Source organism: Vanellus vanellus (assembly GCF_965231255.1).
Source record: "Vanellus vanellus genome assembly, chromosome: Z".
Classification (NCBI taxonomy): Eukaryota; Metazoa; Chordata; class Aves; order Charadriiformes; family Charadriidae; genus Vanellus; species Vanellus vanellus.
The window spans coordinates 9,679,160-9,822,928 of record NC_138908.1 but is presented as its reverse complement, the minus strand read 5'-3'; the positions used below and the strand labels follow the sequence as shown (position 1 = coordinate 9,822,928).

The following is a 143,769-nucleotide window of genomic DNA, read 5'->3' as shown; positions in this document are numbered from 1 at the left end:
CTTTTGATACGTATTTGTCTGACTCCTAAATTCCTGCTGAGACCATGCTGATTCACAATTCCAAGATGTTTGCCCTGGTATAGAGGGCTAGAAAAACAGCTGTTCAGCTTTAAATCCCATTACACATCTCTCATACTAAATTTTACCATGGAGTGCATGGAGAGCACATTTGCTGTTTGCAACGATGTGATGTGGAATGATTTTAAAAAGTGTTACTTTATTGCAGAACAATAGAAGGCGATCATTTTACAACTGCCATTCCTCTTCCTTGTTAGTCAAGGTAGGGATAGATAGCCATAGCAAAATGCTGAGTATTCCTGCTTGTATAATTGTAGAATTTCATTTAGCTCAGTGATCTTCATCAGAAGCCAGTCAACGATGCAGGTAACAAAAAAAAAAAAAAGGAAAAAGGGAAAGTATTTATCTCTATTATAAAGCATTCCACCAGGGAAATGGAAAGGCAGGAATAAAATGTGCACTGTTTTGTGAGGAGAGGTGCATGAGTCAGGCAGTAAATGGTATGTTAATCAGAACAGAGGGAGCACAGTGAGCGTTTCCAGTAAAGCTCGTATCAAACCACAGGGCAGAAAAGCACGTTTTGAGATTTTTGCATTCTGCACCTCAGTGACAGTGACACAACCTCAGTTGTGTCAATACCTAAATGGGTTTTGATTGGCACTGAATGGCTCTGTAGGCAGAGAGAAAGAGGGGTGATAGGAGGTCAGGGTACCCGAGTCCCCCTAGACCTCAGACCAGTGAGTTTTCTTTGTGTGGTGCTTTGTCCCTTGTCAGCTCCTGTATCCTCTTGTAATGGAAAAAGCCATGTTTTCTCCTCTGTCTGTGTCCTTTGCCCCGAAGGCAGATGTGTGAGGTGTCCATCTCAGGATTCAAACTAGTCATGTTCATCTCCTTCATCCTCCTCAAAAACATTTTGTGCACCTTAACTGGAAGCTTTTTCTGCTTTATATATGACTGCTTTGGTGTGACTCTGTGAGTCGCGCAGCTCTTCAGGCGTTTGTTTACTTGTACGTATTCAGTGGCAAAACCTTCAACAGCCTCACTGGCAAGAGTCAGGTGCTTCTCAAGTTTGTTCCCAGCTTGGCTCCCGGAGGAATCTGGTCTTCTCTGACCTTGCTTGGGTGTCCAGCCTTGGCCTTCCTTAATGTACTCATCTTCTCAATCCTTATTTGCTTTCATCTCTTACAGTTTTGATTTCATTTACCCGAGATGATGACAGAAAGAGGAAGATGAGACTTCTTCAGTAACTGCATTATGTCAAGAAAGTAAACTGACATTACTTCTAAGTATTCGTGAAGGCATTCTTGGTGGCAATTGCAGTTTTGAGTTTGTTTTAAGCCCTAACAGCCTCAGTGAGAGACTCAAAGTTTTGGTCAAATCATCAGTGATTCAAGACCGGTATTTTTTAAAACATTTTGCTTTTAAGCCTTCAAACAATTCTTCAGCTGGAAGGTTTTGCTGATGGGTTGTGGAGCACAGGAGGTAATGGAGATATTTCAGTTCAGGTGAGTGACAGATGGGAATTAGAAACTAATTTCCAGAACTTCTCTCTCCCTCTGCATTAGTGTAGCAGAAGCAGTTCGTGCCCTGTTTTATCAGTTTGCTATAAACAGTAGCTGAACAGTTGAGCAGTGACAGCTTGCAAAAAAGAATGCTGAGGTGCTGGGACGGTGTAGCTGTTACCCTGAAAGTCGTGCAAAACTTCACACTTAATGTGTGCGCAGTGCATCCACGTATGACGAACACGAGTTACCGCAGATACAGCTGGACTTTCAGTGGGAGGGCAGGAGGCAGGTGATCTGATATAAAGTGGAGGTGGAGAAGGAAGAGGATGAAATGGTAGTGGTTCTGTGAGCATCAGTGGTGGTTGACAAGTGTTAGGGGAATGAGGCTTGGTCTCTTGTTACTGTCCTGTTTTCTTTATACCTTCCAGGCTGAGCAGAAGATGGGGTCCCCCCACGTGGTGCTGAGGTCTGTACCCATGCGTCTGTTAACACAGAAAGTCATGACTCTAAACCAGTCCTATACTGCAGAGCTGTTATATCAGGATTGAGGCCATGTGCCTTCTTACTCGTGTGTCTACAGCACTTCTAGCTTTCTTCTGCTTCTACACTTGGAGCATGCTCTTGGTTTGACCTCCAGTGCAAACAGGCAGGGAATTTCATTTGCTGGTGTTTTAAATACTGCAGTGTATGTCTTATCTCAGGAACACCTTCTAAAAAGGCATGTAAGCTTTACAAGTGTCTTCCAGAGAAGCACGCGTTTCTTTCCTCTCTCTTCCTGTCCGTACGTGAAGGTACGGTTCACGGCACTTACTGCTCTGCTGGCAATAGCCTGGTTTGTTGCAGCCAGTGGAGTTATACAGGATTATAGCAGGGGGTGGCACGTGCCATGTGAAAGGTGAAATAGAACCCTGTGCAGGTAGCCTGTGTTTTATGTACTGCACAGCATTAGGTGGATCGAGTGGGGTGAAATTAAGCCAAATAGAAAAGTGATTGAGCGTTTCTCTCATTTGTGGTTTGCTCAGGTTAAGCAGTGATTAATGCAGGCACTCAATTGCCATATTGCTCAAAAATTGTTCATTTTTTTAGAAATCATCATTCTGCTAATGAAGTCTCAACTCCCATCTTGGCCATTGTTACAGCCCTGAAGATGAAATAGAACCAAAAAATAAATTGCAAGCTGAAATCTGTGGGTATCCATGTTTCAAGAGTAGTGCTGGATCTTTTGATGTCAGCTCATTCACATTTTGGTGAAGCTATGCTGCGAGAGATTTCTCAAACCACCTTTCCCGTTACGGTTGCGGTGTTTTTCATAGAATTTGATGGATCTTTGATTCTCTTGAACTTAATGGCAAAGCTTCTACTGATTCATTTGGATCAAAGTTTGACCCAGTATTTGCAAGTGCTGTAGCCCACCCCTGAACTTAAAGTTTACCAAGCTTAACATAAAAATGGCTAATGCCTAAAATAAATAATTAAATATTTAAATGGATGACCTCACTGTCATTTCAAATGTTTTCCAGGGGACAGTTTCACAGTACAGTTCTTGTGTTTGTCTAATAAGCACTTAATGCTGTGCATGGTGACATGCAGCAAACACCAGTTTGTTAAGGCATTTATCTTCCAGCCAAATGTGTGTTTGGCTGTTTTGAGTCAGTATACGCTCGTCTTTTTTTTTTTTTTTTTCCTGTCACCTTTCACTCTGCTTTGCTAGCCTTGTCTCCCAGTCTCACAACCTAACGGAAAGGCAATCAAATCAAATTAGCTTCTCTGACACACACAAAAAAAAAAAGACCTGGAGCTTGTTCAAATGTGTAGTCTTACATTGAAGAGCTGCTAACACCGAGAGACTTCTTCAGGAAGTTTTCATTTCTTGGTGGTTCGGCCAGAAAGCGAATGGTGAAGATATAAATGAGCTCGACAGAAGTGGAAAGGATAGGTACTCTGATGCATTTAGGTCATGAGTCTTTACCTGTCTGTCCAGGGACCGGGAAGAAGCTGTAGGTAAGTTTATTATCCTGCAGTCTGCTACCGCCTGCTGAGCACCTGGAGGCTGCTGCTGTCAGGTGGCATATTGAGGGTGGTGTGGGACAGCGCTGGTGCCTTTACACCAGTCCCAGTATCTGTGGTCGGAAGCTCAGTTTATCTGCTGCTGAGTGGATGCAGATCAGGCGTCCAAGCTGCTCACGTTTCCAGTAGCTACCTGCCTAAGAAGCATCATCCTGAAGAGAATACCTGGGAAGATCAATTGTAACGTAGTCCGTCCCAGCTTGAAGAAGTCAAGGCCTTGAGATGGGTCGCTGTAAGTGATGTGTTTCAGCTAGATGAGGATGTAAAGGGAGACTGGTTGAAAGAGTTAAAATGGTCTCAACCAAAAGCAGTGGGCGTGTAACTGAGGGAGGTTTGGCTGAGGAATGGTGTTTTTAGCATGCCTTTGACCATAGGGCAGGCTTCTGTAACCCTCAAAGGTTCATATAATGTGAAGAAAATTAGTCTACAAGTGAAAAGGACTTAATTAAAATGTAAGTCTCACTTTGCTACCCACTTATTACTATCATAGCATAGCTGAGTTTTTTAATGAGATATGCCAATTATAGATGTTTTCTTTCTCAAAACTGTAGGGAAAAAAAGATTTTAAGGTCAATTGCTTTGTCTTTTTTTTTTTTTTTTTTTAAGAGACTATACTCCTTTTTAGCATGGTGTTGAAAAATAGGTTTTGAGGAAAGGACAATTACCATGGTCAAAATGAAAAAAAAAAAAAGCTAACTTTAGTATTATTTTAATGCATGTATTTTTAAACCAGATACATTAAAAATGAAATGCCATTCCCTTCTGTGCATGATGAAAAGCAATAAATGGTAAGAATTTGAAATTTAGAAAAAAAATCCGTATTATGTAAAATTTGATTATGTGCCATATACATTTTTTTTCTAACAGATTTTCTCTGACACGAAGGTGTGTTCCTAAGTAGCAGATTTCCTTTTTTCTCATAAGGTGGTTACGCTAGTGGACACGATTGTCATACCGCTCTTCACATGAACACATACTTCAAGTAGAAGCATTAACCGGTGGCAGTTAAATTGCTTCTCCCCTCGAAGGGCTGTGATCTTTGGATAAAAGGCGGGAGAGAATATCTTTGCCGCTCAAGATTTTTTACCGCCTCCGCTGTTCCTTGTGAGGATGTGTTTTCCTTCTTTGCCCGAGAGCCTGCTCCTCGACCTTTCTCCGGCGGCCCCGCGAGGGAGAGCTCTGTGGATGTTGTTTTCTGCTGCCAATCAAGATCGACCTTCTGCACCCACAGCGGCAGGAGAGCCCGGCTGGGCACGCCGGGCCACGCTCTGCTGACACCCGCATCTGTGTAATCTATTTGAAGGCTTGTAAAGAGGAGCAGAACTTAGCCCTTCGCGTTCCCTAATGGATTTCACTTGCCCGTGCCCTGGGATTCATTTTGTCCCTGTTACATCCTCACCCTGAACCCTCTCGCTGCTCTCACCTTCTGCCCTCTGACTTTGACTCTCTCTGGAAGGGCATCAGAGCTAAACTTTTCTGTCCTTCTCGCTTCACCGTATAAATTTACTTGCACTGTCCTTCTTTTGGAGTGGTGGCAGAGCTAACGTCTACAACATACCTCTCTCACACTGTGAAGCTTTTCTGTTTCATCACAGGGTGGGGTGGCCTATAGAAGTCAGGTGGAGCAAAGTCTGGGCGCCCTTTGCTTCCCTAAACCCCAAAAAAGGGCTTTCCCGAAAGAGGGAAGGCGGCACCAGCGATGACTGTGTCGGCGATGTACAGCTATCTCTCCATAAAGAGTAGCAGTGCCCCTTCACCCTTTTCATCACCCCTGAAACCTTTCACAGGAAATATCCCTGCAGCCAGTCAGAAGCTTAGAGATTTGGTTTTAGAAATGACGTTTTTCAGAGAGTTCGGGCTTGTCTGCTACAGTTTCTATTAATTTCTGTGTGCTCGGGTAAGCTCAGCATGCAGCAAAGAGATTAAAATACAGGGGTGTTTTTACTGTCCTCCCCTCCTTCTCCTTGATATTACTGTGCTCTGTTCCTCTGTGACCACTGTCCAGACAAAGTCTCCTGAGAGACAAAGCCTCCTGCTTCACCCCAGCTTCCAGCAGCTAGCACCAGTGGACGCAGCCGCTTACAGTAGTAGCAGAAGGCTCAAAATGAGTGTTCACCCTGCTGCCGGGGTGGTTTTGGTAGCCTGCCATCAGGTACCTTAAACCTGGTTCAGGTACACATGTGAGGGCTGAGAAGTTGCTGGGTCGGTTGATGTGGAGGCCGCCTGCGGTACCTGCAGCTGGTTGTTCTGTGCAAAGCGATGTGGTGCTACACAAAGTCACGCGAGCTTGGGAACTAGGACCACTGTAATTAAATCTCCCTGGACGGGCAATAATAGTGGTGAAAAGCTGATGGTTGAACTCTACCAGTGGCCTCTTTTGTGGCACTGCCATTGGGTTGAGTATCCACATAGGACGGTGGTGGGACCCTTCGTCTGGGAGGTGGAGGAGCTGAGTTGAAACTTCACCTGCCTGATGCTGCCTTGAATACAGGCCATCTCAAGCAAAGGCAGCATGCAGTGCATGGTTTGAGGTGGAAAGAGAGCAACCACATCTCCAAAACCCTTCCTCAGCTTCCCTTGCAGCTTCAGTGTGCTGTGAGCATGCCTCTGGGTCTCTGGCCCTGGTCACCAGGCAGGAGAACAGCTAGTTTGAGGGCACTGCTCAAAGCAGCCTCAGCCCTAGAACTGCTCTAAATGTGTCTGCCCGGGAAATGGAGGTGTTTGTAGGAATGGGAGCCCACCAGGCTGCGTCGTAGCTAAGCACAAGTTTTGAAATGTCGAAGTCAAGAATTAGACCCCAGAGACTTGCAGAGAGTTCATTCGCCCAAGAGCATGGTGAATGTGGGAGCCAGTCACCTAGAGGTGAATTTTGTCACATGCTCTATCTTGATTTAAGCAGTCAGCAACAGGGTACAGCAGTCCTTGAAGGTCATCTGAATGCCATTTCTGGCCAACTTCCTTGTTTGACAGTGATGGCACCACTGGATGTTAGAGACCAACATTTGGCTTACAGTTCAGCATACCTTGGACCGTATCAGACCCTGGAAGTCCAATCCATTATGCTTGCTTAACTTTAAAGTAAATGTTTCCTCCTTTTTGGTGAGCTTCATGACTAACATTGCTTTGCAAGCTAGCAAGTAGAAAAGCAGATGTTTTGCTGCATCCATGATGAAAACCATTGAAAGGAGGTGTAGCTGATTTTGTTCCTTGGTGAGGACTTGAATTTTTTCGGATTAATTAATAAAGGCTCACACTTCAGTCGGGAGCAAAGCCCTGCTTCATTGAAGCTCTGCCAGTTTAACCAGAGTTTAACTCTCTAGGTTTAACTTAGAGAGTACAGACCTAAGGATCCAGGGGCTGTACCTGGCCATAGCAGATTTGTGGAGAAGAAGAAAGCAGGTGTGGTAATATTTTGGTGAGAGGGAATGAGGGGGGTTTGCAAGGAAGGCTTATGGCATAGGGTAAATGACTTACTATCCACTTTCTCATCAGTGTCCAAGGAATAACTGCGTGATTTAATCAGTTCTTTAACTATCTTATTTCTTGCATGAAGCTGTTCATTTGGCTAATTATTTTGGAAGTTTCTGTGTGTCTGAGCAAGACAAGAGATAATGCAGCATGGCACTCACTCTTAAGTATATAGATGCTATGAAACTCTCGCATCTGAACATAACCTAACCTTTGAGCGTTGTTTAGAAGTATGCTTGTCAGAAATTCACAGTGTCTTTCTAAAAGCTGCTGCTCCATGTTCAGCCATCTTCTATAGCACACAGGGTTAAAGGAGTGGTTTAAACCAAAAGTGTGGTTTGTTGCTTGCTTAGTGTCATGTTTGCAGAGCCCGTTGGCCAGAGGTGAAGGAAAATCTCGTGTTTCAATGTGAAATACAAGCTTTAACATCAGATGAAGCCTTTTGCTGTATAATAAGATAAGATAGCAAAACCAAATGGAGAGGAACAGAAGGATTTGATCCAGTCAGATTTAAGGTGATTGAGATTAGACCACTGACTCACACAGGGCACAGGGTGATAAGATGCCATCTTGGGACCGATTTTTGATGCGCTGTTTCCTTCACTCAGGTGGATGCCTGAGAGCGGTGGTATGCACTCAGGCTGTTCTCAGTTTCAATACAAATTCCGTTTCTGAGATTCAGTATCCGGGCCTCTGTCCTGTTGTCCTCTTTATTCTTCAAAGCATCCGTTAGACTCGTTAGATCCACTGAACTGCCTTATTCTCTGGTCCAGCTGTTTTATAGTCGCCATTCCAGAGCTCTGCTGCTGAAATTTGTGTTACATTGGCTGGATTGGGGTTGCTTCCTCTTCCCAGTAGGGTTGAATTTCATCTCCATAATGTATTCTGCATTATGCTTATGATGAAATATATTACATTTTTAAGACTAGGTAACATGTCATGTTAATCTCTTGATGCCTAGCACAGGCGAACTCCCATTAGCTTCCATGGATTTGCTCTTGAATTTTGAATGCATGGATTTATCAAAGCCAAACATTAAACAGTAGGGTGCTTTTTACCTGCTGTTATTTCCTTTAACTTCTTGTATTTTTTCTTTTTCTATCTAAAACCTTATTTAAGGAACTCTCTAAAACTGTATTCTTAGTTGCAAAAAAATGGAGACATGTAAAAAGAGAAGGCTACAAGCTCTGGTGACTTGCAACGCGTAGAAGTAGCCTAGTCTGTGTCTCCTCTTCCAGTTGTGTCCAGATGAACCTGTGATACTGTGCAGAGACCTGGTAAGCCGAAAATGAAAACTGCTCCTTGTAGTGCCCCTCTGTTCCCTCATTCATACTTGGTTGAACAGAAGGGAAATCTCAGGGAACGGTAATCTGCAGCTGTCTGGGGGAAGAAAGAATAGATGTGGTGATCAAAATAATGCCCTAAAACTTCAGAAGCTCAGGCTCAGCTGCCTCTGACCTTGCTAAGCTGTGCATGTCCTAGTCCTTCCATGGCAGCAGAGAACCGTCTTCATAGGTTTTGGCCTCTGAAAAGGGGAGTTGCTGCCACTGTCTTAGCTTCCAAGCAATCATGAGGACACATGGAAGGGAGAAAGTGTTCATACTCTATGGACAATAGGGAAGATGTGGTTAATTTTATCTGGGTAGACTTGTTAGCTGCAAGATTTTCTTTGGCTTTCTGTTCCACATTCTCTAGGGTTTCTGTTATTGACCATTGTCCCTGCAACTGCGCGTTAGAGAACTTGCTTGATTTCCCCTTCCTAATAGTAACACATGAATGCAGAAGCTGTAGCTTGAAAAAGCAGCCAAATTTTTAAGCAGTGTAGGGTATGTGAAATTGAAAGGTAGTTGCAACACAGGTGGAATTAAAAGTGTCATAAGGCCGGGGTGCCACTGATGGATGCACGCACAGACTGAAAGCATGTGTTGGAAGTTGGATTTTCTCCTGCCTGATCGTTTTCTTCTGTCCTCGCAAATAGATGTCCATCCCCCACACAAGGTGCAGATAAAAGCTTACTGCTTCTGCTGGCTGTTCTCCTGACGACTTTGCTTTTTTTTGTCGGTGCTACTGCCCTGTCTTATTCTTCCTTGTCCTTCTTCTTGCTTCCAGAAACCGTATGTGCAAAACTCACTTGCTCTGCTGCTAAAATGAGAATGCTACATGCACCTTTTTTTAAACAAACCTTGATGAGTATTCTAGACTATTCAAAAGGACAAAGTCGGCCTTTCTGATGTAAAAAATATTTTTTGTGTAATCGCTTTTTGGAAAAATAAATGTTTTGCTTTCCGTATAAAGCATTCTGTTGTTTAAAACCTGACCATCTGAAAAACAATTTCCGTCTGGAGCTGCATACATTTTCTTTGGTGGTCCAGGCTTCTTAGCCAGTGTCCATCCACGCAATGCAGCGAGGCATCCAGGGAAGGGCACCACGCTGCCTTGGCATGGCACACATACAGTACTTCTTTGTAACATTCTTTCACCTCCAACCATTTCATTCCAAGGACTTCCCAAGTTGGATGTGATTTCTGTGTACAGAGGAGAAAAGCAAGCATATTTTTACTAGGCTTTAATTCACTAGAGGGTGAGCCACATGAGCAGGGAGAGGCGGGGGAATAGCTGAAGCAAATTTACCTTTGAATTGGAGGTGACATCCATGAAAAATGTTTTGTGCTCTTTTTTGCCAGGCCAAGCTTTGCCTACCAATGTCTTCACAACATTAATCACAACTAAAAGGTTCTGTGGGAAATCTTTCACTCTATGTTAAGAAATACTAATGAGGATATGGACTTAATGTTTCGTCCCTCTTCAGAGGGTTTGCTTGCTGCAGACAGGGAAGGAAGGCTGTCAACAGAGGGTTTTAACCCTGGAAAGGCAGCAAGCACCTCCTGCTCACAAGTTGTTAATATTATCTTGCTGTTAAGGATCTGTAAGCATGAGATCGGCAGCCGCTAATGCTTCCAGTGGCAGAAGAGGCAGATGGCTTTTAAATGGGCTGACATGCGGGCAAAGGACCTGTCTGTGCCCTTAGCTGGGATCTGGATTAAGAGCAACCTCGCGTGCAAATTCGAGGATGAGAGAGAAGTGTGGTTTCGTCTGGCGGTTGCATGGTGGCACAGCAGAACTAGCAGTAATTGGACATCTTCGGTCTGGTGGCAGAGGGCATGTTGTCCCCCCCTCCTGGGCGGGGAAGGAAGGAGGACAGGACACCACTGTCCAGGGAGGGCAAGGAGACCGAAATGTCCACTACGGGGTTGTGGGGCTGCCTGCCTGGGTGAGCTCTTCTGAGGTGCAGTGATCCCTAAGGCTCTGTGGAGAGAAAAAAAAAAAAAAAAAAAAGTTTAATGTGTTTGCACATTTAAAAATGGTTGTGTTTTGTGTGCTTATGGCTGGAGCTTGAGTACAGTGCAGATCGAATCGCCGTCCTCACCTTGCTTTTCGGATCACAAAAGGCCTGTCCTTACACTCCACAGCCAGGTATATAGTCACCTTCGACACGACCTCCTCATAAATACATCCCAAACTATGTGGGGCCAGCCTGACTTACAGCCAAAGGCCAAACCCCCAGAATGGACCACTGGTTATTCTGTTTTATCTCTAACCGGTTTCTGGTTTGCGTTTGCAATAGTAACAGGGTAACAAAAAAGGCTTTCTTGTCTCTTGTTCAAACATTGGTATGTCTGAAAGACTCTGTAAATCAGGTGTGTTTCAAGCCAGGCCGTTCAGACTAAATGACGAGAGATGAAATCGCTTTGGAAACGGCGTTTGTTGCAGACTCGGAGCCATGTGAGCGTGGCGAAACCTGCCTGTGCTCTCGGAGGCATTATTCCGTCTCAACAGTGGCAAAGAGCGCTTTGGGGTGTGCGTTGCTACTCACAGTGCTGTCACTTGAGCGTGCGCTGGAGCTTTGTGGGCAAGGTTTTCTGGGGCACACAGCCTTGGCCTCACCCTCCTCACATGGCAACTGATGGTGCGGTTTGTACGCATGCCGTGAACGAAGAGCTCAAGCCGAGTGCTGTGGAAAATCCTATACAGAGATGTATTGTCACAATAGGGGAGCATTGTCACTGTTGTATTAGACTGACGGATTCTTAACCATTTGCGAGGGAAGGCTGAGCCGAGCACTCAAACATCATAGTAACCAGTGGAGAGAGAGAGAGATCTGAAATCCCTGTGTGGTAACGGCAGTAACCAGCACAGTATTGTCAGAAGACGGAGCTCTGACAAAAGGTATTTGCTGTCAAGTGATAGCATAAAATATTGTGGTGTTTGGAGTGTGGCATACTGAGATGCTAACGATACATTAACAAGCTACCTGAACACATCCTAACTTTAAACTTTGCAACTGCGTCACCGGACGTGAATGAGCGCATCAAAACGATGTTTATTTCTTGAGTTACGACCTCTGTAAACGGCAGAGCTCGCAAAACCAAGGAGAGTGCTGTTACCTTCTGTTAAAGTGCCTTTTCGTTGGGAATTAGCACTGAGAGGCATTTTATTTATATTAATAATCCCTAGCTGTGGTTGCAAATTGGATTTGGTTTGAATGAAGAGTTCTTCAGGTCAACGCAAACCCAGTAGTCGTTCAGCCTTAGTCTTACAGTTGGGATCAGTCCAGGCACTCCATGCACTTGTATTGCAAATCATCTTGCCTCTAATACCGCACAAGAGTCTTTTGTGAATAAAGCTACAGTGTTAATCCATTCCTTGGCTTTTCAAGTAAGTGCTCGTTAGAAGGTGAAGAAGGCAGCCTGTTGCAATGTGAATCCTGAATGGGAGACACCGATTCTCTTGAAGTCAATGGATGGGGTCAAAAGCAAAACTTCCAGGTTCCTCTGCAGTCCTCGCTAGGGCAGCACGGGCATCGCAAGCCTCCGTGGGTACAGGTCAGGCAGAGCAGCAGCCTCAACGGCCGTAGCCCTCATGTTGGCCTGTTCTACCTTCTCCTGCAAATCTGCAGCTCCTGTTTACCTGCCTGCTCACGTTGGCATCATTTACGTCAAATCCAGCAGCAGTGCAGTGACCCAAGGGAATGTCTCTGCTTTAACTACGGAGACCTAACTTTATAGTTGTCTTTTTTTTTTTTTTCCTCGTTGAATATGGCTGAAATTCAGAGTGTTATGTCTTCAGCATCAATGGAAGGAAAATGCTGTCTCTGTGCTTTGAAGACACGCTGCCCATTTCTTGTTATTCAGGGTAGCGCGATTTCTTCCATCTCTCTGAGCTCAAGAAGAGCAAGAAGGTTGTCAACCTTGTCCCATCTCCAGTTTTGGGAAAAATTTCCCGTGACCAGCGGATGGGAAATGGGAGAAGGGTGGCAGTGGGGTGGGCTGCCTGCCCTCCTCTCCTGCAGGCCCTGGCAGGGAGGACAGGCATGAATCACTGCCCTCGAAATCTGGGAGTGAATAGGTTGGGCACTGCTGATTCCTCTCTTCCTACTGGGATCTGACCTAAGCGCTAAGAGCCGCATGGGTTTGCTGACAAAAATACGCTAACATCCCCTGCAAACAAGCCTTGCTTGACTTTTTTCCTTCCCCTCTTCCCCTCCATCGCATCCCTGGTAATATCTAAATAAATCTGTGTCAGTCTCATCTCAGTTACAAAATCTTTGCTGAAGGGACATCAATGTCAATGTCTCTGCTGGGGGGTGCCCAGGGCTGGTCATGGTGGGTTCCAGGTGGCTCCAGCCACCTCCAGGCCTCGTGGTGGGTCCTTGGAGCCAGCTGGAGCCATCTGGAACTGGCCATGACCAGACCAGCCCCTCAGCTGTGTGGATGAGGCTGCCAAAACCTGTGGAAGGGATGAACAGTTGAGAGCAACCCTGCTGAGAAAGACTTGGAGAGGGGAGGCTACTAGTGGATGAGAAGCGCAACATCAGTCTGCAATGCGAGCTCGCAACCCAGAAAGCCAGCGGCATCCTGAGCTCCATCAAAAGATGCGTGGCCAGCAGGGCAAGGGAGGGGATTCTGCCCCTCTGCTCTGCTCTTGTGGGACCCCACCTGGAGTACGGCATCCAGCTCTGGGGCCCCCAACATAAGAAGGGCATGGACCTGTTGGAGCAAGTCCAGAGGAGGGCCACGAAGATGACCAGAGGGCTGGAGCACCTCTCCTATGAAGACAGGCTGAGAGACTTGGGGTTGTTCAACCTGGACAAGAGAATACTGAGGGGAGACCATATAGTGGCTGTTCAGTACTTAAAGGGGGCTTCTAAGAAAGATAGGGACAAACTTTTCAGTAGGGCCTGTAGCGATAGGACAAGGGGTAACGGTTTTAAACCAAAAGAGTGTAGATTTAGACTAAATATAAGGAAGAATTTTTTTACTGTGAAGGTGGTGAAACGCTGGCCCATGTTGCCCAGAGATGTGGTAGACGCTCTATCTCTGGAAACATTCAAGTTCAGGTTGGACGGGGCTCTGAGCAATCTGATCTAGTTGAAGATGTCCCTGCTCATTGCAGTGGGGCTGGACAAGATGACCTTTAAAGGTCCCTTCCAGCCCAAACTATTCTATGATTCTATGAAGAAAAGGTGAAAACGCTGAAGGAGACAAAGACTGAGAAAAAAAGAGCGAGGGACAGGAGGGGCAGGTGGCACCAAGCAGCATCCCAGGGCTGGGGCAGATCTGCTCTGCTGCCTGTGGAGAGCCCAGAGCAGAGGGAAAGCGTCAGTGGAAAGGAGCGGCAGAGAGAAACCACCATCTTCTGACCACCCTGTGCTGTTTCAGGGGGAGCGTGTGTGGGAAGGTGTTGGTTTGCTCGTCCTTTTGTCTCACTACCTGAGTCTGTTTTACCTGGCAATAAATCAAATTAATTTGTCAAGTCAAGTCTGTTTTCCCCCTTACAGTAATTGGTAAGCAATCTCCGTGTCTTTGCCTCGACCTGTGAGCTTTCTCATCCTATTTTCTCCCCTGATTGAGAGGCTGGATGGGGGTTCGGCCCTTGGCCAAGGTCAACCCACCACAATACTCTGCCGAGGAAGCACCTTTAACTCCCTAAATAAACAGTTCTTTCATTCTTAAGGGCTCTGGTAAGGTACTATAAAAATCTGATTTCAGATTTTCTTTAGCTGTAGGAAAAAACAATCTCAACCAAGCACAAAACTGCTTAATCGTTATGCAAGACCCAGACGATATGGTTCCCTCCTCAGCTGTATGAGGAAAGTCAGCATAGTTGATCTTGGTTATCTGCTGTGGCCTTGGAACCCAACAATTCTGACCAGTGGATGCCCTGAAAAATATGCATGAAGGCTGACTGGGTCTTAAAGGCTTGCTGTTTCCGATTTATGTGAAACTCTTCTTCAGAAACACTTAAGGATTCTGTAAATACCAGGACTGCAGAGGCAAAATACGGTCCCTTTTCCCAAACAGTTCATGATCACAGGCAGCAGTTCCCAAATGATGCTGGTCGTGAGGCCACTCCTCAGGACCGTGCTGGCCATGTTGACCAGATGTATCTCCCTCAGTGAAACCTCCTTCAGCACCCTCCTCACATCTGGGAGATGGCCCTTGTGTCGCTGATCCATGGTGTAGGTGTTACTGAATCTTTTTTTTTTTCCTCTTTGTTTGTTTGGATTTTTTTTGTTGTTTTTTTGTTGGTGTTTTTTTTTTTTTTATAAAGAAAAAGAACCCTTCTTCTAGGTGTTCTTGTGCGAATCTGACTAACAAGAAAAATACCCTGAAATCAGAAGAGGCTTTTAAATGCAGATTTTGCCTTTTTATAACACGGGGTCAGACGTCAAGCAAGAAACGCCTTTTGGAAGATACACTTGCTCAGAGCAATTAATTTTTGCTCCCCCGTCCCCTTGGGTCTGCTGTGGAGGCTACATCCTGGCCAGAGGGTGAGCTGGGTGCTCTTGTCTGCGCTAGGGAACAACAGGCGGCGGCTGTGGTGGTGACGGTGTTACCCTGCACCCACGGGAGGCCTGTCGATGGGTCTCGACTGAGGCAGCCACGCGTGGCTGAATGCAGGTTCCGCGCGGTCTCTCCCCTTCGGCGGTGTTGCAGTGTGTCCCTTTGTTATAAGTTGATCCCACGAAATTGATGTGAGACAGAGTCAATTAAAATCTGAAGTATTTATTAGCAAGCGGCAGCAAGCAAAACAGCGCTGGGCGGCCCAGGAGTCTCACTCCACCGACGGCACGCACCCAATGCAGCGGCCTTCTCAAATATATATAGTACTTAATTACATAATCATAAGATTTTCCAATACGCTTATACATATGCATAGCTTGTCCCCGCTTTGTATTAAAATTAGCTCTAAGAAGTCATTTTCATAAACTCCTCCCACTGCTCTTGCGCAATGCCTCCTGGTGGTGGTCGCTGAGGGTCGTGAGGATGAAGGCTGCTGATTCCTCTTCATCACCCCAAGTAACTTTTTGTCCCTGCGCAGACTCAGTTCTTCTTTGGTCGTTGTCCAGACCGCAGGGTTGGTTTCAGCCGCTTTTCAAGGCCTTCTCTTATTCATTATCAGGAGCTGTCCTCGGCAATGTCTTAAGACTTCTTGCTTCGTCTATTTTTTTATCAGGCCTGTCTTTTAGGTTATGAATTACTACTAGTCAATTAGTAGAATGAGTTATTGTCTCTACTATATATTTTTGACTCAGTCCCCCCTTCTTCAAGTCCTCTTCACAATTTATCATACTTTGCTTACATAACCTGACTTTGCGTCTTAGCCCTGCTTGCACAATCATGCATATACAATCATGCATATACACAACAAGATGTTGGCTATCTTGCTACGTCTTGTTAAGCAGTTACCTTCTTGTGGAACAATGTGAGTTTTTAGGTTTGGTGAACAAACAATACTGAGCTTATCAGACCTTGGCCATGTCCTGCAGCTTGCAGGTGGAAGGAGGAGAAGCAGCCCGTAATCTGGCCAGAGGCGCGGGTTTTCTGCCAGGCGCCTGTCTGTATAGTCACCTGCCAGCCTGCGGTCGTGCTCTGTATTGCCCTTTGAGAGACCAAGTTTCAGCTCACACGTATGCACAGAATTCTACCAAAGCATAAATTTCCAGAAGAGGTGCAAAGTTTCTTGGTGTGTTGATGACAATAATAGGCTGTTTCAATCAAGAGGGAGAGCTCAAATGGGACTGCTAAACACCTCTCAGCAAACCCCCGTTAAACTCAACGATAATATAAACGTTTTCACTGAGAGACAAGAAAGAGCAGAACCGCTGTAAATTGCAGTGATGATGTGAAGGAATAGCAATAGGACATTGCTGTCTTCTTAAGCTGCTAGAAAACAGTAACTTATTCTGGTCTCAATCACAGCTCAGGTCTCTAATCCCTTTCATCTCATTACCCTTGCTGAGCAAAAGATAAAGCAATGTCAAATTTCAAAACAGATCCCCTGCTGTCAGACTGGGGTAATGCCTTCTCAAATCTAAAGTGGAACATGCTTTAAGTGGGTCACTCTTTATCTTCAGACTTTGGTTGCCTTCAAATGCAAAGCCGGGCACCTGTGCTACCCCTCTGTTGTTAGAAGAAAGCTGGATGCATGTGGAGCAGCTTTGGCATCTGTCAGAGGAGGTGAAATCAGAGTGGGATGTCAAAAGTTGGGGTTCTTTTTTTTAGTTTTATAGTTATATTTGGAGTCCAGTGCGTCGCACTAAAAGGTCTCTGTGTTTATATTTCAGTCCTTTCAACAACCCTGTAATGGAATTGAGAATTTCTATGAAAGTATGGTAACGTCTTTTAAAACTAGCGTGATTGCTGAATGGCAACAGGAAATACAGTTGCAGTCAACTGCCATTACAGTTAGGAACTCAGTCTTGTAGCATTTGGGTTTTTTTTCCTATTGGGAAGGAGTAATGCACAATGCCAGGTTGGGAACAAGCATTATTTTGTGTTCAAGCTGGAAGAGAACTCACTATTTTTGTTCTCATCATTAATAGTAATTCAGGGTGTTCTTCACTAGAGTATTAGCCTGCCTTCCTTCTAGCTTTGCTTCCATGCAGAAGAGACATTTCTGGCTTTGAGAAATTTACAAGTCCACATACATAGCGTGTAAAGCATAGTACTCCCGTTGCATTGCTTTTGGTCAGACTTCAATAGAAAAAAAACCCAGAGTACTTTCAAATCCTCCATAAAAGAGTATTAATATAAAAACAGTTTTAAGATCAGTCTGCCCTTGCCAAAACCATTTTAAAATAGCTGAGTTATCTTTAATAAATCCTTTTTTTTTTCCCTTTCAGTGAACACTAAAACGTACTGGAGATGGTTCTAAACTGAACCAAACAGAGCCTCAACCTTCGGTATATGTGCTAAGACATCCAGGTATAACTCCAGTTATTTTTGTGAAGCTGTCATCGATTTTAGCGGGTGTTTTGTACAGTAATTGAAAGGTATATTGTGACCTGGAAAGAGTGAGTTACAGTCTTGCTCTGGCTAGATGTAGATGGTTCCCTGATCTTAGGCTGCATGTATAAAGCCGAGTACCAGACCTGTCAATCATCTTGTTCATGTCAGAACCATAACTGACTGTAATTGGTTCCATTCAGGTCCCATCAAAAGAAAAGCAAAGTGATGCAAAAGTCCATTTAATTTCTGTGTTTTGGACAGGTGAAATCTTGACTTCTCTTCAATTTGCCTTAAAAGAGGAGTGTTTTCTCATCTTGTTCAGGTTTGTCATATAAAGAATTAGTTAAGGGGGACAAACTTTTGAACTTAAAAATCTCTCTTATAAGAGAACGGATTCACTGCTATCTTTTCTAATTCTTCAGAAAGTCATCCCTCTTTTGTGTCTCTTCCTGGTTTGCTCATAAAGAAAATCTTCTCACTCTGTATCATGGAAGAAATGCAGTGCAACTAGCATAAGGTTGCACCTGTAGTTTAAATTTTCCAGGCAAGTAACTAGATTGGCCAAGAAAGAGTGCGATTTTTGACTGACGATGGCCTTACTCTTTTGTGCTTGCAGTTCCTGTAGTATGAATTAACAGATCTGAGCTTCTGTGTTTGTGTCTCTATTGACTTCATTTTGTCCAAGCTGGCCGTATAATTTTCAGGAACGCTTACATTGATAATGTTCAGGATGAGCAATCGCAGTAAAAAAGTGGGTGGGTTCATGCAGCCCAAGGCAATTCCTTGGTGACTGCCCCGGGTAATACGGTGTGTATGTTTCGGTCCTGCTTCTGCGTTGGGGAATGAAGGGATTTTTTACTGGGGGTTGCTTCTCATGCTCAGGTTTAAGCAGAGTAATTCTGAGCCGGGGATGCTACAATGGAAAAGGGGAGAAAAGAGGATTTTGTATAGTTATGTGGGGTTAACTTAGTCTTTCGTGTTTTGCTTCAATAAGAAAAAAAAAATCCATGCAGGTTAGGTTACCTTCATTTTAAGACATGGAGAATCTTATCCCACTGATTTGACTGGAAGCATATTCTAATGCAATATCCCTGGGCGGTTAATAAATTCTTTACGTTTCATTTGGGCATAGTACACTGGATCTTGTGAATGGTACTTCCACGGGAATTACCTGACAGTTGGGTAAAATACCTTTGATGGGGTGGATAAATGTTATTACGGCAGGAGGAAAACATACAGCAGAATGAATGTTTGGAGAAAGCAAATAATTTTGCATTTTGAAAATGACAAATTTGACTTCATATCCTCTTTGGCGACTCTGCAGGGCAAGCAAATACAGCCAGCAACAGCATCTGCTGCAGGACTGTCAATGCGGCTCTCGCAACCAGGAACGGAATCCTTTTCTTTTATGATGTGTGGATTAAGTGCCTGGTGCTTTTTAATTTTTTATTAATAAAGTAGAATGCAGGGTATCGGGAACACCCAGAATAAAGCAGTTTAGACACTGCCAGAAGTAAAGCATATTATTTCCAAAGCAAAAACCCAGCGGAAGACAGAGGTCTGCTACGTGTAAATTCTTTGTAAGCTGCACAGATGGCCCGGCCTCCCGGCAGCAGCAGGATGGGAACAATACGGCGTTTCCTTACCATGCAAACAGTGGTGACAGCCTTCCTCAGTCCTCAAACCAGGCTGGGGAGTAGCCCTGAAGGGAAACCCGTTGCAAGCTGGGAGATGCGAGGAGCGCAATCAGTGCAATGCGAACACTTGCACAACTCAGGTGTAATTAACAGCTTTTATATTTACGGACCTTGCTAATGAACTGTAATGATGAATCGCAGTTCAGCAAATTTCCAGGAACCTATAATGCAGGAATAGCAACCAAGTCCGCGAGAATTCTGATTTGTGAGAGTCGTCTACCCTTTGTCTGGGGAAGTTTGGCAGTGTGCTGTACACTGTCGTCTCTTCATGATGAATGTGCCTTGGGCACTGTGCCAGGATGTAATTATTCAATATGATGAAGTTGAATCCTATCTATTTATCCTGTTTGTGCTTCAAAACTCATCCTTTCATTTTATTTTCCCACATGCCAAATGAAATTTAGTATGTGTTGTTATTTGAATATAATACTACAGTTCATGGTATTAAATTGTACAAAAACATTTGCAGATGATAAGCTCATTGCAGACTGCCTTTGAAATGGAAAGAAAAAAGGAGGTCTGTTATTACTAATGGGTCCATGTAGAAAGAAAAAAACCCCATGTCTCACACCAGTGAACTAACAGGTGACTTAATAGGGCCATGATCTAAAACAGGACAGACTAGAATACACTGACTGAAAATCAGCGGTTTCATTCGGTCAGTACAATAGATTTAGGGCAACATGGTTTGTCTTTGCGTTTAACTAGAATGGGGCTTTAGAATCTTTACCAACTACAGGATTACTTTTTTTTTAGAATGCAGAAAGTTGCTGACATTTAAAAGCTAACCAGCACAGAGCATGATCTGAATGCACTTTTTGAAAAGCTGCATTCTCTAGCAATTGTCAGTCACAGTTAATACGAACTCTTTCATCTGTGTGCAAAATAACTGTTAGTGTGAGTAGGCAGTATCCTTATCTAGTGCACGCTTTGCAAAAAATTATTTTCCTTTGTTCGATGGAGAATACAGGAATATAACATTCACAGAGCATGAAGGATCTGAGTTTTGTTCAAATACATGGGAAGGTACCCCTGAAAAAATCAATCCCAAGTGATTTAAGCAAATGAGTTGATATTATGCCTCTTAGTCAATAAGTTGACCTTCGTCAATAAGTTGTTCCATCAAGATTTCCCGTGGAGTCCAGTTTTACTCAGGGTGTCACAGTCTGGCCATTACCTTCTTAAACTTGAGTATTTACAATAATTCAGGAATATGGTGAAATCAGCATTTCACACCTTGACGCCAGTGTAACCTGTTCCTGCACTGTCACTTGCCTTTAGTTCAGTAGTTTGGACAAAGAGCAAGACGAGTTCTGGTCGTGTGAGTAGAAACATACAGAAAATGGTGCTGTTTCATGAGCTGGACAAGTTACTGATCCAAGTAGGGAGGTAGACTTAGCTAGTCCACAGAAAGAGGGAGTAGCTGTAGGGTGGTTTTATTTAGGCTTGGTTGTTTATGGGTGTGGGGTTTTTTTCCCCTCCAGAAGTTAGGCTTGACCTTTTTTTTTTTCAGGCATCTTGGAAAGAAGGGAGTCTGTATATTTAAAAAATAATAAAAAAAAATCTGACCGCAATTTAAAGGCTGGTACAGTAGAAAATATATACTGCACATCCATGTTTTTTCTCAGTATCGTATGAATTTTTTTCAGCTTGAGTGAGAGTTTCTCTTCGTGCTGTCACAACTTACCCTTTTAACTTTGGCAGTTGTCTCCAGTGTGTCAGACGAGATAGGAGCAGTCATATAAGCAGGGCTGCAAAGGACTTGCTTTCTCTGTTGGGTTTTTTTCAGCAGTGTAACCCCAGTAATGGGTCACAAGAAGCCTTGTGCTGCAATAATGTCGTTGACTACTCTGAATTTTTTACTAAAATGGCTTGGGAAAAAAAGCATCTTAGTATTCTCTAAGGGGTCTGTAGCGAAGAAAAAAGAGTTGGATATTTTTTAGTGTGCCAAAACACACACAACCGCTTGGCTGCACTTCAGTTTTATGGGAGTTGAGTAGGCATAGCCTACCTGTTGTAATGGGCTTCTCCTTTTGTCTGAGGGATAATAGTGTAGTAGCGAGGTGAGTGTCGGTCTCTTCTCCCAAGTAACAAGCGGCAGGACAAGAGGAAACGGCCTCAAGTTGTGCCAGGGGAGGTTAAGATTGGATATTAGGAACAATTTCTTCACTGAAAGGGTTGTCAGGCACTGGAACAGGCTGCCCAGGGAGGTGGTGGAGTTGCCATTTCTGGAGGTGTTTAAAACACGTGTAGATGTAGTGCTGAGGGAGATGGTTTAGAGGCAACTTTGCATCGCTAGGTTAACAGTTGGACTTGATGGTCTTAAAGGTCTCATCCAACTAAACCGACGCTATGATTCCGTAATTCTATCTACCTTACAGAATTCTTTGGACCGTTTTTTTTAGAATTACAAATGCTGAGTTATAGAATAATAAAATGTCACGAAGATCAGAGACGAAGTGACGTGCCTGAAGTCAGTCACCGTCTTGTCGGTGCAGTGCCGGGGGTAGGGACAGATACTTTGTCTTTCCAGCATCCCAGTCTGGTGTCTCCAATGCATGGCCTTTTAGAAGAAGCGTGTAGCACAGATTTTGAGAGCATTGACCTCTACCAGCAGAGGTGAAAGCCTTGTGTGTTAATTTGCTACCTGTGCAGCAGCAGGTCTCCATCAATTGCAGAGGCGGGAGGGCTCAAGGCTGCTGTTGCAGGGTGAGCAGCATAAACCAGTGTCAGCCTGGAGATACTTGGTCATGTTGTTTGCCAGCTGGGTTGTTGTTTATCTGAATGCATTACAGAAAATGTGCCAGCTCGACCATTTCCATGGAATGCCAAACAGGTCAGAAAGCAGAGGCCTTAGAGAAACAAGAGGGAGTGGTAAATAAATGTGTTCAAGATCTTCTTCATCAAGTGTCAGACATGTAGACCTGGTGGACTATTAATTTTCCTTTGTCAAATACTGAGCTGTTTTTCTAAATCAATAGCCACTTCACTGTATTGTAAGGAAACATTGGAATCTGGACACTGTCATATTTAGCAAATTCCACTGGTTTTTCTTTCATGCATGGAGAAGACATCTCTCCTCTCAGGAAAGCTGAGGCATGCTGTCTCTCTGCTTGTGGAAACAAAAGTGTTTCCAGTGGAGCTGTTAAGAACCCAGTTCCTTAAAATCCAACACATTTCATGAGATACATTGGCATGAGTTAAGCTTTTATCGTGATATTTTACAGTCGTTCGCTTCTGATGAGGGATCAAGGGAGAAAAAAGTCTCTGTACGTGAAAACATGATCCTGAACTTCTGGACCTTAAAACGGGCCGTTTTAAGAAAACTCCACCTTGAGAAGGTACACAATTTCCAATGCGGAATGAAAACACAAGTTTACTGGTTTTCCAAGATACAGTATGTCCTTTTGGCAGTTCTAGTTCTCGATCTAGTGCATGGATATTAGAGAGTCCTAGCCATCTTACCTCTGTTGTGCTGCTGAGAGGGGAAGGGGAATCCTGATTTGAGACCGAGAATCTTCTAGTATAGAAAGGGGGGGAAATCACAATATGGTACAATGCTGTGACACAAACATTGGATGCAAATACTATAATGGGAAGAAACTTCCTTGAGTAATTCAAAAGTGAATATAACCAGAAGAAAAATATATAGAGATCTCAGATTGACAGCTCTTTGTTGGAATTATTAATATATAAAGCAAAATGCTAACTCGAATAATATTTGCATGCCCTTTGATTTTCAGTGCAACTTAAAATTTCCAAAACCAACATGGCTTGCTAACCTCCCTAAAGATGTGAAAATCCTGCAGTCACTTACAGAAATTAATAGCAAAATTTGCTGGCTGTATACATTTTCATATGGTATCCCATCTTTTGAGCTCAGTCCCATGTTATCCAGATGAGGCATGGGGAGGGGTTGTACTTAATTCTGAGTAATGTGCCTTTAATGTTATGCCGCAGCTGAGGTTTGAGCCTTGTAGTGAAGCTGGGAAGCGTGGGTTCTAGCTGTAGAGCATCTAAAAAGGTTGATTTCTTGTGTTCTAAAATTGTTAGCTACAGCATTTCCATGTTTACTGCTGTTTCTTGCATTGTTAGCAAGAAGCTCCATGCTGCAATAAGCAGTTCTTTCTGGACGCGCTATATGTAGGATTTCACTGGATGTGGTTGATACCTTGATCAAGTATAGTCTTATCAGCTGACAGGTATTACCTACAAAGGAAACAGCATTGTTGTACTGAATACAGTCCTGTTGTGATAGCTGTTTTTCCAACTGATTTCAGCAAGCTCAGGAAATGTCTGTTGTGTAATGACCTGTATAATCAGTGGCACCCTTTTCAAAATGTCAGCATCTGTTGCAGACCTGAAAAAAAACCCTTTATTTTTGTTCTAATTGCAATTGCATAACTAATAGAAAAGCATAGATTTGTTGTTCAGAAATGCCCCTTGGAAAAACTGATACGACTTTTCAAAATGAAGTGGCTTAAAAAATGAAAAGCGGGCAGCATATTGCTGTATTCAGAAGCAATTTACCAGGTATGTGAATGTACTTCTACAATTGCTCTGATTTTTACAGAAAACGTTAATAAAGATTGATGGACTCCACCGTGACTAATTACTGCGTCCATTGGTTCCCAAGACAGTGAGCTGACTGAAAGCATAACTGCCAGAAGTCAAACTTTCTTTTTCTCTTTTCCACTCTTAAGCCCTCCTAGTACCTAACTAATATAAACTTGCTTATGATACCTTCTATATCCTATTTAGGACAGGAAGGCAGTGGGCACTATGTGGCTATAAATGAAGATAGTTATTTGAGAGAATTGTGTTATTGGTTGTCATTTGGTTGCCTGACAACCACATCTGAATTTACAGGCAGTGACTTAGGATGGTAAGTGAATCTTTAGGGCGAAAAATTTTACATCTTCATAGTTCTAAAAAGATATGTACAAAATGTTTATTATTTACTAATGTCTGCTTAGTTACAACTGTCAGAAGCAAGTCAGTGATAAGAATGCATGGGACCGAATGGCAGCTAGCTTATTCATTTTTACTGGAATATACAGTAAAAATCTTGATTTGTTTGAAACCTTTAGAACGTCTCCTCAAATAAGAACAAACTTGGAATGACATTCAATCTGTTTTTATTTTTCGTGGGGATTTGTTTCCAGTCACTGTGTTTATTGTATTTTTTCCACTGTTATCTTTTTCGCTTTACTAGAGAGGTGTGATTTAAGGAAAGAATGCACAATAAAGGTGGAAAAGATTAAACAAAAAGTTGACAAGTAAAAGACATTTTTCATAAAATTGTTTGGTAAAAATTGCCCAAAATGTAAATATTTTTTCCACACCAGCAAAAAAATGTCAGGCTTTCAATTGAGGGAAATTTCATGAAAGCCTGTTCCAAATTCTTTCTTCCCCACCTTTTTCTTTGTTTGGAAAACTTTTTCGGCAATATTTGAGCTATACAAACTGTTAGGCAGAAAGTGAAAATTAGCTAGAACTTTGTACCAGAGTAGGCACAGGGAAAGGGGAGCACTAGTTTCATCCAGTTGGCAACTCAACATATGAGCATGTGAATATCATGTTTCTTGAAAACGAGTGTACCAAAGCTCTATGGGAAATCTTAAGGAAGAGAAAGGCCGTATTTATTTACAAAACCTCTCAGTGGGTTGATTTTACTTGCATTCATGCTCTCAGTTTTCATTTACCTATGTTCTCACACCCACATATTTGCAGGCACCCAGACCCGCATTCCCAAGTCGTCTGTCCAGCAGTACTCAGGACACGGGCAGCCGGTGTCTGGCATTGCGTTACGTCCCTGGGGTCCCTCTAGACTGGAGACAACAGAGTAGGCTTGGGACAGGTCTTTCGTAACTTTTAGGAGGCTGCACTTACTATGGAAATATCGTGTGCCTCAGGATTTTGCTTCCTGTAGTTTCATTAATCTCAAACAGGGTTGCTGCTTGTCTGTTTCCCCTTCTGTGTTTGGAATGTTTGTCTGTTTCTGTGGGAGGGTGTTGGAAGGAAATTCTTCAATTATTGGAGTAATGGCACAGGCAGTATTGCTCTGTCCTGTTCCTGTCTTCCTCATGTGGTGATGGAGGTCATTGGTGCTGTGGTTGTGTCAGGGTGCAACCTTCTGGGCTTGGCAGCAGCAAGGTTCTCCCTACTTTTGCTTCTGGAATTCATATCCATTTTTACCTATACAGTGTCTCCTTTTGCTTATTCCTGTCCATCCAGACACATACACTAATATTCTTATGTCATTTATACCAACCTTAATGCTCCTATTACACATCCAGATGCGTTCAGTCCAGATGGCCATCCCACAGCCCTGTCAGTACACCAATTACTGCACCGTTTCTCAAACTTTTCTAAATCAGAGCTTTAAGTAGGTTGTTCCCTCCCTCTCTCTCACTTCTTTCTCATGGTATAATCCTTTTCCGGGAAGACCTTTGCAGACTGTGGTAATTTAAGAGAGTGCTGTGCCTGGAGCTCTGACAGCATTTTACAGCTCTTACTTCTGAAGTACCACGTCTTAATTTACAGGAGTGTGTACAGAACTTTCAGCTATGTCAGCAGAATACAGAAAAGGTGAATACATTTAGAAATAGGCTTCTTTTATTTTTTCTTGTCAAATTTTCATGGTAGTGTGGTGGGGGGGTACTGGACAGGGATGTGGGAGACATGGCTCCTACTCCCCATGCTGCTCGTCTCCTATTGGGAACTGTTGTTGCAAAATTAAGAATTATTAATTATTACTGTTGCTATTTATTATGTTTCTCAAGGGTCTGTGAGTCTGTAAAATTAGGAGAGAAACATTTCACGTGAAACACTGCATCTACTCTAGCATTTTTTTTGTTTGCTCTTTAATTATGCAGTGGGTTCTTCTTCGTGATGGTCCTTGCAAGTTTCTAATGATATGGTGAGACAGAGCAGTTTTTCAGATTGACCCTCTGGAGATGTACTTTTTTTCTGCTTTGGGTCTTCATTTGTTTCAGGGAATTTTTTTCCATTTTAGAAACAAAACTTTATGGATTGTTTTTTTCTGTTATGTCCTGCGTGACATCCTGGTTTCTAAATTGGAGAGATGTGGATTTGATGGATGGACCACTCAGTGCATAAGGAATTGGCAAAGAGTTGCAGTCAATGAGTCGATGTCCAAGTGGTGAGCAATGACGAGTTGTGTTCCTCAGGGGTCGGTACTGGGACCGGTACTATTTAAGATCTTTGTTGGCGACATGGATGTTGGGATTGAGTGCACCCCCAGCAAGTCTGCTGATGACACTAAGCTGTGTGAAGCTGTCGATATGCTGGAGGGAAAGGATGCCACCCAGAGAGACCTGTACAGGCTGGAGAGGTGGGCCTGTGCGAACCTCATGAAGTTCAACAAGGCCAAGTGCAAGGTCCTGCACATGGGTCAGGGCAATCCCAAGCACAAATACAGGCTGGGTGGGGAATGGATTGAGAACAGCCCTGAGGAGAAGGACTTGGGAGTGTTGCTGAATTAGAAGCTCAACATGAGCCTGCAATGTGAGCTCGCAGCCCAGAAAGACACCCACATCCTGGGCTGCATCAGAAGTGTGGCCAGCAGGGCGAGGGAGGGGATTCTGCCCCTCTGCTCCGCTCTGGTGAGACCCCACTTGGAGTACTGCGTCCAGCTCTGGGGCCCCCAACACAAGAAGGACATGGACCTGTTGGAACAAGTACAGAGGAGGTCCACGAAGTTGACCAGAGGGCTGGAGCACCTCTCCTATGAAGACAGGTTGAGAGAGTTGGGGTTGTTCAGACTGGAGAAGAGAAGGCTTTGGGGAGTCCTTATAGCAGCCTTCCAGTACCTAAAGGGGGACTACAGGAAAGAGGGGGAGGGACTCTTGATCCAGAAATGTAGCAATAGGACGAGGGGTAATGGTTTTAAACTGAAAGGGGGTAGACTTAGGTTAGATGTTAGGAAGAAATTCTTTACTGTGAGGGTGGTGAGGCACTGGCCCAGGTTGCCCAGAGAAGCTGTGGCTGCCCCATCCCTGGAGGTGTTCAAGGCCAGGCTGGATGGGGCTTGGAGCAACCTGGGCTGGTGGGAGGTGTCCCTGCCCATGGCAGGGGGGTTGGAACTAGGTGATCCTTAAGGTCCCTTCCAACTCTAACCATTCTATGATTCTATGATTTCTCTAATAAATTGAATGCTTTTGCAAAATAAAGTCTTAATGCTGACTTTTAAATAAGTTTTGCATTGTGTTTTTTTTTTTTTTTTTCCTTAGTTTTATTGCATGCTAAATGCTTGGAACATATGGGTAAGAGCTGATCTTAATGAACATTTACATTACTGCCATGAACATACATAAGTCCCAGGCTGGATTTTTTTCTGAAAACTTCCAGAGTGATGAAGCCTCTGTTTTAAATGAACTTATACGTCTTGCATGAGAAGGCTGATATTACTTTAGGGATCTTTAAGAACATCTCCTGTATATGGAAATCATTTGCTGTTTCAAGGTTGGTGTGAAGTCTGAAATCAGCTGGAGCCTTCGCTCTGTCCTCATGATGGTCAGGGACCAGCAATGCAGCTGGCAGGATTTAACACACCCCCAGCAAAAAGCAAGAGGACAGTGCTCAGTGACACTCAGAATTACTTTGTATTATTAGACTCCTATAGCACGCTGTAAAACTTGGGATGGCAGCTCTCGATCAAAGAAAACTCATGTTGCTTTCATTAATGTGCTACAGGGTATATAAAGGCGTACTTTACCCCAGATAGTCCGTAATCCCTTTTTACCATTTGTGGCATTACAGGGGTGGTTGCTCATAAAATACCACATTCTGTTCCTTCAGTTCATTGGTGTAAACACAGAATGATTGTAGATACCACCTCGCTCATTTTACAGTTGTGTAATGCAGGTCTGAATTACATCTATGGGACAGAGGCTGCAACGATGCTGCAGTTCACACAGAAAGGTTAAGTTGTGCTGCTGGCTTTAGTAATGAAAACAAAGTAGTAGGAACAAAATGCCATTGCTGACGACAGGCAAATGATCAGCATTTGGAAATGACACTCCAACAGAATCCTGGATTACTATTCTTTAATTCTTCATTGTGATGACAGACACTTAAAAAAAGCACCCTGCCTTTTTACAATCAGGGCGTTGCTATGTTTGAAGGACTTCTCAATTCAGTAGTTGAGCACAGAGACATGGAGAAAGCAGAAGTAAAGACCATTCAAGTTATCCAAAGAAGCATATGGGCGCTTGTCTGTATGCAGCAGTTCTTAAAAGCAAAACTGAAGCCTTATGAGTCTATTAACAGTTTCTTTAATCTCTTTTCGATTGCTCAGTAGCATCTGACTTTACATAGTTCATTAAACCAGTGAGCCTCTGTACTGATTTTCAGAAATCTGCTTGAAAACACACCTTAATATTCTAATTCCTTTGTTTCTAAGTGCTTTTTTGCCCTTTCAGTTACTTCTGAGACTGAGAAAATATTACTAACCTCAAGTAACTTTGTCTCAGTTTGCTTAAATTCGGAAGTCTTACCTCTTTATTCCTGCTAAAAGAGTCTTCATTCTTGGTAACTCGTCAAAGAAACATATGCCTCTCTGAGACCAAATCAGATAAGGTGTAAGTCCACTGAGTGTAAATAATCCAACCTTTCTATGTGTAAATACTTCTCCTTGCAGCAGCTAAGAATATTGATAAGGAAAATCTGGGAAAGTGAAAGACTAATAGGTTCCAGTTTCACTTTCAGTTCACTTTCACTGCAAACAACAGTTTTGCAGTTTATTACAGAGAAAGCAGAAAAAGTTTTCCTATTACAGAGAAAAATCTTTTTTTAAGATTATTCTTTAATTACAGGCCTGATCTGGCCTCGGGTCTGGCAGCGAAGGTTCCTTGTTGGCTCGGAAGAGGCTGTATTTCATACTGTGGATCGGAGCTGAGGCGATGCTGAGCTCCTGCAGGTTCCCCTGGCATTGCCTCGCTGCCCGTCTGTTCGTACCACATGGCATTTGGTTTACGCTACCTTGGCTAAATGAACTCCTGGGATTTACAGCCGTGGCTTCAGAAAACAGGAATCATAGGTGAGATACTGGCTTTGAAGGTCCGCACATTTTAGTTTTTAAAAAGCTCAGCTGGAGGATGTGTTTTGCTTACCGGCACATCCGTGTTTCATTCCTGTCTTCTGGGGGGGGTGTTTCAGTGCGTGCACAGAACCCACAAGTCTGACTCTTCAGTTGCCTGTTGCCGACAGTGAGGATCATAGTAGGTGTTAAAATGTTTGTGATCAGTTGCAGTGCAATGGGAATCTGGGTTCCTCGCAGGGTGGAGTAAGTTGTATCACCATGGCTGTGCTTGTGCCCTCCAGGTGACAAGATTCACAACTTCATGCAATAGAAACCAGTGTAATGCAAATAAAAAAAAAAAAAAAGGGATATGTTTGACACAATGGGTATTCCTATGAGAAATGTACTGAGATGTCTTTTATCTTGCTGCAAACAGCTTAAGTTGGAAAAGGAAGCAAAGCTTGGCTGTTACTGAACCTGATGGTAATTTGGCTTTGCATGTGCCTAAGGCCTAATATATTGTTCAGTTTGAGACCTAAACAAAACCACAATTCTAGGATAGATATGCTATGAAATACGTAGATGTGTTTCCTGCCAGTTTATCGTCAGAAAAGGGCAGCAACTGCTTCTGAAGGGCTTCTGGTTTCCAGTGCTGGAGAGCATTTTCCAAAACATGAGTGTAACGGTTGTGTCAGCCTCCTTGATTCAGAAGTCTGAAATCAGGACGCTGCTAACTGCAGGACTGAAAAATTAGGGAAACAACCCTATCCCCAGCTCCTGGGGACGGATTCGGGGTTTGGCCTGTCCATAACCATTTCAGCGAGGCAGGGATGGCAGTCACCGCAGGTCATGCTCCTGTCAAAGAGGGTGGATGGGCAAAGGGACCGTTCATTGTCTCGTTCTGCACACGTGGAATCTGGGCACTGCCTCGGTGTGGGGCAGAGCGGTGCCTTGCTTATTCAGTCTAAAGTAAATAAGGAAAGATGAAGGGATGGAGGGATAGAAGGAAGGGAGACAGGGAGGAAAAGCCGGAAGAGAGGGAGGAAGTTTGTTTTCAAGGGAGACAGGAACAATGTTAATAGGAATAAATATAAATTCTTTATATCAATGCAAAGAGTATTTAGAAACACCAGGATGCATGGCGTATGTGGAGTTCTTTTCTTTGTTTTGGGTTTGTTGGTTTGTTTTTGTTAAAGCATTTCACTTGCTGGCAGTTACAAATCAAATTCTCCAAGGAGAACTGCATCGGGAGTGGAACAAGCAGAGAATTAACACCTCGTCCCAGAGGTATATAGCCTCCATTTCACTCGTGAGGGGATAGCAAGGGGGAATATACTATGCTTGGGGAAAGGTGAGTTGTTTTCTGTTTGCCGCGATGCACAACAGCTGAAAGAAGTGGTCTTTTTCACTGACTTTGGAGGCAAGGCAGTAGGTTTACAAATACCAGCCAGAAGAACCTCTCCATTAGTCAAAAGTACCTTTGCAGAACAACTTACCCTTTTAGAAAGCGATTCTAGGGTTTATTTGTTTTTATTTTAACAGCCCTCCCTCTGCTTCCTAGAACCAAAGTGAACAGGAATCATAAAATATTCATGCTAAATATAGACAGAAGGCACATTCACCAACCCAACTAAAGGTTTACTGAGCTTGTGCTTACTATTGAGAACCTGTGAAATCCTAAATATTTAAACTGAACAAGATTAAGGGAAATGTGAAAAAAATTGCTGTTTGATGTATTCAGAAAACCCTATTGATCCACAGAGAACATGCATAAATTCCTCAAGAGGGAAGTGGGAGAAAAGAGAAGAGAGAGAGAAAAAATGTGCTTGTATATTTAATTTTGTATTTTGAAAGTTACAGCTTGTTCAGTCTTTCAGGGTTTTTTTGTTGGGTTTTGGTTGTTTTGGGGTGGTTTTTTTTTTGCTAATTAGAAAGGCTTTTGCCCATTTAAATTTACAAAATGTTCAAGCTGAAAACTAAAATGACTGTTTTGAAAACTACTACTTCCAGAGGTTTGAGTTCCTTCTGCCTCTGACTTGTTTCCTTTCTTCTTTTCTCTGACAAGCACACACAAAACATGTTCTCTGTCAGCTCTGGATAGTAAAAAGGACTTTTAAAAGTCCATACAGCTTTCTGTTGAAAAGTTCTGTTTAAATTCTAGTTAAATTCTTCCTAACTTTAATGGCACTATGTAATTGCAGTATGTTCTCTACCATCTTACCTGATCTAATTTTAGGTGAGGTTTCCTCATGGCCCTTGGGAGGACGTTCCACAGTCTACAGTGTGCAAGCCTACACTTACACATATTCTGTGCTTTTACCTAGAAAGGTAAAAAAAAGAAAGCATGCAAAGAAAATGTAGCTGCCTAAAGTTTGAGGTTGACGAGTTGGTTTCTGTCACCTTTTTTCTTTCCCTGCCAGTGTAGAAGGCAACAACCAACTATGTGAACAGCAGTGTTTAGCTCATTACCGCGAGGAATGGGGATCAGTATCTTCAGCCTAAAAAGTCTCTTTGGTATAGGCCAGTGAAGGCTGTGATAGTGACACACTCATTTCTGTGTGCCTTTTGTTTCTTTTGGCTTAGAAAATAGCTCTTTTTAAACCATATTAAGCTTATCCAAACTGGAGGTGAAACAAAGGCATCTGTTCCCTAAAACTTGTGCTGATTTTAAGTAAATCATTTTCCCTTCACACCGTAGGTTTGTTGCTCTGTGTGTAAACAAAAGATAATTTTATAAGATTGGGTAACGGGACTTATTTTCCATCTTTTGTTCTACTGCAGTGTCATACTGGCAAGTTGAACTGACATTCCCCCCCACACCTCTCCTCCCAGTTAGACCTTTGTGTTTGTCATCATAACTGGAAGACAGCGGTTTCGTTAGTCAGATGCCATTTTGGTAAATGGGGATGAGAGAACGAAGGCATTTGATTTGTATGGAGATAAACAGCATAATAATCATGCTTCACTCCAGCGGTTTTAAATCCGCTAGGCAGCCTGTTCTTGGCAGCTCGTATCCTGAGCTGTCTTCTGCCATGTCTCAAAACAAAATGCCATTTGTGAAAGTGATGTTAAACAGCCATTTTTCTATGCACGCACCAGCACTGAACTAGCATTTGGGGCTGGTCAAAACATCTGGGCTGCGACAAAAACATTTCTGATTGTACCACTGCGTCTGAAAAACAAAAAGCCTTCCCGGGTTGCCTCCACTGAAAGACAGGCAGAGATCTATCACCGTCCAGAAGAAAATGCAAACACTTCCAATTCTTCTTCTCGCCTCCAAGGACCGTGTGTATAACATCTTGTGTTGATGATAAGGTTATACAAAATGTGTATACTTCACGCTCTTCTTAAAGTCTTTGCTCCCACAGTCCAGTGGTTAAATAATCCCTGTCTCTCTCTCTTGCTTTTCATGTAAGTCCTGTGTATAATGCTTTCAATAAAAAGCTTTGTGATACAAAGATGTGCGTTCCAAAAGCTCAACAAACAGGAAAAAGTGAATCAAAGAGTGTTATATTAAAAATTAATAATTTTCAAGTAAGCAAATTTCTCATGATTTTAGAATGCCTGTTTGTCAGTTCTTACTGAAGTGTCCCTGAAACTGCATCCAGCTTGCTTTGCCCCATTTCAAAGTTGTTCTAAAATATTTGGATAATCATCAGGTTTCATGACTTAGGAACAAAACCAATAACAGCAACTAATGCAAAAATTGGTATGGAAAATGCATTGGAGAAGAGAAGACACTTAAATCAAAGACAAAATTTACTGAGGTGAGAACAGGCTAAGATACCATGGGGAAAAATTTAAGGTCCTGGGTACCACCAAACCCTATCATACCACTTAGTTAAATACTCTGTGTTGCGTAACTCCAGAACGAATTAAAAAAAAAAATTAAAAAGGAATAACCATTTCAGACTGATAAGATTATTTTTTTTAATTCATCAGGTAATGGGGTGTCTCCTTTTGTTACTCTGTACCTTATGTAGGGTACAGGAATATACATCTATGCAGAGCCAAGAGTTTATTTTCTAAGCTGTGTCTGAACAGTTTAGTCCCCGTGCATCAGTTGTTATTAGTCTGGTTGAAATGATACTAGCAGTCCAAATTACCTGTTTTTTTAAGTCATTCCCTTTCATAAGTAAAGCTGTTAGTATACTCCTGCCAGCACCTGCCCCATCCCCTGTGTTATAGTGGCCATCCCACCACCCCTCTTGGTCCTTTGGTTAGTGGATTCAGTCTTCATCAAGAAGAGTAAACGATGGTAAACCATCAGCATCTCACATCTCAGCTGAAAGGAGAACGCTGAAGGTTTCATTTCGGGCTTGCTTGGGGTTATTGTCATACCTCTCCAAACACAGATAAATACTTCCCCTTCTTTATTCGTACTCTAGGTACCTCTAGGTACGCTGTTGGTGCTAGGTTCATAGCTGGTTTGCTCCACACAAAATAGTTTCACGTTAAGGCTCTCGGTTGCAGAAATATACCAAAAAGTATTGTAGTAACATGGATTGCACCACAGAGCTACATGAAGTTGAGCTGAAGAGGATCGGGGGAACAGTCGCTTGGTTTTTACCTGCTGAGACAGCTATGCAAGATAAACCAAAGCTCCAGGCTGGCCAAGACAAAGCTGGGCAAGACTGGAGGCCTTGCAGAGTTCATACAAATCATGTGGCCTGGCACTAGTTATGGCAATATCGCATTTATCAGTCTACACTTCTCCCTCTGGTTCTGTAATTCTACCTCTGATTTATTCTTCAAGCTGCCTGATATCTTCATAGTTATGTGTTCACTGATTGCTCCTAAGTTTGCGGATTTATTGAAAATTCATGTAGGCGAGTTGCATACATGTTAGGACTTTATTATTACTGTGTAGCTTTTTGCTCAGTTTAATGGGAGAGCCCTTTCTCTGCAGTGGGCCATTGACTAAGGCAGGTTTGCGTCGTGTTGTTAATGAGGATATTAAACAGCATGGGTCTGGTGTGATTCGGGCAGGGGACCTAATTATCAGGGTGGCTGCTGAGACCTGTTGCATCCCTGGGCCTCTGCTTGGCTGGCGTTGGTGAATGGGGTTCAGACGTACTGTTCCTTTGTAATCTTTAGCAGTGAGTGCCAGTTTGGATCTTTCACCTCATTATTTTTATTTTTATTTTCACCTTTTCAACCTTCTCAGACGTCTTGGGCAAAGTTCTTGAATTTCACAGTTTTCGTGTTTTCCTTATCTGGGTATTTTATGTCTCCAGATATGTTCTTCACTGTCTCGGCAACTTAGCTTTTCTGTTTCAGTGAAACCATGCTTACAGTGCAAATAACGCATGCCTTTCTTTTTAACCCTTCTTCTGGTGCTCTCCTTATCAGCCTCCCTCTTCCCTCCACTTACTCACATTCATAGTTTCCTCATAGAAATCCTAATATTTCTGTTGCAACACTCTTAACTTTTCTGAAAACGTCTGCTGACGGGTCTCTACTTGCACTGCAGAGATTGTGTTAGCATCGGAAGAATCAAACTGACCCAAGTGTTCAAAATAACTTTATCGAATCCATTAGTCCAGTCATTGCTGTGACCACATAGATGGTACCAGAAAGGACAGTTGAGATGTGGCCTACAACTGGAGTTGTGCATACCTTTGGTGTCCGCCTGGTTCAGACTGCAGAAACTGAGGGTTTTTTTTCAAAGGAACACGTCATGCTGGTACCACTTGTGTTGATTTTCAATGGTGTTTTCACATGAGAACACTGAGCTAAAATTGTCTAAGGTCTGTGAGGAGCCCTTCTAAAGCAGTGATATAGAAGCAAATGTTTTATTCTTGTCTCTTGCTCCCTAGACTGTACAGGGTAGGACTTCCTCCAAGAAGAGTCCTGGACAGAGAGATATATAAATCAAGTTGCTTTTTCATCTCTCTTATAAAACCTTACTTGATGATAAAGAACATGCTAGTTTAACAGTGGAATGAACTTTATTCGTCTGATAGGACTTTTTACTAGGGCAGGTAGAGATAGGACGAGGGGGAATGGCTCCAAACTGGAAGAGGGCAGGTTCAGATTAAACATTAGGAAGAAGGTTTTCACTCTGAGGGTGGTGAGTCACTGGCACAGGTTGCCCAGAGAGGTTGTTGAGCCCCATCCCTGGAGGTGTTCAAGGCCAGGCTGGACGTGGCCTTGGGCAACCTGGTCTAGTGGGAGGTGTCCCTGCCTATGGCAGGGCGGTTGGAACTCAATGATCTTCAAGGTCCTTTCCAACCTAAACCATTCAATGATTCTATGACAGCAATGTCTTGATAAAAAGCAAACATGCAATCTCACCCAGCTGAAGTCACTGGCAGCGGTCAGACTGTCCCAGTATTGATGCAAAAGTCGTTGAAGTCCTTCTTACCACATCTTAAGGTTTTATGGTTTTCTGTAAGCCCTTCTATGTCCACAAATCAGCACTGAGAGAGACAGAGATCATTGGAAAAAGCAGTGTCAAGTATTAGATTTGGACAGTGAATCTGTGGATGGCTTATAATGGCTGTGGGGCTTGTTTGGCATTGAATTGTGTGGATACGGCCACGGTGAAAACAGTATGCAGAAAGGGTTGTGTACCAACCCTTTCACCTTTCTAAGAGAGATGAGAGCGTGGTTACTTTTCAGTTGTTTATTTATTTGGACATCCACTGAGAGTTGAAGGGATGTCACGCTACAGGCTTGATCCCAGTTGGGAAAAGGATATTAGCTCGTGTGTATTAGCAGCCATTGCCCTGGTGCTGTGTGTTTGGTATGATTGGTTAAATGTAGCAGTCGCAAGCGTGCTGAAATCTTTCCAAAGTTTTCCATGCTAGTAATATGTGATGTATTAACTCTGATACTTCACACAAATTTTCTTTTTTAGATTCCATCATGCTACTTGTCGTTATCACCAGCACACTAAATACCTCCATTGCTTTGTCAGAGGAGCCACGTTGTTGTTTTGCATCTTGGGGCTCAAATACCTCTTTGCAAACGGGCCCTGAAATGAAAATATCTTTTTGAAGGTATCTCTCAGGAGAACAAAGCTGCAAAGTAATTTATACTTCCAAAATACTTGAAAAGCACTATCATATGTTCCTGACTGTTTGGGGAAGCTGGATATGTTTAGCAGTCAAAGTCATCCTCTTATGAGCAAATACCTCCCGTTGTGATAATTGTTGTATTGCTTATCTTGGGACTCTTTTATGCCAATCATTATTATTGTGAGCTTTTCTCCACGGGACCAAACTCATTACAGCGGATCTCCTCCTCCCCACTGTCATCCATCTCTCTGTCAATTTCCTGCTGATTTTTTCCTGTTGTGCCGGGATGTGCGAGGAGGTGGGGTTTGGAGACATTCCAGTTTTGGCAGTAGGAGCAGGTAAAAATGTTCAGCTACTGCATACAAGGAGAGGTCCTCTGGGTCCAATTCATATTCGTCAGCACTGAGAGAGTGGTTGCACGCTCATTAATACCAGACCAGCGCACTGTGGATCGCCAGGCAGTGGTAAATTCGTCTGGGTAAGGTGGGGGGCTTGTGACTGTGATTCTGCTGAATTAGCTGAATGCACAGTCTGGCGTTTCTGGGGCTTTTTAGCAGCTGCAAGAGGACAGGCAATACTTGATTCAGAACACAGCCTTCAAATGCAGTTAACCAGTGATCTTCCTTTTAATAATTCCCAGTTACAGCTGTGCTTAGTACCTGAGCAATGCATGGAGACACACAGCGCTGGTACACTTGATCCAAGTATTGGGAGGCTGAAAGCTGAATTTATAGTTAAAATGAGACACGTTCTTAGCTGTTGCTAAACTGTAATTTATGGAAGTTTCATCCCTGCTTGGTGTCTGTACATTTAGCTCAGCCGTGCTTTGAAAAATTCAGCCCTGGCCATTTTTATGGCAGCTGTTCTCTCTGCAGAGAGCATTAATGCATCCGACTGCAAGAGGTGCAGAAACATCTCCCTGGGGATGTACCCATCACTGGCAGTGGAGGGCAGCGACTTGGTCTGTGTTTGATGAGCTGCTGAGACCAACTGGGGAAAAAACGTCCCACAGACCCTGTGCGTGCCTGATCTGCAGAGCTTCAGTGTCTTTTGCAGTACTTCCTGGGGAGAAGCAGATGCAGGCTAAAGCAGCTTTTTGTTTTGGAGGAGTCAGGGTCAGCCCCTGGTCTGTTGGCCAGGATGCCATCCATCACATGGACGCTGATTGTTTCTCCACATACAAGGGTAAGTATAGAATCACAAAATCATGGAATGGTTTAGGTTGGAAGGGACCTTAAAGATCATCTAAGCAGATGCATAATGGTGGCTTTTAATCTAAGATCTGGCCATGTTGTATGACTGATGCCTGGCTTTATAGATGGGACGGTACAACATCGCATGGCTTCACTGGAAGTTCCAAGAAGAAACATGCAGCTCTTATTATCCCATAATCTGTTGAATATTCATAATCACGATGGAGGTATGAACGGATAATTGGCATGTGACATTAATACCTGGAAGAGTGAGCCTACATTTATGAAACACTGGGTTAAACTTATGAGGATATAGTAAAGGGGACGTACTACAGCTCCTAGCGTGCCCCATTGTATCCACTGCTAGTGACAAGCCACAGACTGAACTCATTTCATTAGCTTAAGATTTCAGTTAGGCCAATAATAAATTTCAGTGTGAGCTCACAGTCTGATAAAAACAGGTGAGAGTCTGACCAAGGTGGAACCCAATGGAAGCCCAGCCTGAGCTGATAATGGTTTAAAAGGTTCTCATTGTAGTCCTAGGTGAACAGAGGTTTTTGTCCCTGAATCTCTCCCTCAGTGTAGCTGGGTCCCAAATTTTATTTTTATTTTTACTTTGAGCAGGCTTTTCTGCAAAGTTGGACAAAGAACAGAAAAGCCAGGAACACCTATAAGAGAAAGGCAAGAGAACAGGTTTACATTTTTTTACTGTTATGACTAGTCAACAGTGGAAGTAGAAGCGGAAGCTTGTTCATGCAGCTCCCTAAATGGTCATTTCCTTTGTTTTCATAGGAAAAGAAGACCCACCTAGGGAAGTGGGTTATCTGGTGGTCTACCACTCTTGCAATCGCGATCCTTGCAGGACTGTCCTGGATGCTCTGTCCTGGATGCTGACCAAGAGTTTGCAAAACTGGGAGAAAAAGCACAACTAAAACTTCCAAACTGAAGGACAAAAAAAAAAAAACGAGAGAGAAAATGAGAGGGAATGTGCAAATTGGGAGAGAGTAAAACTTAAGAATGGTTTTGCAGTGAAATAGTAAGTCAGAAGTGCTATGCAGTACCTAAAAGCCTGTAAGCAACTACTCTGAGGAAGAAAACGCTGGAAGAGAATGAGGTGTTAAAGGCTGCATTACGGGGGAAAAGGCCGTTGGGACTGAAAATTAGGGATTGATTAGCCACCCCTACCCCTGCCACAGACAGACAGATAGACAGACAGGCGGACACACCCCCCGTACAACAGCTATAAATGAGGCTCCAGCAGCAGCCTAAATAACGGTGTAGGAGATGCAGATCCTGAGAGAGAAGGGTGCAGGCTCATGGGGCTGTGAAGCTGAGGTGGAAGAGTTAAGTGTAGCACTGGGGCAATGTGATGCCTCATCTCAGCTGTTACTAAAGCACCCTCCGAAAGGGGTGATGGGGTGCACAGGGAGCCCACGTTCAACCCCATCCTTTGCTCAGAGGGTCACAAGTCCCAGTGCTCCTGTTAACGAGATGCTGGGAATCTTCAAAGTGAATTTCGGATCACCCTTTGCAGCTGTAAAATGAGAAGGTTAGGGCGGAAGGGGAGAAAGGGAAATGCGTGATCAGAGACATATCAAGTTGTTAGGAAATTACTGAGCTGACCCCAGAAGTTTAAACAGGCTTGACTGCAAAATTAGGCCCTTTAAATAAACATATGTGCACTGAGTGGCTTCTTAAATAAGAAAGAAGTATATGCCTTGCTGTGGCTGAATGAGAAAATGCTGCGCGAGCTTCCACTACGGCTGCTCAGTGGGTGGCTGTAAAAGCCGGGTTAGATGTATCCCCCGCAGCCACAAATCACCATTCTGAGGAGGTGCATTGACTTCCGCAAGCTTTAAAAGGAATATCAAACAGTGAAAAGTTACATTGAAAGAAAGAATATCTGCCAAATAAAAGCATATTTGGGTCAGAAGAGGTTGACTGGCTCTGTCTGTGATCTTCTAAACCGGTGGTCTGCAAAGCGGGGTGCGCGCACCGCAAGGGGTGCATAAGACAGTCCATTGGGGTGTGGAAGAAAATATATCGTACCATTAATAAATATTTAGAAAAGCGTTTATTTCATCTTTACCTCATCCTTTTTAATTTCTATTTTTCTGTGTGTTTTATAATTTACATACCATGTTAGCACAGTAGTCCCTGTATATGATTTATAAATTACATACATTGGAGGGGGTGTACTTAAAATTTTTTTACTGATACGGGTTCACGATCACAGAAGTTTGAGGAATATTGTTCTAAACAATAGCGGTGGACAAGACCTGTTTATCGACGAGGCTGCATATAGAATAGTTGTGGCGAATGGTCTTGCCCAGGAGGGCGTCTAATTTTAGGACCTATAAATACGTGAACTACATGTCCTGTGGCAGAACCCTGGTAAGAGAAATAGGAGTGTTTGGGAGGAAAATAAATGATTGCAAGCTGAAGAGCAATTCCTAGGGCTGGGAAAGACGAAGAGGCAGTACAAACTACTCCCTTTGCAAACTGACTGCCCACTACTCTCGAGAAAAGTGGTGTCAAAAGTGTGTGTGGGGGAAGAAGGTTGCGGCAGGTGCCTTTGCTTAGCATGAAGGTCGTGGGGGGAATGGAAGCAGTGGGGCACTGCTTCAGTAGGTGTTCCAGTGGGCCTTTTGGTGGGGACCAGCACAAGAAAAGAAGTAAAACCTGGTGCCCCTCACCTCTCGGTTGCAGCCTACAGCCATCTCTTGTGTTTCTGCGGCTTGCACAGAGTACATGATCCATTCCAACGCTATGGACATTGTTAACTTGGCATTTCTTAGCTTTGCTTTCACTGTTTTTGTTTTGTTTGTATTGTCATATATACGTATATGTGAACAAAGTGATGCAATACTGTTCTTATAGGTCAGTTGTCATGGCTGAGGTGACAGCAAGAGGAAAATATGAACAAACTAAGGGAAGCAGAAAAATGGATCAAATTTAAAAGCACGTTGATCTGCAAAATAGAGAAGATTATCTTTGTGACAATATTCCTATTGTTATAGGTTATTCCTATTATTAATAGTGATCATGTTCAACAGAGGAGTAAGATACGAATGAAGTGTTTCAGTATGTAATCCAAAAAAGGTGTGTAGATGTGTGTGTGTGCATATATAGAGAAATGCAGTTTTGTGCATTTATAAAATGTGGTGTTTTGAGCACTGCAAGCAGCAGTTGTAGATCAGCTACTGTTTCCCATGATAAATTGAGTTTTAAGATACTGCACAAGTACAGGCTTACAGCGCTGTGAATGGGGTGACAGCACCTTTGTCTAATATTGGATTTGGGATATTGTACAAAAGCAGTGTATGGATCAGTGGCCCCCAGATGGGTAGAAAATAACAGATGATAAAAACTAGTTTCCTCTGTCACACGAAACGCTGTGCATGTGTATGATATGCCAATTTGCTGGAAAGGACTTTTTTCATTTTTAAAGAGCTGATCAGGTAATTTTGGAAAAGTGGAATAATAGTATTTGAGAGGTGTGCGCTGCGCATCAGCAGTGAAGGGCTATTAAACAAGACACGGTGGTCTTCTTAGAAGAATGGCAGCGAACCGCACAGGGCAGGATGGGCACGTTTATACGCCTATGTCAGCTTTTAGTGTTTAAGTGACTGTTTAATCATATTTTTACCAAGGTCAATTATGAAATTGTTCTGTTTATTTCCAGTCATCATCTGTCATGCAGCTTGTAGGCTCCAGTTGTATTTGAGTGTAAGTGAGTTTGTATGCACATATACACTCCTAGGCACATTTAAGTGTCCACAAAATATCATAAGCTAACTTTCTGTATACAATTTACCTGGTAATAGTTGTATATTTAATGAAAACTCTGTTAACGAATGTGATATTAATCACATCACACTCTTAAAAGTAACATTATGGTCTCAGCTACAGGAATTTCAGAATTCAGCTTTGTATGCTATAGCTGTCATTTTAATTGTAGCAGTTTTGTTGTTTGTGCAGAGTGTATTGGCTTTAAAAATCAAATGCTTTACAGGTCAAGCAATGGCCATGTGAGCTCCTCTGAGGCCTGTGTAGGTGTCATGATACAAAATCACACAGGGAAGAGCACAGGTCTCCAAGAAGACCAGTACTTGGCTCTGTTCAGCAGCTTAACTCCATGGAAGGGTTTGCAACAGTCTTGATGGATTCATCGGTGAAAGTGGTCCTTCCGAAAGAAAGACAGGGAACTGCTGGAGAGGGTCCAGCAAAGGGCTACAAAGATGATTAGAGGATTGGAACATCTTTCTTATGAGGAAAGGCTGAGGGACTTGGGTCTTTTTAGTCTAGAGGAAAGAAGACTGAGGGGGATCTTATTAATGCTTACAAATACTTAAAGGGAGGGTGCCAGAGGGATGGGAAGAGTCTTTTTTCAGTGGTGCCCAGTGATAGGACAAGAGGTAACGGGCACAAACTTGGACATGGGAAGTTCCATCTTAACATGAGGAGGACCTTCTTTCCTTTGAGGGTGGCAGAGCACTGTCACAGGCTGCCCAGAGAGGTGGTGGAGTCTCCCACTCTGGAGACATTCAAAACTCACCTGGATGCCATCCTGTGCAACTGCTGTAGGTGACCCTGCTGTGGCAGGGGGGTTGGGCTAGATGATCTCCAGAGGTCCCTTCCAACCCTGACCATTCTGTCATTCTGTGATTCTGTTTTGCAGTCTACCAGGAACTGGGGGATGGGTTTGTGTCATTACAGCCATACAAATGCTATATTTCCTTTTTTAGTAGCAGAACACAAGTTCTGAACTAATTCTGCGAGAAGGTTTTGTCAGATATACGTTGTCAGGGCTTGTCATGGCATGCTTGGAGCTTTGTTCTGCTCTTTTTAACTGTAGCAGCAATTGTCTAACAAAGTGGTAGCTGTTATCTAATCAGTTTTAGCTTTCTTTTATATGATAGTATAATGTAGTACCTATTTTTATAATAATTTTCATATATTTCTCTACCTAATAAGTAGAACTAACAAGTCACTGTTCTGTGTAAAATGAACTGTCTAAACAGTACCAGTACCTAAAGGGGGCCTACAGGGAGCTGGTGAGGGACTTTTTACAAGGGCATGTAGTGATAGGACGAGGGGGAATGGCTTTAAACTGGAAGAGGGCAGGTTCAGATTAAACATTAGGAAGAAATTTTTCACTTTGAGGGTGGTGAGGCACTGGCCCAGGTTGCCCAGAGAAGCTGTGGATGCCCCATCCCTGGAAGTGTTCAAGGCCAGGCTGGATGGGGCTTTGAGCAACCTGGTCTGGTGGGAGGTGTCCCTGCCCATGGCAGGGGGTTGGAACTCCATCACCTTCAAGGTCCCTTTCAACCTAAACTATTTTGTGAATCTATGATTCTAAACCTATTATAAAAACACAGCGTGGAGGAGAACAGACATGGGATACTAGCAGAGGCCTTAAAACTGTGGGCACAAGGTGGTCCCAGAGCCAACGGAGGTACAACCAGCCAGCCCACCAGTGGTCTGTTACTGGTCTCTAAAGGAATGCAGCCGTGGTGAGGGTCATGCTTGTTTCAGGTGTTACAAAGCGAGCGAAGAAAGAATATGTAAAGCGTACCATATATAGCGAATCTGAATGTGAACGTGACGTGGAATTGCAGAGGAGTGTAGGACAAACGAGGTGCAAAGTATGTTAGAAAACGTATGAAAATAATCCCAATTGGAGCTTATTTTCAATAGACTAAAAAGGCATAAGCTCCCAGCCTCAGCATTGATGCCCTCCTCTCAGAGAAGAGCTCAGGACGCCGGCAGCGTGCCGTCACCCTCTCTCCCGTCCCAGGCTAAAGCCATCAGCCACAGGAGTCAGGGAGGGGTCTGCAGTGAGCAGAACACCACAGAGAAAGGAGAGGTATTACAAAGTTTGTGAAAGATTTCTATTTTGAAACATTTTTGTAACAGGTTGTTCAATTTTCCTTTTTTTTCCCTTTTTTTTTTTTTTTTTATGGTAATAAATAGATCTGGACTAATAGCAGCTTTTTTATTTGACTGTTAAGATGGCAGGTAGTTTAACAGTTAATTCTTAAATTCTTGACTTTCCATCCAGGTTGTGTTTCTGAGGCCCACATAAACTGCATGAGCTGTAGTACAACACTGCCCTTAGAAGTGGACAAATTACAGTATTCAGCCTGTGGGGATTATACATGCTTCCCTTGGCCACATAATGGACACAGAGAAAAAAAGAGGAAAGCAAAACATTAGGGCTATTTTTCTTCTCCCCCTTCTTTTTTTTTCTTTTTTTTCCTTTTATCTTTTTTTCTTTTTCCTTTTTTCATTTTTTTCCTTTTTTTTTTTCTTTTTTTTCTTTTTTCTTTTTTTTCTTTTTTCTTTTTTTTCTTTTTTCTTTTATTTTTTTCCTTTTTTTTTGTTTTGCTGTTAAGGAGAGCTTCTATGATGGTGTTCTGTATGAGGGAACAGAGTAAGTATGCTAGAAATCCTTTGTACTCTGCCCTTGCAAGGGGTGAAGGCAAAGGTGATATTTATAAACCAGGTGAACTGATAAAATACCTACATAAGAGTGAGTTTGCTGCCAGGTTTGCAGGAGTGGGAGTTCGTGCAGTCCTTGTGTTTCTCTGGCAGCTCCGCTGCCGGTGTGAATACCAGAATATCAGAGGAGCAAGAGGTTGTGCCTCTGCATCTCATCACCAAAGGCTACAGTGTGGTGAGGCAGTTGGTTGTTTACTTTCATAATATTACAGCTTTCAATCAATACTCGCGCAGTTCTGCTTGCTTGGCCCTGGGGGAACAAAATGAATGCGTTTTTTTCTGTGTAGAGTCCACTGGCTTGTGCTTATTCCATGCCTGGTGTTTACTATTGGCTCACCATGATTTTGAGCTGAAATTTTCAATGCAACATCTATCCCCTGAAAAAAAAAAAAAAATTGGAAATAAACAGAAACATATTACTCACCCGATTTTCCTCCCCTCGCCCTAGCTAACATAGCTGTACTCTGTTCAGCTCATCTCAATATTCCCACTGTTTTATCTTTACACGATGACATGTATGAACGCTCTCCAGAAGTGTTGGCTTCCTAAGTGGTCGTAGCAGGAAAGTGGGAGGAGAGGGGTCTGGAAATTTCCTTGGAGATTTCCATCTGAAGCCTGAGATCAGCTGGCACTTTGCACAAGCCTCATCCTTCAGAGAAAAGAGAAGGATACGCCATTGCTTGCTCAGCAAGGAGAGGTGTGAAAGGGCCATTCATTTTTTTCTTGGTTCCGTTATCAATCCGAGCATCCCATAGACTTCTCTTCTACCTCTGTCACCTGGATTGGTTGTATCCCCTTGGGAATAGCAGGGAGCAGATGCGTGGCAGTGACAGGTAGCAGGGAGAGGGACAGGTCAGTGCTGGGACGGGCTGTGTGAGGTCTGTTCACGGAATCACGGAATCACGGAGTTTTCAGAGTTGGAAGGGACCTCTAGAGATCTGTCCACGGCGTCAAGGCAGTCCCGTCTGGCAGGTTAAGGTGAGGTTGTAACTGCTGGGCTCCTCCTGCCAGTAAAAAGGGCATAACTCAATGACCGCACTCCAGTGCGTGAATCCATGGCTCGCCTGGACTTCGGCTCAGAGATGGCGTACAAAGAGACCAAGCAGCATATATTTTCGAAACGGGTTTTTATTAATTGGGATTCCCCAAATTCTGTGCATAGCTGTGAAACTCTATTACAAGTAAAGAACCATTGCTTTTTATTCTTGCTGACACATAAGCAACCAATTGTTTTATTTAGTAGCTCAATAGATTTCAGTAGGGTCGTTGGCTAAGGATGTTTTGGAAAGAAAAAAAAAAAAAACAAAACAGCGCTAGCAGTTTTGGGGAGTGAAGTACGAGTTTTCATCTGAATGAGGGAAATTTCTTTGGACAATCTTTTTCTTATATTAAAATTAATTATTTTAATAATATTAAAGTGAAATTATTTTAATTAATATTAAAATATCCTCTGCAAAGCCCTGAGAAATTTGGGAAGGGAAAGGAGTAGTGTTCTCTAGAATCTATTGTATTGATATCCCTTTATGAGAGTAGGCAAAATTTTCAGTCTTGTGGTTTCCCGTCACAGGCGAAACTTGTGGTCTGTTTTCCTCGCCTGCCCTCCATCCCGTAGCAGTTTTTCCATAGCTCGTCCGATTTTCCTCTCCTCTGCACTGTTACTCTCTGCATTCCACAACCTGTTGTTCCAAAACCTGAGGTTTTCTTTTGGTTTTTTTTTTTTTTTTCTTTCTCTTTGGTGTCTTCCTCCTTTTCCTCCAGTTAACTGTGAGAAGGGCCTGAGGAGAAGGCTGCTCTCTTGTTTTCCCTCTGAAAGTGCCCAGAGTTTCCTCGGTGCCTGGCAGTGCTTTGCATGGAGAGGCACCGAATGCAATGGAATTGGTTGCAAAGGGTGAAATTCAGTCACAAGCCCTTCATGACAGTATCCCAAATATCAGGGGAGGTCATACTTTAATATTTGTTTTCCAGCCTGAGCCTCGCAAGACTGACTGCTGTAAATAAACCGGGGTCTTGACTATTTTCTTTGTAGGTTGTGCAAATGAGGCAGTGAAATTAGAACTCTTTACACTATTTTAAGGCTGGTGATTTAGCACAGAGCTAAACAGAGTACCTGTTTCTCAAGGCCATGACTAATTAATTCAAGCACTTGCAGTTCTGGATCTCCAATATGTTACTTTTGAAACTATAGACTGCTATGTTTTCATTAAACTAGTCGTATTACTAATCTCTGGAATTCAGAGTCCCTTGTGTCTATGAACTTTATTGCTGAACACATCTGCCAGTGTTTTGCTGTAAATGTCCTTAAAGACACATGGAGTTTTAACCAGTTAGAAGTAAAGGAAATGACCAGTTGCCTTTTGCATTTGTTCTGTGAAGCTCACAAGGCAAATTAATTGGTCTAAATCAAGATGATGTTCCTTCAGGTGGGTGGGTAAAGGCCAGAAATAGTCTTTTTCTTTAGCCTTAGATAATGCACAACTATGTTGTTTGGATTTACTTTAAAGTTTGAAGGGATGAAATGAGAGCTAGAACAATTAGCATTTTTGAGATAAAGGAAAGCTAGGAGCAGGATCATTCCTGTTAATTGCATGGATAAATTCAGTGGTTTGGGTTGGGTAACTGCTTGTTACTTTTTTTTAAGACTTTCCTAATGAATCTCATTGTTGGATTCCTCCTCCATTTATCACGCACAGCTAATCCTTTTGCAAGAAAGAGAGAAGCGTTGCCAGCTATAGCAGGTTAAACTTTTTATTCATATGGTCTTGCTGACGCGACACCACATTTTAGTGGGTATCGTTCAAAGCAACACTGAGTAAGTGATGCACAGAACATTTTCGCAAGGGGTTCACTGCCTCGCTCGCTGCCAGAAGCAGATCAACCATGAGGGCACTTTCAGACCTGCAGGACAAGGAAAGGTTTGTGGGTGTGGCCACTGAGTCCTGTGGCCACTTTGCTTGGCTTCCTGGATGTCAGGATGCATATCCCTGCTATTGGCACAGTTGTGTTTTGGGTTCCAGTTGGGCAATATCTGTGAAATTCTGGCCAAGTGGCACCAATGTAGGTTTTGGCACTGGGATTTCACTGCCCTCCCTGCAGTGAGAAGCTGTTACGGGGCCCCTGCCGTGCCGACACAACGCTTCAACTCTCTGGAAGATGTAGGTGGTGCAGATCCCTTATCAGCGTGCCCTGTCCACAGGTTTCGTGCTGCTGCTTGACACCCAGACACGGGATAATTTTCCACACAAAGCTAGTAGCGAGGGAAAACATCCCTAACAGAATTCTTAAAATCTCTGGCATTGCTTTCTTCCGTGGACCAAATCCCGCTTTGCCACCAGAGATTCAACAACACGTTTCAAGAGGTTGGTAGTTATGAATCCACATGGCTATCCATGTAGCTTTTGTCATAACAAGGTGCGGTTTGTATCAAGGATCATCATTTCAGATGTGCAGTGAACTATATTACTCAGGTATCATTGTTTGCCATAAAATGGTTTGCTAGTATGAGTGCAGAAATGTTAAAATGTGACCTCTGCTAGCAGAGAAAGGTCAGAACTCTCACCAGAGAGAGCGTTTTTCTGGCTTAATAGTCCAACGCTGCAAAATTGTCTGCTGTGATGGTGAACGTGTGTGGGTTTATTTTGTGTATTGGTGGCAGATTTTTTGTTCTTTTACTTGCCGTCATTAGTGATATGTAATTAGTTTCTTGTCATTGAGTCTGTGGAGCCACGCGTGAGAAGCACTTTCACTGACAAGCCAATTTCTTTGGATGGCTGTAGCTTAAATAGAAACTAGGCATTTATTCTGTTAGGGAAGCGTGTAATAAATTTGATTCTGTGGTGGGATCTAGGTCCAGCGAACAGAGCTCCAGCCAGCTGAGCTGCTGCTTCATCTGTCAGCTCCTCTCGTTGGTCTTGGGGCAAAGTAGGAAGCCGTGCTGCTGATAGGGGGGTGCTCCGGGAGGCAGACTCTGGGCAAGCCTTGAACCTTAGAACACGCACGTGTTTATGGTCCGACACGAGGCAATTTGTCAGTTAACAACTGAAAGTCAAGTGTGACTCAGACACGTTAGTCAGGGTTTGGGCATACGATGTCATCGGTCTGACACCGTGTTCCTGGTCCAGTGGCTATGGGTTTGGTGACTCTTTGCCTCCCGGTTCGTGGTGGATGGGCTAACGAGTTCTTTGATGATGGGAAGGCGGAGCTAGGTGCGCGTCTTCCCTCTCGCCCGAGCGTGCGTGCACACTTTTCCGTAGATCAAGGGCAACCTGAACCAAAGGATAACTTTCTCATTTGGAGGTCAAAGCCAGTGTAGTCTGGCTCATTGGGACAGCAAACTGAGTGCCAGTTGTCCGTACCTTCTGACTGTTGCAGACATGGTGCTCTTTTCTTAGTTTTACTATTCTTATGTGTAACAGCAAGCAAACAGTCTGTGTTATGTTTTGGTGCAAGGCAGACAAACCAAATCACAAGCAGGTCTTTATGCTGCAGTGTAATTTGGACTTTTCCTCACACAATTTGTATTTCGGAATGATTGGTGCCACTACTCAGTGTTTCTGATTCCTTTGAAAACACTAAAAATGTCTGTAATTTAGCCAGGAAAACATTAAATAAGCATGATTGCCTTTTGCAGGAAAATCTTACCTGTGATTCCTTAGGCCATTTTGTATGCATTGGTTAAGTTTATGTGGAAAAGAGCTTTTTGGGAAAGACATTTTAACCATCTGTTATCCTGTTGCAACCAGTTCAGAAGTACATGCAGGTTCCCCTTCGGACATGCCGGGGGTGCAGTGGCACGGAGAGGGTGCGAGGCTGTCACCTGTAGAATCATAGAACTGCTGAGGTTGGAAGGGACCTTTAAGATCACCAAGTCCAACCATTAACCTACCCTGACAAAACCACTTCTAAACCATGTCCCTAAGTACCACGTCTACCCTTTTTTTAAACACCTCCAGGGATGGCGAATCCGCCACCTCCCTGGGCAGCCGGTTCCAATGTTTAATAACCCTTTCAGTGAAGAAATTTTTCCCTTTTTTTTTTTTTCTAAACCTTGCCTGACATAACTTGAACCCATTTCCTCTCGTCACAGAATGACAGAATGGTCAGGGTTGGAAGGGACCTCTGGAGGTCATCTAGCCCAACCCCCCTGCCACAGCAGGGTCACCTACAGCAGGTGGCACAGGATGGTGTCCAGGTGAGTTTTGAATGTCTCCAGAGTGGGAGACTCCACCACCTCTCTGGGCAGCCTGTGCCAGTGCTCTGCCACCCTCACGGGAAAGAAGTTCCTCTTCATGTTAGGATGGAACTTCCTACATTCAAATTTGTGCCCGTCTTGGTGTGTGTTTGATCGGTGCTTGTGCAGAGCTGCGATGGGCTTTCTGTCGTGGTTTCAGTAGCCAGCCAAGGGAAACCTCTGGTACCAAAATGTACAGTGAGAGCTGCGTCATTCTTGTTTGGGAATTAGCAAGTACGTTTCAAGTGTAGAGATTGTATAGTCAAGTGGATGGAGCACTTGACAGGAGTCTGAGAATAGTATGTCTTTCTTCAGCTTAGACATTGAGTCATTGTGTGATGTTTGGCAAATTGCTTCAAATCTTTCCATTTTTTTTTCCCCCACAGGAAATAGAGGACTCTAGAATGAGAATTGTAAGAGCTAGTGTAATAAACAACGGTTATAATCATACAGTTCTCTGCAAAAGCTTGGATAATAATCTTCAGCAGTGGCATCAATTTGAATTTGTTTTCTTAATTGAATGGAGATTTCACAAATTGATCCTTGATGGACTGGTGCAGAAGTTTTAGTCACTTTTTTTTTTTTTTACAAGTAAACAGAATTCTTATTTTAATGAGAAGGAAGATCTTTCTAATTTGAAGCCATTTGCGAACAGAGGCAAATTGTTAATGCAAGGTTAAACTAACTTATAAATGGGGGAATGTTTGTATTTTAAGGGTCTTTAACATTGTTATGGAAATGCTACAGCTGTGCTGCTCCTAACATAACATTTGCATTTTATTTTGAAACAGAATGTTAGCTTCTGCTGAAAAGATCATGAGACTGTCTAGATGAAGAGGGACAGGACAGTCCATTTTTTTGGGCTTGCATCACATCCTGGTACCAAATGATCAGTGGTTTCCCTCATCACCTCTGATCTGAGCAGCTTTGGGATTCTGCAGTGAAGTGGTGTCCCAGGTGTGCCAGTGGTTACGCTGCTGTCTGGGTCTGCGCAGCAGTTACGTCCCTGAGCTAAAGGCAAAAGAAACCTGCATTGGTATTGCTTAAATGAAGCATAGGTTAAAAAAGATGATAAACGGTGTGCCTGTTAGCTTTTCTGGATTGTTGATTTTAGTATTTTCTACAGGTGCGCAGATATCCGCTGTAGCAATACATAAAGCCATAACGTTCATCTTCTCCTCTCACCTATGCAGGACATAGTTTGAAAAACGTAAGGGTGACCACTGTCTCCTGAGGAACGGAGAAGCAATTAATTGGTTTGAGCACTGATAACAGAACAACGATCAACTGCACCGTGCTGCAGGAGCTGTACTATAAAGGCTCAGCAAATGCTAGTTTGTCCTAGATATGTCCTTTTAGCTGTCTGCCACGTGCTGACATAAAAAGCTTTAGAACATACCTGAATGGGGCTTTTAGAAATTCTTCTGCTGGTTAGTAACCTGTAAGAAAATATCTTTTTTTAGAATGTTCTTCTTTCTTCCACTCTTTGACTCTCATTTTTCTTTTTTCCCCTGGATGGATCCCTGCGGCAAGAAAATCTCTTCAGCTTGAATTCTTTTTACTTTGCTGTCCTTTTCAGTTAATTTTCAATTCACTTATGTATATTCTATGACTTCGCTTGTTCTCCCAGGAGATGTCAGACAATAACCTCCTACACTGTAGTTCAGGGGCTTTCTGAAAATGCATGTGGGGTAAATTGAGCAAGATGAGAACTAACTAATGATAATTAATTCACGAATGTTTTATTATACACTTATATATGTTGTTTAAGGAGTAGAAGAACCTCATCATACCAGAGCTGCAAATTATTAATATTCCCTCTACAGTGGTCCCTAATTAATTAGAATAGGTTTGACCAATTCTACTCTCATGCAATGCTCACATACCGGTCCTTAAAAGGTCACAGCTAGTGGGATCTAAAAAGCCTCTTACAGATTTGCTAACATGAGTTCCTTTACAATTGAGTCAAACGGATAAAAATAAAAAATGCAGAGGGCACTACCAGATGCTGATAGTGCAGCTGTTATTTCCTGTTGCTTTGGTCAGAGGCTTTGCACTATGCAAATTTGTTCAATGTGAAGAGATCTTAATGGATTATAAAACAGGGCTGTCATTAGCCACTTGTTTTACATCTTATTATGATTCCCTGGTACTTTGGGCAAAAGTGGGTTATCTCTGACTGCTCTGCAGACTGAAGCGTGTAGGGCTTGCTGTAATCTGTGTTTTGCTGTCTGTGTCCCTAGAGGACTCATTGCCAGCTGGAGAGAGACAAAAGATGGTGCTCCCACCAAGATCACACTGTTCCTCCCCTTTCCTCTGTCGAGTGAGATGATGAAAAGACCTGCTATGACAGTCACAGGCTAGCTGAGAGTTTTCCCACAATCTGGGAATTAGCTGGCCTGATCAGGCAACTATTTGGTCTCTTACTACTTATGCCTGACACAAATGTGTCATCACATAGGGGGGAAGCTGACATCTAAAATGCTTTCCCATAGGCAATGCAGTTTTTTAAACCAGCGGTGCACGATAAGCTTAAAAGAACAGAGATAGTGATACATAGTTATGGCATCAGGAGTGCCCTAGCATTAAATTAGGCAATTTTATATGACTGCGAAGAACCCTCAGCTTCTTTGCTCGTCTGTGCAGTTGCTTTCAGCCACCTGTTAAGAACATCTCTTAAATTCTTGGGTTGCCTTGCAACCCTCTGCATTGGTTAGGGACGCTCAGCAGTCACAGCCGTCGGAACAGAAGGCGTGGCGTGAAGTTACAGGACAATGTTATGGGAAATCTTGGTTGTTTCTAAGCTTGATCTGGGAGGGCATTCGTGAAGGTGCTGAGGCTTTAACATCTTTGCACTAAGCCCTTTGAAAAGCGGGATTTGCAAAAAAAGGTGCTGACAGGATACAAAAGGAGTTTAGAGGAATAATGCTCTGTAAGCTGCTCTAACTCTTTAACCTACTATTCTACCAGGCACCATGTGTTTGGCAAGTTAAAGGGAGAGCCACATGGCACAATCGCCAGCGGTATGAAAAATGTTGTTAAAAAATGAATGACTGAAATTTTTTTCCACAGCCCAAGTGGGGTTGGATTAGCTTGTCTTTTTTTTTTTTTTAAACAATGACACTAACCTCTAAGATAAAACACATTTTCTCTCTTACGTAAAGCTGAGCTGTGTTTGGAAAAACAGGCATTTTGAAAGTCCAGAATATTTGTATTACAAAAGTGGGATACAGCATAGGACAGGAGTGTCTGAAGCGTGTCACAGGTAACATTTCCTGAGTGTTTTGTTGGACCTGGAAGTGCATTTTTCAATGGCTAATAGTTCAGAAGCCGTTCTGACAGAGGACATGGCTTCACCGGAGTCGCTGTACATTGTGCCTAGAGCCATATTACCAAAACCGCCATATACATTGTGTACTTTGCAGCTGTGGGTCAAATTGTGAAGAGCTGAGATAAGAAACACATGAAGCAGTCCATAGGTGTCAAGACAGGAGCCGGTGTCCCGGTGCAGGTGGCAGGCACCGGCAGCTGATGCAGCTCCTCAATCAGGCTTCGTAACCTCTGCTGAACCCAGTGCTCTGATAATAGCATCTCTCCCAGTAACCCTGCTGAGAGCTGGTGAGAAAGCGCTGACCCCTTCGTGAACCTCACGGGCTCCATATGCCAAGGCCTGAATTGCCACCCAGATGCCAGTGAGGACAAAGAGCCGGGGGAAGATGTTGTGCAAAGCATCCTCCGGAAAATGCAGCGGCTTTCATCTCCTTCCTTCCTCCCTCCTGCTGGAGGTGCTTATGATCAGGGCAGGGCTTCTGTGTCAGTGTCAGGCCCACCTAAGTCTGTGCTCTGGCCTGATGTGTTCGCGTTAAAATTGACAGCGGAGGACTTCCGTTCTCTCCCGTGTCTGGTGCACCTGGCAGCTCCGAGCTGCACGCCGCTTTTGCAGCCCCCTCTGCCCTGCTAGCCCGTTCCTCTCGCTAAAATCATTTAAGCCACACTTCGCCTCTTGATGTGTTACCTCATGCATACAGAAAAGCACATGCACTCTCAGTGAAAATGCTCCGTGTTAGTCTTCTGTTCGCTCCTTTCCTACTTTCTGTGCTGTAAAGAGATTAGGTGTCTTAGCACAGGACCTTATAGGGTTATGTTAATTAGAATAGCCCGTAGCCCAGAGTAATGCTAAGTAGGTAGGGGTTTGTGGGGTAATGTACTAATTTATAGCAGGCTAGAAAGGCTCTGCAACAAGGGCCCAGTCCTGCATTGCGTTTTTGTTGTATTTGCTTTTTAGGGTTTTTTTTTTGTGCATAAGACGCGCTGTCATCTTGGACAGGTCACACTTCAGGCGGGTAAACATTTTGATCACGTGTACAATTAATGTACTATAAGTATGTATTTTGAAGTACAAGTTCACAAGTCGATTACCAAAACCTCTTGATTTAAAACACACTGTAGGCAGGACAGTGGGCTGAAAACATGATTTTACAATCCTGGAGAAGAAGTCTTTGCTCAGGAGTGGATTACAGTTAAGGAAAATAGTTGTATTCCTTATTGCTCTTTGCTCTGTAGATGATGTATCTTGTAGCCTGTGTCTGTCTCTTGCTTTTGTGCTGCAAAGGGAGCGCCTTCTTAGCTTATTTTGTACGAGCACAAGTTAGACTTTGATGTTCCTTTTAGTCTGTATCCCTGGTCCAATATGTCAGTGCTCCATGTTACGAAACTTATGTTAAATGTGGTGTTTGCAAAAAAGGGAAACATACTGACATACCTTTGTCTTTTCTTTTTCAGGATAATATAGCTTTCAACAGTGCCTCCCCAAGAAGTGTGATGAGAAATGGCTTTAGGAAACAATACCCAGAGAAGTTACTCCATCATCCCCTGCTTCATCTTTGTTGAGGTGAGTGCAGCATTCAGTTGCCAAGCCCACGTAGAAAGCAGCTCTGCCCTGCAGAAAATAAGTCATTTGTTGGCCATTTTGCTTGTAAGGAAGAATGCTTTCTTACTCAATAGCATGAATATCCGTCTTCATACTCAGTGCCATGCAGTCCCCCTGAAAACAGTCCTGCATGAGTTAGCCAAATCTTAGGTAGCAGCACGCAAAACCAAGTAGATGCTGTGTTTTCAAGACTTGCCTGTACCCGCCTTGCCAGCTAGTCCTGCGGTATTTGGTAGAGAACAGGCAGTAGCTGCAGGTGTGGGTTGGCATCAGGGTGGTTGCTCATCTTCCCATTGTTCCTCAGCTCTGTATCCATCCTGCTGCTGCACCAGGGCTAGACCTTGTTTACGTCAATGTCTGATCTCACAGTCTAACGGTTCATAGGCTCAGGAAGCAACACTCAGCTCTGATTTCAGCTCGGGCGGAACATAAAATTTAGATGAGCACACTTTTAAGTGTGATGGAGGAGCTTGGCTAGCACAAGGACTGTGAATTGACTGGCAGTGAAGTTACAGGAGTGCTTGTTCCCACATTGAAGTGTGGCTCCACATCTTTGTTAAGGGTAGGGTTTTTTTTTAAATTGCTTATTATTTTGCTCCATACAAACTGCTTTTTTGCGGTGCATCTTTTACTTACCCTAACACGGCCAGGTTGACCAAAATCATTATCCAAATCGGTGAATCACGGAATTACAGAGTTTTTGGAGTTGGAAGAGACCTCTAGAGATCATCTAGTCCAACTCCCCTGCCAAAGCAGGAGTGCCCAGAGCACATTACTCAGGACTCCATCCAGGCGGGTCTTGAAAATCTCCAGGGAAGGGGACTCCACAACCTCCCTGGGCAGCCTGTGCCAGTGCTCTGTCACCTGAACCGTAAAGAAGTGTTTCCGTGTATTTGAACGGAACTTCCTGTGTTCTAACTTGTGCCCATTGCCCCTCGTCCTGTCACTGGGAACCCTTGAAAAGAGCCTGGCTCCATCCTCCTTCAACCCACCCTTTAGATCGTTGTAAGTATTAATAAGTTCAGCTGGTGCTTATAAGACTGGGATGATTTTTTTGGCCGGGGGGCAGCTCCGGGTTTCCAAGGAGGATGAAAACTTCCATCAAACTTAGATGGTGAAAAGGAGATAACTGCCCGTGACCGACCACCTTCAGAGCCACCTGTCTGATGTACCTTGGATGCCATACTCACTCGTCGGCCCAAATTATGGGGTGACTTGTGCTCTTCCAGAAGAGAAGCACTAAGAACAGTCAGAAGACTAATAGTAATGCTGGGTGTTGTGCAGGACTTATCCCATTTCCACTGAAATCCTGGAAGGGTTTGAGAGTGCTGCCGCCGGAGCTGTACTGGGCACTGTGAGTGGTTGGTTTCCAGAGCTCCTGAGCACTGACGTTTCCCCGGGGACACGGGAAAAGCGTGCTGTGGCACCTGGGACCTCTCTAACCCTTACCTGCCTGGAGTCTCCTCCTCATCGTGTCTTCTCCAGCCAGGACACGCCGTTCTCTTATGCGCTCTCTGCTTTCTGTACTGCCAGCTTAGCCCCCAAAACACAGTCAGGTGATGCCTTGGGTGCTCAATCTCATGTAAGTAGTAGTCTTCCTTTTGACTTGAATGGGTCATCCTTGCAGGAGGGATCTGGTTGGGAAATGAGGACAGAGGAAAAGCCTGGTAAAACCACTGGTAAAGCTTGGCACAGGGCTTTCCCAGCTGCAGCGGTGGCAGGGACCAGTGTGGGAAGGTGGCTGAGCCTTGCAGTGCTTCACAGGGATTTGTCATGGACATGATGTCCAGCCTCCCGGGAATCTCTGTCTCTGCTCCCGGGGGAAGCTGGGGGGCTGTTCGGACTGAGGAAATGGGTCACTACTTTATCCCAGCTAGAGAAAGGAAGGTTAGAAATGAGGGAAGAACAGCAATAAGCTCAGAAGAAACCAAATAAACACCAATAAAAACCAGAAATGAGATGTCTCAAATTTATTGCTTAATAAAGCAGTTCTGAAGTTGAGCCAGCAATGTGCCCTGGTGGCCAAGAAGGCCAATGGCATCCTGGCATGCATCGAGAAGAGTGTGGCCAGCAGGTCGAGGGAGGTCATCCTTCTTCCGGTCTACTCTGCCCTGGTGAGGCCGCATCTGGAGTACTGTGTCCAGTTCTGGGCTCCCCAGTTCAAGAAAGACAGGGATCTGCTGGAGAGGGTCCAGCAAAGGGCTACAGAGATTATTAGGGGATTAGAGCATCTTTCTTATGAGGAAAGGCTTAGGCACTTGGGTCTTTTTAGTCTAGAGAAAAGAAGACTGAGGGGGATCTTATCAATGCTCATAAATACTTAAAGGGAGGGTGCCAGGGGGATGGGAACAGTCTTTTTTCAGTGGTGCCCAGTGATAGGACAAGAGGTAACAGGCACAAAGTTGGACATGGGAAGTTCCATCTTAACATGAGGAAGAACTTCTTTCCTTTGAGGGTGGCAGAGCACTGTCACAGGCTGCCCAGAGAGGTGGTGGAATCTCCTACTCTGGAGACATTCAAAACCTGCCTGGATGCCGTCCTGTGCAACTGCTGTAGGTGACCCTGCTGTGGCAGGGGGGTTGGAATAGATGATCTCCAGAGGTCCCTTCCAACCCTGACCATTCTGTCATTCTGTGAAGATTTTTAGTTTAAATGTATGAATGATGAGCCTGGTTGGAAGCCTGTGACAGAGATATAAATTGTACTTCTCGTAGACAAGACTGACATGAATATAAGAATAAATCTTTTTACAGGAGGAAGAGAAGAGAATTTTTTGCCCCCTAAGTGTATTTTCCTTGTCCTTTCATATATTTGCTTTGCTGATTAAAATACAATTTTAAATTAAAAATTATTCAAAAGCAGAGAGGTAGTGTCTGAAAAGATGATCTATCTGCTACATTTGGTGAAAACATGTATTTCTTCCCCTCTTTGTCCATAGTGTGGATTTTTAATGCAGCACTACTGGAACTACAAATTCATAGACTTACGTCAAGCACTGTAGCATTAAACAACTGGAAATCTAATTTCCTGCTGGGAATGCAGAGATGATTGATAGTAGCCATTCAGTCTGAAACGTCCCAGTAAATCTTCAGGCACATGGAAGGTGTTTATCTTTTCCCACTGCCATGCTTCTGAGCCCGAAGGCAGTGCTTCTTCCGTGAGCTTCCCCAGACACCAAGCCCGGTGCTGAATTGCCTGGGTTAGCACGGGCCCTATTTTTATAGCTTTGAAGCAACCATGAGAATTAATTTGGTGTGTGACACCTTGCTGCCGTTGCTAAAGGTGCATGCAGGACAGTGAAAAATAACGTTGCCTACTTTCCTGATAAAATTTTTCCACGCGAACACAACCTAGCAGCAGACATGTTAGGTGATCGTGACTAGGAAAAGAGATGGTCAGTAAACACTATCGTAGGTGTGTTGCCCAAATGTGCTGCCTCCCCTACTGTCTTCCATGGAGGGTGGTCCTGTGATTAAAAGTTTTGAGATGTTTGCTCTTAAGAAAAAAATGCTGAGCCTTGGTTGCTGTGCCAGATGCTGTGCCAGTAGGTATTTGCTTACTGCCCAGCATGCAGTGAGCGTTCAAAGAAGCTGTGATGGCAGTGGTAGAAAAGAGGTGTCACAAACAGTTTGGACGTTTTAAATACCATTATGCTTCCGTCTGTACAAATGTGACACTTATAATTTCAGTGGTTATTCGCATTTCCATTTTTTCCATTCCATTTTCCTCACACTCAACCAACTCGTAGCACTCAGTTACTTTGACACCTGACCTGAAGATGAATGGCTCATTATAAAAGCTTAAACCCTGTGCCCGACTCTACAAATTCCTTTTTATGTTCAAAATATGAACTTTTTAATAATACAGAGATAGCATATGATGTCTAATCTGTAATGACAGAAACGTTAAATCAACATTTTCTGTCTCTAATTAGAAACATGGTGTCACATTATGAGTAGATTTAAAGGCTAAATAGGGAATCATTAAACTAATTTTTAGTCACTTATCAAATCTGAGTCCCTCTCCCAAATAATGCAGGCAGCTTTCTAGATGGTGCTTTATTGTGTTATAAGAGGTATTGTTACAGTCTGGCATTTGTCACCAAATGTCTATGAAGATTTGGTATATTACGTTTTGTTAAACACCTATTCTCCTTTTCCCTGCGCGCTTTGCAGCGTTGTTTGCAGCCGGTGACAGGGAAGGGAGCCTTCAGGAGGCTCTCGCCCAGCCATGGTTTACACGTAAGAGGATGAGAGAAGACGAGACCAATTTTGTTCCTCATGCAGCTGACACGTGCCACTGCTTTGAGCATGTGGACTGTTGAGTACCTGGTCCATGAGCACTGATGGCTGCTGACAGTTGTTAAATGGAAGCGCAAAGAGCAGGTTGCACTGCTCCAGTAGCTTCCAGATCCCTTTGGAGTCAGTGATGGACCCAGAACATGCAGCAATGGCTGCAGAGCTCCTGGCTGTTGGTGTGCCCTGGATTTATCCCAGCAAATGCGAATAGTGCACAGCAGCCTGTTTGAGGATTTGTCGATGGCCAGCACCGATCACTAAAGTGGTCTTAGGGATTATAGGCGACCATGGGAGAAAGCAGGAAAAGCGGCATCTGGGATGACGAAAAAATTTCTCACGTTCTTCCTTTTTCACATGCTTTTTTCTTATGGTGGCATTTGTTGGCAAAACTCTTTGTGGAGCATCTCCTCCCTCCTTCCCCTGCTGGGACACGCATGACAGAGTCCTATCAGAACCATCGTTAGTGATGCTTCAGCACAGCTTTCTCATTATTTTGCAACCCCGTTTTGCAAGGTTTGGTCCAAGGAGTGTTACGTTACATCCTTCCACATATAACATCCATATGTGTACTGGTTGAAGGTGGCAAAAGGTAAATCACAGCTGGCGGAGCTGTATTTTGTACACAGTGGCCCGATTTTCTGCAGGCAGGGAATAAATTGTGAGAACAGCGAGGCTCCCTCAGATCTAGGCGACATCAGGAGTAGAAGTTCTCTTCGTAGGGGACTGGTGCGCTACCCTGAGCTCCTGACCTAGCAGTGCTTTCCATGCCCTGTGGTCTTTCTCTGCCTTTCTTGATCCCATATTGCGTGTTGGCTTTCTGGGACAAAACTTAACGCTAGAGGGGTGTAGGGGAGCTGAGTACAGTCTGGCTTTGATTTGAAGGGATCCTACTCGCTTTTGCAGTGTATTTGATGCTTATCATTAGTGACAGGAAGTGTAATGCGGTGTGATAATTGCATTTTCTAATAGATGTTGGAAGGATAGCTGCACACTGTGAGTAAACAGCACCGCCACAACTATACGTGACTTCAGGGGGAAAGCATGTGCACAGCTTTGGAGGCATTGTGCCTGTTTGAATGGTAGTTTTTAAAGAAGCAATAAACAAGCAACACATCTCTTTCCCTCCAAAGAAAACCCTCTCATCTCTTCTGAGTCAACAGCAGTTATGACTATAATGGCTCTCTAGATAATAAAAGGAAAAACTTGCTCCGGAACTTCGGCTGATGTGGCACATTCTGCTTCCTTTTTCCTCCTTTTCCTTCTCACGCTGTGAGCCCTGGTTTGAGGGCTTGAGTTGTTTCGGGGTGTGAGTTATCTGAGCATTTATTTTCAAGTACAGTTACTTCTAAAGGAGTCACGTGCACCCGAGGTGTGTCTTTGCGCATGAAAACACTGCAATTTTCCAGCACCAGACTTAATTAAATTGTCTTAAACTGATCAAAGAGTTACCGAATAGCAAGTGACTTTAATATGACTGATGTGCGTGCCACATTGTGCTTTACTGTAGATTATTGTAATCCTGACATCGACAAGGTAGTAGGGGCAGATTCAAATAAGCAACACCATTAAAACTTAAAACATTGGATGTCTTCCAAATTCTGTAATCTGAAGATCCGACTTTTTCACGCTAAATCCATTATTCTGCCCTCAGGAAAGCTTTTGCAGGCAGAGTGGAAACTGTTTCTTCTTGACAGCTCAATACATAGCGCATTGCAAAGAACTGAAGATTTTGTGATGAAAATCTATTCTCCCCATCTCCCCCATGAATAAAATGAAAAATGCTGCAAAATACAAAGCTCTAGTCTTACATATATTCTGATGCAAACTTTGATTTGAACTGTAGGTATGTTACAGCCCCATTGGATCTCTGTTTCTACCATCAGTGGGGTAAATTTTCCTTTACTTCTTGCTATTTTAGTTCTGGACAGATTGAATCATCTTCAACTACTGGTTCGAACATAATTATAAAAAGAGCTTCAACTTAGAGAAGCACAGAAGGACAGCATTCTTTCTCTGCCTGCCCACATTTTGCTGAGAGTGTTTCATGTGGTCAAGCCAACAGCTGAACTACTCTTTAGCAGGAGAATTTCTGCAATACTGAAATCATTTGCGTAAGTGAGACGAGTGCCTCTTGAACTCCTTTTTGTCATCGGCACCAGAGCAAGGTTTAGGGAGCTATGAAAAATAAGTGAATTTAGAATAGTGACAGATGTGGCACTTCTTTTATTCTATTTTTTTTGTTAGGTCTTCTGAAAGCTCAGGAGATTTTGCACATTTGGTTGTACTGGTTGGTGCCCTCTAATTTTGAGCAGTGTTTGGAGAGTGTGAAATGCCTTTCTCTGTGTGCTGTGGTCCTCAAAACAACATTTCTAAGAGGCATCAAGTGTGTTGCGAGCGACTTTCTATTTGTGTTTCTTTTCAAAAAAAAGTCACTTCTCTCCTGAGAAAAACTTGCCGATTTCATTAGAGCTTTAATTATATGATTAAAATTCCATGAAGGGCGTGCAAACGTAGGACCACAGTTTTGGATATTCAAAATACAAATTTTAATCTTGGCAAGGTAATGTCCAGTTCTCCTAGAAAGCGCCAAAATATTCCAGGCAGGTTTTAGTATAAACATTTAACCGAAAAGGCACCCCAAGCTGAACTAACCTCCAAATAGTTGCAACGATCAGTGACTCTTCCAGCACCCACCACGTGGGGGTTTTGATTTTGCTTCCTGCTGTGGCAGACGAGAAGGGTTTTCCAGCGGTTCCTGTGTGCCGGCTCAGTCCGTTCCCTTGCTGTAGGTGTCTCGCGCGTCGCTGTTTAAAGCCCTGCGCCTTCTTTCCCCATCTGTGCCGTGCAGGCAGTAGCGCCATGCTGCTCCACTGGGATGCTCTGAGGACAAAATGCCCCGAGGGACGTGTCATGTGCTGGTGGCGTATAAACCGCCTGTCATTAGATCCCCTCGTTAGACCCGCCGTGTGAATTGATGGTGACAGATGCTGTGCAAATTCGGAGGAGCTCCTCTCGTAGCAGGGTGATGTTTCTGCATAATCCCCGTGCTTCAGTCACTTCTGTTTCTTGGGATTCGTTGTTTTTTTATTTTATTCAGTCAGCATATGTATCTGTTTCTCTTTGCTGCTCTTTCTAAATGTCTCTTTATGTTCCCCATTTGCCAGTGTCTCCTCGTTGTTTGCTTTCTTTGTCTCTCCGCCACACACCTCCTTTGTTCCAGGTGGCTGGATACTCCATATGGTAAATTTGGCTTAATCTCAGTGAATAGGCCTCTCCTGAACGTTGGATTGGTTTTGTTGAATTGCTAGGCGGCTTTCATGTTACCTGACGATAATCTAAAACTTTTTTTTTTTTGAGATGATAGTCCTTATAGGTGCTTCACAGTTAGGTGGAAAGCACCGAAAGCTCCTGGCCAAAATGGGCACTCTGGAAAAAAGCAGATTACTATTTGATTCTCCTTAGCTTCTTCAGGACATTTTGAAATGAGTATCAAGAGACTGCCCAAGAGAGATTAGCTGCTTTACTGTATTTTTCTTTAAAACATAAATGAAAGAAGGATTGTATTGTTGCTTGCAGACACATGAAGCCTGTTTTGTATTCTCCCTCTTTATCCTGAAAATTTCCCATTGCAAATAATCCCTTTGGCAGCCTGAATGACATCTTAGGGTTTGCACCAATGAATTTGATGCAGTTTTCAAGGAAGAGATTAAAGCTACCAAAAATTCTTTGTCTTTATGAGTAATAAAAAAATGCGTTTGGTAGTAGAGAAGAATGTTGTGAACGTACTGCTTTATCTGTTTCACCGTGCCCTGAAACTAGCCAACACTTTTGAGAACTACTGTAATGTGTGATATGTTGGTCTCTATAGTCAGGTTTGTAAGAGAAGGAATTGTGTTTTTTTTTTTTTTAATTATGCAGCAGTTAGGGAGATTGAATTTGCTTTATTTTTTAAGTAGAAATCCATTTTGTCAATTTGTAAGTTTTTTTTTAAAAAGCTAGCTTTAATAGATTACTGCTAGAAAACCTAATAATCAAAATTGATTGTATAGAGATTTTAAGATAATTGGTTATAAAACCAGGCACCATTCATGCAAGTTTTCTGTATTATATGTGCAGAGCTCTGCAAGCCATGTTTGAAGCCTTCTAAGATGGAAGGTATTTCTGGCAATGACTGGGCAACTTTAATTAGCCTTAAAATAGACAACTGTGTGAAAAGACATATGACACAATATGTAACATGGTCAGGTGTCTCCCTATAGGACCAGGGTGATATTATCTGTGAAAATTACTGCTGAATTTTTCCCTCCTTTCTTTTCAGAAGTATACTTAGATTTTTAGGTTTCTCACAGATTATGGTAGAGCAGTAGATGTGTTACTTTTTTGTTTGTTTATTTGCATACTTCAAAGACCTAGGGGGTTTTCATATTTTCTGTCCCAGGCACACAACGTTGAGCTATTTATTTGCTCACATATATGAAAATTTGGAGACCATTGCAGGTGCATTGCATTATCATATTATTGACTCCTCTGTGACATGACTGCACCATTCCCTTGGGTCTGTGTCTGTGAACACACTTTTTTTCTATGGTCTGTAGGAATATCACTGGGTTTATTTAACACTATACTTAATTTGCATAAGTTACCTGAAGTTTTAGAAAGGGTGGAAAGGAATGAATAGGGACTCGCAAATCCATACTAAGTAACCCTAAATAAAGCAATGAAGCTTTCCCAGAACTGGTAAGTAGGAAAGATCTGAGAAATATCAGAACAAAGCAAGATGCCGAAAGCCTATTTTGCAATATCAAACCCATTCAAACTTTTTGACAATTGTTTTGACATCAGTGGGGATTTCAAAAGTAAAATGGCTCTCTTTAAGCGTCATGTCCAATTTCATCAGACATGCAAAACACTGATTTCTGGCTCCTGAACAGCCACTCCAGACATTGAAAAGGAGGGGTTTGTTTTAGCAGCGTTAAAAGGATGAGGTAATCAAGATCAGTCTTACAGCAAACAGATTCATACAAGCAATTTAGCTCTTAAAGATTATTGGCATTTTCTGCTCTCTAGAAGTTCCAATAGAGCTTAAAGACCGGCTTTAGGGATTAGTCTGCCAAGTCCTGTGCTTCCTTTACAAACCTAATGTATTACACCAAGCTGGAACTTCCCCAAGCTTCTGACAGAACATTTTGGTACCCTTGTGTGAGAAGCAAATAGCTTCTAAATTGTGGTATCTTCTCCCTCCAAAGCAGAAATGGATAATCCAGTTACCAGCACCTGAGTAACGCAAATTAAAGCTATGAGGGGTGCATCAGTATGTGGTAACAAATAAAATACACTACAGCTTTCTGGAAGAATGATAACTGTATGTTTCCATATTTCTAACTCACTTGGCTGGTGCTCCTCAGGTTTTGTGATTCATTTTGTGAAGGGAGGCCTGCTACTTCCCCTCAGTCCATCCCCACATCCCAGCATTTTAGCAGTAACCATTTTTTCCTCTGATATATTTCCTTATAGTCATACTGCACTTCAGTGGTGTATTTCACCAGGAATTTCTGTGAGGTGTTGGACACAGCACAAGTAGTTCTCAGATTACGTTCCTAAATCATAGAATCATAGAATGGTTAGAGTTGGAAGGGACCTTAAGGATCACCTAGTTCCAACCCCCCTGCCATGAGCAGGGACACCTCCCACCAGCCCAGGTTGCTCCAAGCCCCATCCAGCTGGCCTTGAACACCTCCAGGGATGGGGCAGCTACAGCTTCTCAGGGCAACCTGGGCCACTGCCTCACCAGTCCAATCATATACTATCTCAGACAGGTAATTTTGCATGTGTCATATATTTTTTCACAGCTTTGAACTCAGTGGGGCTGTTGAAGAGACTGCGTGGAAAATGATCATGTGCAGACGCGTTTGTAGGAAACACATGAGAGAGTGGTATTGCTGAGAATCGATGTTCTGGAAGTTGTTACATCTTGTGCACGTGGTGCTAAGTGGGCGCTCAAGTCTTAACACACATGATATCATTACCCGTGATGATGATTGCTTACAACAATTATTAGAGATTGATCCTTATTTTTAGAGTTCATAAATCTTCGTGGATCATCTTTCAGCTTGATGCCATGCCTGGAAAAATCCTTCTGATTCAGAAGTTCAGGCTTCATAAGATTTAGGATATATGTGACTTTGGTATAAATATACAATGATAAATTGTATTAGCTCTTCCTGCATCACTCCAGTCTTAAGTTAAAGAGCCAGGAATAAAGATGATCTTCACCTTGAAGCAGAGTGATTTAATGGCCGAGATTCCTGTTACAGAAAGATTTTTAGAAACGGTCGTTAGATGAATGATTAATCAATATTTTACTAAGCACATAGTCGATTTTTTAAAGAGTTGTTACACAGTTCAAGAAACAAAACGGTTGTTCATAATGGTCTGTAACGCTTAGTTTTGGGTGATGTGTTTATAGTGCTCAACTGGGGTTAAGATCTGCATCAGACCAGACATACCCCGGGTCCCCTGGCTGGCTGTGGTCTCTAAGCAGCCTTGCAGCGAAGGCTCTGCCGGTTTGCAAAGGGTCAGTGCAAAGAGCCGGGCTGTTTTGCCCAAAAGTTTTAAACATAGCCCCGAAAACCTGCGATACACTTCTTTCTCAGGTCATTTCCTTTACAACCTGATCACATGAGCAGATGCATGGGAGAACCCACATAACGGGACACGTGGGGGATAGGTTATTACTTGTTTAAAGTAAGTTTGAATCATTTATTAACTTTTCATAATTCTACAGCATTATTAACTTTTTATGACTCTACAGTAATTATTGATGGGTCCTACCAAAAATATGCTGCAATAAGATTAAAGCGGCTTGGAAATAACGATGCAATTATTACTGGAGTTATTGTCAGTTTTGTCATGACTTCAGTAGGGTCAATTCTATAATTTAAAGGCTGGCTTCATTTGGTCATGTAGTGGCTGAATTATCCCTGTATTTCCTTCTCCCAGCTATTAAATGCTGCATGTCTATCCTAAAAATCAATAATCCATTGCTCGTCCCGATTTAATGGCTTATTTCGGAAATGTAGACTTTGCATACCTGGAAGAAGCTCTAAAAATAATAATAATAATACACTGATACTTGATTAAAACACAGAAATGCAATTTGTGATTATTTTGTGCAGGCGTACAGCATTATTGAATTAATACCGCTTTTATTTAGATTAAACCATGTGTGACAGTCTACCGGTTTTTCAAGATTCATTGTGAGTTTTGCAGGATTCATGGAGAGGATAAAATTTGGTCTTTAAATCTGTTTTCAAAATAGTTTGTGAAACTTTGTTTTTCATAGTGGAAATACTGATCAAATTTCCATTTGATTTATTCTAGTCTTTAGTCACTACTGCATTTTTTATAAAATTATAGCAAAAAATGTGTAAACGTACCTCATAAATATAATCTAGTTTCTTGTTAGTGCCTGACCAATATAAGATTCCATCTCTAATGGAGTGAATTAACCTTCCAAATAGATTGGATTGCAGATTACATTTTTATTAGTTTTATAGTTTTGCTCATCTTTGACTTGGAGCCAGTTAAATCGGTAGTCATCAGGGATCTTTATGATCTTATTTAAAGCAGCCAAAGCAAAAATCAGTGCAGCTCTGTTATAATGGTAGGAAACATAATGAAACTCTCAAACTGATGAAATTGTAGGAACAAGTGCTTTATACAGAGTGGGTTTCATATGAATACATACCAGCATGTATTATCATTATGAATTTCAGACTTTTCGTTCTTACTGCAAGAGTCTTTCTTTAGCGAGAAAGGAGAAAAACATTTTGGGACTTGGAAAAAACTCAGACTAGACGTGATTTGAACAAGAAAGGCAGCCAGGGTCAACCGAGTCAGTAAGAAATCTAAGCCTAGACTTCTTTGGGTTAAAAGAAAGGTCACGGACTCAGAGAATAATTTAGGTGGCAGAGGGTCTCTGGAGGTCTCCTAGGCACAGCACGGCTCAGAACAGCAGCAGCTGGATTAAGTTCCTCTGGGTCTTGTCCAGTTGAGTTTTCCTATAACCTTAGTAGGCAACCTGCTTAGTTTTGATTATCATCATGGGAAAAACACTTGTCTGAATATTCTTTCTAGTAAGGTGATGTAACCTGATGAGAAGGAGAAAGAATCTAGGCCCAATGGCAGTGAAAAGAGAAGGTTGAGTAAAGGAAAGCAGCAAAGGATTGAATCATGTCAAAAATACTCCTGAATTTGAGGGATTTGTGCCCTTGGAACCTTAAGACCAGTTTTGTCTGCCCAGCCCCTTTTATTGCAGTAATTTCACCTAGGTGTTTGTGTGCCCAATATGAAAATATGTGTTGCTTACCAATAGTCATTGTGTTGATCTTGTCCACATTCCTTGTTGTAGAACCCAACATGTTAGATAAAGCTTCGTATTCCAAAAGCCTTGCCACCTCAGCCTGTTTTGTAAATCAGAGCTGTATCTGCTGTGCTGCCCTTTCCTAACATCTGCATCCTGAAGTAATTTCTGTTGGACTCTTCTCCATACTATCCACTATTTAGCTTCTTACAAAAAGCACGTGTGCATCCTAATGCCTCCTGCTACTGTGCTTTGGTTCAGTAAGACTCTGAAGGTGATAAAACTGCCCTTTGTTTATGTGGAGACTTGCTGAGAGAGAATTTTGAGGAACAACAGTAATGTTAATTCCAGGTTCAGACAGACTGTTCTTGATTTAAACCCAAACCTCTTCATGATAAATAGCCATAGCGAACTCCATAGCAGTGAGTATTTCTACTTGTTTTGACAGGGCTAACGTTGAAATGAGAATCGTATCTTTAAGTTAAAGGGGCAAAAGTGAGCACCAAAACCTAGGGACTTTGTGAAAGTTTTCAAAACCCGAGTTTTCCCTTCTTCCCTACCCTGCATTCACAATTACGTAGCAAGATGATTATAGATGCTGAAAAATGAAATGGTCATTGTTAATTTTTTAATAAGACTACCTACCAGTGATAAAGAGTTGTACAAAAGAATTGGCTCAGACACAACATTACTTGCAACAGCAGATGAGATTCTAAGTGATAAGGTAATTGTTTGTTTAAAAGCTTCCTGTTCAGTTGCAAAAATGTTGGAGGCAAATAAAATGGGTTTTATAATGCATTATACATATTAATAAGACTGTGTCCATTTAGGTGAAGCAAAACATCTTTGATAGTTTCCTATTTAATTTAAAACATTGTCTCTATTTGATTCCTATGATTGGTCTAAGAGTCCTGCGATTTTGATATCAGCAGACAGTTTCTTTTGGCAGTGACTGCTGCATTCATCAATGTGTAACGACTGTAAACCTGCACTACTCCATTAAATAACATCAGCCTGGAAGTGCAGGCAAGTTTTATGAATTTTAAAGAATACTGTTCTATTAATAACAAAGATTCAGAGCTCCACTCGCCTCCAAGGTTGTCAACTTAAAGGGAAAGCCATTATACTTAGAAGAAATAGGCTACAGAACAAGCATTTAAGATCACAGAATCATGGAATGGTTTAGGTTGGAAGGGTCCTTGCAGATCATCTGGTTCCAACCCCTCTGCCAAGGGCAGGGACACCTTCCACTAGATCAGACTGCTCAAGGCCCTGTCCAACCTGGCCTTCAACGCTTCCAGGGATGGGGCATCCACAACTTCCCTGGGCAACTTGTTCCTGTGCCTCACCACTCTCAGAGTGAAAATTTTTTTCCTAATATCTATTTTTCCTAATATCTATAAATCTCCCCTCTTCTAGTTTGGAGCCATTCCCCCTTGTCCTATCACTACATGCCCTTATAAAAAGTCCCTCTCTGGCCTTCTTGTAGGCCCCCTTCAGATCCTGAAAGGCTGCTGTAAGTTCTCCCTGGAGCCTTCTCTTCTCCAGGCTGAACAACCCCAATTCTCTCAGCCTGTCTTCATAGGAGATGTGCTCCAGCCCTCGGATCATCTATCATGGCCCACCTCTGGACCTGCTCCAACAAGTCCATGTCCTTATGTTGGGGCTCCAGATAAGGACATTGTTGTTAGAGTAAGACTAGATTTGATTTTCCGTCTTCTACAGATGTTTTTGAAATTATGAATTCTGGACTGCCTTGATACTGAGGGACTCGGTGACTTTAACTGGACACAGCAGTCCAGTGCAAGGGTGTTGGAACACGAAATACCTAAATGCAGAATGCATCAGAAAATTTCTACCAGAAAACATTGTTTGAGTTTTTAATGTAATTTCTAATTTGGAGGTCACTGAAACTCTGGTAGTAGAAACCATGTTGTCCCATTAGCTCACTTAGGAGGCAACTAGAGATCCTGGATTTTTAAGATTCACTGTTGTGGCACAGCTTGATACAAAACCCATAAATTTACCCAGGTCTGTGCCAGCCAAGGCATTGTCATCTTTGAGACTAACAGGAAGGCTAGGGAGCTGCGGTTTGGGTTTGCGCGGCAGGGCTCCTACTTGCAGGAGAGGGCTCCTGACCAACCTCAGACACAAAAAGGATGTACAGAAGAGGCAGGGATGGATGACCCAGGAGGAACACAGAGGCACTGTCTTGAGCATGCAGGACTGGGATAAGGAAAGCCAAAGCCCACATGGAGTTGCATCAAATGAGGAACGTGGAGGGCAACAAGAAGGTTTATACAGGTATATCAGCAGCAAAAGGAAGAGTAAGGAACATTTGGGCCCACTCCTAAATGTGTTCTGGAACCTGGTGACAAAGGACACAGAAAAGTTTGAGAGGTATTCGGTGCCTTCCATGCCTCAAGTAAGACTGGCCTGCAGAAATCCCAGGCCCTTTAGACTGGTGGGAAAATCTGGGTCAAGGAAGCCATCCTCAGTAGAGGAGGATCAAGATAGGGAACATATAAACAAACTGGACAGACACAAGTCCATGGACCCCAACAGAATGCATACATGGGAGCTGTTTGGTGTCTCTGCAAACCACTCTTGAGTATCTTTGAAAGGTCATGGTGACAGGGAGAGGTTCTTAAGGACTGTGACAAAACAAATGTCACTCCTATCTTCAAGAAAGTAAAGAAGGATAGTCCAAGGCACTACAGGCTGGTCAGTCTCCTCAGTCCTTGGTAAGGCGATGGAAGAACTGATCCCAGAAACCATTTCTGAAGACACAAAGGAGGAGAAAGTGATTGGGAGTATTTAGCATGGCTGATCTCCTCGTGGTGAAGGGGAAAGGACCTGGGGATGCTAGTGAACAAGCTGAACATGACACAGCAATGTGCCGTTGTAGCAAAGGTAGCCAACAACCTCCTGGGTTGTGCTAGGAGAAGCATTGCTAGCAGCACAGCAGAGATCATCCTTCCCCATTGCTCCATACAGGTGAGAGACATCTGGAGAGCTACCCAGTGAAAGGATGAGAGAGGCAGTGGGCATAAACTGAAATAGGAAATTGATTTAACAGAACAACAAGCTTTCTTCCTTTAAGGGTGACTGAACACCAGGACAGGTGGTGCAGGGAGCTCGTGGAGTCTCTGTCTGTGAAGATATTTAAAACCCAACTGGATATGGACTTGGACAACCTGCTCTAGCTGACCCTGCTTTGAGCCATGGCGCTGGACTAGGCAGAGGTGCATGCTAACCCCAGCAGTTCTGGGAACTACAGATGACAGCCTGGAACCTTGTTCAGACATGTTTGTAGCTGTTGGCTTCATATAATTGTTCTCTCGTTCGCCAGGTCTCCTTGGTGCTGAGATAACTACTGCAACATGTGGATCATAAAGGGAGCTGTATTTCAGTTTTACAGATAGGGAAACCAAGGCACAGAGTGAGTTGTGTACAGTTATTTCTTTGGCTAGCATCAGGATCTCAGCATCTGCTTATGAAGTCTTTTATCCTGGCTTTTGCTTCAGTGTGAGACGTTACTGTCTCAGATTAGTCTGAGAAAACTAGTACCTGCTAGTTGAGTACTCACCTCTTCTCTTCTTTGTAAATCTTTTCTTTTTTAAATGGCCTTGAACTATCAATGGAATTTTTCATGGCTAAAGTAGTTTTCTCTTAGAACTAAACATTTATCAAGTTGTAGCTCCATTGCACTGGCACAACATTTTAAAATATATTTTAGTAATATATAAATGCAGTCATCTGTAAAGCTGCTGTCTTTGAAACACAATTACTCAGCCTTTTCCTTTCTTCTTTTCCTCAGCAGGTAGCAGGATAGGAATATTGAAGCATTAGTCATTTAGAAATGTGATAAAGTGTTTTCATGTGTATGGGAAAAGGAAGGGGATTAAACAGATGCTTAAAATGTGTCAGAGTGCCATGCCACTATAGGAAAGAGAGGTAGAGTATAAGAGAGACTGCTGCAAGAAGTAGTTAATAATAACAAATGAAGAACTTGGCAGCAAGGCAAAGAATTTAAAATTGTCATTTGTGGTAACTGATGAAACTATTAGAGCATCATTTATGAAGGAAAGGAACATTCCAGGCACACACGGGTAAGCACTCTCTGACTGCAAGGAGAGTAGACATCTGAATGCCTATCAAAATCTTCCTAACAGACCAGTAGATTGAGCACTGCAAAAGAGCAATAAGATGTGTTCCTTTTAGGTTTGTGTCTGGGTTACCACTGGTCTGGTGGCGGGAGAGCCCCTGCTGTGTGCGGAAGGACAGCTGTGGCAAAGGGTCTGACTGCAGCATCTTGTCTCTGCATACACATTGGCTGTTGGGAAATTACTGGCCCATTTCTAACCACAAAATCTACCCAGAGCACTGACATAATTAATGTGTGTTTCAGGGAAAGGGCCAGTTGTTAACACCTTTCAAAATCAATGGCAACATGACCGTTCGTTTCAAAAGTGGCAGAAAGGGGACCCAAGAATGTACAGTGCCTAGGTGTTTGGCTTCTCCGAGGCTTTACATTTAGCATTGGATTTTCTGGGTTGAAAAATATTGTAGAACAATAGTTTGTTCTGTCTAAGAACAAAATAGACATTATTGCTGTTTTTCAAAACCTCACAGCTCTCCAACTTGGCAAGTCTATCTGCAATGTTCACTAAAAATATAAACGTGGGTATATGCACTGATTTGCTGTGGAGTTAGGCTTCCTTTCTACTCACATTTGCATTGCCCAAAGCAACATCTTTTAAGAACCTGACAGGTCTGGTTTCCGATTGAGATTCTCTCCGAACAGGCAGACTGATGACCAGAACAAATTAGAGGAAAGTATGGGCAGAAATGCCTGAGCAGAGAGTGGATTTGGCAAGTATTCTCCGTGTGAGGATGGCGAGAGGGTGGGCTCTCTGACAAGCTGCTCTTCATAACCACGCACAGTTACTCTGTGACTTTATTGTGAGGTTTCCCTCCCTGGAGAGGTGCTTCCCTGAGCCTGCAATGTAGGGATGCTGGGGAGTGGAAAACAGATTCCCTTTACTTTGGCTGGATGTGATCCCAGCAGCTTTTAGATCGGTCAGCCCGATGGGGAGCTTTTTTATAGCTTCTTTGGTCTTCCTGGAAGAGTGATGTGTGGATGAGACAATGGCTTGTGGACCCCATGGCAGCTGTCTGCAAGAAGGTAGCTCCTTTCTTCCAAGTAGCAGTCCAGGAAATGATCTTCAGGAAAAGAAAGTTGCATGGGGGGCAAGAATAAACAACTGTTCATTGGGAGGAGAGTTAGAAATGTCACCCAATCCATCATTAATGTTTAAGCTTACGGTCTGAAGACAAGCACAGAGAAAATAAGGATTGTGTTTTGGTGTGGTTTGGTTTTCACTTTTTTCAGATCTTTGTTCCTTTTGTATTTTGCTTTATCCTCGTTCTCCTTTTCGTCTGATTTGCCCACTGTCAGTCCCTTCAATCTTCAGAAAGATGCTCGCTTTTCTACCTACAAGGGCACATCGGAAATCAAAATATACCTCTGCATCTCTGAGTGAACAGCTTTGCTTAAAGACACTGCATGAAGGTACCACAGAGCAGTCATGAAAAGCATACTGAAAAGATATATTAGTCTGTTGTGCCAGAATCCTGTGTCTTGTCAGGATCTGTTGCTTCTTGTCATTTGAGGAATAGATGTTCCTGACAGCTTCTGTATAAGTGAAAATAGTTGTTAGATTAAAATGCCTTCAGAGTGCATGATGGATTTAACAGCTTTTATGAGCCATTTGTACAGTGAAATACCATCAGTCAGTGAACCATTCTCAGGGTTGTACAGCAACTTGGAAGTTGTTTTAGCCAAGGGCAATGTTTCAGCTTTCCAGGGCAGTCCTTGTATTGTACATTTCTGCAGCACACAGCCTCATGCAAATAAAATCTGCGTGTGTGCCAAGCAAATCTGTGTTTTGCGTGTAATGACCACAGTACTTCAAAGCTAAACAAGCTGCAATTTTGCATTTTGGTTACTGAAATTAGGCAGATAATAAATTATGACAAGATTTTGCAGTATTTCTAATGCGCTGGATGACTCATGACAGTATAGTCCAGGTTAAGAACTGCTGTCAAAAAGAATTAAGCTCAAATCAGCCCTTTCACAGAAGAACACATCTTATTTCAAGTTAGAAGCACAAAATTCAACACTGAATTCTCACTAAAATTTTTGGACTTGCTCTGAGCTTTACAAGACTTCTGTTATTTTGCTATATTGCAATGTTTAAGTATTCCAACAAGTTTCATGAATGCAGATATTTCTAAGGCTGGAGCAGACCGTTAGGTAGACCCAGAGTGATCTCCAGTGAAAAGCAAGCTGCAGAACTTTATCCAGACAGCATTTTCCCGAATATTATGTCTTGTTCCTGACTAAAGCACCTCTTTCATAAAAACACCTCACACGGTGTGAAGATGTCGTGAGAGGACAACTGTCTGTCCCGTCCCGTCTGCCCACCAGTGTATCCCTCATTTGGGTGCTGTGCGTACCTGGGTCCCTGTGCTCATCCCCGTAGCCATAGGAGTGTTGTTAGGCTTTATTGCACTGCAGAACGCTCTTTGCGTTACAGTCATGGTCAAATCTGCCCTAAGCTGGGGGGAAGACAGACTGAAATCCATTATCAAGCAGATAACTGTGGGAAGATCTGCTCTCCGGATATGTACCCAGTGACTGGACACACTCCCCAGGGAGCAGTTTAGTGCAGTGAGTGCTGAGATGCTGGAGCTGCTAACGCCTTGTGAAACGTGCCCTCCACCAAGAGACTGGGATAGGACATAGATTTGGAGGGAAAAGCCCTGGTTGGCCCAGTGCTAGACGTTGATCTATTGTACTTTTTATAGAGGAGCAAACCCTGAATCCTTTGAAGCACACAATTCTTGGAGGACGTCCTGGCAGACTGTTTTCTATTTCCTCACCCACCTGTGGGCAGTGTCATGAGAAGCAAAGAACTCAGCCTGCACTTCAAAGAATCGGCGACAAACCTTCCAAGTCCTCCAACCAAACGAGCTCTTCCAAAGCACCTGTTTCTCGCAGCGGCTGGTTGTATGATGCTTGAAACATAGAAGTTTTTACTGTGTGTTAGATGCTAGATTTCATGGAGTCGGTAGGAGCTTCCTTAACAAGTCCTGAAGATGGTCCCAGGATTTTGTACTGTTTGTTCTGGGCAAGCCCGAGATATGCAGGACAACCAGTCCTGCAGCGTAACTCATTTTCACTCAGCTCCGAGTGCTCATATGTATCTGCCACCCCAATATCTCTCCCTTTCCTCTCTCTCTCTTAGTTGCAACAGCAAATCTTTAAACTTGGGGAAGCCTGTATAGGGCTGCTTTGAAAAAAAAGCACCCGTTCTTGTTGTTGGAGGTGCTGTATAGGTATTATTGGTGCTGGTACAGCGCTGAACATTCAGTGACGTTCTCTTCGTTTGAAAATGCTGATTCTGCATATGCCTTGATGGGCAAATCAAAAGAAAAGAAAACATGCCCTTGGCTGCTTCTAATTTAATATTGGAGTAGTCAAAATATATCCATGCTCTGCTTCTGTTGCTGAAAAAAATCACTCAGAACAGATGCCGTTTCAACATAGCCTTTTTCTCCTAAGAAAATTACTCACTCTCTGCCATAGTTTGTTGATCATTTTAAGGTGTTAAGTGCTGGAAGCAGCAGTTTCCTGGCTGTGCGCCATTTGGTGGGAACTGGATAGAGCATCAATGCCACCTGCTGAAAATCCTCATGGGACCTGCTCAAGGGAAAATATATACTATACGTGGGGATTGGAGGTTTTAATAACACTTGGTAATAGTGATAACATTCTTCATATACCAAGTAAAAAAAAATCTGATATATTCTCCCTCTTGACAGATGGAGGTTTAATTCTCTTCTCCCCTTGCTTGTATCAATCTCATCCTGACATTTATCAGGAAGGCTATCGGACCCAACATTACTCCCTTTTTCTGGGGTCTTCGAGGAAAATTATGGTATAAGCAGCAGGTTCTGCTAAGAGAGGAGTCTTAATTTTCACACGCAGAAGGTAGCCACCGGTTTCCCATGAGGTTCAGAAGGCCTTTATTACTACAGCTGTTCGAGGAACATGTTTTGTTTTTCTATTGCATAACTGTTTTTTGCTGTAACAAAGGCAGCATGTACCTGAGGAAAACATGTTAAGTGAATTACAGAATTTGTAGGTGGGAGATAGATAGAAAAAGCGTGGGACATAGCAGGATGTCCCAGATACTGGAGCCAAAACTAGAGGGTTTGTACCTGAAAGCAAGACCTAAGTCATGTTAGAGAGTAGTTTGCTACTGTAGCAGACAAAAGGCTTAATGATCCGCATCCTTAATGTGGGTGCCATCTGAATGTTGCTTAAAGTCGCATTGTTACTGTGTATTTAAAACTATTCTTTATTTCTCTTAAAAATTCCACTCCTGTAGTCAGGTGGCGATGTGACAATCTCAACTTCGGTTTGAAAACGTTAGATAAATTTCCAGCTTTTTTTGTGGAGAAAAAAAATAAATAGTGCTAGGTCAAGGAATTTAATTCTTGCCAAAATTTTAAATTAATGGTTCTTTATGCTACATGTGTGGACTTACTATGGATTATCGCAAATGGCATGTAGATTTTAATCCAGGAAGATCAGACCAGATTCAATAATTTTTATGCTAAAAGTGAACAAAGTAAGAGCGCGGTGACGGTGTGCCAGGAGTAAGGATCAACCCTGAGTGAGAGACCAAGGAGCAGAGCCGACGCAGCAGTTACCTCTTCCTCTTTAATTCTCACTCCTTCAGTCACCAGCTCACTGCCAGACTGACTTTCTGACAGAGGGGCAGTGTGAACTGTCTTCAATAAGGTTTAGGAAAAAAAGCGTATTCTTTCTGTTGTTTGTTAGTAAAGGAAAGCTAACACAAGATAAAATCCTACTGACATCAACACCCTGATTCATTCTTTGTCGCAGATAATTTAAATTGTCAGTGTGGTTACTTTTCCCTCAGAGTCAGTGGAGAGTGAAATGGGCACTTTGAGGGAGAAATGGTGCTATTTTAAAATTGGCCTCCTGGAAATACGTCTCTTCTCCAGGTCAGTGGCTGCTGTCAGAGTGCAACCATAGGAAAGTGGGGTGTTTTAAGTCGTTTCCTCAAATGTGCGTGACCTGGTGTCAGGGAGCAACTGATGCTTGTGACCAAATACCCTCCACCAGTGTTGAACCCACCGATTCTTCCTGCTGGAGGTAATCCCCCTTTGAAATTGCTGGCTGAAAATTTACTGGTCGTAAGATCAGCCTCTCCTCTTTTAAACTACATAAAACAGCTACAAAGACTTCTTTCTAAAATCAGGATGAAGCCCGCAATAGGTTATTAAACAAATTGCTACTGTCAGCGAATGGCCTGGGATTGCATCTCTACTTTAAAAAAAATGAGATGATCTTGTGAAAAATACAGGGGAGAAACCAAACATATTAAAAACATAAACCACTACAGACTCTGCATGGTTGTGTGGTAGTTTGGCATTTGGAATTTAATGTCGCATTAATGCCCCCTGCTGATAAGCCTTCAAAGATCTACTTTGGATCAAGCTCAGTATTTAACAGTACTGTGCATCAATACTTTCCTTAAATTAAAAAAAAGAAAAACTCATCATAACTGCATTAATCTTACATAAATCACATTTTTTTAAGTCTGCTCCATAACAAGGCCTGTGCTGTCACAAAGGCTGTGACAAAAGAGTCCTTATAATTGTCATATATGAATCCTTTCTACTGTTGGTTTAATAAAAGGGACAAAATGATGTAGCATGAATGTGTAGGAACAAAATCTTAAAGGGCAGAAGGAATCTTTGAAATTTTGTAAAGGAAGCAGATTATTGTAATGAAATACAGCTTGCCAAAATAGAGGAATTGCAAGAGGTTGAACAGATGTATTGCTATTCAGGGGTATACCAGGGGGAGCTAAATGATGGGCCTTCTCACAGCATTTATTATCTACTATTATCTATTCTAGCTAAAGAAAAGATGTCATTAGCACTGATTTTTATAGAGACCCTTGCATACGGCAGCACAGGTATTACCTGATGCTGTAAGAGCGCTGGAGATTCGTCTCCTCCCCCTTCAAGCCGTGGGGGAAATGCCTTTCGTGCACTGTTACTGGTTAAAAAGACACTGCTGTGTATTTTCCCGGTTTCCAGCACCCATGCTGCCATGTCCATTCATCTCCCCCCCTCTCTGAGGCCCATAAAATCTTGTGCCGATGTTCGTAGCCGTGGCTGGCCACCGCACGCTTGCAGAGACATCCACCCCTGTGCTTCGTTCCCTCTGAAAAGAGTGAGGAGACCTGCGTTGTCCCTTCCGAGCATCAAGGAGGAGTGAGTTTAGCCTTTGGCAGGCATGCAGAGAGGTGTCCCAGGGCAGCCCAGCTCATCGGCATCATGATGAATGCAGCGAGAACAGCGTCAGGGTGTCACAAGATGGAGTATTGGGGCCCCAAACCCCTGGGTGAAAGCTGTGCAGGGGTGGGACAGAGGCACTCCAGGTGCCCTCCTGTCCTCCCCGCCTGCAGGGTCCCAGGCAAAGATCGGGCGTTCTGCAGGGAGACTGGTACCTGTCCGTGCCAGCTCTGCTCCCAGTCACCTGTAGCTTGCACAGATACTGCCTTACGAATGCGGAGAACTGGCGTTTTTCCCTTTCAGCAGGAACTCAGGGAGATTGTGAAGGAAGAAAGGCTGTTGCAGCTCATAGCCACGGGGGGGTTTCCATACGGCGGTGCCATGCATATGTTACGCTTCCGCACGTATGTGGTGGTGTTGGAACATCAATAGAGGAGAGTTAATAAAGGGAAAAGGCCAGAAAGTTTAGTAGCATTAAAGCACTGATTTTTATCAATGAGAGGACACCATGGAGCAGCGTTCAATGGTGTCACAGCCTTACCATGAAAACAGAACTAGGAATGTCATCTCACCCCTAACTTCAGTCCATCTGTTACAGGATCCGATGGGTGCCGGGCATCAGCCTGTGGTTTGAACAGCTGGGGAATTGCTGGAAGTGCAGACCTTGAATTACGTAGATGTGTACAGCTTCTTGTACTGAAGTCACTAACACGAAGAATTAAAAGGAGGGCAGGACTGGTTGGGAAGTGCCCACTTTACACTTAGCTCAACATACGAGCAAGGAGGGCAGTTGATCAGGACTACAACATACCTGCGTTCCTTTGGTGGCTCTTGAACGGGCAAGTTAGCATCACCATTACCAGCATCCTCAGGAAACAGCATAGTAGATCTATAAAGAATTTTCCTTTGTTGTTTGTAAAAGAATTTTTGATAGTCTTTAAATGAACGGGCCCTTTCCTTACAAAGGCAATGGTCACAGGTTACCAGTGAGAAAAGGAAAAAAACCAATAGGATAGAATTGTTCATCCAGTATTTGGTCAGAAGCGCGGGTATGTGGTTCTTGGACAAGCACAGCATGAGATGACAAGGGCTTGCACATCCGTTTCTGCTGTAGTAGACAGCCAACAGCCCAGGATTTGAAACAAGGTATGTCCATCTCTTGAACTTTCTCTGCTGCAAAGGAGAAGTGTGCTGAGCAAGTAGAGTACGTAGGATAGAGAAAGGAGGGCAAGCTGCTATTGATGCCAGTTATCTTTCTTAGTTGACAAAGTCAGTGTCACATTTCAGTGGATCTAGGAAAATTTGTGGACTCTGAGGGTTTTTTTTTGGCAGGGCATTATCATGTAATGCATTCATCTGGTGTGGCACCTTGAGGTGGAATCATCCTAAGGGCTGGAACATGCTCTAGCATCCTTCTCAGCAGACTGAGAGAGAAGGCAGCCAAGGAGTTACCGAGTTTGTTCACGGCACGTTGTAATTGGTCCCTCAGAAGGATGGGGGATGTTTTCCCAGCTCTTCTCACTCTTCCCGTGGAACAGCCCATGTTTCCATCAACTATTGCGATACCTGTAGGAGTTGCCCTTGCCAGGCACCTGCCCAGGAGTACCATTGGTAAGAAGGTGATCTTCCTCCCATCTTCTTACAGGTCCCAAAAGAATCAATGGAAGAGACAGAAACAAAAGCTGTTGCAATAAAATCCATCTCTAGTGGAAACACAAAATAATAGCAGAGGTCATATGCAGCTTAGTTTTTTGTGTCAACATGGAGAATTATTAACTTTGAAAAGACAGATGCCAGGCGAAAAATGTCGTTTTAATGAACAGGAGTGCCAGAGGATTATAGGTTGTAATGGACCCCAGCAACTGGAGCTGAGAAATCCACCAGCTCTTCATCAGTCTTCTAACACTCTGTCCAACAAACTGGACCCGGTATCTCCGATTATTCGTATCCTGCCTGGGTACCTGAGCAAATGCAAAGATACTTGTCTCTGATGCTTTGGGCTTGGTTCGTTTTATACTCAGACCTTGGCTACATAAAAAGCTATTACACTGTTGTAATACACAGCACAGTGTGTGGGTGGACGTCCCTCCTCCCTTCGAGCTGACGGTTTCAGGCTGCGATCGATCCATGGGTCACAGTTACCTACGAAAGAAAGCGGGCTTCAGTTTATTACGTAAGAATCGCTGGTAAAATATAAGGGTGTAGAAATTAAAAGGTTGAGAACCATTGCTTTAAACTGAGAGAGTAGCAGCAGCATGCAGAGTGGATTGAGTTACACCTGATAATCAAGGTGCCTCAAACTGCTGTTTATTTGGTTTCCTACACAGGAAGTGTTGTACAGCATTTTTATTCCTTTATGTCTCTGCCATCAGGAGAACTGTACTGCTTTTGCTACATAACTAGAGCTGGAGAAATCGAGTTTTTTATGTGGATGAGCTCTTAGGTAATGTTAAGTTTCTGTAGTATAGCACATCATAGAAAATCTTCAAGGACTGTTACATTAAAAAAAAGCTGAAACAGTTTTTAACCAGTTGTCAGTATTTTTAAAGGCCGCGCTACTCACACAAAACTTATTTTCCTGGAACAAGTGCCTTAGGAAGATGTAAAATTCTCTTTTGTCCTAGAGTGTCTTCTTCAGCTTTATGAACTATACCTAGTCCCAACTTAATTACTAAAATGTTAAAATAATACAATTAGCTCTTGAAATGGACTTGTAAGAAGCTCTGCAGAGACCGCTCTGATTTCTACGCAGCCCTATCTTCAAAAGCCTGAGTGCGCTAATAACCCCTCTCTGCCTCCGAGCTGCTTTCCAGCTTGTGCCGCCGCGCTGACTGTACTTGAAAACTCCTGTAACAAAGCCATGTCCTGTAATTGGCTCTACTCAGAACACACCGTGACTTTTGTGTGCTGCAGTTGCTCAGGAAAACTGATTTCAGAATCAGATTGCAAAGTCAGTTATATCAGGTGGGGGAGAGAAAACACTTCTGAAGAGTGGCAGCCTACAAAAATCACTGGCTTTCATATTTGTTTCAGATGGTGTAAAATTTGTGAATATTTGGCATAATGGAACTATTCACTTGGAATTATTTTACCATTAAGGGGAAGTCCAATATAGGTTGTTTTCCTCACTGTCTCCAAGTGAAGCAATTGTTCGTTACACATTCCCCTTGTCTTTTTTTTTTTTCTTTTTTTTTAAGTATTTTCACAAAAAGTAGATTATTTGCTGCATCCAATCCCTTGGCAACCCAAAAGATTACACAGTCGGCCAGATCCTTACCGTCCATTAAAAACATTAATTCACTGCATTCAGAGGCTTTAAGAGCCTTTACTGCCCGATAACGCTCTTCCTCTTCCAGACCTGGATATGCTACAGAAGTGTGAAGGTTAAACCTCTTAAGGCATGTCATTTGTGATAAAATGGTACAGAACAGATGCTTAACAAACTGCTGTAGAGACCAAGTCCTTTGTTGATCCCTGAAGGATTCATGCTGCTATCTCCCATTAATGCTAATGGGAGATAGGTACCTACTGCCCTTACACCTCACTGCGGAAAAGGGCCTTTTAGCTGCTGGCACATCTGGATCAGAGGGACTTCTAATTAATTGTTGTCTACATCTTTGTTATTTGGAAGGATAGGCTTGTCTGAGGGGGTGCTTAACGTTTTCCTTACCACTCGACCACTCTGCAATGTGAAAATGTAGACTCTTCTTAAGAAGTTATAATCAGGGCTTCGGCGCATGCCGTTTCAGGAGTCCTGAAAAAATACTGTGAAAAACCTTGTCCAAGTAGTTGTTTTAAGTAAAATTATCATGTAATCATATAAATCCAGTATTTTCCAGGAGCCTGTAGTTCTTCTGCCAGTATTTGAAGGAAGTTTGATTATTTAAGAAAACAAAATATAACTAGTGGGATTTTTTATTTCTCTATTTATGTCAGGTACACTAGAGGTAAGAAATCTGTGTCAGGTGAAGGATGATTTAGTAAGTGGATATCAGTTGGCCACAAATACGTAGAGACAACACTTACAAAAAAATTCTTGACCCCTGAACCAGCATGAGTTTCTGAGGCGTCACCCTAATCAGGATGCTTCAGGAAACAGCCTCAGTAATTTTTGGGTAGAGGCTTGATCTGCTTTTAGAGAGGTGAAAGTGGGTCATGAAATTCAACAATCCATGTGATTTCTTCCAATTTGCTGTGCTTCTAAAGTCCCTCTGCTGCAGCAACAAGACTAGAGTTCCCATCTCCAAGGGAGAACAGCCTGGCTTCCTTCACAGAGAGAGACCCAGACCCGTTCCTGGGCAAAACAGTCTGGGATGCACAGTTAAATATTTTTGATATTATCCAGTAGAGAGCAAAGACAAACTCTTAACGATTCCTTCCAGCAGTAACTTAGGAGTAGCTCACCTGTCTGGTTTCACGACACACCTTTGCTAGGTCTGGTGGATGCTCCAGCGTGTCCATTCCAAGGGTCATGCTCTCATCACCTCGCTCAAAAAAGCATGCCAAAATTTTTCAGGCTTTGCATAACAATTGGTCACTAGAGTTTATTCAGAAAGGAGGTAGAAATCTGATTAAAATGGGTGAAACTGTGAGCCACAGCATGTGCGTCAAGAGTTGAAAACATTCTTGCAGGTTTATGGTTCTCTGCTCATGAAATCGTGGCAATTTCAGTTCATTAAATTCTTCCCAAGTTCGTGGACTGAAACTCTCTGAAGCTTTCTGGAAACAAACTGAGCAAAGGTATCAATAGGTAGACAGTCCATCAATATCATTGACTATCCCCTAAGGAACACCTCATGCAAAATACTGGCTTGGTTTCTTTCAGAAAGATTGAAAATGTAGTCTTTTATGTTGTCATTTGTGTGCAAGAACAATTTTCCAATTATCAGTCATGCACATTAAAGGCATTGTAAGATATATTATCAGTAGCCTGTGGGAAGGCTGATAAGCTGAGAGAATTTACCTATTTATGTATAAATACCAGCAGTACTTGGGGGTTTTCAAGCTCAGTCATATGGATTTGCATTATGATTTATATGAGTGACAAAGCACACAGCGAAAGGAGATTTTTGCAGTGGCCATACCTCTGTCTTACGGCACATAGAGATTGTATGGCTAGAGAGTACACCAGAAATTTTTGCAGCCTCTTCCCTTTTTCCCTCAATTTCTTGTTCCTCCATGAAGAACTCTGGGGAGCCTTCAGCATAGGCTGATCAAAAACCTCTGCCTCCCAGTGTGTCTACTGCCTTTTAACATTAATCTCTGTCTTCTACAGCTTTATGTGCCTTTCCCTCGTGGAGTTGGCCTCGCGCTTTCTTGTTTGCAAAATGAGGGCCTCTTTTCTGTGGTTAACAGTAAGAAAACCAAACCAAAACAAACCATAAAGATCTTCCAATTTTTGTTGAGGGAACTGGGCAGTGGTTTGCAGTGAATGAAGAGAGCGTGTGGAGTCTGGGGCTTCAGTCCCACTGTCTGGTGGTGTAATAATTTTGTTTGGGATGTGGAGTGGTCTCTGAGTTACTCTGTCAGAGTATTTAGGGTGAAGGGGAGGATTTGTGGATATATCCCCGTAGCCCCGGGATTACTGCAACTGAATTGCACTGCTTACTTTGAAGATGCTCTTTCTTTATACTCAGGGCACAATCTTACACTACTACCCGGTTAGCACCTACACCAAACCGCCACCAATTTCCCAAAGAAGATTGCAAGACTTGCTTCATATGGACATGTAAGAAAGTGATTTTTTGATTGCAGAGGGCTCCCATGACTTAAAGAGAGAGCAAAGGTGTGCAGCGATGGTGAGGTCTGCTAGGACAGAACCGGTGTAGGCTTGTAGAGCCGTGCAGAATTTAATGGTGTGGCGAGGGACAGGTGTTAAGTGCTACAGAATTAATCCATTGAAATAGCTGGCTTTGAGGAGAAAACACAAGTCGATTGTTTGAGCCCAGCTTGTCCGGCTTGATCTAAAATCAAGCAGGAGTTTTTAAATGGGGCTGAATCAGACGCATGGTGTGTTTTCTTAACACTGTCATGTATGAGCTTCTGCAGAATCAGGGCCTATCGTGTATCGTTGAGCTTTTTCATGTGCAGATTATTGGCTAATCCAGAAAAATCTAGTCCAGAAGAAAGGTAAATCTCAGCTGCGCCACAGGCTCTACTGTGACCTGAGGGCAGCCATTTTATCTCCTCTGCTTTTGTACCCTCTCTGTGAAATGGTGATAAGAGCATTTTCTTATCTTACCATGGAGTACTGATGACAAATATTAAGGATTATGATATAGTTAAATACTTTGGTAATGGAGGCCATTAAGCACCTTGGACACTTCTATTAATTGACTGCTTTTCTAAAGTGAATTATCGAGCTTTTTTATTTTTTCCCAAGTAAACTCAAGGAAATTAGTTGATAGGGATTAATAAATAAACCATGCGAAATGTCAGTGTTAAACTGTGTTGTGTTTTCTGAATCATGTAACTGGATGCTTTGCATCTTAATATCTTAAGTCAGACTGGCTGCTCTTCTTCATTGCTTCCTTCAGTGAGTGTAAACCTGAAAACAGGGAGGGGAGGGAAGGGAAGGGAAGGGAAGGGAAGGGAAGGGAAGGGAAGGGAAGGGAAGGGAAGGGAAGGGAAGGGAAGGGAAGGGAAGGGAAGGGAAGGGAAGGGAAGGGAAGGGAAGGGAAGGGAAGGGAAGGGAAGGGAAGGGAAGGGAAGGGAAGGGAAGGGAAGGGAAGGGAAGGGAAGGGAAGGGAAGGGAAGGGAAGGGAAGGGAAGGGAAGGGAAGGGAAGGGAAGGGAAGGGAAGGGAAGGGAAGGGAAGGGAAGGGAAGGGAAGGGAAGGGAAGGGAAGGGAAGGGAAGGGAAGGGAAGGGAAGGGAAGGGAAGGGAAGGGAAGGGAAGGGAAGGGAAGGGAAGGGAAGGGAAGGGAAGGGAAGGGAAGGGAAGGGAAGGGAAGGGATGGGATTTCCATTTTAGACATTTGATGGGACTTATTGTGGGAGGGTGAGGAGGAAGAGGGAAGGAAGATGGAAGAGGAGAAAGTCTGGCCTCCTTGGCACATAACTGTACTCCCGTCCAGACTATCAGGAAACGGTTTCTCTAGAAGTGTTTTTTGTTATAAAACAAATCAAAGATATACAACATGATGTGTGAACATACTCTGCAGAAGGTTTTGAGGCACACACAACTTCAGTCAGAGCAGAACAGAAGTTTATTTCTGCAATTTTTTCACAAAAGAATAGCAAAGAGAGCAACTCTCTTAAATGGCAAAATAAACAAAGCATCCTGCTTTGAATGGGGGAGGGGAGAGGAGGGGAGGTGAGGGAAAAAGAACTTCTCCATGTTTCTGTTTGCCTTTTGCTAAGAAGCTCCTTAGACTAGTGAATACTCAACGTGAGGCATGAGAACATGCCACACAGATGTGGTGAGGTCTTCACTGACTTCACCAAAAATGCTGCTCACATTTGTGGTAATAACTGAACTGTCCTTTCTGTACCTCACGTTATCCCTTGTCATCATGGGGCTGTGGCAGGGTCTGTTCAGCTGGAGGTCTAATTTCTGATGTCTGCTGTTGCCATTTCCCTGAGATGGTGGGCATCACCTGGGGGACCTGATGTTGTCACAATTCAGACCTCTTTTTGGAGATAATACATTTTTAATTTCTCTAAAGAACAAAGCAGAGAAACTGAAGTGTGACCAGGATTGGGTTTATTCTTGAGGTATCTGTGGTGTTGTAGGTCAGTATTGACATAAGTCCGACTAGAGCTGTGTTTTATATGCATGAGGGGTTTTCATGCAGCACTGAGGCAGCATTTGGCACAGGGAAAATCAAGTTAGTTCTGCACCCACTGGCTAGGAGCACATTTGGGATAAGTGAAATTTTCCTTCTATATCAAAAGACGTCATTTTTTGAAAAGCGTTTTTTTTCCCCCGTATGACACCCAAAGAAGGTTGTAATTTCAGTACCTGCTTTCTCCCTTTCCCAGTAACAGGGGAAAACCCAGCTGCCTCTATTGTACCATCTCCTGTTCTCTCCCCTGCATCTGCTGGCTGGGTCTGGCAACCTCGAGGATGTCTGGGGGTGTGTTTGGGGTAGGGAGGGTGGGTCAGGTTGCTTCTGACAGCCCCGGGCATATGAAGTGCTGGAACTGAGCTCAAATACCTCTATATCCAGGCAGACTGTAATCTCGAGCTTATTTACCTGGGCATGTCAGGTAGAGTAGTGAGAGTGTCACTGCCTTCCTCTGATGTTAATCTATAAAACTGAGCTGCCCAACATTGATCAGGAAATCTATAGCTGCTCAAGGAGTTAAATTCAGGTATTCTAAATCCCTAATTACAGGACTCTCTTTGTTTATAACAAATCCCACTAACTCATCCAGGATGCTGTAAAGGTCTTTGGGGAATACACAAGTAACAACATCTTGCTTTACATTTGTTTAAAAAAAAAATTGTTTTGGGCAGGTATGGGGTCTTGAAAATATCAGGATAAACAACAAAAGGTGAAAAAAGTAAGTAGTTTTTCAGCTACAGATTTAAGAAGTTGAATACTTCAGCAGTTCCACCTAAAGCTATTATTATACAATCCAGATAAAATTACATGAGAGAATACATTTGTTCACACACCTTTAGAGGCAGATATTCCATAGGAAAAAAAATACACAGACTAAATCTTTTGAGTTTCCAGCCAGTTCCAGCTGTCTCCAATGGACACTGGAGGACATAGGAGAAATGTGAGTGGGAAGGAGCAGCAGAGAGCAATTGCCCTGTACTGACCGTACGTAGTGAGCTTATCTGCAATTCATTGTGGGGTAGTAGATTTCAAAGTTCTGGATATTAAAGTTACTGAATCATCAGAAGGAAGCCCTACTTGCTTAAGCTTCTAAAAGGGGGCTATGTGCTTTGTCTCTATAAATTTCACTTCGTATCGTAATTCAGTAATCAGCAGAAGTTGATGTTTGAATCCAGAGAGCTAATTGGTTGAGCTAAAAACATTAAATAATCCAAGCTGTACTTTCCAGGGGGTGGAACTAATTTTTAGAATCTGGTTACAAAATTATATTGTTAATTTTGAAGGTAAAAAATGGGGGAGGGTGCAGAATCTCTCAACTTTGGCTTCACTTTGCCCTGCTTACATCTACCTTACAGGTTGGAGTCTCTATCACTGGAGATATTCAAAAGCCATCTAGACATGGTCCTGGGCAACTGGCTCAAGGTGTCCCTGCTTGAGCAGGGGGAGTGGACCAGGTGACCTCCAGAGGTCCCTTCCAACCTCAACTGCTCTGTGATTCTGTGATCTTCTACTTTCATCAGTGATTTCTCTTATTTCATGTGTTTTTTTCTAATTTTAGTCCAACAGCCACTCAAATATACGACGACTTTAATGGCTATCTTGTGTGTGAGAGCATATGTGCAAGGTTAGGCCAGAGGAATGCATGGATCACTCGTAAGTGTACCTTTGAGACAGAGTTGCCAAAATTGTTTTTTTAAAGGTTTATTATTACAGTAATCTTGCAGAAACACAGTTTTGATGCAGGAATCTTGGAGGCAAAATACAAGAACAAGCCAGTTTTGTCATTTCACATTATTATTATTATTATTATTATTATTATTATTATTATTATTATTATTATTATTATTATTATTATTATTATTATTTTCTATGGTGCGTCAAGAAAACTTGTACATGTGACAACTTGTAATAGCGGCAGGAGGCACTAGTCTCTGTAAAGAGGGTTCTGAATCAGATCCCGTAATTGTCATAATTTCCAAATCAATATTGCTATTTTTGTAAATGATGAGAATTGTGACGTGGGATTTCCTTTGCGGTCTGGCAGAGAGGGAACAGGAATGATGAATTAGTATATCCACTCAATTTCATGAGGTGAGATCAGTGACAGCCTGAGATGGTGTTGAGATGTGCTGTTGAGGCAGTGGGGGAAGCAGACGCAGACACCGACAACAGCTCAGGCGCAGTAACTGTGGGTATATACAAAAAAAAGTTGGTGGCTGTTTTCCAACCAACACATTTAGCCAGCAATAAACAACAAAAAAAGAGAAAAGAAAACCCCCTTGCAGTTTATATGTGCAAATATTCAGGCTCAAGCCAGAGTCTTAAATTCAAAGGCAGCTGTGATGGAGCAGGGAAGCCAGGCGGTGTGCGGTCACCCCAACCCGTTGTTCAGGGAGTCGGGATTTGGGAGTAGAGTTCTCAAGCTTTACTGGTAAGCGGCGTCTGCAAGGAAAGGTGAGTGGCAGGAGGCAGGTTTCCCTCTGGATGAGTCCTCATCGGGGGCGCAGAGGGCTCCTCTGGATTAGCACCGGGTGCGCGTTCCCCAGCATGGGCTTAGAGCCGCAGCGGGGAAGCGTTTTGGCTTGAGCTTCCTTTATCCTTTGTGATAATGCTTTCCAGCTCCCCGCCGCTGTGCACAGGTTTTAGCTGGTGTCCCTGTCGGCTCCTGCAGCGCTGCCCCTCGTCCTGCGAGCTTTCATTGATCCTCGCTGCCGCTAACACTCACATGCCCTTTGACAAAGCAGCTGTCAGAGCTCCCATCCCTCGACAAGTGGCGTTACGGACCCGCTCCTCTCCGAGAGGTTCATTAGTGCCGTTTGCCAAAAGGTTTATGTAACGGATGCTGCCGAGCGGGCGCGCAGAAACGCACGCGCTGGCACACCGTTACTGCGAGGGCTGTCGGGGTGACGGTACAGGGAGGATGCTCTGCAGGGCTAGAGTGGCTCGAGGGCATAGATGCATCCGTTAAAAAAGCGACTAACGTCTCTGTGTGACCATGCTGTATTTTCAGCTTGTCATCATGGCTGGGACTGTTCTGCTCGCCTACTACTTCGAGTGCACCGATACTTTTCAGGTGCATATCCAAGGTTTCTTCTGTCAGGACGGCAATTTGATGAAACCATATCCTGGAACAGAGGACGAGAGCTTCATTTCACCTCTTGTGCTCTACTGTGTGCTGGCTTCAACTCCGACAGCTATTGTAAGTACGAGAAATTATCTGCATTCTCCACGACTGCTCCATAAATTATAGCAATAGTCCTGTAATATCTTTGTCCCCTCTCGTCTCTTTTCAGCTGTAATTGATTTACACTTAGCCGGGTCTCTGTTTTGCCTTAGCCTAATATGATCTTCATCAGTTATCTCCAGAAGTAATTATTCTGAGGTAATCGCAACGCAAGATTGAGGGCTAGAGCTTGTTAAGCCTTTTTCAATAGCTTGCTCACTTCAGTGATTAGTTGTGAAGTGCCAGGGCTCCAGCGAGGCTCTAATGCAAAGGTGGTGTAGTACTGGAAATAAGAAAACAGGATAAAGCTGAAGTAAAACCTGGGTCGGACATGCAGTATATCCAGGATTATTTGCTGCTATATTAAAAGGGCTGTTGAAGGGCTTTAAAAGGCTTATATGAGCAGAAAGTTCCTCAATACAAATTAAAATAAGAATGCTATTTCCTTTTTATTTATAATCGCGTTATTTTTTGGCATTCATATCCACTTAACTTGTTTTTACCTGATTTTCTTTACTATCCAACCAGTAAGCTGCAGTGTAGCTGTTCTGAGCAGATGACAATATTCAATTAGCTGAATAAATACAATTCCCAAAAGATTATTCCAGTAACTGATTAGCAAAACTTTGGCCCTTTTCCATTTTCTGTGCAGAAAGTTGCAAATTTCACAAATAGCCAGTTTTGCTCCATTTATAATTACGTTGATGAATTCCTGTCAGGCTGTGTCTTTAAGTACTTTGTTTTATTTCTTTCTCTTTCTTTCTCTTTAGTATTTCTTTCTTATATTAACTTTGCTTTGCATCCCTTTCAAAAGTTGATTGAAGCTCTGTATGATATATTTACTTGTGAAAGGTGAATGCTGCACCATGGTCCTGTTTAAGTTTTGGTCTGCAGTAATTTTAATGCATGAAACAGTGTAGCACGGAATGTGCTAAAAAATGGGAAAGGGATCTGCAAAAGAGGCTATAGTTTTTGGTACAGGACACTTTCTGAAAACAAGTAGGCGTTTTGGGTTGGGTTACGTCATGAGTTTATGAAAATCTTCTGCAGTGTTATTTTTTTGTGTTGAAACTTGGTTGAATGTGACAACTTTCATTTTACTTTGTGCTGCAGTGGTAGATGATTTGCAAATGAAAAAACAAACACTGTATTTCTCCAACTTCTCCCCCCACCTCATAAACATAGTGCCAATTGTTTAGGGAAGTCACTTTCACAGGTGGTGTTTGTAAAGGGACACTGAGTGTCACTACTGTGCCTTGACGCCCTGACAGTGAAGGTAGCGGGAGGTTTGTCCCTTGATTCAGCAATATGGCATTGGGTGGGCAAGTGGTACTAAGAATGCTGCTCTTTATTTGGATCTTCTGTTTAAATCCTTGCTCTGGCAAACTTTGCTGCAAAACTTTCAGGTTTTGCTCCTCTGGATCAGCATTTTCCTTCTTCTCAGTGACCCAAGAAGTTTTTCCTAGGTACTCTTATCTATGAAAAATTGAATTAGAGTCTTCTTCATGAGATGAACAGTGCTGGTTTTGTAGTTTCCATGTTAAACACAAGGAATGAAAGACTGTAGCGAATGTCAAATAAAGTTTTTGGGTGCTGAAGAGACCTTCAGCTTAGTGCTGTGTGGAGCTGGTGGGACTGTCTCATACAGTGCAAGCTGTGCAGAAACGCTAGCCGGGCTCCAGAAGTACAGCAATCACCCTAGATGATTGGATCCAGCGCTGGATAGAAGATAGTCAGCTCTGCTTCTTGGGTTATGCTCTGGCACTACCCTGGCTGTACTGCTTCAGCTGGAAAAGGTCAGGGACAGCACAGGGCTCTCTGCACTGTGCTTCATTGTGATCTCTGCGGCGTACAACCTCAAGGAGACAACAGACCCAACTTTCCTGGGAAAAGATATTTCTTTCCATTTTTAATGTAGTAGGTATTAATACATTATTTAATGCATTATTTGTGCTAATGTATTATATTATCAATAAGTTACTTAATTATTTAATGTATTATTACTTAGTATTGGGCTCATCTTCAAACACAGCATAGGTCAGAGGGATCTTTTCCTGTCCTTCTGACTGATTAAATTTATTTTATTTCTCGTTCCTGGCTTTTTCTGAGACTTTCGTCTCCTTGCTGGCTTGTTTCAGACTTCTGCTTCAGCTCGTAGCTGACTTTGCAGACTGAGTTTTGGCAACGATCATTAATGGAAAGCTAGTAAATGAGGCAGAAAGTGAGCTCAGAGTCTCCCTAAACTCTGTCCTTGCATTGCAGTGGTGGTCAGACCACTCAGAGTGTGAATATCCTCAGTTGTCACCCGGTACCCCAGTGGTGCTGCCTGTCTTTCAGGCTGTCACAGACTGGGAAGAGATGTTTGATCCAGTTGGATCTCCCAGAGGTTTTAGTGAAAGGAGCAATTGCAGCCATTTCTATTTATACTGTGATAATTGTACTCTCTCTCAAAAGACAAAGGAAAAAAAAAAAACAAAAACAAAAACAAACAAACAAAAAAAAAACAACCAAAAAACCCCACAAACAAAAGAACCTGCACAGCTGTGCTTCGTGGGAGGGAGCCTTGTGTGCATTCGCTGTGGGTTAAGTTGTCGCTTCGCTCTCTAGACTTTGCTCTCAAGAATAATCACTGCCATCCTGCAGCTCCACTGTGAAGAGATGACTCGAGTCAAAGGTAATGCCGGTCCCTGCTTACGATTACTTGTTTCTCCTCTGCAAGACACTTGTTGCTTCACGTTCTGGCAGCAAATTGGTTGTTTTTGGCTAAGAGGATTTACGGTAGCCAACCTGATGTCTCTGTGCTGCCTGTGTATTGCCACTGTCCAGACACCTCATGGCACCAGAGGAGTGATTATTGTTAGTGGAGTGGGTCCCAGCAACAATGAGGGAGCGCTCATGGTAATAGTTAACAGTCTTTATGGAGCTGTGGGAAATAGTCTGGGAGTCAGTACAAGCTCCATCATCTGAGACGTAAGCAGTGTTTTAAGTGCAGTCCTGTGCGCACAGGTCTGGAGAGGACTCAAAGCCCTGATTTCAGCACAGCTGTGAGGTGTTTTAATGCTTGCAAGCCAAGAGGGAGCATCTTCGTGAATTTAATGGAATATCTTTGTGTCTCAGCCATTTGGCTTTGACAGTGGCCATGGGGAAAACGAATGGATGCATTTTATTTCTTCCCTGACAACACTTCTCAGAAGTGCTGTTTTGGGTTGGTACCACTGCATGTGCATTGCCCTGCACTTTTAGTGGCAAAATAAATGAGGCTGGCCTGGTTTTCTGCAGTTTTATTTGTTGTTCCTGAAACACGTGATGCTGCTGACTCTGTTTAACCGTTTTTTTCTGCTATACTGGGTAGTTAAGCATCATACATCAGAATTAAAAAAGTCTTTTAATGCTCCTACAGATAACCTCTTAGTCCCTGATAATTAGAGTTTCTTGCAAGGGGAGATGCCTGAATGTCATGGCCACACTGTTAAATAAATGAAAATCATGTATGCCTGACTCCATCCTGTGAAATGCATTTTTCTCCCAAATGTTCCACTGAGGATAGGTCAAAGGCTTTCATCTGCTTTATTAATTTTTAATTTTCTGAGTGTGGTGGTATTAGCATCTTTGCAACAAGGTAGTAGGTTATGGTGAATTTAGTAATAAATTGCACCTACCTCTAAGGAAGAATTTGTTCTTCTTTGCAAAGAAACAACTGGTCATTTTATTTCAGGTTTAGTGATTTATCCCCTGAAACATAAATCTTCAGACTCAAATAGTAAATTCTGCTGTCGACACTGGTAGAAAAGGGCAATTCCTGGAATCCTGTCTGGTTTGGATTGAAGTTGTAGTTAACTGTAGGTTCTGGTGCTGCAGAGAGCTTTACAAAATATGTATGGTTTCATCTTCATCTCCATCTCATGCCAGTTGTTTCTAATGACTTTTTTTTTTTTTCCCCTCAGATACTTTCCCTTTCTTGTGGGCTGATTTCAGTTGTACTGACATTGTTGGTGGTTAGCGAACAAGCGCTAAATTTCCAGCATTCCTGTTTTCATGCTGAGATGGGTATAGGAATGCTTTCAGCTTGTCTCATGGTAATGCAGAAGCTGTGGTTAAATAATTTTAATTTTCACAGGCAGGAACGTACCATCCTTGGCAGTCACGGTAAGCACTTTGGTACTGTACCTACCAGCCAGACTCTGGTGGCCAGGGAAGGGGAGTGAGGAGGAGGACATTTGCCTCTGTGGCCTTGTGAGAATAGCGCAGAACTTTGGTCTTTGCCTCCACCACATTTCAAAGGATCAAAAGTTTCCAGTTTTCCAAAAACTGCTTTTGTCTTGGGCTTCATTTGGATAGCTGACTCTGTGTTACGGAGCTTTAGACAGAGAACCCCTCATTTTGGTGGTTATAAGTACTTCAGGAAGGGTGAAATTAGACAATAATGTATGGTTTTTTCAGACTTGGAGTTCTTAGAATGCAAACGTTTTGCTGGAGGTAAATATAATGTAGGTATTTTACTCAGCTAGTTTTCCAGTGATAGGGAATGTAAAAATTAAGAGCAGCTTGAAAGTGTAAGCGCTGGAGCTTGAGTTCCGTGATCACAGGTCCGGTGAATTTAAAAGTGACCTATCCCACAGCAGCATGTTATGCAGAGCCTGGGAGAGAGTGTAGTATTTCAACGCACTCCCAGTTCCTAAATATTAGGGGGATGGGGCGTTGTAAGAAATAATAATTCTTTTAATTTTTGCCAGTATGAGAAATTCATGAAAACAACATTTAAAGCGGAACAAGTTGCTTGGCACAAACATAAAATTTTCAAGCCATTTCCTTAAAAATATCGCGGGGTGACTCAACCACATTCATCAGCCTCTCTCAAGGCTATCTTTCCCCGTGACGAGGTTACTGCAGATGAGCCAATTGCCCGGCTGGTACTAAACAATCCTTCCAGAGTCCGGAGCTGCCGCTCCATCCGCTGCGATGTGTCTGCCCGCCCGAGAGAAGCAGAGAGGCTGAGGAACAGAGGCGGCTCACTGAAATGAGTGCTGAACAGCAGCAGAAGGCTTCAAGGACACTGCTCTTTCTTTCCTTAAATTAGAATAGAAAGTGCCGCTGCTCTTTTCATGCAATCTTCGGTTTCCTTCCGTCCGATTCCAGCATGAAAGTGGCAGCCTCCATGTAATTGTTAACTGGCCACTGCTATTAATTTGTGGAAAGGAGTATTTGTTTTCAGATAATGTTGGCATCCATCAATCCTAACTGGTCTGATTACTAATTAGAAGATGAATTACAGCATTGATGAAATTTACCTGAAGCGGGAGGAAAGGGTTCAAACTTCTCTCTACAATCTGCTCTTACCTCCCAAGCTTCAGAAACATCATTCTTTTAGATGGTTTTCCTGTTCTCTCTGCCACCTTGCTTCCTTGGCTTTGTCTTAGCGCAGTAATTACTTATTCACTTATCACTTAAATTATTCACTTATTCACTTATTATAAACTTCACTTATTCACTTAAATCACTTATTACAGTGATTTATTTCTAGACAGAATACCAGGGAATTTCTGCCTCTCTTGCCTGATTCCTCTGTGGCGGCTCAGCAGCAGATGCCCGGAAAACCAAGAGCAGCTAATGCTGCTTTTCCCAGCTTCTTCCCAGCTTTTTTCAGGCAGAAATCCCTAGGTTCTGCCCGTGACAACGCTGCTTGCTGAAACCTGCCCAGAACTGAGGGCGATGATTCCCCAAGACCCAAGTTCACTTTTGTTTGCTGCCATTTTTGTGGGTAATGCTGTTTCGATGTAGAAAGTGGTGTTAACGAGGATTGACCGTGTCACGAGGATGCTGTTAGAGTAAACAACTTGAAAGATGATTTAAAAACTCCAGGAAATCAGAATAATGTAAACTTAATGCATGGAAAAGGCAGGCAGATCCTGTCTGTACGTCACGTAATTCTTCCCAATACTGGATCTCCATCATCTTGCCGTGATCAGAAATGCCACCAGTTGTACTTTTTCATGGAAAGCAGGAGAAGGATGTGGTTTCACATGGGGACTTCAGGCAGTCCCAGGCTGCGAGCGCAACTGTGCTTCACGCATCTCTTCTGTGCGCCCTGGCTCACGCTCCTCCTTCTTTATCTGTGCAGCTGAAATGAAAACTGTCTGCGGCAACTTCCACACAACCCCAGTGTTCGCTGAAAGTGTGAAGAAAAAAAAAATAATATAAAATAAATAGTGTTTTCCCACTTGTCGCCCCCGAGCGAATGAGTGAATGAGAGGCAGCAGGGCTGCTGAGACGCAGGCTCTGCCAGCAGCGATGTGGGGCTGTGTGGAGGCAGTCAGGCCAGGTCTCGATGGAGAAGAGGGGCGAGCAGTTTGACTGAGTTGCAGCGGATCTGTAGTGAGGTTTCAGCGGCAGGTGCGGAAGAAAGGAGGCAAGACTAGGGCAGTGTGACTGGTGGTGAGCCAGTTCGTGCATAGGAGGAAGCAAACTGTGGCACTCTACACGCACAGGAGTTTGGAGAAACATGGCTAGGGAGGAAGATTTTGGCTGCTGGAGCAGAGGTAAGTCGACACGTGGCAGGGGAGTGAAGGTGGGGTGCAGTCCTCAGCTTTGCTAGGGGATTTGAATTGAGGAACCAGGCTAATGTCCTGAATGAGAGAAACTAGTAAAAGGAACAAAAGTCTTAAAGCCGGACCCATCCTTGGCTATCAGCACCATCAATAATCACTTTTCTAAACTGAGTACCGCTCTCCAAGGCTGCCCCCCACCCTCACCCCACTGCACAGTTCCTGCAGGAGCGCTGCTCCGGGATGCCACGCTTCGGCAACATCCTCCTGGCTGTAATCCAGATTAATTTCTGGATAGTTGTCCCGGTTTGAGGTAAAACAGAACCAATTTTGTTCAGTAACTTAGTTTAGTAGTAGTTTAGTTCCTTCTAAACTCCTAAGTCTCTTTTTCCTCCTCTGCCTCTCTCTTTGAAGAGGGGTAGAGGGGAGCATCTGTCGGTCCCGTCTGGGGTCCCCCATGTCCCCAGTGGTGGATTTGGCCTAAACCACGACAATAGTTTATCTTAGTTTACCCTTACAGAAACAGCTCTTCTTGATGTTTACCCCAATCTATTTTTAGAATGCAGTTGTGCAAAGAATCATTTGGCAAGGAGACTGGGAGCTTATCAGAAAGTGTTACGGCAAAAAAAAAATAAAGATAAGATCAAGATTCCATGTCCCCTTAAATGCAGTATTTGCATTGTTTTGTTGATTAAACTGAGAGTTAAAATAAAAAAATATTGGTAATCTGTACAGGAGTGTGGGGAATATTGGGTGCTCATGTTGTGCTGAGAACTTGAAAGGGGAAGATGTGGTATTTCACTGTCTGAAAATGTCGGTTCACAAGTTGAAGGACTGTCATTTTCAAATCTATCATTTGGCTGTTGTTGACAAAAGGCTGTTGAAGAGGAGAATGGGACAGATCATTTTATCTGTCTCTTTGCCGAGGAGGAGCCAGGAAATAAGTACAGCATGTACAGCAGAGGTTTCTGAGAGCTGAATGCTGAGGAGCAAGTGTTTGGTGATGCTGCCAGTAACGGGAAGGCAGGGCTAATTGAAGAACTTTCTCTCAATGGACAGGTTGAAATCAGCAGAGGAAAAATGACTGCTGGATTGGTATTTCTAATTCATACTGGAGCTTTGGGGCATCGTCGCAGTATTTTTACCAAATAGTAATATGAAAAACAATGTGAGCAAGGATTTCCATGCAACATAACCTCATTGTAGTTGAGCTGCTGTTGCATTCAGGAAATCAAGAACAAAATCACATCCAGTGGCACCACCTGTGCTTCCCTATTGCCTGCATCACCTCAGACTGCAGATCGCCTGTGCTTTCAGTCCCCAACCTCCATTGCCATTTTCTTGCCATTTCCACTGTCTAATTAAGCCAGTGTGCTACAGCAGTTCATTAACCTTGCATTGTTTTCCCAAACAGAAATAAAATAAGTCATTTGCTTGCTGTTTTCTTTTTCTACCCATATCTGTATATCTATATTTAGATTTCAGATTTAGAACTGAATTGTACCAGTTCCTGGGGTGCTGAATCTGTTCTGGCAGAAGCTCGGGTACTTAACAGTGTCAGTGATGGATTTTGGGAGGCCAGCTGGACAACTTGGCTGGATGCAGATCTTGCTCGTGCAGAATCATCAGGTTTTAAATCATGAGAATCAGCGGAGTTACTTGACTTCGGAAATGCCTGGAGAAAAAAAAAATCGGTTCTTTGAGGAGCTATTCAGACCATATTCAATTTTTCACAGCTAGATTGTCTATTAGAACTCGATGCCCAAGTGCCCATTGAATTTTTAGAGAACAACAAGGCTCACTTTCTGGAGCCCACATTAAACATACAAAGAAACAAAATCCTCAGATTCAGGTAACTAAATTCAGTGGCAGAGATGGTACCATAGGAATAGTCCAGTTATGTTGAATCATCTTATATCACCTCATAAATACAGCATTATTACTATACACCTAAACTCTGTATTAAACCAAAGGCACTGTTCACTTTAAAAATCACGTTTTGATCTGTTATACTGTAGGAAATCTGGAATAACTGCTTAAATCAGTGGAACGGAATTGAACAGATTTATAGCCTGGCAAAATATACTCCTAAATCTAAGTGGAACTAATCTATCCACATGGGAGTTGATAGGAGTATGCCAGACAGTTAAATTTGTAGAAATAAAGGTGGAAATTGAAGCAGGAAAATATTCAGGTAAGTTCTGATGCAAAGGAACTTTAAAAACTGATGTATTGTTAAAGGAGGGCTGTTAATATGTTTTATACCTAAGTCTCTTATTTCAAAATTTGGGGTTTTTAAAGTCCTCAAACCCATGTCTTCACAGAGTAGAATTTCCTCGGGGTTGTGAATTGTTTCTCAATGTGTATGTACAGCCCCAGCCAGACAAAGAGCCAAAGCATTAATTCAGACTTCTGAACATTATCGTAATTCAAATAATAAACGGTTTGAGTGTCACTATTAAACTGCTTTAGTGCAGATGGTCTTTTTCTTAATTCCCAGCCCCATAGTTAGTGAGCTGAGCTTATTGAACTGCTTGCCAATTCTGTTAAGAGCAGATGGAGTGAAACGGGATAAAGGCAATATTTCAGCGCGGCTCCCATGCATCGGCTCCCACCCCAGGTTCCATTATCGACATACATTTTACAACTCCACATCTCTCGCCGTCAGCGGTTAGAATTATAAAGAGGTTGAGCATACTTGGCTTGAATGTCAATAATCAATAAGGATGTTCATCTGGCTTAATAAGGATAAATTGTTGCCCTTGAAACAACATACCATTCCAGCAGTCGAAGTGAACTAAGACTAGTTCCTTGATATTTATACTAACTCTGGGTGTCTGTGTGCATGTACATGCACGTACACGCTTTCGTTATGCATTTCTCTGACCATTCCCTAGCACTATGGATTCCTCTTGTCGGTCTTATGTTAACATATGAGAGTAATTCTTTTGAGTGCTCCCCTTTTAAAAGCTCGTTTCTTCCCCTTCAGACTGGCTTTTTTTTTTTTCTAAGCACTTTCATTACAAACTCTGTCTTGCTGAAAAGCTCCCGGTTTCCCCTTCCCTGGGCATGCTAGGTGGGATTTTCAGTCCACTGCGGGTGGACTGTCGTTGCCTCTAAAGCGTGTGATCAAATTCTGTCCAGCTTTAGCTAAGACAGATGGACCTCGGTGCAACAGACTTGAATTAATTCTGGGTGCTTAGGAAATAATGATGTTACTCCTTTGGGAAGCAGTTACCATTTTTACAGAAAGCATGAATGTTCTGATCACAAAAAAAATACGTAATACGTAAGCACCACTAACGTCAAGATCAATGGAACCCTGGAGACATCAATGCTGATGTTTTAGTGAATAAAACATTACATTTAGTAAATAAAACAGGCCAGAAGTCATCCTCTGGCCCTCAGACTAGCTCGCATGTGCAATCTGTGGCCAAATGGCTAAGCTCCTCCTGCATAAATAGCAGTGGCTGCATGCAGCTTGCCTTGTGGGACTCGTCCCAGATACCTTCTAAGAGGCTGTTGTCACCAGGCCAGGCTATGGCATAGACCATGCTAGCCATGTAACAGTATGGGTGACCGGCCGTGCTGCTCCCATACCCTGGCACTTTTTACTTCACTAGTACAAATGTGATGCGTTTGTCCAGAATTTTCACTGACCTCCCCAAAAGTTTTGTGACTTCAGATAAATTTCCATTGCAGGGAAAATCATCTAAAAAAAAAATTAACCTAAACTTCTTTTCAGAGTTGGCAGGGGCTCTGTAACTTACCTGGCAGACATAGAAGAATGTAAGTTTCTGAAGGTGTGGGGGCTGGAGGAAGCAACCAATATTGCTGGGGCTTGCTGGTAAAATGTTGGGGTGGAATTCTGCAGAATTACTTTCCACTTCCCCAGATGTCTAGAAGCCTTCCATCTATGAAGTCCATACTGTCAGTAAATTTTAAATGCTAATATCAGGACATGACGAATTCCATGCCAGTCTCAGTAAAAATGGGAGCTTCTGGCTCCAAGGGGTGAGGGAGGTCATCCTTCCCCTCTACTCTGCCCTGGTGAGGCCATGTCTGGAGCACTGTGTCCAGTTCTGGGCTCCCCAGTTCAAGAAAGACAGGGAACTGCTGGAGAGGGTCCAGCAGAGGGATACAAAGCTGATCAAGGGACTGAAGCACCTCTCTCATGAGGAAAGGCTGAGAGGCCTGGGTCTGTTTAGCCTGGAGGAGAGAAAGCTGAGAGGGCATCTCATCAATGCTTATCGATATCTAAGGGCAAGTGTCAAGAGGATGGGGCCAGACTCTTTTCAGTGGTGCCCAGAGACAGGGCAAGGGGCAACGGGCACAAACAAGAACACAGAAAATTCCATCTCAACATGAGGAAAAACTTCTTTACTTTAAGGGTGCAGAGCACTGGCACAGGCTGCCCAGAGAGGCTGTGGAGTCTCCTCTGGAGATATTAAAAACCTGCCTGGATGCAATCCTGTGCAGCCTGCTCTAGGAGACCCTGCTTTGGCAGGGGGGGTGGACTAGATGATCTCCAAAGGTCCCTTCTAACCTCTGCCATTCTGTGATTCTTTGTGATTCTGTGATTCACAGAATTCATAAAGCTCTGTTTGCCCCCTGTATCCCAGGAGTTTGTATAAGAAGGCCTAAAATTTGCTGTGTCTTGCCCCTAAGTGCAAGAGTGACAGATCCTTTTCTTGGTTGGGACCTGGGTCTATGTCAGTTCATCTCCAATGAGTAAGTGCGACCTCGTTGTGGAACTGCAACATCCCAAAGACATTGCTTAGTCCCAAAGAGTGTTGGGTAGTAGTTTCTGTGGGCTGGAACCAGACACGTTTTAATGTTTGCTGATGTCATTTTTAACCTTCCGTTTCTTTCCCTTTCCTGGCAGATTTTTATTGGTGAGATATCCATGTATTTCATAAAGTCAACCCGAGAAACCCTAATTATTCAAGAGAAAACTATTTTGACTGGAGAGTGCTGTTACCTGAACCCACTGCTTCGAAGAATAATACGTTTCATAGGTAAGCATCCTGAGCACTGCAAGTTTAGTTCCTGTTTGCACCGAAACAGAATGAAACATCCTAATAATCTACACCACAAAATTAATTAAGCTGTGAAATCTTTGCAGGCATCTTCCACCTTAGAGGGATAGTCCCCCTCAGGATTTGCAAGGTAACGTTCAAAATGTGCCATATCATGCTGTCTGGAGCTGGTTTATATCCTATTCTGCTGAGCTTAATGCTTCTTCTGGACCCTTGAAGAAAGGTTATGCCAATCAAATCCTTATATGAATAATTCCATCATTGCTATTCTGTGTAAGCTTCCCATTTTACTTACAAATTGGTCTTCACCAGCCCATCTCTTTGGCATTTTTCTTTTCAGCTCTAATTTTAACATCCATAGCTCTGCCACATGATGTTCAGCTGAGCACAGCATAAAAAAGCCCAGAGCCCACTTCAGAATAACGTTCTTATTTTTATTGTATTTGGTTTTTGTTAGAGCTTTCATTGAGTTAATCGCTGAGAAACGAATGAAGAAGTTCTGTCACTAAACCATTTGGAGGCTGCTTTATATGGTGCTTGCAAGCTGCTATGCCTTTTTCATACTGTTGATTAGTGTAAAAAATTCCTACGAGACCTTACTGGGGGGACCGTTCCCTGGTGCTTTTGAAGCAGGAAGAAGAACAGCATTGCAGCTTGCTTTTCCAGTGTGGCACAGACAATCTGGTTGTCCTCTGAAGGCTTCCCAATTCACAGCGATTTACGGCTGCCTGAACCGCACCCCTCGCGTTTAGGACTTAGGAGGGCTGCTGCTCACTTGCTACTGCCTTGTAGCAGCAGAGTAAGAAGGCGGCAGCTCTGGACTGCATGTGCAAGGGGCTCCAGTTTCCCTCCTTACTCATCCATGAGATGTTCCGAGTTCATGCGTGGGGTGGGATGGGATGGGATGGGATGGGATGGCTTGGCTGCTGGCATGGGCCAGTGGCAAACGTGTCTCCCCACTGACCAAGAGGGGCTTTGCCCACAGAACGTCATGGAACCTCCCTCTCTGTATACTCGTAGAGATAAAGCATCCTTACACCATCGCATCTTGCAGGGAGCTGGGCCCGGAATCACAGCCTGAGTTAAAGGAAGCAACGGAACAAAAAGCTGAAAATATCTGGATCGCTCCTTCCCTGTCACTGCTGAACTTTTGAGCTTTATCTGGGAGAAAAATGTCTGCTGTGACTGTGGCAAGGGTTGTATTGCCTCTGTAGAGCACGGCGCTGGCTGCAGGCAGGGGTGCTTGCTCAGAGCATGGACTTGAAAGTCTCATCCTGCGCTAAGGTTTTCATCAGCAGCAAATATATGCTGCAAAGGAGGAAGAGCCATGGTTTTCTTTCTCCCTCTCCTCTCTCTGTGCCTCCTGCTTTGTGCATGGAAGTTAGGAAGTGAGATGTTTTTTTACCTTCTCCCACACCAGGGGTGGAGACAGACCACCTGTGGTTCATTACTCAGGCCTGGCCTGTGCGCTGCTGATGAAAACAAAAGGCATGGGAAAGTAGACAAAAGTAAAATACCCTTGAACTTCAGATCACCTCTAGGATATATTGATGGGTAGTAAACTGCCATTAAGAGAGAAGGCGGGTACTGGAGTCTACTGGACCACCCAGGGCTGTGTGACTGTTCCGGCACATGCAGCACGTTGCAAATTCCTGATCAAATACTCTCGCCTGCGGGGTCAGCACTGAAAGAGCTTAAACCATGGAGGTTAAGCACTTGTTCTGTATGTTTTCTTATATAGTTAGCTTTATTCTTAAACATTCGTGCTATTGTTTCTCTTTTGGTGGAAGAGGAGGGGATAGCGATGATAGAGTGGACTCTTGGAGAGTAGTAGGATACAAACCCTGCTAGAGAAAACAATCTTGGCTTCGCGGCTTTATTTTTGTTCCTGAGAAAAAGTTAACATTATTAGGAAAGGCTTTAAGTGTTCGTCTCATCTTAAACTACATTGATTGCTTGTTTTCTTCTGAAACCTTCTCCCCGCCTCTGCAGTGAAAGGGGAGAAGAAGAGTTTGCTGAAAAGTGGCTGAAATAATTTATGAAAGGAATTAAAATAGCTGCATGTTTTTCATTTAAATTCCCGCTGCAGTTTGCAAACATGGCATGGGCTGAACAGCTGTAGCCTGTGCTGGATGATCAGGGAAGTTAGCTCCATACAGCTGATTACTCTAAAAAGTGGCTACCTGGATGCTTGAGTCTGGAGAGACTACCATGTTGCTCGTATGTGTATTTCCTTGTGTGTGTCTTCTCTTGCTAAACTTGAGGGCCATAAGTTCCAGACCTGATTAAGTAGGTTGCCTTCCAAGGTACCCTAGCAAGCAGTCTGGCTTGTTGTGAAGAAGTTTGCTGCCAATTTAAGTCTTGGTACAAATTCATTGGAATATCCACATCTGATGATTTCTTTTGGCCCAAATGTGTGACCAAGAGTCTTAAATGAGTAGCTGCAAAAATTAGTAAATTAACTCATTGAAATATTGCCTTATAAGTCATTACAGTTGGTATTACTCAAAAGAATGAGAGATATCCTTCACTGTGTCTGGGTGCTCATGCGTCAGGAAAAACGAACACTGCTTCCCAACCCTGCAAGGCACATCACAGAGATCTTTTGAGAATTGCTATTTCCAAATTTTAGAAAGGCAAAGAGTCATTTTCTCCCTCCCTGACTCTGCAACTACAGTTGCTGGGAAGAGATGGGGTTTCAAGAATAGTAGCCTAAATGTGCTTGCCGCAAAACAAGGAGAAAGTTATAGATGCTTCACTGAATGTTCACTTAGATTTTGTAAGGAAAGAGAAACAAGAGGGGAAACTCTGGACTACCTTTTGGTGGTGTGAAAGATAGACACCCTTGTCATACTGTCTCCACGGGATATTTTGGATTTGGTTGCTAGATGAGGCTTTTCCCCTCTTGCTTTTTCTTCATGTGTACAGAATGAAGCACTTTTTTGAACTTTGATAGTGGTGCAAAGAATTAAGCCAAAGCAAGAAGCTGTAACTCTGCTGGGATATTGGCAAAGCCCCATGTTTCTTTTCCTTGACTTTTTTTACCTTGCCTACTATGCTCTCTGCTTATTCTCTCCTTGTTTTCCTCACGCCCTCATCTGCTGCCTCTTTCTAAGATTCTCCTCTCCTTAGTTTAGAGGGGACCTTGAATGTTGGGCTTTGTCTAAAATCCCTCCCTGGTTCTTTGTCCACAGGAAGCAGAACCAAAACCTTGTCTTGCTTCCTGGCCCAGGCATGAGTTCTGCACGTGGGTAGACATTTGCTTTTGTGGCAAAGGGCTGTCTCTCGACTTGCTGTCAGGTCCTTTACTGCAGCCTAGATAGGTGAAACCTGCTACGTTCCCTGTACTTAGAAAATCAATTCCTTTATCAGTGGAAAAAAGCTGGCTTAGCTGGGAAACACACAGACTTTGATATATGTTGCAATTTGTTCCATCTTCCTCTTCATCTTTTATGGCTGCTTCCGCAGACTTTTATTTTGAAGATTTTCAGGTCAAACAAGTGGTGTGCAATTGCTTTGGACCAGTTTTTTCTGTCTGAAATATTGGTGCTGCACTGCTATTCTTTAGTCACATCATCTCTCCTCCCTCCTCTCCCCACCTCTCCCAACAGTTTAATTATTAATTTCTGCTGCCAAAATTTGCTGTTTATGTGCTGGGCCTATGAGAAACCTGGGGGGAAGAGTGATTGTTTCTTGGGCCCCTGCCTCTTCTCCCTGTCTCCCAGCTTGAGTACACACAGCCTTTTTGTATTTTTATTCACCTTTTCTTGAGGTAATTTCCCGTTCAGTCCTTTGTTAACATCTTGCCATCTTGCATTTGCTTCCACGTTCTACTTGGTCGTTTGTATTGCAAATAGAGGTTATAAATTATTTTACCATTATTTAGTGAATGGTTTCAGTCAAGGATTTATTGTGTTTGTATACACTGCTATCATACCCGCAGGATCATGGATTCAGACCTCCCCGACTCAGTCTGGCAGGGTGACTAGAGTGTGTATTGTGTTTCATTTCATTCTATTAGGTTTCTAATCCGTGTGATTAAGTTGTATACCTGCAAAGCCCTGATAACATGCAAGTAGCCTCTCTCCAGTTCAGATATGTATAAATGCAACGTGCTTGATGTATTTGTTACCGGTGGCTCTTACTTTGGGGCTGCATAATTTGCAGTTAACAAATGGCGCAGATCAGCTTCTGCTGACAGCTTAATTTAAAGCACGGTGACACCTCACAGTGGGCAGCTAAATAATGAAATTAGGGCTTTATTTCAGCAAATTAAGGCTTTAGTTCAGCAAATAAAGCTTTACAAGATTCATACGCACATTGAGTTTATTGTAATAGGATAGATATACCCCAGAGCTCTGATGTCAATCCCCCAGGCAGCTGCAGGACGTAGCTTGCCTGACCTTATCCTTCTGTCTGCTGTAGATCTGAAGTTCGCTGTGAAACAATGCGCATTCTGTTATTAACTGGCGGCCTTTCAGCAGGGCTCAAGCTGTATTTGGGTGTGCTGCCTCTAACCTGCACTGCTGCAGCAGCAGCTTAAACTACTGTATAACTCCCTCCATATATCACTGAAGAACCTCTGCAGGTCACTGTGTTGGGGACAAATCAAACCTTACTGTTCCCTCTTATGCTGGGCTCTGAGCTGGCCATTGTCTAGATGAAAAATTATAGTTGTGAAGCAGGGAGGAAGAAAGAAATCCTGTGTGTCCATGGGGAGGAGTCTTGAGGCTCCAGAGTACTTTTGCACTGGGAACTGAATTTCTTCTCGCGTGCTCAGACCACATGTCTTCCTTTTGTGTCTTCATGGAACAGTGTCCAGGCAGGACACTTACAGGTGAAGCAGGCAGACACAAGAGGCAGTGGGTGCTTGGTGCAGTGGGCTTTGTGGGGTCTTCACTGGGAGATCAAAGCTAATCCTGGGATCAGATTGTGAGTGCTTGGAAGAAGCTTGCTGTTGAGCCCACTGCTGGTGCCATGGCAACAGGCAATAAATTTCCCTGCAACCCCCATCTCTTCGGTTGTAAAATGGATTAATGATACAGATCTCCTTTAACAACACCCTTTAAGATATAATGATGAAGGGTGGTTTAGCAGAGTCTGAGTCACAGGGCTATAAATGTATGGCTTTATTGGATGCACAGGGCTATTAGAGCAAAACCTTCAGAGATGGGCTGAGGACCAGCATTTCTGTAGAGCCATGAGTCCTTCCAGGGACTCCCTCCACTGAAAATCTAATACGCTTTAAAAAACATAGGGGTGGAAAAAGGGTTGGGGGGGAGTGTTGAGTGCGCATGTGTAATATCATAGAATCATAGAATTGCTGAGGTTGGAAGGGACCTTTAAGACCACCAAGTCCAACCATCAACCTACCCTGACAAAACCACTTCTAAACCATGTCCCCAAGTACCACATCCACCCTTTTTTTAAACACCTCCAGGTATGGTGAATCCACCCCCTCCCTGGGCAGCCTGTTCCAATATTTGATAACCCTTTCAGTGAAAAAGCGTTTCTTAATATCCAATCTAAACCTGCCCTGACATAACTTGAACCCGTTTCCTCTTGTCCTATCACTTGTCGCCAGGGAGAAGAGGTCAGCTCCCATCTCTCTAAAACCTCCTTTCAGGTAGTTGTAGAGGGTGGTAAGGTCTCCCCTCAGCCTCCTCTTCTCCAGGCTAAACAACCCCAGTTCCCTCAGTTGTTCCTCATAAGATTTGTCCTCCAGACCCCTCACCAGCTTTGTAGCCCTTCTCTGGACACGGTCCAACACCTCAATGTCCTTCTTGTAGTGAGGGGCCCATAACCGAACGCAGTACTCGAGGTGGGGCCTCACCAGTGCCGAGTACAGGGAGATGACCACTTCCCTGGTCCTGCTGGCCACACTATTCCTGATACAGGCCAGGATGCTGTTGGTCTTCTTGGCCACCTGGGCACACTGCTGGTTTATATTCAGCTGGCCATCCACCAACACACCCAGGTCCTTTTATTCCTTAATATGAATGTTTTCTGAGTAAATTAGGTTGTGTGTGACAAATTCATATAATTGGGCACTGGGAGAGAGAGGAGTGCCTAAATAAATGGATTTGGGAGAAGACATGATGATACGTTACTGAAGAGCAGAGCTTCTGATGTCTCATGAGCCCTTCAATGCATTGTTTCTTTTGTCATTTTACTTAAGGGTTTCATGTTTTTTCTCTAATAAAGCTTTCTGTCTCCTCATTCTCATTTCCACCCACTGGCCTCTCACTTCTCTCTTCCTGATGTCTTTTCACCTGCTCTTCTACATCTCCCAGGGTTTTTTAGTTAATTTTTGTTGCTGTTTTTGTTGTTGTTGTTGTTTTGTTTCAAATCAGTGGTGTTTTAAATGTCTATAATAGTGAGAGTTTCCATGAAGTCAACAAGCAGCTGCAGTCACTGATGTTAGAGAAATTCAGGATGGAAGAAGACAGAGCTTGAGCATGGGTTGCGTGGAGAAGACATGGATGTACTGAGGTTACAGTGAGCGAGGAGAGCTGTATTCTTCTTCAGGGCAGATGTCTCCTTTAGCAAAAGCAATAGACAGAGCTGGAGGTGACAAAACTGATGAACAGCCACACAGGGAGCTCGGTAGGAGAAAGACCATTAAAGTAGCACGTGAGTGAGAGCCCAGAAATTATGAGTTTGTGCATGGAGGACTTTTTGGCAACAATTTGGGGGGGGGGGGGGGCGGGTGGTAAGTGGAGAAATTAAAACTGAAGCACTCAAAATTGAAGCTGCTGGAGATTTAGATTCTTCTGCCAAGGCAAGTGTTAGTTCAGGTAAGGTGGAGCTGGAAAGAGTTAAGGTTCGTGTTGTCTGTCCTCAGCATTTTTGAACAGGACTTTCCTTGTTTGTTCTTTTTTTGGTTTGCACATTTAGTTTGTCTAAGGTCTTTCTCACTGGAGGTAAAGATACGTTCAAATCTGATCCTCAGTTCCTTCTTCTTGGACTTTGGGGCAGCTAAAGAGAGTACCAGGAAGTATAGACTACCCTCTATCTCTGGCCTAAATTAGTCTCTCCCCGGTTACTTTCTGCTTAGTGGTTTCTCTTCTAGCTTCTTCTTCCTGGCTGCTCCTGACACACACAAACACAGCTGAGAGCCAGGACAGTGACAAAAAGTGAGGAAATCTTTCCAGAAATAGCTTCTGCTCCTTCTTTAAGTCCTCTTGGTGCACCCTGACTGTGCGACACATGTGGGTGAAGGGAAGGAGAGGCATTTCATAAACAAAATTAGCCTCTCTCCATCCTTTCTGCTAGTAGCCAGCTGTAGAGGCTGTAGGTCTTCTTCCCATGTGGCTTGCACTTTTTGCAACTTTTCTCAGCATATGCCAAGTTCTGGACTAAAGTTGACTGCCAGGTTTTCTAGGCCAGAGTGAGCACGGTGAGATAACTCGCTTGCTCCTTAGCAGGGTGGCATCACCTCCCATTACATCTGAGCGTCAAAACCTGGAAGAGGTACATGTTCTCCCATTCTCTCTCTCTGGCATTGTATCACAGACTTCAGCTGTATGACCCTGAAGAGATGGGGCTAGTTGCCCTTCCCGTGAAGCCTTTCAGCAGCAATTTGTCTGTCTCTAAAAACCTGGCAATCACGTCACTGCATTCTCGTGTTCTGGTCAGTTGGCTTAGCTGCTGTAGGTCATTGAACAAATCCATTGAACAGATGGATTCCTGAGGTACAAAAACCATCAGGGGACTCTCCACCACTACCCAGGCTCACTGGTGGCACAGCCTTTAAATCAATGACAGCCGACCCTATCTCAAAGTCTCTAGAGAGTAAATGGTGCGTAATCAGCAAGGGATAAATTCCTGCTAGCTGAATTCATTGCTGCACATATAGCTATGGTTTTCGTACGGCGCGGTTTGGCAGAACTGCAAGAGGGAAATTATAGTGATCAATATGCATCACAGTCAGAGCATGATAAAGGTTTCAACCATGGCTTGTTCTGATGTTTTGCGGAGTACTGCAGCGCTCAGGAGCTGAGCCTGAGCCAGCACTTTCAGTGCTACCAAATATTGAGAAAATGCAGATGTTGAAACTTCTTTTTTTTTTGGAGAAAAACATGGAACCACCTTTGTACCTGTGCACTGCCTAGAGAGTGAAATAACTTTGTGAAACCCGTGACCTTTTTGTGAAACACCCCCGTTCCTGGTTTGTACTTATGCGATAAAGACCTTGGACCAGACCACAGTGTTTGTCTGGCTCTTAGATTTCCTCCACGTATTGTAAAGGGCTGGGTAATCATCCTCACTACGTTCCCTGTGATGTGCACAGTGCATCAAAAAGATGCCATTTAAAGCAAGATGTGCCAAAAAAGCCTAAGAATTTGGCCAAAGAGCAGTGTATGAAACAAGATTCATCTCTGGCATAACTTGCTGTTTCACCAGGCTGGAAAGATACCTACTGCCTTCTTCACTTGAATTTGCTCGTGCACTGGCTAATGGAGATGAGGAGTTCTACTGGCTGTGGAAAACCATCAATTTAAAATATTAGCAGAAGGCTAAAGGAAATAAAGGAGCAGTGTCAGTGCTCTCTCCATTTCCCTTTTGAACACAGACACTTTGCAGGATAAGCGGGGCAAAGACTGTCATGCCAGTAAAAAGTCAGGGGCCAGTCCTGCGGTGTAGAACCAGAGGAAGGCTGCCTCCCCCTTCCACCACCCTGGGCTTGTTACATCCATGATCACGCATCAGTTCGTTAATAACGAATGATAATAGACTCATATAGTGAATAGTAATAAACTCAGTCCCCCAGATCGTCTTCACTGTGGTAGCACTCCTTCCGGATGGTGGGGAAGTGTGGTGGGGACAAACGGCTCTGCGCTGCTGCGGCCGCTCCAGGCTCTTCCCACCAGTACCCCGGCGAGGAATTTCAGCTGAGTCCATCACAGTGCACCGTCTCTGGGAACCCACACTTGCCATTCGTACAATGAAACCATTTTTAGTTACAGGTTTTATTTTATGAAGCATCCCGTGTGTAGACGGGCCCTGGGTGTTTCGAAGGACCTAGCTGTGCCAGTTGTAACCCTTCTGCTTTCTGTCAGCTGCACGGTGGGTGACAATATCTGCAGAGCGATCCTTGATTCCTGTGGATTGGATGTAAAGCATTTTCTGCTGCATTATCTTGCTGGTTTCCTGATATTTTTTGTTTCTCAGACTGTAGCAATCTTTTTCCTTTTTCTTTAACTCACTACAGATAAGCAGTGAAGTTGTTATAACCGTGGTGGTGCCAGCTCTTAAGATTTTATCACAGCTCTCCTAAGATGTTTACCCTGGAGCTCCAGCTCTTGGTCATATTTAAATACTAAGCAATCTTAGCTGATTTATAATTTAAATGACTTTTACTTTCAAAGCTACAGGAGGGAGAAAGCAAAAATACAGCCCCCAACATTCCCACACCAAAAGTAAATATTTATTTGTTCTAAATTTTTGTGACACTCTAACCCACCTTAGCGATGGGAAGTGGTAAAGGGGAGCTGATTTAGTCTTTCAGAACTTTTGGGTTTGGCATGTCTGCAAACCTGCTCTTCTGTCCCTTTGGTTTGTAGGCAGTACATGCAAGTAAAATACCCTCATATATATTCGTAGCAGCTGTAGCAGGTATTGGTAACACTCGTGGGGAGACAGTGGAGTATGTGAAAACTGCAGTATCGAGCAAGGGGTACTCCACAATCCTGGAAATATTCCTGGGGTTAAGTGAATGCTATAGAATTTGTGGGTATGTGCGTGAGCTGAACTGCAACTGTGTGGAAATGTCTTCCAGAGCAAAGCATTAGGATGTTTCCCAAAGGACCTGCCAAATACTGCTAGATCAGGATCTTAATTTCTCAACATCAGGACGGTGAATAGTCAAAATCCAGAAGGTGCCTGACACTAGATAGTCACCTTGAGATAAGTGCAGTATTGTATCTCAGCACTACACTGCTCTTTCAGCTTCAGAGCTGTTATATACCCCTTTTTTGGCCCAGATATGGTAAAAACACATAAATGTTTTTAACAACTCATGTGCATGGCACTTGGCTGCAGGCTGTGAGCCTTTGTCATAGTGGAAGCTTTACAGGCATTTAGGTGCAGAGTTTTCAGTGAAATCTACAGCTCGCAGTTCTGTTCGGAGCTTGAATCACGAAAGTACTTGGGCACATGCTTATCGTTTTCAGCCCGTTTCTGAGTCCTTCTGGAGTTGCTGAGTGAAGCACCTGTCAGAGTGAAGCACACGGTCTTCTGTGTCATGCCTTTGATGCAGGACGCTGCTGGAGTCAGCAGGGGCTTTTTCCGGGTGATGACTGCGGGGTTTGGTCCCTTGCCTCTCATTACATCTTGCTCCTTTCAGGTACCAAAATTTTTTTCTAAACCTGTTTGAATAATTATTATTTTTAACCTTTCCTCGCAGGAGTGTTTGCCTTTGGACTTTTTGCCACTGACATATTTGTAAACGCTGGCCAGGTTGTGACTGGGAACTTGGCTCCCTACTTCCTGACTGTATGTAAACCCAACTACACTGGAAACGACTGTCGCGCCCACCACCAGTTCATAAACAACGGCAACATCTGCACTGGGGATGTGGAGGTGATCGAAAAGGCAAGGAGGTCCTTTCCATCCAAACATGCTGCTTTGAGCATCTACTCAGCTTTATATGCCACGGTGAGTGCCAGTGATGCTTGCTGGCTGGTATGAGAGTTTTCTGTATATGCACCCAGATGGGGCTGTTTTTGAAGAAAAACGGGGTTGGTTTGGGTAGGGCTTTTTTCTTTATCTGTAGGGGAAGGTCCCTTTCTCTCTCTGTTTTACCAGTCCTAGTATAAGTGAATCAAATGCTCATTGCTTTTGAGGCACTGTATGATGTGGATGCATGAGGTCCTATCTTGTCTTTGCTGCTGATTTTCTCAGAGGCCTTTGAGTACACATTCAGCCTCTTCTCCCTGCCCCTGTCCCATGAACATTAAAAGGAAGTTGAGGCTTTAACGTCTCCTGGATCACTACTATTTCTTTTGTTCACGTGCCATGAGTTGTTGAACATTTTAAAATGTAAATTGTGCCATTTCAGTGGGAGGCTGGATTTTGCCCCCCTTGTTTAGGACCCGAATTCCCTGTGCAAAGAAGGTTGTAATAAAAGTCAGTGCCAGAATTTTGCTGTTATCACGAAGAGATGGACCCCAGTTGACATTTTGACAAGGTGACACTGCTGTACTGTCAGGGAGGAAATTGTCTGTCTTTAAAAGTCTAGTGAAACAGATTGGCTGCTCCTTTATGTTCTTTGGCTAAATTTTCTGTAGTGTTTGAAAATTGAGCTGAGAAGCTTACTCACAAATTAGAATACCTCAGTGGTTTTGCCATTTTGACTTAACCTGGTTCTGATCTCAAAATGGCTTAACTAGGTCTTTTTTCCCTGAGTAGCTTGGCTCAAATGAGTGGCAGAGTCTGTAGGCCATCAGGATTTCCGAAAAGCTTTAAATTTATTAATGACAGAGTGTTTACTGAGTATTTTACTGGCACCTTGGTAGCAGATGAATAATACACCATATTATGACTATAAAATGAATAGGCTACCTGCTGCTGTTTCAGTATCCATCTGTTTGCACTGAATGTTGTATGAATAATGGCAGACATGTAAACTGGTAACTCCTTTGGTCATGATTTGTTGGGAAGCATTTGGAAAGCCTGTAACATTTTGCACGCATTACTTCTGAACAGTAAGCAACCATGTGTGAAATGCAGTTCTCGATACACTCATCGTTGTTGTAGCAGCTGCTTTCATCATGATGAACTCTTAGGTGGAAGCTCCTGGATCAGGTCCTGGTTCTGCCCTAAGTTGGTTACGTCTTTCATGGACTTCCCCGGCCTAACCTCCCTTGTTTCCTAGGAAGGCAAGTCTTCAAACAGGCCAATTTCTACAACTGAAGGGGAATAATTCTTTCTCTCCCTGAGCTTAAGTCCCCAGTAGTTAAGCGTGTTGGAGCCCCAGTCTTTCAAGAGTACCTGCAATGGGCCTGCTCTTCTCCCTTCTTCTTCTGGGTGGAAAAAGATGCATTTCAGGCAGAGCCAGGACATGGAGTTATTTCTGAGCTGCAAGGTCATCAAAGTCTGCCCTTAAGGCATTTCAGCCTACAGTCCGATTTTAGCCCAGTTCTCTGCCTGGAGACACCCTCTAGCACTGAAGGTGGTGTCACTTGTCTTTTCTCTGCCTGTCAGCTGAGATTAATATGAGCATTACACCAGAAATGCAGTGTTCAGGTCTGGCTTTGCTTAATAATTATGCATCATTTTTTGAGAAGTGTGTTGCTGATTGTAATATGTGTGATAATGTGGGCTGCTGAACATAAAACACAGGGTAGTTGGTTCGTGATAGCTGTATTTTGCATAAAGCTGAAGATTTGAGCCATGGAGCAGGAAAAATAGAACAGGTTGAACATGAGGAGGCAGGAGAATGGAATCAGCACAGGCATTATCTTTCATCATATAAATGTCTGTGGAGATCTGGGAGTCTCCTGCCATCACTGAACCTTGATTATCCTCTGTAGCTGTCTTTGTACTGATTTGTTCGTTTGTCTGGTAGTGACAGTACTCCCACTGTGATTGGTTTGGCTTTGTGGTTTGGTTTTCATTGGGTTTTTTTATAATCTGGGTTTTATATTTAACCAGCTAGGATTTTTTCTTGTCACCTGCCAAAGAAGCTGAGGAGAGTTCAAAGCATCACTTTTGCAATCTCTGCAGGCAGAGAAGAATCTTGTATGCCTAAAGTAGGGGGAAGAGAAAATAGCCAGCAGCCCTGGCTTCCATGCGCACACAAAAATTGGAATGGCATCTACTGAAGTTTTATTAGTCTCCCAAAAGTATGGCAGGAAGAGATGGCAGTCCCTGTACATAGCACACACTGCTGTACAGTTAGAAACACGTGCTTCTAAGTGTCTTTCCCAATGGAAAATGATAGGCTAGAAATACTCCTTAAATCATTAGCTTTGGGGGGGGAACCACCAAAAAAAAAAAAAAAACAAAAAACCCCACGAAAAACAGATGATAAAATCATATGTTGCATATGGGTAACCAAGTTACATCATCTTTAAACAACTGTTACTTCATACTTTTCTGAGAAAGGTCATGGAAGAGTAAATGACAAGGGCATCTAACAGATGGTGGTGTTCAACTGGAACATAGAAAATTAAAGTATTTCACTAGCACAACTGGAGGACCTCTTATTGTAGAGAGAAGGTAGATATCCTTGCTGATCCTCCTGTTTGCCTCTGGAGTGAAAGCAAGGAGAAGTGTTTTATGGTCACAACAGAGTCTCTATAGGTGAAAGATACAACTACTCACTTATATTGACAGTTTGGTAGCGTTTTTAGGATCCTTCAGCTAAGTTCTTGCCTAGCAGCATCCACAAGTAATGCTGTCCGTCACCTCCATCTGGCTAGAAGACTTTACCTCATCACACTGGATCACAAACAGTCTTCTACGCCTGAGTGGATTGCTTCTTGACTGGATCAGAGTGATACAATATACCTGGATATGAAACTTTTAACATTTGGGAAACTCTGAATAGTAGAGAACACTACAGGAAATCTCTTCTGCAAGCCAGGTCACTGTGACCCCACCAACAATTTCTTCCATTTCTGCATTGACACGTACTAGACTAATCAATGAAATTCAAGGCCTTGGCACCTCGAGAAGTTGCACTGAGCATTGAGGAGACTGCATCGTGTTCTCCAATATGCATCATTGCCAAAGGTTCTGCTTCTCTCTTTCTGTAGAGATCTCTGTGGTAAAGGAAAAGATTGTCTGTAAAGCTTGTAGGACACAGAATTTTCCAATATTGGTATGAAATTGTGAACTTTCGAAGGAAAATAACCTTCCATCACAAATCTCCCCACTTTCTGCTAAAAAGACAAGACAGACTTCTTCCACTCTGCCTTTCTCATCATAGATAAAACATACATTCTAAATATATATAAGCATATATTTGCATATATATACGCTTGTATGTATGTCTTAAATTTGCAAACAAAAAAGCCTCCTTGACTGTCTATGCTTTTGTCTCTCTGAAAAAGATGGGAGAAGAATTACACACAGGATGAATGCTACTATCGCACGTTGCACGTTGCTAAATACACTGCTTGAGTGTACTGATAAGAGTGCACAGCAAAGAAACGGAATAAATAATTTACATAGTTAAATCATATGTAATTTATTTTTAATATGATTTATTCTATTTTCTTCCCATCTTTTTATATTTAATTCCTTCCTCCCTCTCCCACCCATCAAATAACTGTTTTTGACATTTAGAATTTTGTAAATAAATTTACCCTATAAATAGCATTGTGGGAAGTTTTCAAAAACACCTGCTGTGTGTAGGAAATCAAATGTAAGTGACTTTTACTGAGATTTTGGGCTCTTACCCAGGGCTTTGAAAGCATGCTCTAGGTGAAAGGATAAACATATTGTGAGGATCTTAAAAAATATCTTGGCTGTAGGGACCAGGACAATAAAGATCAAACTGCAGTGATCGGAAAGTCTGACCAGAATGGAGAAGCTCTCCCAGTTATTTCTGACCTCAGTGTGTGATTTGTGGATGAACGGGAGCATACCTTCTGGGAAAACAGTTTGTCTTGTTTTAAACCCTCCTCATGAGAGTTTTACAGATTTCCCTTGGCAATCTGTTCGCATGGTTAATTACCCTCATTGCTAAAAATGTTCTCTTTACTACAAGTTTACGTTTTCCTGCTGAGATGCGTGAAACTTCAAATCCATTAGATACTTCCCATCTGTAGTAAGAACTTTCCCATGCAGGTAACCCGGAGATCCAGCTTCCTCTCATACCTGTAGGGAAACAAGCGTGCGTGGGTGGTTGTCTGTAGCGAGGGTTTGCAGCTGTCGCAGCAGCACTGCGTTGTCACTTTAGAGGTGATGCTTTTCCTCTGGATGCTGTAAACCGCCGTAGCGCTTTGGTGGCAATCCGGTTCCCTATTGCTCGTTTGAATGGGCGCTGCTAAAAGAAACGCATAGGGTGAAAGGATGGGTGGTAATTATTCACACAGTGGCACTTCACGTCAGTGATATTTTTTGCTATTGTTCCCAAAGAAGCAGCTTAACGTGAGTTTTGGTGATAGTCAGGTGCAACGCAACCTGCCGGCAAAGGCTGGGGCAAGATTGCCGCCTAGTGCTCAGTCGCTGGCTGTCGTTTCAAGGCATGTGCTGCAGTCAGGTATCAGGCAGGAACCTCTCGAGTAGCTTAGTTCCACTCCCAGTGCTATCACACACCGTAACATTCCAGTTCATAAACTGCATTCACCTTTAAATTATGTCCTCAGCAGCAGATTTAAGGGCAGAAGTCTTCTCTTCCCCAGGCAGAGATCTGGCGAATTCAGCTGTTAGGAGTCTAGTACTGCCGTTTATTGGGAGGTGAAAGTATGGTTTTGCCTAGGTACAAGCCCAAAGGCAGTCAGGTCTGACTTCTCCTGGTCGGTTTCTCTGGACCAGCCATTTCCCTTCCAAGAGGCGGTTGCTGGATGCCTTCCCTTCTTCTAGAGTTACGTATGGTATTGGGTTTAGGGCTACCACTTCTAACACCAGCCGGTGAGGAGAAGCCAGCTGTAGGGATGTTCAATGGCCTCATCAGGAAGAAAGGAAAAGAAATATGGACAGAGAGAAAGTTAAAGTAAAAAAAATACACACAATACAGCAGAATAAAGGAATATATGAAAGGCAGTGAACAGAGTGACCTTGAGAACGGGTATAATTTCTGTTTCTTGATCCCTAAATTAGGCACCAGACCATAGTCACCTCTGCATACCTGGCTCATGAAGAAAGGCACTAAAATACAGTAAAATATTTGCCCATGATTGCCAAGTAGATGGTGGGGTGCGAAGCAAGCTGTGCTGGTAGCTGCAATTAGGAGCACCAAGCCGAGCCTGCGCAGACTTCCCTCAGCACAGGCACCGGAGAATCCCGAGGCAGCTTCACCCCAGCCAAACCATTGTAGTCTTGGCCAGAGACTGGCACTGTGAGTCCGCACAGTGTCCGTAGCTGCTGCAGCAGCAACAAAGGGGAGCGAGTCTGGGGTCTCCACCATCCTGCAGAGTCCTGCCTTGATTTCGGTGCCGCCCACGGCAAAGAGCTCAGCAGTGCCCTTACCCAGAAACAAAGTCATCCCGGGGAAAGATGACGTTTGTGACCTGCAGACAGCACAATCGGAGAGGCCAGTTGTGGTCTCATCAAAGATGTGATTAAACAATAAGGATCTTCTGTAAAGTATTTTGTCCGGAGGACTAACAGAACCATATTTCCATTTCTGACAACTGAAAAAGGGTCAAGAATGGAAATATTTTCAGCTTTGGTGTTTTTACTTATTTTTACAATAAGAGAACATTTTTTTTCCTTTACTAATAAAATGGCATCTTTTGATATTAAACATTGAAAGGGACACTTCTGTGGTTTGTAATCGTTCTATTCCCCAGCCGAACAGGTGTTTATACTTTCACTGGATCAGTTCTACACTATGTGAATCGGGTTCATTTACCAGCTGATTGGTAATAACAATCAAATGGATTTTTCAAATGTATCTTCCTCTGGGAGTCATCTGGAGGCATTCCCGGCAAATGCATTTGACGTATTTGCTTTGCTTACCAAAGCTTTGGAAATCATGCAGGCATCCATACTTCCGTGCTGAAAAGGATTCTATTGGATTGTTTTGCCATCAGGCTTGCTTTGCTTGATCTTTGTCATTTTGTGGTTCTGGAATTAATGACTGGCTGCTAATTGTGACCCACGTGGTTTTACTCAGTCAAAATGCATTTAAAATAAAATACAAACTGCCAAAAACGTGTGGCATTTATTAAAAGGTGTTCAGAGCACAATGGAACTTCACGCTGTGGAATTACATTTTGAGAATCAACTTTGTTTTAAAAGAAATCTCTCACCATATTCTGTGTTTCGTTTCATCTTGCAGAGAAAATGTCTGGAATGGTGTCTCTTAATGTTCTCTGTTTCCTAAACTTAATACCACTTAGGAAACTGGAGCAACTAGTTCATATGGACGCTAGGCACTCCATCCTACACACATTACGATTTCTGCAGGCATATAAACATAAATTCTTGACTCTTTGCAAACATCTAGTCACGTACATTCAGAGTGCGTGTCTGCTAGCACATGCGCAAGTACTTGCACAAGTTAGGAAGTCAGCTGAGAAAAAGTCCGGTATCTAAATGCAGTTGATGGGATATTTGACATCCTGAAAGATCATTTAACAGTATCTCTTTGTTCTCTTAAAAGTATTCTCTGAATTACCTTAAACCTCTTCCTCCATTTCCCAATGCTGTTTTTAATGAATCATGAGTTTTGTCAGAACCTTGCTGATTTAGGATTTGTCTGGGTGGAAAAAGATGCATTTCTGGCAGAGCCCCTTTTCATTTTTGACTTGCCCTTTGTTTCAGATGTACATCACAAGCACAATTAAAACAAAGAGTAGCAGGTTAGCCAAACCTGTGCTGTGTCTGGGTACCCTGTGTGCTGCGTTCCTCACCGGGCTAAATCGAGTTTCTGAGTATCGAAACCACTGTTCGGACGTGATTGCAGGCTTCATCTTGGGGAGTGCTGTAGCTTTGTTTCTGGTAAGCCCATCAGTCCTTCTACATCCCTTTTAAAATTACCTCAGTTGAAAAATAAAAGATTGCTATTCTCTTGTGGCCTATTGCAGCCAATTAATCTGGTTGCTAAGACCTAATTCTAGCCCCATCTAATTAGAAGTATCATCAGAGAAAATCCTAATATCAAATCAGGTTGGTACTAATTAATAAGGTTAATGCGGTGACATTTGTGCATTGTATGTATTTCAGGATTATTTTAATTAATGTACATGTTCTAACTTGACCTGTTCTGGAAAATGCTTTAAAGATGGTGTAGATTTCAACTAATGTCAAAAGGGAGGCACGCTTGAGACTTCTTCTGTGACAACCCTGTGTAGCAAAACCCCGCTGTCTGCCTGGTATCTGGCAAAAATGTAGGATACGGGATGTTGTCTGGAGCTCTAAGCAGTGGTCCTGGTTCCCTGTTTTGTTTCAGACCATAAAAGGAGTGCGGTGGAAATGAGGGTGAGGACAAACTTCCTGGGAGAAAAAAAAAATACCTCCCTTTGCAGGATTTGGAGTTGAGCTGAAACTGTTCGCCATCTCACAGGATAAGCACGTGCATTAAAGTGTATGAGAGGCCTTCCCACAGAATCTAGGAACAGCATCTCTCTGGAATTGCAGTGTTCCTTGCCCTGCTGTTGGCTGTGTGGCTCAGGTGTTTTCTTTGGGGGGGGACCTCCTGCTGAGGATTTACCCACACAGCAGTCAAGGTGACTCTCACTATTACCCAGCAATGTGCCTGGTTCCTTTTAATCAAAATATGCTTCAAAACTATCCACTGCATAGCAACAGACACTTTATCCCTGTAATCAGGAGGGATTAGGTTTCAAAGACCCGTTAAATCTAGATTATCCTGTCACTGATTTTTTTTTCCTATTCTGTACTTTAAAACAAAACAAAACACAACAAAACAAAACCTTCACATATAATTTATTCCTGTGTTCCCTTTAATTAAAAAAAAAAAAAAAAAAATGTCCACTACCTCTGACCTGGATCTCCTTGGCTTTCATGTGAAGTAGTTTGTCTGGTTCCCGCTGGGAAAGGCAGTTTCAGTCTAGCCCATGCAAGGCGAGAGGCGGTCACCCCGTACATCATCAGGTCAGGACGATCTCCGTGCTCCCGGTACCTGTTTCTAGCAGTGACAGCCAGCTCCCAGCCACGTTTTGGCCCTACAGACCTTCTGCCACCCTGCAAGCTCACAAGCCTAATTGAAGGGGTTTCCCCGGCGCTTGGAGGGGAGGGTTGCTGTGAGACTCCCGCTGCCGGCACAAAAGGTCTAAAGAGGTCTAAAATTGCTGAGGTCTAAAGAGCGGGGAAGAGGAAGAGCCAGCAAGGAGCTAGCTGCAGCAATCCCTCCGACAGCAGATGTGTCTGCTCCTGTACATCTTTTTTTCCGCTGTGTTCCCAAGCCCCGGCCTGCCGTGTGTGTTTGCTCTTATTAGCATCACCATGTGGGTGCGGTAAGTCTGGTCGTGCACAAGGGAAGGGCTTGTAGGATAAACACAACAGCGGTTGTGCTGGAGGCCTGCAGGAACGGTGCTAAATGAGCTTGATGTCATCCAGATGTGAGGCAGATGCAGCCACCCGGTGAGCTGTTTTCACTGTTTGGAAATGACCGTCAGAGTCTGAAGGGAATATTTGGCCAATAAAATGCATCATCAGGGTAGTCCGTGGTTCTATGATGATGAAGCAGACATGGGAGTCTCTGCTGTATAAAACATAAATCTGAGGTTCATCACCTCAGATTACAGGCCAGATGAGCCCATTTACCAAGGTAGCCCACCATGCCCAACTGTGTCAGTAAACACACTGCAGCCCCAAGGCTGAGCTGGGTGATGCCCTGAACCAAAACACAGGTTAAGTTCTTCGCAAAAACTGGCACTTGTGAGACCCCTGATGGTGATTCCTGTGAGTTTTTCCTGGGGACAGAACACGCTGACCTCACTTTTTTTTTTTTTTTTTTTTTTTCCTGGCATTACATAGGGGATATGTGTTGTCCATAACTTTAAAGGCACTCACGGAGCTCCTTCTAAACCGAAGCCTGAAGACCCACGAGGAATGCCGCTAATGGCTTTTCCAAGAGTGGAAAGTCCTCTGGAGACTTTGAGTGCACAGGTACTGTAAATCCTCTCACCCAGACCATCACCAAGCACATTTTCTGTTACAGCAGAGTAAAAACTAGTTATATACATAAATACACAGGGAACTGGTTTTATCCCTAACATTGAGCCCATTGAACAGAGTGAGTTTGCATCAGGAGAGAGTTTGTTTTAAGGCAGTTATCCCTTAAACTACCAAATATTGTAGCTCTTCTGCCCCTGTGCACATCCAAAGCTAAAGCAGTAGGATTTCACATGCCTCTGCCTGTCGCTGAGAACAAACTTTTGTTTAGAAGAACAGAAAACTGAGAGAAAAGCAAAGATAATTCTGTCCAACTACACTTTGGAATGCTTTTGGGTTGTCTTAATGATTTACTCTAACATTCGTAATCCTGAGAATAAACTATGCTGTCCAGAAAAATATTATAGAGATTCATTTTTTATCCTTATTACTGTTCAGGATCTTCTATAAAAAGAGGAAATCATATACTGTTTTCTATCTCAAGTCATCAGAAGAGAAGTTAATAGCATTCTGACCAGTTTGAAAAAAAAACAGGCTAGCGGGAGCATCATCACCAATGGTGTTTCTGTTAAACTAATAACTTCAAATGGCTTGTGTTGGCGTAATTGAATCATACCCAGTCCTTTCAGAACAGACAAGAAAATGACACCTGCCAAGAATTTCTGGGAACAAGGACGAACTCGAGTTTATCAGTTATCTGAAATGCCCTGGTGTAATTTATTTGTTCTTTAAATTGTACTTCCTTTATTAGATGGCCTGTCATTCCTGTGTACATGGTGCATGGAAAGATCAATAGTGACTTTTGTTAAATGTTTGACAAATAAAATGAAAATAAGAATTAAAAAGTGGAAAAGACACTGTTTCTAATGCCTGGAAATATTATGCTTAATTGAAAAGTCAATTTTGATTAGGCAGAGATTTGCTGGAAGACTTTCAACTAAATCTAGAGAACTGGGTGTATTAACTGTTCTCTTGGTGGACTTGCAGTCCAGAAACTAAGTGCTACTTATATATCCACATTGCATTGTGTGTGATGAAAGGGCTGAACAGGTGAAAATATTCATAGACTAAGAAAAATTTTGTCTAGTCAGCTATTTATACCTTCTGGACTGTGAAGTAGATCTACCATCTGAAACTATTATAAGCAAGTTCTTAGGAGTGGCTGCTTATTACTGTTTCTTCAGGTATCGGAGGTGCATTGTCCTTCTCCATACAGAATTCTGCATCCATTCCCACTCTTGTTTCGCATTGCACCCACACAAACCCTGCCAATGCAGCGTCATCCAAGGATGACTCAGTACTGCCACTGAAGTCATAGAATTGTAGAATTGTCTAGGTTGGAAGGGACTTTTAAGATCACCAGGTCCAACCATCAACCTAACGCTGCCAAAACTACCACTAAACCATGTCCCTCAGCACCATGTCTACCTGTCTTTTAAATACCTCCAGGGATGGCGACTCCACCGCTTCCCTGGGCAGCCTGTTCCAATGTTTTAACACCCTTTTGGTGAAGAACTTTTTTCCTAATATCCAATCTAAACCTACTCTGGCATAACTTGTGGCCATTTCCTCTTGTCCTATTGCTTGTTACTGGCGAGAAGAGGTTGACCTCCACCTGTCTACAACCTCCTTTCAGGTAGTTGTAGAGCGTGATAAGGTCTCCCCTGAGCCTTCTTTTCTCCAGGCTAAACAACCCCAGTTCCCTCAGTCATTCCTCATAAGACTTGTTCTCCAGACCCCTCACCAGCTTCGCTGCCCTTCTCTGGACATGCCCCACCACCTCAATGTCTTTCTTGTAGTGAGGGGCCCAAGACCTGGCCACTGGCTTCCAAGAAGGCTGAATCAGCACTGTTTCCACCCAAAGAGGGCTTCTGTGTTGCTATATATCTGTATACAAATGTTCACGTGTTTGCCTTTTCCTCTTTCCAGAATCACTCCGCCTCTATGACTGAAGTGACCTGAGATGGAAGATTGGCAACAGAAGCTATTTTTTATTACCCTCCAGTACAATACTCCAAGACACACAGTTACTAAATGTCTAACTGTGATGACCAGTATTATGTTATGTCTAGTTAGAGGCTAATGTTTTGTACTTTTTTTGTATGAGGAAGTGATGTAGCTTGCCCTGATTTTTTGTCAGCTTTAATATTATTATGCCAGAATTTAAAAGCAAAACGGAAAAAGAACAAAAAAAACCTTTTCATGTTTAAAGTGTGCACTGAGGAACTACATCTATGGAATTGTTGATGTTGTTATGTGATATTTGTACACAATTTTTTTTTCATTTTTGAATTTATATCTCTTGAAAAAAAAAAATAAAATCACTTTTACCTTTTCTTACCATAAGAAGTGCTTCTACCATTAGGTCAGATTCTGATCTGAGTAAGCTCAGTGTAGATCTGAAGTGATTGCGTATATTTAATTCAGATTAAAATAATGGTGATCAGGAATCTAACCCGAATTATACTATCAACAAGTAATAAACTTCCATCCTTGATCCAGTGAGCTACTTGAGCGTTCCTTGGCATGATGGACTTCAGTTAGCCGTCCAGTTTCCAGACTTCCTTGGCAGACTTGAAGTGTGTCCTTAAGCATCTCACTGAATCAAAACCTGATTGTTCTGGTGTGGGTGATTGTGCTAGTTATTGAAGAATAACTAAAACAACGTACTCAGTCTGCAGTATAGACAGACTGGACATGAAAATTTATAGTAGTAGCTGATAGCATGTGAGCTGACTATATCATCTCCCTAGATCTCCGTTCCTCCCCGAGGCCCAGCTGAAGCTCCCGGTGAAACCTGGCTTCAGGAATTGACTATGGGGATATACAGCCACCACTGTGGAGCTGAGGCTGCGCTTTAAGTGTTTCATAACTTCATCATAGATTTGTGGGGTAACTAGTAACACTGGTGCAAAGCAAAAGTGACACCACTTCTTCAGCGGAGTGGCATTACGTGGCATTCAGATTGGCAGAACCAAGGAGCCGGTTTTGCCCCGACAGTGTAGTTTTCACTGAGGGGCTTTGGCAAGTCAATAAAAAATAAAAAAATAAAAAAAAAAAAGCCTGACACAGTCTATAGTAGCAGTCTGCATTTTTGTAAATTCTGCCATACAGAATTTATATCAAAACTGCTATTTTACAATCTAACAACTTTGTTTAAGGAATAAAAAGACAATTAAGTGGGGGTGGGGGGTGGAGGGGAAGAACAAAAAAGAGCCTGTTTGCAATGGCTAGAACTGGGGCAAAGGCTTCATTACATGACTTTTCACTGTTTCTAGGATTTTCCTGCATCTCATTCTTCTAGCATGGTGATAACTGCTGTGTGTCTCCTTTAAAGAATGGAGCCTCTGTCTGTACTTTTACTGGAATGTTTACCTCACATTTCCATGTTGGTTCTTCTTGGCTTTTTTTGTATATTTTTTCCAAAACAGATGCAAAAAAAAAAAAAAATTATCAAAAAACCAAAATGTGTAGCCTGGTCTCTGTCATTTACCTGTGACACAAAGAAAATTCGGGATGCCTGTTTGCATCTGGTCTTGTGGTGTTTCTTCCAGGACGGTATTTTCTTCCGATTCTACTGATGTCTGCTTCAGTCTTAGGAATAAAAGGACCAGACTTGGGCCATGCAGTCTTTCTGTGACCACAGGGAACCACTGATAAGTGTTCTGGGTCCATCACTACAACTTTGATTCAAATTCCACAGGGAAAATTTCTGCTGAGTAAGTCTGGCTGTGGAACCGGTCCTCGTTCTGCTGCGTTAGGAGAATAATGACATGTTAGGAAAGCTTATCAGAAGTGAATACTCCAATCAATACGCACAGTCAGCAGCACATAAGTCCACTCGTACTGCCAAGGGTTAGCAGGGGCATGAATTCTAAGATAAGGACTTTATATTCTGTAGCCTTTTTTTTGCAGCTGTGGACCCTGGGGTTGTGTTCCTCCCACGTGTGCTGTTACCACAACATGAATCTTGTGTTCTTGGTCAATAGAACTGGTAGTGATGTTCCCCTGCTGCTTATCCTCTAGCGTGATGGTACGGGCAATCTTTCTGAAGGTGGAAGTTGTGGTTCTGAGTTTCTTCCCCATCCTCCAAGTTGAAGAAAGATTTGAATCTCGATTTTCCGCTTCCTGAAGGATGGCTTTATCCTAGTTACAGTGCAGCGCGGTGAGAGGCTCCTCTCTCATCTTTGAAATAAGCAAGTGAGCACTGCTGTCTCCTCTGACATGGTACGTGAGGATGGTTATACACAGGAGAGGACTGCAGGTAGGTGCAGATTCACAGGGGTATATGTACATGTTTCCAAGTGCCTAAGTTCTGGGTGAGTGGTTAGATGAAGCTAGACCTATCACACACATTCGCTGCATTTCCTCTTGGCTAGCTCTGTGCGTTTGCTACCATTTTAGATTTATAGTACCGTCAGCCTTTTCCAGTTGACAGATGACCCCCTGCACAGGACGGCTAAGCCTAACAGCACACTTGCTTTTCCTAGCTACCTTTCCCTTCAGGAGCAGTGGGTGTCCACCTCCTGGAATCTATGACCCAGTGAAAAATCAGTCTTTAGGTAGCCTTTAGATTATTTTTTTTTTCACTCCTGTTCTGAGTCACATCCTTGCCTATGTGCTGTGTACAGTGAGCTTCAGCAGCTAACAGTGGCTTCTGTAGTCCAGCGTTCCAACCAGCTGCATAAAATAAACATGTTGCAGTTGGATCACCTAGGATTTTCCTGCATCTCGTTCTTCTAGCATGTTGATAACTGCTGTGTGTCTCCTTTAAAGAATGGAGCGTCTGTCTGTACTTTTATTGGAATGTTTACCTCACATTTCCATGTTGGTTGGATCATCTCTTTAAGATGGATGTATGGCCCTTGGGCTGTGTGCAGTTTCATGCACTTCAGATATGAACATGGACTACACAGCATGACTGGCAGCAGCGTCTGACCACATCTGCTTGGAGGGATCACCAGAAGGATGGCTGAGTCCTCTCTCTGCACCCTGCTAACTCCCATCTGACAGGGAAGTGGGTGGGTACCCCTGCGGATCTGTTGTTCTTGCTCCTCCCGGTGTGCGGATTGTGCCTCTTGGCTGTGTGAGGACTCTGGAACACAACTTCTGGGATCAGAAAAAAACACCTCCCCTGTCTCAATAGAGTACCTGTACGGAGGGAAAATCGGCACATCCCATCGGAAACAGAGGTCAGCATTAGAAACAGAATGTTCATCCTCCCCCAAATGTGAATGGGCAGGCTTTGGTGGGGCAGGACAGCCTCCCTCAGCTGGTCATACTTGTGCAGGAGTCTCTTCACAGCACACCACAGCTTTGTGTCATTCACAGAGACACCCGTCCACCCTGCCTGGCATACAGTCCCTCCTAACCTGGCTTCTTTACACTTTCATTTGATCTTCTCTACTGTTTCTGTCTAAAACAGATGAAGATCAGCCCTCCTGCAAATGCATGGGCAGAGCACTTGTTTATTTATTTGTTTATAATTGAATTCAATAGAAATGAGGTACTTTTGAAAGCCCAAAGATAAAGCCTTAGCCCTTCCACAGCACAGGTGTTCTGTGCAAGAATTTGATCTCATTTCAGACTTTTTGCTTTTTCAGCTTGTTACAAGCAGTTAAATTTTCCCATCTGAAACACCCATATCTGATCTTCTTCCCTCGTACGTTAGTCCCTGCAGCTTCTTGCACAGGTGTGCTGCTGGAAGCACGAGGTTTGGACCTCAGAGGGACTAAAGTATCTGGGAATAGGGAAATGGCAATTTGACTCAACTCAGACACAGCAAAACATGGGAGGAGGCTGTTGCCATTCTCCTTTCTTGCCTATCCTATTTTTCAGCCTTCTGCTTTTAACTGTCTCTTCTGATCACATTACTTGAGCTATGGAAGTTACATACTGCGAGAGACACAGAACAGGGGAAGCAACGAGCAGAAAGTACAACTACCACTGAAAGTGTTTTTTTAGATAATGAGTACTAAGGGGAAGCAAGGAGGCATAACTATCTCTCCTTTGATGGAAAGACAATCTAATTGCATGAAAAAATACTTCCAATTCATTGCTCCCGAACAGTCTCTGAAGCAGACAAGATGACACAGATTTAGCTATTTATCACAGTGTTTTTCTGTGAGCTACAGGGAAGGGATTTGTGAACAGCCAGCCTTCCACAGTGACCAGTGAAATATCCCCAGTTCCCTCACGTTCACCCCACAATGGAACGTGTAGTAGTACGCTTACACTATTCTGTAATTCCCGAGGACTCAAAAGGAGAAAAGAATGTGTTTCTTAAATTTCTTCGGAGCTATGGGAAGAAAGCAGCACTCAAGAAGTTTGCTGAATAAAGAAACTGAGCACAATAACAACAGCAGTCCCTAAGCGTGCTTCAGGTATTTGTACGCTAAAAGAAACCAGGGGTGGTAGGGTTCAGGAGAGGGAGTGGTATAACCAGGCTATTTCTGCATCATTCCCAGAAATACCATATGTACATAATCTAACGTCACTGTAAACAACCTGTTTTGTAGAAAACATTCACAGAGTACCAGGCATTTCTCAGACTGCTGCATTTATTTTCTTGTCCTCCTGACTTCACTGCTCGTCTCCTTTGATTAAAAGCAAACTGGCATCATTGGTTACATGGGAAGAAAAACTAAAATATAGCTATTACATGTTTTTACATAGCTACAGAAAAATTAGCATACAGCTAACATACAAGAAAAACTAACTAATAGCTATAAGAAGGAGCAACAGAACAAATATAAAACCAGGGTCCTTCAACAGCCATAGAAGAATTCTACAAGCTGCCTTGATGGCAGTTGTTTTTATAGCGTTGGAGAGTTCACCATGACTGAATTGAAAGATTTCAGAATTCCACTTAGCACTATCTTCATGTAGGAGTTTTGAGCAAAACACGTGATGGCTTTTAGGAACACTATTGCTGACAGGGTCTTCTTGTAATCTCAAGGGGAAAAAAAGGGCAAAAAATAATTAAAATCAAAAAAATATGCTGGCTTACCTCCACCTCCTTCCCCAAGAGTTTGCTGGCCCAGCTAGTCTTGGTGGCCAGGCTGACCGGGGCACCTAACCTAGCCAAACTGCACTGGCAAGAGCCCATTACACACTTCAGAACCAAAGACAAGAGGTTTACGACATGCAGGGAAGAAAGTGAGGAGTTCGTCCTCTCTTTTTATCCCCACTGGACCCAGCAGTTGTAGGGCAGCACAGTGAAGGCCAGAAAACATACATTAGTACCGTTATTGACCACACTGTGTCACTGTTTCACAAAGAGAATTTCTGCTCTTTTTTCCATATATAGTAACAGAAACAATGAAACCTGAAGACAATTAAATGAACTTTTATTAGTGACAGTTATCTATTCGGTCAGTACAACAATAAAATGGCTCTGCTTCTGCTCTGTAGTCCTGCCCTAGGAGCACAAGCAAAGCAAAGTGATGCTTTGTGATGCAACTCACTGCTCCCAGGTAATCTTCAGGTTTGGGGGTAGCTCTGCAGCGCACAGTTCATCAAACTTGGACACATCCTTCACAGGAGTGCTATAGAAATTCAAGACATCCTCAGCACTGCGCATCAAGTGGAGCTGTGAATTGGGGACAGCATGACTAAGTTCTGCTGCCAGCTGAGCCAGGAGGCGATACTTTAACCTGTTTTCCTTGAGGGGTGTCTGCTGCCAATTATCAGGAAGTGAGGGTCCAAAAATCTCCTTGACGTGAGACTCAAGGCAGCTCTGTATATCCTCTGGAGGAAGATAGCTTCTACTGCGTGGTGGGGGGCAGATCAAGCTGGGTGGTTCACTTTTCTCTTGATGAATTGTTTTGTCTGCTTCTACTTCTTTTTCCTTCTTCCTGTTGACACAAGACAGAAGTACTTTCAGTCTCTGGGCTACTTAAGACTAAGTCAGAGCACGTATCTATTTACAGTCCTTAAATATTGGACTCAACCTAGCCGGCAGAGAGTCTACACATCCCGTGGATACAGCAGGTTCATTATGCATGCAAGGACAAAAGCACACAGGCCAGACCTTTGGATCTTCCCCCAAATGCTGCTCACCAAATGGTTTGTCTCTACACAGCAATCACCTGCCTAGCTTATTTTATTGGTCTGAGCGTAAATAGAATTTTAGCCAGCTTAATGACTTGTTTTCCCAGTTACAACCCCATTTTATAATCTGCTGTGAAAAAGAGGATAAAGAAAATAACCACTACTGTAGAAAAATATAGTGCCCACAGATGAGAATACAATCATAAGTCTGAATTAGAAAATTGAAGCATACCCCGAGTTATTTGACTTGCTCACATGCCAGTCTAGTCAACAACGCAAATATGGTTTCCCCTACAAAGTTGCACAGAAACGACGGTTTTTTCATTCCCACTGCCCTGAAACATCCCTTCTTCCACACCTACCAAGTTCCCTTACGCAAGGCGATAAGAGCATTAAAAATAAAAAACCCTAACCCTGCACACACCCCCCCCCCCCCCCGCCTGCCAGCCAGCCGGGACGCGGCGAGGGCGTTCGCTGCACGCCCCGAGGCCTGCACCCACAGCGCACCCCCCAAAACACAGGCCGATAGCCGGGGGGGCCTCCCCACGCCCCCGCCTCCCGCTTCCCCCGCCGTTACCTCAGGCCGCCCCAAAACGCCCTTCGCGCCGGAGCGCCGAGGCCCACCCGCCGTCCCGCCACCCGCAGCGCGACCACGGCCGCCATGCTGAGAGGAAGCGCCGAGCCTCTTCCCGACAGCCAGCGGGGGTGACGTACTTCCGCCCTCCCCCGCACTGCCTCACGGGAACTGTAGTCCCGCTAAGGGCGCAGCGGCTGTTAACGGCCGCCCACCCCACCTCCCCCGCCGCTGCCGTCCCCTCAGCCCGGGGCGGGCGGCCGTCGCTTCACCTGCCCCACGCCCCCCCCGCGGGGCGGGCACGGCAGGAGCCGCGCCAGCAGGAGCAGGCGTGGGAAGGAGGTTTGGCAACAGTGTGTGGGGCTAAAACAACAGAAGGTAGGGACATATGTCGTCACCCGCTGCGACGTTAGCGATGCCTGTGGGTTTCTGCCAGTCGAAAAGCTCTTGGCAGCTGCCTGTGGAGGTTTCCATCCCGTCTTTGGGGTGTGACGGGTGCTGGTGCTGTCAGCCAGCCCGTTTGCAGAGGGGGTTTTGTTCTGTAGACCACATTCCTGATTTGGGCACACAATGATAGGAGAATATCACTTTTCCTATTTTTTTATACTCACTTTTATAAGTGAGAAGTAACGCATCATCTGCACACAGCCTTGCTTTGACTCATGGTAGTACATTCAGCAGATGGCCGCTTGCTCTGGTCATAAATGCCTCTGTCAAAAATCAGGAGCCAGGGCACAGCCACCAGCTGCACCAGGCAGTGTGTGTGACAGATGTCCAGCAACGGAGCAGGAATTATTTAGCAAAGCTACAGCTTCAGTGTTGTAAAGTGTGAGGAGATATCTTTTGCTGGTTTGGGAGACGTTTTTTTCCAGCCTCATTTTTAACAGAAATAATCTACTTAGATCAGTAGGATGCTTCTCATCAGGACCAGAGGTTTATTTGAACTCAGGTGTGTCCTACAGGACCACAACTGAACCAGAAAAAGAGGTTTTGTTCCTTGCTCTGGTATCGGCCTCTGGAGTGTTTTTTGGCAAGTCACTTGCTCTTCCTTCATGGTTGAGGTCAGGACAGACTAAATGCATGCATTAATTATGCAGGGATCGGATCCCACGAGTTTGGCCATTTATTGCCTCTGTGAAAGAGTGGTTACTAATGCAAAGAGCATGAGGAGGTTACAGGGCAGTGATTTTCCCTGTTTTCCCCCTCCTTGCTGGCATGAGCAGCAGGTGCCTGTGGCTGGGAGGAGCAGCCTGCAGAGTGAGGTAGCTCTGGCTGCGCAGGCTTGGTCCCAGGTAGCCCTGAAGGGAGAGGGAGGATCTCTTCTGGGCTGCGTGGTCTTTGCTGGTTGCTGGGCTGCTCCAAGGTGTCGCTAGTTGATTGGTGCAGTGTGTTGCTGGGCAAATATTCTTGTATAACCTTAGGTCTGCTATTTCTGCCATTTATGCCTTTTTTCATAATAGCTGTCTAATTGTGGTTTAGTTAACAAAGCTTACATCTCTAACAGGTGCATAGCAACATACCAAAGGTCAAACTGTGGGCCTTCAACGTCAGCCAAATTATTCGAGCTATGCCAACAGGGTGGGCCAAGATGCCTCCCTGCATGTTTTATGTTAATTATTGTGGAAAATGCCACTGTAAATGCGCTTTGGAAAAATAGTCTTTGCACTGCACTAACTCAACCTGTGCAACCCAAACTCAGTGTATAGCAGCCTTATGACACCAGCCATGATTCTTCAGAGACACAAGAAGCTTCTGAAGGTTGTGTTATTTATCTGTGGCCTGAGTCCAGTGCCCTGCTTGCCATATACATCTCTCAAGTATTCTCAGTGTCTGTCAGACTTCAGTCAGCAGGATTAACTTCTCCAGCTGTATCACTGTTGGATTATTTCCCTTTGATCGCCTCAGGGTTTCCCCAAGCTTACCAGCAGTAATGCTTTGTGACTTAATCTTTGCATAGGCTACTGAAAACCACAGATGTGTGAAAGAGACTGTAAGGTTTATAGGGAATAAAGAATTGTGAGATAAAGATTAGTTTTCAATTACTTTTATTGCCATGATTGAAGACACAGTCAGGTTTTGTAATTCAGGAATTTGGCTGCAAAATGTGGTAAGGGCGAGGGTATGTATTTGAATTGCTAGGGAACTACTTAATCTGACTACTATTCTGGGGGCTAAATTTAAACCAGAGGGAGAGCAGATTTGTGCTTCATTGGCAGCTACTGTTTGTTGTATGGAAAGAGTTCCCCTTCCTTGGAAAGGGCAGATAAAACAAGAATATCCTCTCAGTAAATTGTGGGAGTGAAGGATGGAGAGAAAGCTAATACATTTTATCCCCAGTTTTGTTTAGGGTAAGGGAAATTAGATTGCTTTGCTTTTCTTTCATTTCTGAACATCTTCTACCTTGTGAAGAGGGACAGGATGAAGAAAGGCTCCTGCACTTTCAGTAGGTGTAGCTGGCAGTGAAAAGCGACTGCGTGGCAGCTGTGTCAGTCTTCCCAGACACAACGTACTGTCCTCTGCAAGCCAAACTGTTAATCTGAAAAAGAAATAAAAAGGAGGGGAAACCAATTAGCTTGGAGCAAGAAAGACAGATGTAGAAAGACAGTAAGAATAACCAAGCAAGGCAAAAATAAACAGAGTAACATCCCTGGTAGACATGAAGCACCAGGACAGGCGGGAACAAGAGGAGCCTTAGAAGGAAGGTAAAAACATGTCTCCCTTCATGGTGAGCAGCTCTCTCTGCGCTGGGGGAAGGCCTTGTACCTGTGCCCGCTTGCGGAAGGCCTCCTGTGCAGCCTTCTTGTTCTCGCTTTTGCCCACCCATGCTGCCAGGGCAGAGGCTTGCAGGGCTCTCCCATATGAAAAGGTCAGTTTCCAAGGCTTAGGTAGAGGGGACTGATTCATGGCGTTCAGGTTGACAGAAGCCTCCTCTTCACTCTGACCTCCAGACAGGAAGCAGATTCCTGCAAGAAAAAGGTTTTGAGGCTTAGAAACAATGCTCCAGCCACCACAATCCCTGACCTTTTTGTGCCAGAGGAGCGAGCGTGTCTGATGGAGGAGCAAGGCCAGCAAGAGTCGCAGTGTGAATGAATATATAGGAATGAATAAGGAATCACCAGGAACGGCAGCAGGAACGGTGCGGAGAAGAGTAGTAACAGTTGCTACGGCTACATCCTGAGGGGTGTACTTCTTGGGGCAGGAATGCCCAGCCGTCACCATGTTGGGTTTCAGCAGTGTCCCTTCCAGGTACACATGGTGATCATTCAAGGCCTTGTAGACAGCAGCCAGAACCTGAAAACAGGAGGATTGAATACAGACCTCTGTTCAAATCTTCATCTCAATGTGCTGTGGAAAGACAACTTGTTGCTTGGGAGTGTAAGACAATCAAATTGAACTTTGCTTTCTCATGAAATTTATGACAGGGGTTGCAGCCCTGGAGAAATCACTACTTTTGATAGGATACCACTTTTCCTGTTTGCTGGATTTGTCCCTACAAACTGAGGTAATGAAAGAGGGGCAAGTGTTTTTTGCTTCCAATCCATCTTTTTGAGATTGAGAATGCTTATATTGGCAGTTTGAGTGGAAATCCAAAAGCATGGATTATAATATCGCATTTCCTATTAACTAATTATTTGACCGTAAGCAACTAATTTTTGTAATGAAGTTATGAGGTACCCTTTTGGTCAAACCTCTTTGAGATCTGTGAACACTGACTCTGCATAAGATTATCTACTGATTTTTGAAGGGGAGGAGAGGGGCAGGAATCTCTTACCTTTTCTGTGACATACTGGCAGCGCTGGAGATCATGGTCTCCATCAGGCAAGATTTCTGGCTCCACAATGGGCACTAAGCCATGCTAAGAAAAGAAAAACAGGGAAGTTTTGGAGAGTTTGGAAGAAAAACTGTCCTTGTCTACCCTGAATTTGGTGGTATTCCTTCTTGCTGTGCTGCCCTTCTTCAGCTTTCCCAAAACCCTCACAGAGATCTGCCTTTTATCACAGGGAACAGTGAGCAGGGGCAACAGCATCTCAGGAAAGGTTGCTGGAAGGTAGATACCTGCTGGCAGATGCTGGCATAGCGTGCCAAAGTGTTGGCGTTCTCTTGGATGGCAAGTTGAGAGGGTGTTGTGCTGGTGATCTTCAGCACTGCACGCCACTTGCCAAAGTCAGCACCATCTTTCTTGTATTGGGCACAGCGCTCAGCCAGTCCATCCAGCCCTGCAGATGAAAGAACAGTGCTTCACTAATAACAGTTCTTTGGGATGTAGCTATGAAAAGTACCATGACACCAGACAAGGCTGCGACTCAAGTGAGTCACCCTATGGCTTTTGCTGCACCAGTCAGAGCTTAGGCTCCTTAGATGTCTCCTTACCTTGGATGGTGGTTTCTCCGTTTGTTCCTGCTAGGGGTGCTGTGCCTTTATCCAGCTGTGGAGACCAGGAAAACATGAAGGGTTACACAGAGATGGAGATCAGTCTCATCCTTATATTCTTACCAATGGCTAGTCTGTCTTTGTAGGCTGACTGTGAGTAAAGTATGGATCTGAACACACTAAGGGTGCAAATGAGGGAAATGTTGGAGCAAAGGGGAAGAAAAGGAATGAATTGTGTAAGAGGAAGGGTCGGTCAACGTGCAGATAGCTGCAGGGAGTGTCTCAAAAGCTCTGTCAGATGCAGAAAGGACTAGATTTAGGTTACTTCATAGAGGGATTTAATTGCAGTGAACAGTGAGTAGATGGGAGTTGGCAGATGAAAAGTTTCTGCAACAAATGCAAATGTGCCCCTGGTTAGTTGTACAAAAGCAATGCAGAGAATGGTGGCAGAGATCCTCTAGTGATTTTAAAACCAAGCACGAAAAAGAAAAAAAAGTGTTTGGCAGGAGAGAGTGCAGCCCCATAGGTAATTTTCACTGGAAATGGGGTTGGACTATGCTGCTAGCCAGACATGTACAGATACTCACCTTTATTCCCACCACAATGCCTTTTTCTTTGATAACAGCTGGAAATGGCTTTCCACTGCTGTCCTTCTGATAGAGAGTCTCATGGAAGAGGATCACTCCCCCGATGCTCTGGTTGATGGAAGCATCTGAAGAGAAGAGGATCTCTCGAAAAGCCCGGCGATTCTCCTCTGTGTTCTCCACATTGATCCTCTGCAGCCTGTTCCCCATGGTACCTAGCAAGATGGACAAAGGTCAAATGGAGAGGTGTTAGGCCTGGTTGGCCTCCTGGTCCCAGTATGTAGTAATTAGGGGCTTCAGTTCAGAGCTTCCCTGCTCAACCCATAGTTTGTCAGCTTTTGTTGCTGTAGACGCAGCCTTGCCTCACTGAGTTGTTCCTCCTCAGTCAACAGTTTTAAAATGTTTTTAATTTACTCCACTGATTTCAAAGATGAAGCAAAATTAAGAAAAAGAGTCTTGGGTACTGCTAATTGATTGATATCCAGAACTCACCCACTGATTCATCTGCAGCTAAGATCCCCTTTCCTGAAGCCACAATCCGCTGAGCAATGTCTGAAAGAGCTTTCTTCTGCTCTGGAGACAGCGCTGGGAATTGGTGGGTCATGTTGACTTACCTGTGGAACAGAATACTGTTACAAGCTGAGGGACACTGTATACACAAACTGTGAACTAGAGACACCACTTGGGTATTTCGATTGGTGGGCTGTCAGTGCTTGTCTGGTCCACCTTATCACAGACACATGCCCAGAAATCCATTCGAGTTCGTCCTGGCTTGTTGTGTCTGGCAAAAACAGAAGACAGAAATGCAGGAGCCACATCTTAACACATCTTTCCAGAACCAAAGTGGGAAAGACTCTACATTTCACGTGGATTTGCTCAGAGACTAAAGGAAAGACAGTCTGTCATAAAAGCGTGGACCAAGCTAACAAGTGTGCTAGTTGCAGGCTCTGCAAACTTCTTTGCAAAGCACATAGGACTTTTTGGTCCCAGTCAGAAGAATGCCAATTATCTGATTGCTTACCTTTATACTTTTCCTAACAATGCCCTCTCCCATGCCCTGGCCTGTGTTGGCACTATTTACTACTTTGTCTAGTGGACTTCCCATCCCCACCCTCCTACCTTGCTTTGTAATTCTCTCCTCTCCATGTTTTATCATGGGATGTTTTATCAGCATATTTTATCAGTGGGTGGTAAGTCCACAAGATGAATTGTTAAAACAACACAGAAGATCTCCAATAGCAAGTTTTCCTCCAGAGGGGCACGCCTCTGGGTAACGTCTTCATTTCCTATTCCCAAACTCAGCCTTAGAGGGCACTGAGAACATCCCATTTCCCATTTCACCATGTGCCAGAGATGGCCAGCAAATATGTCTCTCCATGTAAGCATGTACACAGCCAAGTCCCCCATCCTCTTTCCCTGCACACAGATATTATGTTGCCAGGCAATTCTTGTCTTGCCCTCCCTGCTGGAGGGCGTAATGGGGAGAAAGGATCAGAGGTCTGGCTGCTACTCATGATAGGGTAGATGCCAACATCAGCAGAGTTCTGTGCACCATGCCAAATGGTGCCAAAATTTTCTGGCAACAATACTATCATAGTACTGTGACAGCTATAAATCCGCGTCTCTGATTTATTGTTGAAGGTACTTTGGTATTGGTGATGTTACTGTGCAAGATTTAGATGGTGCTGTCTGCCAGTACAGACCAGTCAGATGCAGCGTTCAGGTATCTGCTTTACCTTTTTGTGAGTTGTTTGAGAATAGAATTCATCCTACGCAATTTATGAGTCATTCTAGGTTTAGAAGGAATTTGAAGGAGTGCATGATGAAGACTGCATCAAATGAGAGAGGGTTCTCTCCTTTTCCAAGCGCTGAAATACCTTCCTGTGGTCCTGCAAAAGCAGGCTTTGCTGAACTCCCCTCTCTGTATGCCAGAGCTCTAGGAAACATCCTTCTCCTGCGGTGACTGCAACTCCATCAATCCCAGCTCTTACCCTGTTTGGCCCACCTAGAAGAACTTGAAGAGCTATGGTTTATGCTGCATAGCTAATTAAGTTTACCTCTAACCTTCCTTATCCCTCACCTGCTTTCGGTGTCTGATATGTCTCTTAGAAATAAGAAACTGGCTTCTTATTATGGATACTATAATAATAGTTCGTGTTGTAAGCACTTCAGTCAAAACCATAACACTGTTAAATAAATTGCTTTGCAAAATGATGAGGAATCATTCCAGTAGTTCACAGTCTTTGTGGAAAAGCCTGGGAAATTGTGATCTGGCAAGAATATGATCTTGTCCAAGGTCAAAGCTAATGGATTGCTAAATCAGTAATGGGATTTCAGAGTTGCTGTTTGAAGGTGTGCTGCAGCATGAGTAGGTTTCTCCAGATAATCTTTAATCCAGCTAGCTGAATTACAAGATCATCAGTCACTCTAGTTATGTTATTATGGGTATACTTTCTCTCCAGCAATGCAAGAAGCAATGAGACTAATGTCTGTTGTATCTTGCTTGTTTCCAGTGTGTGCATAAAGATAACAAAGAGACAGTTATCACTCAAAACCAGCCTGCAAGGCAAATTGCCAAAATACAGAAATACGAGTTTTCAGTGGATAATGCTGGTCCAAGTGAATACTCTGAGAGACTGAAACAATACAGTGTAGTTCCACAATGATGAATTGGAACACATCAGATTAGTTCCAGTTTCCATGAAAGTATCTTATTGAGTGTGAAGGAGTTAGTGGAGATTTGCCAAAAGGCTCCCCAAAATTATCTGTAAGGCCATGGTGAGTGGTTCCCAGCTACCCTGCTGAGCTACAAGGACGAATAAAATGCACACTGAAGAAATGGTGAAGAAATGAGTGCAAAAGAGCATGCTCTTAAGATCTAGAATATTCAAGGTCCCTTGATTTAGGACTTTATTTTTCTGTGATTCTTTCATGAGGAACATAATCTCTGAGGATCTTCCCCGCTGGATTCAGAAAGGGTGTCTCTGCTGTAAGGTATTGATCTGAGCATGTAAAGGGGAGTGGAGAAGCCTTACACTTCATGAACACTTCATATAGCTGCCTTGTAAAGAGTAAGCTCCCAGCATATCCACATAAACATTTATGTTTCCTGTTAAAAAGCTGGATATGTCATCTTATAGGTCCTGAGGAAAAACAGTTTTGCCCAGGCTGCCAAAGCTGCACAGCTCATTTCATTCTTCCAAGAACAAAGCTTATTTGCCTTATTATTCTGCTTTTTTTGTTTAATTTGACAACTTTTCCAGACAGGAAAAAGCCCAAAGGAGCTGTGTTCTCAGTAACAATATCTAAAAGTTGTCCCACCACTAAAGTTTTTCAAAAAGTTTTATTTTTATTTACCCATTTTAGGTTGTGGACTAGTATCATAGTGTCACAAGCTCAAATGATTTCACATTGATTTGGCATTTTAAGAATACAGTATTTTCTATTTGTGGTAACTGCTTATGTAACATTTTTTAAAAGTGGAAGAAAAAACAAAATAAAACTGCACAGAATGCACAAAAAAACCCCCAGCTTGATGGCTACCTTGAGTGTTTTGTTGGGCTTCAGCAGCTCCTTAAGCAAACAAAGTTCTTTGTTCAGTCCGAAGCCTGTGATCAGCAGGAGGTGGGAGTGGGGGAAAAAGGGACAGCACAGTTGTAAAAGTAAATATTGCACTGCTGAAGTCTCAAGTTTTTCTCAGCTACCATAATGGAGGACTGCAGGGTAAATATCTTCATGGATATCAGCACAAGCACTGCATCTGTTAATATTAATAGTGAGAACCAAAGGGCAGAGGCAAGACGAACAGCAGAAGGAACAAACTGTTACATTCCACATCAGGTCATCTTAGAAACATTAATTGGCAACTTTTCTTTCCAGCCACCTCAAGTGACTGGCATCTTCTAATCTTACAGTAAATCTCACCTGAGTCCTGGTTTGCAGATATGAAAAGATTTGATTAGAATCTGTAAGTTTTTTCTCTTGGGTCTCTTCATTGCCTTCTTTTATAAAATTGGTTCCAAAAGTGCAGGACCAAACTCTCAAGATATGGTTTGTATCCCACACATATAGCTTTTCCTGTTCAGTTACTAGTAAACACAGCCCTTCAACATTGTCTGTGATAGTTAGCAATACAAACCACATGTGCATGTCATTGCATTGTGCACACAAGAGATTCTGCCTCCAAAGAGCAGGGTTTGAAGAAGCAAAAGTTGCATAGATAAATACATAAATACAGTTGATAGGGAGAATGAAAAGCACTGAAAAATTTAGCCCATCACATGTAAGCACAGTTGTGACCTGACTCGATTTACTCCTCTTTTACACTTGTAGGCATAGGAGGGACAGACACATAATGAGTTATGCACCTCATATTCTCATTACAGTGGATAAATCTATTTATTGGCATCACTTCTCTATGGCGCTCCATTAAAAAGCTATTTCTAAGTAAGTCTGGTTACTTGGACATTGGGCAAACTGATAGGTATGAACGGCTGGGCAAGCCTGGCCCCATCCTGCTGACAGAGCACATTCTTATCTAGACACCAAGCTGGCGGGACTAGTTGATACACTTGATTGCTGCACAGCCATCCAGAGGAGCTGGGACAAGGGGTGGGAAGAGACCAATAGGAGCACCATGAAGTTCAGCCAGGACAAATGCCCAGCCGTTGCTTGGGGGGCAGAGCCCTGGCAGTGATCCCACCAGGGCTATTGGGACAGGGGAACAGCTCTTTGGAGAAGGCCCAGGGCCCTGTCAGGCAGTGAGCTGAACAGGGGCCAGCAACAAGGGCCAGCAGCATCCTGTGTGAGCAGGGGTCTGGCCCAGAGAGCCAGGGGAGGACATGGATTATCCCCCTCTGCTTGGCAGTCTACATCACATCTGGGTACTGCATCCAGTGTTGGCCCGCTGCAGTACAGAAAAGATATTGACAAACTGGAGTGAGTTCAGCAGATGCCACTGAGAAGGTCGGGGGCTGAAGCACTTGCTCTGCAAGGAGAAGGCTGCAGAGCTCATTCTAGTTCAGCCTTGAGCAGAGATGGCTTTGGGGGCATGTCTCAGCAGTCTCAGCAACCCCCAATACCTACAGAGTGGTGATCAAAGAGGCAGAGCCAGAGAATTATTTTTCACTATTGGGATAGCCAAGCAGTGGAGCAGGTTGACAGAGTGGCTGTGGTGTCTCCATCCTTGTCAAGACCGACGCAAAAGCCATGAGCAGCCTGGTCTGACCTTGTTTTGAGCAAGAGGTTGGACTACAGACTTCCTAATGTCCCTTTCAGCCTGAATTACCCTGTGATTCTGTGTGAGTACTTGCTTTAGGGAGCGAAGCAGCAGTGGTGCCTCCAGTATGTATGAAGGAGCTCTGAGAGAAGAACAGGATGTTTCTCCCTTTATCTTTGCCGTGGGAGTGAAGGTTTCAGTATAGCAAAATGTTTCGTTTCTGGTTTCTAAAGTGAGTCAAGGGTACAGGACAAAAGAGATATTCAGACTTCTGTCACCTAGAAAAAACAGCAGATTTTTTTGACTGACATATTAGTTTCACGACCTTGATAGGTCCTTTGGGGCGCATATGATGGTAAATCATTGATTGGTTTTTGCTCTCTCTTATGTGGGTATGAACAAGGTTTTTTCCATCTTCGTGTTTTGTCTAGGGACCTTGCTTCAATATACTATCTCAAGTCTATGGGACTATGCAAGACCTGCAGTTCACTGCCCTGATTCCCACATTAGCCCCAGAGCTATACTGAAGCCCTGAGCAAATGTACCCCCGTTTCATCCCTCTAGCAAGTATGAAAGGAGGTTATATACTCAGGGACCTGGCCTCTGCAGTCAGTGCAAAGCACTCCTGGAGCACTCACAATGGCTAGAGATGGTGGAAGTGGCAAGAAACTGGTTTCTTGGAAGTAAAAGTGGTCATTAGGGTGAAACTGCTTCTGTCTCAGGGCTGGGCTTTTCTCAGAGAAAGTAAAAACATGCTGTCAGACTTGCACACAGGAATTCAAGTCTTGTAATGGCAGCAGGGGAGGCTGGGGGAAGTGGGGGTCACGGTTTCAGGTGGGCTGAATAGTTTTGGGTGCCAGGTACATGGGATAGTTGAGAAAGTGATGGAGGATCACAGACTCAGTGAGGATTTGAGTTTGTTGAGCAATTTGCTGAAGCTGGCTGTTCACAACTCGAAAGGTTACAGCCTAACGCAAGAGCAGTTTTTAGTTTCCTGCACTGCAGACTACCTTACATCCCCCTGCCAAAAGATCTTATCCACACTACTGCACTAATACTTCAGAAGAAGCTGCACAATAAACATACATAATTACACTTCTGTCAGTATTAGTGTATGTCAGGAGCAGCTGCATTCTCCAGTCATTCTCCCATCTCCTTGCAAAACGTAAATTTATGTACTCCACAAGCATAAACAAACACATACAAAACAAAGCAGTAAGAAAACAATGCAGGTATGTTATTGCTCTTGTCCCCTTAGACTAAGGATTCACTTACTCCAGGAGTTCTGAGTGACTAAGCTAAGTTAGAAAGCCAGTGTTAGCAGCAAATGGGTCACATTGGAAGATCGCTGCAGAATAGCTGAGTGCTTATTTCTTGCAAGCTGTTTCTGGAACAAAAAAATAAAAACAAAACCAAAAACAACTCCCGAAGCCCACTTTAGATAAACACATTGTGTCTCAGCTGCTGATATATATACCACCTTTACAGTTTAGAAATGAAATTATTATACTTACTTGTTTGTGGACAGTGCCTCTGCTGCTACAAGCTTCTGCTGAGGTGGTTGCAGGCGAAGGGACCTGGTTCTTCTAATCACTAACTTTTATAAAATTCTTGACAGTTTTTTTTTTTTTCCTCCACTCCTTCATTCTCCCTCCTCCCAGGCTGGTTGGGGAGGTGTCATTGCTCGGGGTCAGTCATTGGCTGTCAGACCATAACCACATACAACCAACGGGACCTAGTCTCGCTCCTGGTGTTCCTCCCCTTTCCCCTCCCCTATATATATATAAGGCCATTCATGATGTAGTGAAACTGAGGTGTTTTCCAGTTACTTCAAATTATTCCTCCTCTTTGTAAAACAGACTGAAAAGACTTACAAGAGGAACCATGGCAATTGTTTACAGGGATCTTGGGCATAACTTTCAATTTAGGGTTAGTTCTTCTGGAAGCTTATACTTAGGAAATTACACAGTCCAGGAAGGAAGAGTAGAAAACAAAATGCAGAAACAATGCAACAGATCCTTAACTGACATAAGTTACTGTCACCTCAGTGGCTCTCCTAGGTGTTACAATGATTTCCCTCACTTGAAAATTTAGTATAGAAACATTTTTCCCTTTCCAATTAGTATATGGAAAAGCAAAATGCGATGCTACAGTATCAGGGTTAATGAAACTTCAAGTTCTGATTTCCTTTAATGAAGTGTATGTGTGACAATGATGGTTATCAGAAGAAATATGCCCACATTGAGGTGCACAAGTGCAAGCCAGATTTTTCCACTAAAATCTGTGCGAATCACCTACCCATATTATAATGACATCAGTTGCTTAGCAAAATTTTTCTGTGAAAAGTGCTAATGCTCTATAACCGGTATAGTTCCAGTTGATATGAAATCACACTACAGATATTCACCAAACCCAAGTAGATAGATAGGCTTGATTTTTTTATTTATTTTTTTCCCCCCATACAGCCGGTCGGTACTCCTGGAAAGAAGTACACCGCAGGGACTGTTAGGCAAACATCATACCCTCAGCAACAACATGCTCTGTGGCCTTGGACATTAGTATGTCTTTACTACAAAGATCCAGTGTTTGCCTGGAGAATGACGTAGTTTCTCCATTTGTTTGGCTTATGCAGCGATACCTTTAGCCTTTACATGGACACAGGGAGACATCTGATTTCTCCTCTCACTGAGCCACACTGTCCTCATTAGGGCACTTGGTCCTTGAGCCTGTCTTTTCTAGAGCTGCATGCCAAGGTCAGTGCCTGTGGGAAATCTTAACAGCTTACATGCTGCCAGCAGTAGCACTCCATGATGGTTGGCAGAGAAACCTCTGAAAAAGCTGAGGATACTATCTAATTGAAGGCCTTGTGTTTGTGTTGTGTTGTTTTGTTTAACATTCTCCTTCCCAATCCATACCTTTTTGCTGAAGAATGCTGTAGCACATGACATGGACATAAGCCTTCCCTGCTTTGCAATGTTTGCTTTATATTCCATTTTTCCCATCCTAGCAGAAATATGAACCCCACGGTGTATTAAAGGTTCTCCACCACAAACAGAGGCATCTAGTATGGATTAAAAATATTTTTAATGAAATATATTATCTACAATCCTCTTGAGACCAAGAAGGCATCACACTGATGGTCTTTTTCAGGGCCACAAGGAAAATCAGAGCTTCAGTCCCATCATTCCTTGTTTGGTTAGAAGCTGTGGCAGTTAGGAAAGTACTTGAAAGTGTTTCCTTTTGTGATATGATGTGACAGACTATCAGAGAAGAGCTGGGGGAGTCGCCTTGAAAAAAATAGTGTCTGACATTTAGAAACTGGTTTAGATAATCCTCTGCAGCCCACCTTGCATTCTTAACTCTTTCAGAAGTGTGTGTGTATATATATTTCCAGGTGGGTAATGACTAGTATGTGCCTTTCTAGTCCTTCTGAGCCAATATCCAGCACTTCAAGCACTAGGATTACAGGTCATAGCAGAGATTCTGAGGACTGAGGAGAAAAAAGTAAATGGACATGATGGTTAACTTTTTCACTTAATTTAGGAATGGGAGCCTTTTCAGGCAAGAATATGGAATAAGCAATCATGCTAGATAATGTCACTGTAAGGTTCAGTATTATTAACGTGCAGAACCATGACACTGATCATGCTGTGCAAAAATTAGGAGTACAGTGATATTAAAAAGTCACTGAAAAAGAGTACGTACTTTCATTGTCATAGCTATGTAATCATAGTTTGGGGATATTTATACCTCTAACAATTAGGTTAGAGTGATATCATATATATTTAAATGGTAAGAGAAATAAGCTTGCATCATGCAGGGAATGCAATGTACTTGCATTCAACCAAGCAACTAATGTGCCCCATAAAAAATATCAAAACATTGCCTGTACTAATTATTCTATGGCAAAATCGGTGTATTATCCAGGTTGTAATCCTGTTTCATTGAGTTAGTGCTTGAACTTGTAGTATCTCCAACTCTCTCAGCTTTCCAGTGACGCAGCTGATTTTGGAATGGTTTCCTTTTTTTGTTTAAGCCTTTTTCAGAGTAACATGATGCAGCCATAGGGCCATAGCTAGCAAGAGGCTGTCTGTTGATGTGAGCACCCTTGGTAGAGATGGCTACATCTAGACATTACTTTGATGTAAATTCAATTTGTGGCTGTGGACAGCATGACTTCGATAATACAAGACGACTGGGACATCTTTGGTGGATGTGGACTGAGAGGAACACCGAAGCCCTGGTGGAAGGTGTGTTTGGAGGAATAAGGATGCAGGTCAGGAAGCAGATTCAGGGGCTTCAGGGGAACACGTGACGGGGGCAAAGAGAGGCACAGATCATGCAAATGAATGTTAAGGGGTACAGATAACTTTGTGACAAAGCAGCTCAGTAATGGCATGAAACAGATGCCCCTTAGTAGCATCCACTGTTGTTTGTGTTGCAACCCATCCTAGTTGGTACGTGGGGTTTGTCTTTGCCTGCAGTTTGCAGGCTGGCCGTGCAGGGAGGGTTTCCTGTGGGAGTTCAGTTTCTGAGGAAGCACCAGCTCTTCTCTGCCTCCCTAGGGTTCCTCATTCCCCTCTGCCTCTGGCATGGGAAGGGGTAAGCACTGCAATGATCCCAGGCTGAGGATAAGGACTGGGAGGATGGGAAGGCAGTTGAACTAAAGAACAAGTACTCTCAGTTATTGGTATTCTTAAAAATAATTTTACACAATATTGCAGTGATTGCTGATCCACTTTTTTAGTGAAAAGAAAAATCTTTTAATAGAGGAAGGATTACTATATTTTGAGAATTTTGGGTGTGCGAGAATTGATTACTTAAATACATATCTAACTAAATACAGTGATTGATGTTTTTCTGTGTGGATTATGGCTTTTTTATTTGTTAGTGATGAAGCTGATATAAAGTCTTGCAATATAAACATCTCTATAGCTCACTCAAATTGCTGTCTGAAACACTGCAAACACATGCATGAGTAGTAAGAGAGCTTAAATGTTCATTGCTGTGCCTCTTATAGCATGGAAACAAAATGGTGCTCAGCTATGAAAGAGGTGGATAATGTTAAAACATAAGCATCTAGCATTTTCTCTCAAAACTGTGGCACACCAATTGCTGTCCTTGTTGTACCCAACCTTGCTGTCAAAGGATCTGTCAGTTCGGTATTGAGTTTTGAGTGAAGACTGTTGCTGGATTAAGTACTTTAAAATCAATGGCGATCCTGGTTTAAAGGCAATGGGTGAATATTTTAGAATTGCTTATGTTTCCTCAGGTTGATGACTGTGTTTTTTCTGTGTGTTTTTAGCAGTATCATTCTGATACTTATTTTGCCTTTAATTACTTATATTAACTAGCATTTCAAATGCAAATAATAAGTAAATGTGAAGAGAGACAAACTGTAGTTCCTCTGAGAAAGAAAGATGAAAAAGAAAGAGATGGATGAAGCAATTTCAGAGATTACATGGTCACCAAGAGAAAAATTTAAAAGTTGAAGCTTCCCTCAGCACTTCAGTAAATGAAGCGCTCTTAATCTTATCAACAGTTTTGTGTGTGGTCAGGCCTGTAAAAGAGATTGAAATGGAATGGAA

The 143,769-nt window shown here is 43.3% G+C and overlaps 3 protein-coding genes across 3 annotated transcripts; 1 reads left to right on the top strand and 2 right to left on the bottom strand.

Moving 5' to 3' along the window:
- Positions 1 to 53,866: 53,866 nt before the first annotated feature.
- Positions 53,867 to 121,344, top strand: PLPPR1 (phospholipid phosphatase related 1; the record flags this gene model as incomplete). The annotated part of the gene is made up of 7 exons (XM_082497792.1): positions 53,867 to 53,929; positions 87,831 to 88,019; positions 99,471 to 99,603; positions 110,033 to 110,283; positions 117,067 to 117,243; positions 119,245 to 119,376; positions 121,312 to 121,344. 7 exons carry the CDS (start codon positions 53,867 to 53,869, stop codon positions 121,342 to 121,344), a joined length of 978 nt encoding a protein of 325 aa, XP_082353918.1.
- A 5,370-nt stretch (positions 121,345 to 126,714) lies between these two features.
- Positions 126,715 to 128,128, bottom strand: MRPL50 (mitochondrial ribosomal protein L50). The gene is made up of 2 exons (XM_082497226.1): positions 128,012 to 128,128; positions 126,715 to 127,238 (listed from the first exon to the last, which is right to left on the bottom strand). Exons 1-2 carry the CDS (start codon positions 128,095 to 128,097, stop codon positions 126,845 to 126,847), a joined length of 480 nt encoding a protein of 159 aa, XP_082353352.1. The 5' UTR covers positions 128,098 to 128,128; the 3' UTR covers positions 126,715 to 126,844.
- A 1,924-nt stretch (positions 128,129 to 130,052) lies between these two features.
- Positions 130,053 to 139,736, bottom strand: ALDOB (aldolase, fructose-bisphosphate B). Its single transcript, XM_082497568.1, has 9 exons — positions 139,696 to 139,736; positions 133,456 to 133,577; positions 132,967 to 133,178; positions 132,380 to 132,434; positions 132,065 to 132,225; positions 131,781 to 131,864; positions 131,125 to 131,299; positions 130,772 to 130,971; positions 130,053 to 130,544 (listed from the first exon to the last, which is right to left on the bottom strand). The coding sequence occupies exons 2-9, from the start codon at positions 133,565 to 133,567 to the stop codon at positions 130,449 to 130,451; spliced, it is 1,095 nt and encodes a 364-aa protein (XP_082353694.1). The 5' UTR covers positions 133,568 to 133,577; positions 139,696 to 139,736; the 3' UTR covers positions 130,053 to 130,448.
- Between the last annotated feature and the right edge of the window lie 4,033 nt (positions 139,737 to 143,769).

Excerpts from the sequence above, each read along its gene's own strand:
- MRPL50 (XM_082497226.1), bottom strand. The coding sequence starts at position 128,097 with ATGGCGGCCGTGGTCGCGCTGCGGGTGGCGGGACGGCGGGTGGGCCTC. Across the intron at positions 127,239-128,011 it reads GCGTTTTGGGGCGGCCTGAG|GAAGAAGGAAAAAGAAGTAG; the intron begins GTAACGGCGGGG and ends TTGTGTCAACAG.
- ALDOB (XM_082497568.1), bottom strand. The coding sequence starts at position 133,567 with ATGACCCACCAATTCCCAGCGCTGTCTCCAGAGCAGAAGAAAGCTCTT. Across the intron at positions 133,179-133,455 it reads AGCTGCAGATGAATCAGTGG|GTACCATGGGGAACAGGCTG; the intron begins GTGAGTTCTGGA and ends CCATCTTGCTAG. Across the intron at positions 132,435-132,966 it reads GCATTGTGGTGGGAATAAAG|CTGGATAAAGGCACAGCACC; the intron begins GTGAGTATCTGT and ends TGGTCTCCACAG.